Raw genomic sequence first — 123,746 nt, forward strand, 5'->3', positions numbered from 1 at the left:
TGATATGGATGACAATTTGAAAATGATGTGGAGGAGACCACTTCATTCACACACGCCTCAAATAATGATATCAATGCCAGAACTGGACAAATCTTAAAGAGATGAAAAAAATTTACGAACTCTTCTCAGTTGGTATGAATCACAAAGGTGCAAAAGACAATGGCTATAAAAGTAACAATTAATCTTACAAAACAGGAGCTGTTTTTAACTCCCACATGATCCGATACAAAACTGCTATTGTGAATTAATTAACTGTTATGGGTGTTGCTTGGTCCTAATTGAAGTAATTATCTGGCCATTCTTGGGCAACAATTTCAATATCTCCTCCAGTACTTTCAAAGAGATGGTGGTGAGATTGCAGCAGGGGAGGGCTTGAAACCAATAACCTGCCAGCTTTCAACAGTCTGGTCAGTCACAGACGCTGTACACAAACATCACAGTATACAAATTTTATTTAAAATTAGCATACAAGCAAATCTACTTCCAAGTTAAAAAATCCTAACCACCTTTCACCTAAAATAATAACTCTACATTGTTCTTATCATTAAATAACTACACGTTCAAAAAAGGAGCAGAACTCTCATCTCAAGTGTTTTGAGTCAAAGAAAGGACATGCCATGTCCCTTTTAAATAAAAATGTGGCCATTGGAGTAAATACTTTTTCAACTTTTAATGTTTGAGATATTGTGTTGTGCAATATATCCCTACAGCAAGATACAAGTGCCTGATGCTTATTTTATGCAACTTCTAGGTTTCAATATTTGACTGTTGTCTTTGCTCACATTTGTTGATATCAAGTCCTAAATTATATCTATTCGCTAGACATCAGATTTTTCTTTTTGGGAGCAACAAGATGTGAGCATCGTTAAAAGCACCAGGTACACATGGGAGATTAATGATATGGTATTACTGAACCAAAAGGATCTGCAATTCTAGCCTTTTCCCTTTAGTTAATCTCAGCTACAGCATCGGATTCCATGTCTCCACTGACCTTGGCAGCCTGGGCTAAGAGGAGGAAAAACATTTAAAAGATCTTTGCTGAAAATTATATATTTGTTGATATGATCAGATTGTTGTTGCACCCTTGCCTGGTTGCTTAAAGGTCTGCCGAAACCTATTCAAAGCAGACTCCAGATGAAGCACCGAGGATTGTTGACCTCTAGAGGTAATGGATTCAGCAGCTTTAAATAGGGAAGGAAGGTTAAAAAAAGGAAAGATAATGAATTTATTATACAGGATGTCTTGTTCTTTAAAGTTTTTGTAGATGGGGTCATATATCCAATTAGTGACTTCCTCAAATGTGACTCTTAACATGGTGGTCTGCACCTTCAATTCCTTATTTGCATGAAGGTCTAATACATGCCCCAAAGTGAAATTGGAAAGTAAATTCCAGATCCATCGTGATATGGTGCAATTGTTGAATAAGTCCGCCACCTAAAAGCATTCTTTTATTTCCTTTGAGCACCAAGGGAGTCACACAGAACATTGGCTCTAGCAACATCTCGTAGCCATGAACGGAAGCTCAGGTACAATAGGAGCACCAGGTGGACTGTAGATGAAAAATGCTACATACAATTTGCAATATGAACAATGCTGGTTTAGTTGCACAAAGTCTTCTGTCTATTTGTATGTAGCGTGGCCTAGCATGTGTATTTACTGGCAAGGAGGATCTCAACAAATTAAATAACACAATCAACCTCTTTTAGGTTTCTCTTTCTCTTTCAAAATAATATGTATTTAATATGACCAAAAGCAACTGTTTGTGTACGCAGAAAATCAGAGCTTTAAAAATGCTTTTGTAGTGCAAGCAGCAGGGAGTGTACTGAAAATACTATTAATGTCTATACTGAGTTACATCTGCACTAATGCCCTTCCTTACAAGATTGGAACTAAATCCATTACCTCCATGCAATTTGTTAGATGCAAAGTGCTTTGGGGCATTGGGAGATTTGATAAGACATTATTAAATGCAAGTTTCTTCTTTCCCTCTTGCACACTCACTTGGGACCAATCCCTTGAGCACTGGAGGTGGTTGCCTACAGACAGATGCAACACTACAATATTTTATATACTTACAGAAAGTAATGTCAGTGAGATATAAACTACAGTGATGGTAATTTGCCTTGACAAGTCAAACGTGCATATGGATTCTTTCAGACTTAAAAATCTCATTTCACGAAAGCCAGTTCTAGAATCTTCCACAGACATCACAAGTTGTGGTAACATTATCGGAAGCGGTAATCCCATCTCCCCAGCAACAGAAATGCAGCACAAGTTCCTATCATGGAATGTCCACACATAATGAGCAACGTAATACAGTTTTCCCATTCCATGGGAAAAATCTCATCTGATTTCTGTTGCTGGGATGATTTTTCTGCAGTTGCTCTCCACTTTTTACTCTTGTGCTTCCTTGCCAGCCAGTCTATAGATTTCAGTTGGTCCATCAGCATGGGTGATTGTAGTGGTCAACTGCAGCTCCTCACCACCACTGACTCCAAGATCACCTACGAAAGGCATTAAATACAGAATGCTATTAGGCCAGGCCAGAAAGAGCTTTGTTGGTGCCCCTTCGATTTCACTTCTCCCATGAGGCAGTGTGTTCTGCGCACAAAGTCTCATTGTTGACTGGCTGAGGTGAGCTTTGTGGCTCATCAAAGTAAAATTTGAATTAGAAGGTCCATTTTTTTTTGCAGTTAGTATCAGAGTTTTGTTTCATACTAGGTCTGATGCTGGATCACATGACCCAGTAATTGGTACCTCCCAATCTCTACCTCTCCAGCTTGCAGCTCACTGCTACAGCTGAAGCTGCCCATCCTGCCTCTTTCCAGAGCAGTCATGGAGATGTATAGTGTGGAAGCAGACCCTTTGGTCCAACTTGTCCATGACAACCAGATATCCTAAATTAATCTAGTCCCACATCCCTCTGAACCTTTCCCATTCGTATACCCATTCAGATGCCTTTTAAATGTTGTAATTGCACCGGCCTCCACCATCTCCTCTGGCAGCTCATTCCATACACGCACTATCCTCTGCGTGAAAATGTTGTCCCTCAGGTCCCTTTTAAATCTTTCCCTTCTCACCTTAAACCTATGCCTCCTACTTTTGGATTTCCCTACCCTGGGGAAAAGACCTTGGTTATTCATCCTAGCCCTATCCCTTATGACTTTATAAACCTCAATAAGATCACTCCTTAGTCTCTGACACTCCAGGGGGAGGAAAGCCCCAGATTGTTCAGCCTCTCGCTACAGATCAAACCCCACCCCCCAAACCCTGGCAATATCCTTGTAAACCTTCTCTGAACCCTTTCAAGTTTCACAACATCCTTCCAATAGTAGTGAGACCATAATTAAGTTTATTATTCCAAAGTGGGCCTAACCAATGTCCTGTGTAGTTGCAACATGACCTCCCAACTCCTATACTCAATGCACTGACTAATAAAGGCAAACATACCAAATGACTTCTTCACTTTCCTGTCTACTCATGACTCCACTTTCAAGAAACTATGAACCTGCACTCCAAGGGCCCTTTGTTTGGCAACACTCCCCAGGGCTTTACCATTAAGTGTACAAGCCCCGCCCTAATTTGCAAAATGCAGGACCTCACATTTTAGCAAGGCTTTGGGACAGGCAGGTGGCAACAAGGGAAGTGATGGGAGAGTAGGTCAGCAAGCACCATTGGCAGTTACTTGGAGGCAGTGGAAGAGTCAATACGCCAGAGTACAGGCAGCAAATTACTTATACATTTTTACATTTCAGTTATTTAATGAACACAAAATTGGAAATTATCAGATATAACACAGTGTGGAGCTAGAGGAACACGGCAGGCCAAGCAGCATCAGGAACAGGAAAGTTGACATTTCGGGTCGGGACCCTTCTTCATAAATGGGGAGGCGGAAGTGAGCTCAGAGGTAAATAGGGAGAGGAGTGGTGGTGCTAGGAAAGGTAGGTCTGATGGTGATAGGTGAGTGCAGTTAGGCTGTACTGGGGATTGGTCAGTGAGGTGAGAGGGGCCGATAGGTAGGAGAGAAGATGGACAGGTTGTGTCATGTCAAGGTGGCGGGGATGAGAGGGAGGGTTGGACTTTGGATGAGGCCAGGGGTGGAGAGATTTTAAAACTGGTGAAATCTATGTTTAGGTCATCAGGCTGTAGGGTACCGAGGTGGAATATGAAGTGCTGCTTCTCCAGTTTTTGGGTGGCGTCGTTGTGACACTTGAGGAGGCCCAGGATGGACATGTCACCCGGCGAGTGGGAGGGGTATTTAAAATGGTTCACGACTGGAAGATGTTGTTGTTTGTCACAAACAGAGCACACATGCTTAACAAAGCGGTCTCTGAGCCTCCGCTTGGTCTCACTGATGTGGGGGTTGGGGGGGGGGGGGGGGTCACATCTTGAGTAACTGATGCAGCCGACCAAGTTGACAGAGATGCAGATGAACCCCTGTCGAATGTGGAAGGTTTGTTTTATGCCTTGAATGGAGGTGAGGCGGGGGGGTGGTGAGGTGAGGGGGAAGGTGTAGCTCTTCCTGCAGTTGCAGGGAAAGTTACTGGGGGTGGTGAGGTTAGTGCGAAGTGTGGGGAGGACGAGGGAGTCCTGGAGAGAGAGCTTTCCCCACGAAAGGCAGATAGGAGTGGGGAGGGAAATATATCTTTGCTTGTGGGGTCAGATGGTAGGTGGAGGAAGTAGCAGAGAATGAAACATTGGATGCGGAGGTTGGTGGAGTGATATGTGAGAATAAGGGGGATGCTGTCTTTACTTTTTGTTGGGAGGTGGGGATATAAGAGCAGAGGTGCGAGAAATGCAAGAGATACGGTTGACGGCACTTTCGCTCACTGGAGGTGAGAAGTTACGGTCCTTGAAATAGGAGGAGATCTGGGATGTGCAGGCGTGGAATGCCCCATCTTGGGAGCAGATGCGACGGAAACGGATGAATTGGGAGTAGAGGATCCCATTCTTGCAGGAGGATGGGTGAGGGGAGGTGAAGTCTAGATAGCTGTGGGAGTCGTTGGGCTTGAAATAGATGTCAAATTCGAGGCGGTCGCCAGAGAAGGAGAGAGAGGTCCAGGAAAGAGAGGGAAGTATTGGAGTTGGTCCAGGTGAATTTGAGGTTGGATGAAAGGTGTCAGTAAAGTTGAAGAACTGTTCAAATGCCTCGTGGGAGCATGAGGCAGTGCTGATACAGGCATTGATGTAGCGGAGGAAGAGGTGGGATGTAGTGCCAGTGTAGCAGTGGAACAGGGACTGTTTCACGTATCCAATGAAGACGTAGGCATAGCTTCAGCCCATGTGGGTGCCCATGGCCACCCCCTTAGTCTGTAGAAAATGGGAGGAGTTAAAGGAGAAATTGATAAGGGTAAGGACGAGTTCAGTTAAACAGATGAGGGCGTTAATGAAGGGAGACTGGTTGGGCATGCGGGAGAGGAAGAAGCGAAGGGCTTTTAGGCCACCTGCATGTGGGGGATACAAGTATACAGGGTCTGGATGTCCATAGTGAAGATGAGGTATTGAGGGTCAAGGAATTGGAAGTCTTGGAGGAGGTAGAGGGTGTGGGTGGTGTCCCAGACATAGGTGGGGAATTCCTGGACTGGGGAAGCGGGGGGTGGGGGTGGGGAGAAGACAGAGTCAAGGTAAGCAGAGATAAATTCAGTGGGACAGGACCAGGCAGAGACAAATGGGTTGGACAGGCAGTCAAGTTTGTGGATTTTGTTAAGGAGACAGAAATGGACAGTGCGGGGTTGGGAACAATGAGGTTGGAGGCTGCGGGTGGGAGGTCACCTGAGGTGATGAGGTTATGAATGGTGTGAGGGATGATGGTTTGGTGGTCAGGGGTGGGTTCGTGGTCAAGAGGGTTGTAGGAGAAGGTGTCAAGAAGTTGATGCCTGACCTTGGCTATGTAAAGTTCAGTGCGCCATACCACGACTGAGCATTCCCTTATCTGTGGGTTTGATGGTGAGATTAGGATGGGAGTGGAGGATTGCACGTTCTGCTCCCCAACACCGCACTGCCCTTTTCTATCTCCTTCCCAAAATCCACAAATCTGCCTTCTCCTGCACTACTGAACTCATCTCCATTTACCTTGACTGTTTCAAAATCTCCCCACTCCCAGACTCATCCCATTTCCAATCCTCCCTCTCATCCCTGCCTCCGTGACCTGACACAAGCTGTCCATCTTCTCTCCTACCTCTCCGCCCCACCTATTCCACTGAGCAATCCCAACCACTCCCTACCTTCACTCACCTATCACGATCCCCACCTACCTTCCACATCCCCTACCCTCCTCCCTCGATTTATTTCTGAGCTCCCTTCCCCCTCTACCATTTCTGAAGAAGGGTCCCAACCCAACGCCAGCTTTCCTGCTCCACTGATGCTGTCCAGCCTGCTGCGTTCCTCCAGCTCCACACTATTATCTCTGACTCAGCATTGACAGTTCTTACTAACTCTGCAGATGGGAATTTTACAAATATTTTAAACTTACAAGATATAATGTTTTCCTCTTTTTTAAATAAAAAAGGACCTTTCTTATCCAACAGAACCTAACTCAGCTTTTATACTGGCTGCAAAGTGAATAGCTGGTTCTCTTAAATGTTGCTTCATTTAAAGATGCTGTTTTCAGGAACTTAAACTATAACAGTAAATGAAGAACTACTGCATATGAAAATGTTTAATGAGCAAATGTAATGTTTAAGAAGTCTTCCACATTTTCAAACCTTGCATTATGGGGCGGGTGGTTTTAAGGTTTCAAAGATGATGGTTGAAAGTATTTCTAAAATGATTTTAATATGATTTGAGTTTAGTAATAACTGTTGCAATCAATTCTAACCTGCTAGTTTCTGTATTTCTTTGGTGCTTGCTCACTGATATGTCTGTTTGTTAATTCAAGATTTAATGAGTGTGTAAAGAGCATACTCAGGAGGTGGGCAATTCTGGCAGGGCCAGTGCTTGACTTTACATTCTGAGGTTCTTGGCTTTTCTGTGAAGATGGGTATCATGCTTTCTTCTTTAACTGCTGTAGTTGAGAGTAATAGGATACAACCAGTGCCTTGCCAGGTCACCTCACGCTGAAGTAGGAGTCAGCCACCTTGGGGTGGTACTGGGAAAAGGCCAAACTACAATTCCTAAAAGGAATGAGTGAACTACTTGAGTTTTTAACAACATTCTACTTTATGAACAACATTGAGGAAAATGGAAGTACAATGGCTTGTACCTGCAACAAACTAACACGTTTAACAATGATAGTTGGACACTGGATGTGGTGACCAATAATATTAGCAAACACCTATTTTTTTAAAATCAAAGAGCAACACCACTTGTAATCATCACCCATTACTGGTTGAGCAGCAGCGCGAGTGGGAGCTTGGAGCAGGAGCCTGTCGGGAAGCCGGTGAGTCACTGTTTTTGAATCTACAAAAAGCTTACCTCGTGAATAGGCTACGCTGAGCAGGAGTGGACACAGGGCTGGTGAGTGAGTGAGGTAATATATTTGTGTGGTTGCGTTGCCCGAAACACTACTTGGCTAGTGTCTCCCACCCATCCTCCTCCTCTAACCAAAAAAAAGGTTCTGTGTGCCTGATTGGTAAGGTAACAAGTTTATTTTTTATTCTTTATTTTTTAAACAGTCTTGGGAATTTAGAATAATGGGAACGGAGGTCAGGGCAGTTGAATGTTCCTCCTGCAGAATGTGGGAGGTAAGGTCACCACTAGTGTCCCTGCTGACTACATCTGCGGGAAGTGCACCCAACTCCAGCTCCTTGAAAACCGCGTTAGGGAACTGGAGCTGGAGCTGGATGAACTTCGGATCATTCGGGAGGCAGAGGGGGTTATTGAGAGGAGTTACAGGGAGGTAGTCACTCCTCAGGTACAAGAAAAAGGCAGATGGGTTACGGTCAGGGGACGGAAAGGGAACCGGCAGGCAGTGCAGGGATCCCCTGTGGTCATTCCCATCAACAATAAGTATACCGTTTTGGATACTGTTGGGGGGACGACTTACCAGGGGAAAGCAGTGGGGCACAGGTCTCTGGCACAGAGTCTGTCCCTGCTGCTCAGAAGGGAAGGGGAAAGAGGAGCAGAGCAGTAGTCATTGGGGACTCCATAGTTAGGGGGGACAGATAGGAGGTTCTCTGGGGAGAGAGAGAGACTCACGGTTGGTGTGTTGCCTCCCAGGTGCCAGGGTGCGTGATGTCTCTGATCGTGTTTTTGGGATCCTTAAGGGGGAGGGGGAGCAGCCCCAAGTCGTGGTCCACATTGGCACCAATGACATAGGTAGGAAGAGAGACAGGGATTTAAGGCAAAAATTCAGGGAGCTAGGATGGAAGCTGAGAGCTAGGACGAACAGAGTTGTTGTCTCTGGTTTGTTGCCCGTGCCACGTGCTAGTGAGGCGAGGAATAGGGAGAGAGAGGAGTTGAACATGTGGCTACAGGGATGGTGCAGGAGGGAGGGTTTTGGATTCTGGGATAACTGGGGCTCTTTCTGGGTTGGTGGGACCTCTACAAGCAAGATGGTCTTCACCTGAACCAGAGGGGTACTGATATCCTGGGGGGGAAATTTGCTAAGGCTGTTCGGGTGGGTTTAAACTAATTCAGCAGGGGGATGGGCACCAAAATTGTAGTTTCAGTACAGAAAAGGTTGAGAGTAGGTCCAAAATAAAGTTTCAGGGATGCAAGATGGCACCGGCAAGCAAGAAATTGGTTTGAAGTGTGTCTACTTCAATGCCGGGGCGTCCGGAATAAGGTGGGTGAACTTGCAGCATGGGTTAGTACCTGGGACTTCGATGTTCTGGCCATTTCGGAGACATGGATAGAGCAGGGACAGGAATGGTTGTTGCAGGTTCCGGGATTTAGATGTTTCATGCAGAACAGAGAAGATGGTAAAAGGGACGGAGGTGTGGCATTGTTGGTCAAGGACAGTATCACAGTTGCAGAAAGGATGTTTGGGGACTCGTCAACTGAGGTAGTATGGGCTGAGGTTAGAAACAGGAAAGGACAGGTCACCCTGTTGGGAGTTTTCTATAGGCCTCCGAATAGTTCCAGAGATGTAGAGGAAAGGATAGCAAAGATGATTCTTGATAGGAGTGAGAGAGACAGGGTAGTTGTCATGGGGGACTTCAACTTTCCAAATATTGACTGGGAACACTATAGTTCGAGTACTATAGATGGGTCAGCTTTTGTCCAGTGTGTGTAGGAGGGCTTTCTGACACAGTATGTAGATAGGCAAACAAGGGGCGAAGCCACATTAGATTTGGTACTGGGTAATGAGCCTGGCCAGGTGTTAGATTTGGAAGTAGGTGAGCACTTTGGTGATAGCGATCACAATTCTGTTATGTTTACTTTAGTGAAGGAAAGGGATAGGTGTATACCACTGGGCAAGAGTTATAGCTGGGGGAAAGGCAATTACGATGAGATTAGGCAAGATTTAGGGAGCATAGGATGGGGAAGGAAACTGCAGGGGATGGGCACATTAGAAATGTGGAGCTTATTCAAGGAAAAGCTCCTGTGTGTCCTAGATAAGTATGTATCTGTCAGGCAGAGAGGAAACTGTAGAGCATGGGAGCCGTGGTTTACGAAGGAGGTGGAACTCTGGTCAAGAGGAAGAAGGCGGCTTATGTTAGGATGAGATGTGAAGGCTCAGTTAGGGCGATTGAGGGCTACGAGGTAGCCAGGAAGGACCTAAAGAGAGAGCTCAGAAGAGCCAGGAGGATACAGGAGAAGTTGTTGGTGGATAGGATCAGGGTAAACCCTAAGGCTTTCTATAGGTATTTAAGGAATAAAAGAATGACAAAAGTAAGATTAGGGCCAATCAAGGGTCGTAGTGGTAAGTTGTGTGTGGAGTCAGAGGAGATGGGGAAAGCACTAAATGAATATTTTTCAACAGTATTCACTCTAGAAAACGACAATAGTGTCAAGAATACTGAAATACAGGCTACCAGACTAGGTGGGATTGAGGTTCACAAGGAAGAGGTATTAGAAATCCTACAGAGGGTGAAGATAGATAAGTCCCCTGGGCCGGATGGGATTTATCGTAGGATCCTCTGCGAAACCAGGGAGGAGATTGCCGAGCCTTTGGCATTGATCTTTAACTCGTCATTGTCTACAGGAATAGTGCCAGACGACTGGGAGATAGCAAATGTGGTTCCCCTGTTCAAGAAGGGGAGTAGAGACAACCCTGGTAATTATAGACCAGTGAGCCTTACCTCAGTTGTTAGTAAAGTGTTGGAAAAGGTTATAAGGGATAGGATTTATAATCATCTAGAAAAGAATAAATTGATTAGGGATAGTCAGCACGGTTTTGTGAAGGGAAGGTTGTGCCTCACAAACCTTATTGAGTTCTTTGAGAAGGTGACCAAACAGGTAGATGAGAGTAAACCGGTTGATGTGGTGTACATGGATTTCAGCAAGGCGTTCGATAAAGTTCCCCACAATAGGCTATTGTACAAAATGTGGAGGAATGGAATTGTGGGAGGTATAGCAGTTTGAATCGGAAATTGGCTTGCTGAAAGAAGACAGAGGGTGGTAGTTGATGGGAAATGTTCATCCTGGAGACCAGTTACTTTTGGTATACCGCAAGGGTCGGTGTTGGGGCCACTGCTGTTTGTCATTTTTATAAATGACCTGGATGAGGGCGTAGAAGGATGGGTTAGTAAATTTGCAGATGACATTAAGGTCGGTGGAGTTGTGGATAGTGATAAAGGATGCTGTAGGTTGCAGAGAGACATAGATAAGCTGCAGAGCTGGGCTGAGAGGTGGCAAGTGGAGTTTAATGCGAACAAGTGTGAGGTGATGCACTTTGGTAAGAGTAACCAGAAGGCAAAGTACTGGGCTAATGGTAAGATTCTTAGTAGTGTAGATGAGCAGAGAGATCTTGGTGTCCATGTACACAGATCCTTGAAAGTTGCCACCCAGGTTGACAGGGCTGTTAAGAAGGCATACAGTGTTTTAGCTTTTATTAATAGAGGGATCGAGTTCCGGAACCAAGAGGTTATGCTGCAGATGTACAAAACTCTGGTGCGGCCGCACTTGGAGTATTGCGTACAGTTCTGGTCACCGCATTATAAGAAGGATGTGGAAGCTTTGGAAAGGGTGCAGAGGAGATTTACTAGGATGTTGCCTGGTATGGAGGGAAGGTCTTATGAGGAAAGGCTGAGGGACTTGAGGCTGTTTTCATTAGAGAGAAGGTTGAGAGGTGACTTAATTGAAACATATAAAATAATCAGAGGGTTAGATAGGGTGGATAGGGAGGGCCTTTTTCCTAGAATGGTGACGGCGAGCATGAGGGGGCATAGCTTTAAATTGAGGGGTGAAAGATAAAGGACAGATGTCAGAGGTAGTTTTTTTACTCAGAGTAGTAAGGGAATGGAATGCTTTGCCTGCAACGGTAGTAGATTCACCAACCTTTGGTACATTTGAGTCGTCATTGGATAGGCACATGGACGTACATGGAATAGTGTAGGTTAGATGGGCTTCAGATCGATATGACAGGTCGGCACAACATCGAGTGGCCTGTACTGTGCTGTAATGTTCTACGTTCTATGGAGCTATACACGGTGAATATATTGAGCACATTTGAAGTGGGATGATGTTAACTGGTCGCTATTCCTATAAGACTAAATAATTTTGTTAGTGTTCAACTGTTCACTAATTGTATTGAAAAGAAAAAAATTAGACTTCTGAGTCAGACTTGAGAATGGAAAAAATTATACATAAATGGAAGCCAGTGCAGCATTCCTGTAAGCTTTGTTTTGAGATTTTATCACTTTCGCAAGGATAGGTGATAATTTCCTGTCTGGCCCGTACCACATCAGATAGTAAGACTTGCCAGGTCAATCAGCAGGGAAACACAGAGTTGCAAGCTTTGATATGTAGAAGCCCTCAATAGCCTTTCAGCAAGTACATTCCACGGAAACAAGTCTTCAGACATTCAGCATTTGACTTTTAAAGTAAAAATACGTACCATTTGACTGATCAGCATCACTGTAACACTTGTGGGATGGAGCGTACAGAAACATGATTGCAAAGACGTAAAGGTTCCACATGCCATAAATGCCAGTGAAGAATGCACTGTTTATTTGGACAACGTATTCGCCCCACTTCCAGTGTCCCTCATTTACCTAAGGAAGGAACATCAGAATTTGATTTGTTTGTAAGGTGAAGTAGGTAAAAAAATGCTGGAAGCATTATAAATCAGAACCAAATGAGTTTTTTTTAAACTTGTTTTTTTTCTGTCCAGATGCTTTTAGATACTGTACATTGCAGATTTGTTTGTAGCACTTATTGTTACAATTCCTTCTTCTTTTGAAGGTGCAGGTTCGTACTGGAACTTCATTTTGGTGTCAGTCAAACAAAAAAATTGGAAAATGTCAGGCAAGCTAAAACAAAAGGTCAAATAAAAATGTCAGGACTAGCTCAGGCCAAAACTTCTCCTTTAGCTTTATAAATAAAGTGCTGGAGTAACTCATCAGGTCTGGCAGCACGTGTGGAAAGAGAAAGAGAGTTATTATTTCAAGTCCAATCGGACTGTTGCTGGTTCTGAAGAACAGTTTTCTTAAGACTCAAAATGTTAACTTGGCTTGTTCTCTCTCTACACTCTCAGACCTGCTGTGTTTCTCCAGTATCTTCTGTAGCATCTGGAGTACTTTGTTTTAATTTAACGTTTCTCCCTTTTCTGGCTTTACAGCTGGGGTGGCACGGTGGCTCCACGGTTAGCACTGCTGCCTCACAGCACCAGGAATCTGGCTTTGATTCCACTTTCGGGTGATTGTGTGTGTGGAGTTTGCATGTTCTCCCCATGTTTGTGTGGGATTCTTCCAGGTGCTCTAGTTTCCTCCCCCAGTCCAAAGATGTGCAGGCTAAGTGGATTGGCCATGCTAAATTGCCCCAAGTGTTCAGGGATGAGTAGTACAGGGGGACGATTTCTGGGTGGAATGCTCTGAGGCTCGGCGTGGACTTGTTGGGTTGAAGGGCCTGTTTCCACACTGTAGGGATTCTATATAATCTGTTGTTGTTGATGTACAAGACGCAGCTATGCAATTGGAGATTAGTTTTCAGAAGTAAAGCTCCCCTCCTCCTTCCTTCAGAGTTCATGAATGGACTTTCCAGCAGCAATCACCATATAACCATTGGAAGTGGTGAATTTCTTTGTTTTTGAGGCCAATTGTCGCATACCTATAAGCACTCTGATTATGATCTGCTGATCCATTACAGACTGGAGATGACTCAAGCTGAATTATACCCACTGACTTCAAAAATCTTGTTTTTAAAGAAATGATAGATATCTCCAGGGTAGAAAGTAGTCATTCTTTGAGAAGGTTAAAATAATGGTCATCAGTGCCATTTGCAAACGTGAACCTATGCACGGTAAGAGAGCTTATTTAAAGCATTTCCAGTACTCAGCGTTTAATGGCTGATGAGAATTTCCAAGTTGAATTCATAGGCTTAAGTGATTACAGCCAAATTATTTCCTGAACCTTTATTTCAAGACACTTATGCGTAGTGACTAAGGCAGGAAAGAAACTCCACAATGCAGCCAATTGCTTTTAAATAAATCCTCAACCTCAAAAATGGTCCCTGATGTGAAGAACGATACAAGAGTTAGTAAGAATATCAGTATCAGTTCCCCTTCATATTATCATGCTGTTGCAAATAGCAAGCTTGGTGACAGTGCTGAAATGTGATTGAAACATACAGGAAATAAGAACAGAATGGCACTGCATTCATTCATATATTCAATAAAAATCAGAGAAACCTTTACAAGGTAACCTGGAAGAACTCCACCTTCCTAACCCTTCCCTACATTCCTTAATGCTACCAGCAGCCAAAAACTTATTGATCTCAGTCTTGCATATATTCAGTGACTGGAAACCTCTATTCTGGAGGGCTGTGGATGCTCAAGGATTCACAACCCTTGCAGATAAACGATCAGCCATGATCATATTGAATGGCAAAGTGAGCTTCACAGGTTAATAGGCCCACTCTTGCTCCTATGCTTTTTGCTGGCATCTGAAGCAGAGAGCTCTACCTTACTACTGAGGCACTGAGTTTCAAAGTATGAGCCAGGTTGGTGGACACATTTGGTAGCAAGTTATCAAAATCAGTGCCACCATTGCATTTCAAGAAGAACTTCAGTGTCTTTGAAGCAATTTCTGTGTCCATCCACAGAGCTTTGTCTATCTGAGCATGCAAGATCAGTTTGGGAGATGATTTTGCAGGAATTTACCCTGAATGCTTGTACATCTGGCTTTGACAGGAACACTAGTATTTGTTCATTCAAATACAACAAATAACTGCTTTGCTGGAAATCTGAAACACAAACAGAAATTACTGGCAAAATGCAGTAGGTCTGGCAGCATATGTGAAGAGAAAATGGAGTTAACGTCGAGTCCGGTGACTGTTCTTCAGAACACAGTATGAGCAATTTCTGTTTTTGCGATTAGCATTTGCTTCACGGTCCTCTCACTGAATTGTTGGAGTTTCTCTAACTCTCTTAATACATCACTGAAACACAGTCCAGGTATTACTACAGGATAGCAGTGCAGTTACAGTAACTACTCTGTACACTACAGCTTTTGTTGACTCGCCAAGATCTTTGTTATCAAACAACTGCTGCCAAAGACCGTAGAAAGCCACGGCCAATGCGAGGTAAAATATTTCACAGAGTGGGTGCTGGCAGAGATCAATGCTTTGGTTTGTACAGCATTCATAGACAGGCAGAGTTTTGTATATGTAGAACTGAAGTGATCAAGCGTGTTTTATAAATCTGGTGCACAGTAAATATAGTTACCTGCAAAACATACTCATGCATTGCTTTGGAGGTGGCTATGGAATTTTTTTTTAAACAAGGTCGTATTGAGGGTAATTAATGATTGATGAGGTGAATAACCACCATCAGGTAGATCATAAATGGTAATAAATACTATCATGCAACTTGGCCTGGCATTTCCTTTATTTTGAAAGGTGCCTGTTTCAGATCCTTTACTCAGGACTATTATAGTCATAGCATCAGGAGACAATTGCTGGATTGTTCTCTAAGTTATACCCCTCAAGATTCTACAAAGAACATATGAGTGAACCACCAAGGAAAACTGCAAAACAATGAAACAGATGAGAAACAAAGCTTGCAGTCCTCATGGTAATCCAGCTGATTTTTGCTCACATCAAAATTTTAAGCGCTCATCCTGACAGTCTGCATCTAAACCAGAATGGGACCAATATTCTTGTAGCAGCACTTGCTAGTGCTGCTGGGAGAAGTTCGACTAGTTTAGCAGGATTAGGGGTTGCTCCGTAAGTTCAATACTAATGCAGCCTCACTCAGAAAAGGAACCAAGGCAAAGCAAATTCAGCCATGTGGTGTCTCAAGAGAAGAAGGGGAGCTTGAAGGCCTTTACATCAATGCTAACAGTATGAGTGATAAGACAGATGAATTGAGGTTGTGGACTGATAGATGGAACTGTGATGTGGTCGCCATTACAGAGACATGGCTGAGGGAAAGACGAGTTTGTTAACATTCTGGGGTACAAGATCTTCAGGCAGGCCAGGGGTGGATGCGGAAGAAGAGGTGGTATCTCAATATTAGTCAATTACTGCAGTAAGGAGGGACAATATCTTGGAAGGGTCATCAAATGTGGCTTTGTAGGTAAAGTGCAGGAATAAAAAAGGGGCAGTCACACTGATAGGAGTGTATTACAGGTCCCAAACAAACAGCTGGCAGACAATTAAAGAGCAGGTAAGTAGTCAATTCATTAAAACGTGTAAAAATAACAACAGGGTAATTATATTAGGGGATTTCAAGTTCCTCGACTTTAATTGGGATAGTCATAGTATAAGAGCATTCGAGAGGGGGCAGATTTATTGAAGTGTGTCAGGCATATCACTTCTTGTATCTATCTGCTTAAGAGTTTCGCAGTGCATTTTCTCGAGTTCAGCACTTGCATCTTCCTTTCTCTGAGTAAAGAAAGTTGAGAAGTATTCATTTAACACCCTACCAAGATCCTCTAGCTGTAGCCATTCCTCTTATTCAAAGGGTCAATTGCAAGGGAGCATATTTTTAAAGTGAAAGGTAGGAGGTTCAGATGGTATTTTTGGAAAAAGTCTCTTCATCCAGAGGGTGATGGGAATCTGGAATGTTCTGCCTGCTAGGATAGTAGAGGTAGGAAGCCTCACAACCTTTACAAAATGTATTTGGATGAAGATTTGAACTATTATAATATTCAAGGCTATGGGCTTCGTGTAGATTGGAGTTTTTTTTGGTGGTACAAACACAAGGAGTCAAAGGGCATCTTCTGTACCATACAATTCTATGATCCTACAGAGTTGGGATGAAAAAGGGTATTATTTCCTTCTATATGACCTCAAGAATTCAACAACTGTCATGCTTTAAAAGATGAGATAGATGAGTTGTGCAAACGACAAAAGTATTCCCCTCTTGTCCATAAGAGAGGAAGTTATATTTCCAGTGGCTGAGAAAATCCTCCTGAGGTGCTCTTCCTCTTGCACGCCACAATGTACTGGTGCTGTACGCATGACAATTATTAAACAAAGTAGTAAACAATACGTCCAGCAGACAGTCTCCTGAGGACTAGGTGATGCTGATATCACTGATACAAACAAACAATGATAACCCAGGAGCTGCCAACACTGCTTTAGGATGGCATTGAATGTGTCTTTCAGGCAGAAGAGTTTTGTTTGTTAAAATGAGGCCACGAAGTCAGGAAAACACTATTTGCCTAGCTTTTCCTCATGGTTCCACTTCAGATATCATAGTTATGACAAAGCCAGCTAAGAGTTTCCAGAAAGATGATCCTTTCTTCTTTTTGAATGGCAGTGAAGACTTCATCAAGGTCAGATTGGCCCTTTTCCTTAATATCTTCATCTGAGTCAAGGGTTGGAGCATAAGTGCTGATGACAATGGCATTTTGGTTACAGCTAGCAGTAGATGAAGTGTCATAAGCCCTTCAATTATGCTGTTGGCAAGTTCTAACACTGCACCAAGATCCAATTTCCAGATGGTAAAACCAATTCTTTGGATTGGAGGGTTGCTGCAATCTTTCTGGAGGTGTCCCCCTAATTGTTCCTTCAGCTGCCCCTCTGAGGAAGTCAGGTCTCACTGTGGGTGATGGTTCAACTGCAGTTCTCCCTCCCAAAAGGCCACTCAAGTGTCAAAAGTTTTCCAAATTTCAGAAATTCTTCCTTTGACCACAACAATGGGTGTTGGCGGGACATCTAGGAGAAATTGAGACAGCCCTTTTTGGAGACGGTAAGAACTACATCAGATGCTGGAAGCTACAGTACATAAATGTGGAGCTGGAGAAGAACAGCAGGTCAGACAACATCTGAGGAGCAGGGGAGTCAACATTTCGGGCTAAAACCCTTTGTCCTGATGGCTGTATTTTTTCCAGCCTATTTCTGGAATATTTTTTAATACTCTCCCAATTTCAAGGCAACAGAGCGTGCCTTAAATAGATTCCTCTGTCATTGATACTGTGTGCAAAGACATTTGTGACAAATTCACGGTTGTTCAAAATCATTCACACATCTGTAGGCCTGTGTAAATTCTTGACTTGGGACTTCGTGCTCATAGCTCTGTTCCCATCACTATGGGACTTAGCAATGGGACCTGGGAGAAACCTGTGCAAGACATCTTTTAAAATGGGTCATTGCAGACCAAAATCTGACCACCAGCCTGAGAAGATCATGTGATATGTTAAACCATGATAATCAGGATCATCTTAATTTGCCTTTGTAGCTGAACAGTAATCTTCCTTTGCCTGTTACGCTGTTGAGAATTTCTTGGACCACACTTTGCCTTATCACCATGTGTACCCCTGGCAGGGAGTAAGGAGCTCCCAAAGGTATCTCTCAAGCGCTCATTGAAATTTAGAAATCTCAACCACATCAAGGTAGCAATCCACAGAGAAACAAATTAAACAAATAAAACAAAGCTACTACGCTTTGAAGGAGGGTCTAGGCCCGAAACGTCAGCTGTTGTGCTACTAAGATGCTGCTTGGCCTGCTGTGTTCATCCAGCTTCACACTTTGTTATCGAAGCTTCATGGATCAGCTTGTTTATGGGCCACATGACTTATGATTAGAGTATCAAACTCTATTTAATAGAATAGGCTATTTGAATATTCATGAGCATTTACCACTTCCTCCCAAAGGGGCAGACATGAAGACTTCACATCGTGCATCAGAGTGTGCCTATGGCACAAATAGGCTTATGATAAAAACAGAATTTTATACATGGGATTCTAAAATCTTTACTAATACTACGGGGCTCATGTTCTGTCCTTGTAACCATTCTTTGAAAACAGCAATATAGCAGCCATGCCCATTTTTAAACTTCAATTAAGCATTGCAAAGAGGACATTTGCATCAAAATAGGTTGGAAGCACAGCTAACAAGGTAGAGAGCTTCGTCAGAGGCTCACTGATGATGTTACCTAGAATGGTGACGAAACGTCTGAAAACTAACCTTCCAGCTCAGCGAGCAAACTCACATCCTGAACCTCAACCTGAGCTACAAATCTTCTTAAAACTCGCTAACAAGGTATAGAGCTGGATGAACACAGCAGGCCAAGCAGCATCTTAGGAGCAAGAAAGCTTGTGTTTCGGGCTTAGACCCTTCATCAGAAATGGGGGAGGGGAAGGGGGTTCTGAAATAAATAGGGAGAGAGGGGGAGGTGGATTGAAGATGGGTAGAGGAGACAGACAAGTCAAAGAGGCGGGGATGGAGCCAGTAAAGGGGTGAGTGTAGGTGGGGAGGAGATAGGTCAGTCAAGTTGGGCTTGCCTGTAGTCACAGCCCACATTTAATAGGTACCTGCCTTTTGTATAATTGTAACTGAACTGATTCAACTCATTATGGGAAAACAAACATCCTAAAGAGTAATAGTAGGAACTGCAGATGCTGGAGAATCTAAGATAACAAGGTGTAGAGCTGGATGAACACAGCAGGCCAAGCAGCATGAGAGGAGCAGGAAAGCTGACGCTTCGGGCCAATTTTTACAGTGTTTTAGCTTTTATTAGTAGAGGGATCGAGTTCCGGAACCAAGCGGTTATGCTGCAGATGTACAAAACTCTGGTGTGGCCGCACTTGGAGTATTGCATACAGTTCTGGTCACCACATTATAAGAAGGATGTGGAAGCTTTGGAAAGGGTGCAGAGGAGATGTTGCCTGGTATGGAGGGAAGGTCTTACGAGGAAAGGCTGAGGGACTTGAGGCTGTTTTCATTAGAGAGGAGAAGGTTGAGAGGGGACTTAATTGAGACATATAAAATAATCAGAGGGTTAGATAGGGTGAATAGGGAGAGCCTTTTTCCTAGGATGGTGACGGCGAGCATGAAGGGGCATAGCTTTAAATTGAGGGGTGAAAGATATAGGACAGATGTCAGAGGTAGTTTTTTTACTCAGAGAGTAGCAAGGGAATGGAACGCTTTGCCTGCCAACGGTTGTAGATTCGCCAACTTTTGGTACATTTAAGTCATCATTGGATAAGCATATGGACGTACATGGAATAGTGTAGGTTAGATGGGCTTGAGATCGGTATGACAGGTCGGCACAACATCGAGGGCCAAAGGGCCTGTACTGTGCTGTAATGTTCTACGTTCTAAGGGTCTAGGCCCGATACATCAGCCTTCCTGCTCCTCTAATGCTGCTTACCCTGCTATGTTCATCCAGCTCTACACCTTGTTATAAAAATAGGGTCAAACAGGAGTGACTACAAAAGTACAGTTGAATATTCATTGGCTGACGATTCACCCCGATGACTCAGTTGGTAAATGTACATTTACATTTACATTACAAAACTTCATTTTGTGCAGTTTGATTCCACCAAAAGAATCAAAATTATCATTCTGTACTTGCCACCTTATGGCAGGTTCTAAGTTAGCATTTGGCTACTATTTACTGCAGATGGTATCCAGATTTCATGTTCGGCCAGAGAATTAAAGTTGGCTGAAATACTTTACCATTTGGTCTTAAAGGACACCAGTGACAACTACTTTAAATTGTGTTTAAGTACACATGAACACATGGCATGATAAAAGTCAAATGTGATGATCTATGTTTTCATTTCAGACAAATAACAAAGTACTAGAGAAACCCAGCAGCCTGACACCATTTATAAAATAAGAAACAACGTTAATGTTGAGTCCATTAGGACTCTCTGGATATCTGGCATCAATGGTATTTTGCTTTTATTTTACATTATTTACTTGCCTTCTGCTTTAATTTCAAATCAAAACTGTAGTTTGTTTACATATGCTGCTCAGATAACTATCAGAATGAAACCACTCCAAGCCACATAGAATGGTAACTGTTCTATTTGTATCCAGCCCTTAAAATAGAGTTCACCTTTAGAGGGCTCCATGTGCTGTGTGCATACAAATGTTGTGACTCTGCCTGGCTGTTCGCCTGTTTTGTGTCTGCAAACTGCACACCCAGGAAATCTGTTGGATTGCTGTAATGTCTGCTTCACAACTTGTATTAAAGTCAAAGAGTCATACAGCATGGAAACAGACCCTTTGGTTGAACTCTTCCATGCCAACCAGGTTTCCCAAACTAAACTAGTCACATTTAACTGCATTTAGCTTCTAATGCTTCATACTTCTAAACCTTTTCTGTTCATGTAGCTACCCAAATGCTTTTTTAAATGTTGTAACTGTACCTGCACCCACTACCTCCTCTGGCAGTTCATTCCATATATGCACTACGTTCTGTGTGAAAAAAATTGCACCTCAGGTCCCTTGCAAATCTTTCCCCTCTCACCTTAAACATATGCCCTTTAGTTTGGATTCCCCTACCCTCAGGAAAAGACATTAGCTATTTACCTTACCTATGCCCCCCCATGATTTTGTAAACTAGTATAAGATCAACCCTCAACTTCCTCCGCTCCGGGGAAAAATGTACTAGCCTATCCAGCCTCTTCTTATACATCAAGCCCTCCAGTCCTGGTAACATCTGTGTAGAACCTTTTCTGTACCAGGGCAAAAGCATCATTATCAATCTCTTGTACAGTCATAGCATGACATCCCAACTCCTGTGCTCAATGCTCTGATCAATGATGGCAAGCAAGCCAAATGCCTTCTTCACCACTCTGTTTACCCGGGATGCCACTTTCAAGGAACTATGTATCTGCACACCTAGGTCTCCTTATTTGATGATCTGTTTTACCGCTTTAAATAAACAAATTCCTGGAATGAACTGGTTAAATCAATCCCTGAAGGGAAACTATTAGGTTATGATCACTAACATGAAAGAATCTGACTAACTCAAATTAGTTGGAACATCATTATGGTGAAAGTGTCTTAAGCCCTAGAAATAAAGAGAATGACTGCTACAGGAAAAGCCATTTTTTTTAAAATCAGGGACAGCATCTAACATTTAAGTTTTATTGAAATACTGATAAAAATACGCGAATATACAGCACGGACAGAGGCTATTTGGTCCAGCTCATCCATGCCAGCTTTTTAGTTCATTAATCCAAATCTAACAATACTGTTTGGCCCACAATATTCTCCCACTTAAAGATGTATCTATCCTTAGCTGATGCAATGGTCTTCTGTGGCAAATTAGCCCACATTCAACAATTTTCTGGAAATAAAGATGATGTTTATCTATATTTTTTCCCTCACTCATTAACAGTATTAAATTGATGAACAAAATAAAACAAAGAACTGCGGACGCTGGAGATCTGAAACAAAAACAGGAAATGCAGGAGAAACTCAGCCGATCTTGCAGCATCTGTGGAAAGAAAAAACAAATGGACAGTTGACACTTCGAGTCCAGTGGCCCTCCCTCAGAATCAGGACCAGTTCTAGCAAAGGGTCAGTGGTCTCGAAATAGAAACTCTTCTTTTTCTGCACAGGTGCTGCCAGATCTGCTGAGTTTCTCCAGCATCTGTTGTGTTTGATTAAATTGATGACCTTTCAACTCCAAATCCATGTGAAGGAAATAACTTTTTTCCCCCCTGTGTGACCTCAAAATTTTAAAAATCTCTTATCAAATCTGCTCAGCCTTTTCTATTCTACCGGAAAGTACAATTACTTAAGATTTTCTACTGTCACTACAGTTCTTTAACACTCACAAAAGCCTTGAGAACTGAGAATCTCATAGTACAGATTATTAAAAGATACTGTAAGCCCCTTCAGTTTCCAGTGAGAATTCATTCCAATTTAGCCTGCACAGCAGTAAGCCTGAGCAGGCTAATCTGAAAACTGGCTAAGATATGGAAATGCTGCTGGGCCTGCTGTGTTCATCCAGTTCCACAATTTGTTATCTTGGATTCTCCAGCATCTGCAGTTCCCACTATCTAAGATATGGAAAGATTGTTTTCCCCCTTATGGGAGAGTATAGGACGAGATGGCATAATCTCAGAATAAGGGGTCATCCATTTGAAACAGATGAGAAGGAATTTATTTTCTCAGAGGGTTGTAAATCTATGGAATTCTTTACCACAGAGGTCTCTTGAGGTTGGGTCATTAAAAATCTCTCAGTCTTGAATATACTTAATCAATGAAGTAATCAAGGATGAGGGGAGAAGGTGGCAGGGAAGTGGAGTTCAGGATTATCAATTCAGCCATGATCTCATTATATGGCAAAGCAGTTTCAAAGGGCTGAATGGCCTCCCTCTGCTCCTATCTCCTGTGGTCTTAAAAAAAGGAAGAACTTAACACAACTTCTTTCCCCCAGCAAAAGGTGGGATGCCTCCAAATATGATCATGCAAGTGGGAAAAGGGCAAATGAGGGCCAAGCTTTGATCTTAGGGCAAAGAGGAGCATCTTTGTTCAGTAAAGGAACTTAGTTTGCTTTAACCTGTGTTGGCCCCTTCTGACTATCAAACCAGCTTCAGGCAGCTCTGATCTAGTGAGAAAGCAAGCATACCTCAGGTTGAAATCCCTGGTGAGGTACTTGAACCCCAACATACATATTTAAAAGAAAAATACGTTGGCCTGGAAGAGTAATCCTTGTAGCCCATGATTTAGTGTTGAAGTCAGTCAGTCAGATCTTGCAGATGAGGAGTTTCCAAGTCTGTCCATTTTAACAGCAACTCCACCCAAGTTTCTCACAGCTGGTTCAAATGCTGGCTGCTTATTAATATGCAGGTATCACCATACACCCTGTTTTCATATACTCAACATTAAAACAGAGTTAGAAATACACAGTACGTGAACAACAGGTTTACTTTCTGGATTATTGTTTACCTGGCTTATAATGAAGAACACAATAGTCATGGCAGCACATGTCAACGTGACAAGCATCAAGAATTTGAATCGAAAAATTAGGCCCTGTTTAAAAAAAAAGGCAGTCAGCAAAATCACTGGCAATACATTAGTTAATATTGGTAATGCTTCGCTCTTCTTTCCATTTCAAAACTGAAATCATCATTTCATACCTGCCAGAAATTCCACACCCAGTCAAACTCTAATCCTGACTTCCCGCTTCAAAGTCCTCATGTATTTCTTAAATCAATGTCCAATGCTCCTGCAGCTTCCTGGCTGAACCCTCTAATCAGGTTTCCACTTCTCCCAAGCACTAATTAAAGATCACAAATAAACCCTTTGTACTCTCCTTCAGTCTTCCACAAACCAAACCACATTACCTTCCTCCACTACATCTCCTTCAATATCCAGCTCAAATATCTCCAGAAAACCTTCCTAACCCTGTTTCATTGCCTCTAGAATCACAGAGATCCATCCCTACATCCGAGATAATGGGAACTGCAGATGCTGGAGATTCCAAGATAATAAAATGTGAGGCTGGATGAACACAGCAGGCCAAGCAGCATCTCAGGAGCACAAAAGCTGACGTTTCGGGCCTAGACCCTTCATCAGAGATGAAGGGTCTAGGCCCGAAACGTCAGCTTTTGTGCTCCTGAGATGCTGCTTGGCCTGCTGTGTTCATCCAGCCTCACATTTTATTATCTTGGAATCTCCAGCATCTGCAGTTCCCATTATCTCGGATCCCTACATCCACCTTGTTTGGCTGTTACCCTTCAGCAGCAAAATTCACAGACACAGATCCAGGTGGATATTAACAGCAAACATCCATTTCCTCCACAATTACTCCCAATCTTCCAAATTTCATTCTTGGACAAACCAATTTCCTTTACTGAACAATGGGATAACTGTATCAATAGATTTCAGCCCAACCACAAATTCTACATTTCATTCCCATGTCGTTGTTCACTTTCAATCTCGAGTGGAGCTTGAGCTTGTAAGCCAAAATCCTCTCCAACACAAAACATCACTTCCATCTCTGAAGCATTTCCCCTCCTTGCATCAACAACAAAACAAAATTGCTGGAAAAATTCAGTAGGTTTGGCAGCACCTGTGGGCAGAAACCAGAGTTATTGTTTCAGGTCCAATGATCCTTCCTCAGAATCCTTCATTGCCCACTTCAGCTTATTTTGTCACTAAAATCTAATCCTTGCTCCTCATCCTAAGTTCTCAGACAATTTTCATAAAATTTTACCTCATCAGTATCCAATCCAGCAATTTCGTTTGCATGCTGCCCACCCAGCCACCTATCACCACTGTCTTTGGTGACCAACTTATTCCTAGATCACTGATGTCAATTGTCATGTATTCTAAATTCATTTATAGTTTTGTCCTCACTTGGTCAACCTACATTGATTAGCACTGACATTTACTGCATAGCTGTACGAACACTGTGGATAGCAGATGTGTTCACTTTGCCTGCTCGGGTACACACAATGGAACTGAATCTTGGATAGGGCCCAACAGGCAGCAAACATGACACCGCCAAATTTGAATTGCTGTTCAAAAATGATGCTTTGCCCCGTTCACATAAACATTTCTCTAATTGGTTCACATCTGCAAAAGTGCTGACATCATCCATCATACCACCCAAGGGCTGTGAAAAACGTCACTCAGACAAGACTAGCTCTGGTCTTTCCCACTGAAATATCTTGCTGCCTCATTGCACCAGTATTGACAAACCCTCTGCTCAGCTCTTTGAGCCAACATATCCCTCCTCCCTCCCATTTGATTCTATTCTCCCAACGTTTGTTGGATTCCTCTAGGCCAACCAGAATTTTCAGACTACTTACACTCCTTCTAAAGCACAAGTGAACTGATTCAGTGATCTATACAAAGGAGGAAATTTGTACTTAAGCATTATAAACATGCTTAATGCTCACTATCAACCAGTGATACATTTGAAAAGTGGCTAGTTTTGGAGTTATCAACTGAAAAATGTTAAGACTTTGTTTAAAAATGTATTCTGTTAAACCTTTAAAAATTACAATCTCTAAAATCTTCCAAAAGTTTGCATACTGGAGTTCTTCATCAATCAGTCCTTACCATCGTCTCCCCTATTTTAAGTCGGTAATGCTACTTCTTCCGCTTTTCAATCCCCTCCCCATTTAACCAAGACTTTAGATTGAAATTTCATGTTCCACATGGCAGTGAGTTTCAGCATCCAGTTAATTGCGTCGAAGGGTGCAGGCTGGGAAATCAGCCACTTGTCTGCCTGTATCTGATTAAGTCTAGGCTTTCCACCCAGATACTAATTGAAGTCTGTTGGGTTTATTTGCTGACTTCCGGGAGTGAAGTCGGATGGGAAAAGCACAGTGCTTGATTGGGGAACCTAGTATCAAGGCAGAAAATCCAAACACTGCCTAGTTCAGCATCTAATGGGTACCTACGTCTAGAATGCCTTCTCTAATGTGATGCTGTACTCCCGCAGACAGCCCTGTCATCACCATTAATTTCCATCTATACAATGTTTATAACATAGAGGAAGGCCACTTGGCTTGTTTCCATGTTGGCTCTCTGAAAGATTAAATAGTTTGGTGTGCCCAGCCCTCAAAAGGTATTTTTCTCTCCAAGTAATGATCTAAGTTAGTTTTGGAGGCCTCAATTGAACCTACAGTCTCAGGCAGTGCATTCCAGCTTCTAACGACACAGTCTGAAAAAGATTTTCATGTCACCATTTATTCTTTTGCCAGTTGCTATAGAACAGTGTCCTCTGCTTCTGGACTGTTGCACCAATGGAAAAGGTTTTGATGATCCACTCTGTCCAGATCCTTCAACTCAGCACTTTTGTGGCCCCAGACCCACCAATCATTTAGGCTGGCACTCTTCTTTCAACTACTTCTTTGAGCGATCATTCCTGTCAGCCACATACTTCCACCATTCCCCATGTTTCTATCTTCAGTTGCCGCTGTAAACAGTTGAACACTGCAGCCTTCTTTCATAATGCTGAGTAACATTACATCAATAAAATGTGGAGCTGGAAAAGCACAGCCGGTCAGAAAGCATCTGGGGAGCTGGAAAGTCAAAATTTCAACCCGAGGGGGAGGGGAGCCCAGAAACAGGAGGAGTGCGATGGGGCTGGGGGAGGGTTGGTGGGATGGCGATAGGTGGGTAGAGGCAGAGGGTTAATGTGGTTGGTCAGTGGGAAGGGTGGAGTGGATAAGTGAGTTGGAAGATGGATAAGTTAGGGAAGGACAGATTTTGAAGCTGGTGAAGTCAACAGTCAGGCTATTGGACTGTAAGGTCCCAAGGTGAAATATGAGGTGTTGTTCCTCCAGTTTACATTTGGCCTCAGTCTGACAGAGCAGGAGGCCAAGGATTGACATGTCACCAGGGGAGAGGGAGGGGAGGTTAAAGTGGATGGCAATTGGACGGTCAGGTTGGTTGGTGCCTGTAGAATGCAGAAACTCTGCAAACCGGTGCCCGAGTCAGCCTCTGGACTCCAGACATACAGGAGACTGCATCGCAAGCAACAGAGACAGTAGATGAGGACAGATGAAGTGCAGGTGAATCTCTGCCAAATTTAGGAGGATTGTTTGGGGCCTTGGACAGAGGTGAGAGGGGAGATGTTGGCGCAGGTGTAACACCTCGTATAGTTGAGGTGAAAGGTGGGGTGGAGGGGCTGGTGGGGCGTGTGGAACTGATGAGGGAGTGAATGGTCTCTGCAGAAAGCTGACAGCACGGGGAGGGAAATATGTTTTTGTTGGTGGGGTCTGATTGTAGGTGGCGGAAATGTTGGAGGATGATGTGATCTATACGGAGTTTGGTGGGGTGATATGTGAGGACCAAGGAGATTCTATCCTTATTATTGTTGGGGTGGAGAGAGGGTTTGAGAGCAGAAGCACGGAAAGTTGGGGAGATGCAGTTAAAGATATCCTTAATAACAGAGGAGGGGAAACTATAATTTCTAAAGTAGGAGGATATCTGTGAAGTCCGAGAGTAGAACACCTCATCCTGGGAGCAGATACGGCGGAAGCGGAGGAATTGAGAGTACAGGATAGAAATTTTGCAGGGGCAGGGGTGAGAGGTGGTGTAGTGGAGGTAATTGTGGGAGTCAGTGGGTTTGAAATGGATGTCACTGGTGAATCGATTACCAGAGATGGAGGGGATGTGTCGGAAATAGTCCGGATGAATTTGAGGGCACGGTGGAAGGTGTTGGCGGAAGTGTTCCAGCTCTTCATGGGAGCATGAGGCAGCTTCGATATAGTCAATGTAGCAGAGAATGACCCACTACCTGCATCAACAGCTTCAAAATCTCCCCACTCCCAACCTGTCTATCTTTCTTCTCATCTCTCCACTCTACCCTTCCCACTGACCAATCACAATAGTCCCCTACCTGCATCCCACCAACCCTTCACCAAGCCCCACCCTGCCTCCCTTTATTTATTTCTGGGCTCCCCTCCCGATTCCCAGTCCTGACGAATGGTTTTGGCCTGAAACATTGATTTTCCTGCTCCTTGGATGTTGTCTGATCATCTATGCTTTTCCAGCTCCACATTTATTGACTCTAGCTTCCAGCATCTGCAGTCTTCACTGATTCCAACATTGAATCAATACTGGATGCAATTTTAGCAGGGTAGCCCAACCATAGTGTCATTGGTAGCCATACCAACATCATTCAAATATCTTAATGAATATAAGGTGTAGGTTCAAAGCCAATCCTTCATAATTTTTTTGGGTCTGGATTCATTCCAGAGTTGGGGTAAGAGAACAAGATGAGAAATTCACAACAAATAAATCTCTAACAGAGATAAAAGTGGGGGAAGGGCGGGCTATATAACACATTTGTGCAAGAGATAAATGAGTCACTAAGGAGCTACGGACTAGACAACATTTCTAGGATTCATACTGAAGTATTAAATTAAAACCCCTAGAAACAGATCTCGATTAAATGTACAGATTTATAAAAAGATCATGCCTGACAAATTTATTTGTGCTTTCTCAGAGAATAAAGAACATGTACTGGGAAAGGAATTGCAGTACCATAGGATTATTTTTTCAAAAGGCGTCTATTTGTGAAGGTGCCATGAACTGGACAAAATTAATGCAATAGTGTTAAGATGGACTGGCCTTCCATGAATGAGGCATACAATCCATGATATATCCAGGGACCAATGTCACAACCACAACTAAAAAATAAGTTATGGAATTGGCTGTAAGAAGTACTGCATCAATGTTTGCAACTAAATGCAATTGGTAGAGTGGGAGGGTAGCTGGCGAGTGCAATGTCACAAACTGTGTGATTTTACACTTTAGTAGAAGGGAACATTACATGCTAAAATATGAAAAGTGTATAAAAAGAGAAGTTGTGGGCTTCAAATAGAAAAACAAAACTACGCATTAGGAGGATTAAAAGTGCATTTAGGATTAGAGTATAATATAAAAACAGGCTAGAGTACAAATAGAAGGAAGTAAAACTAGACTCTATAAAATTATTGGCTTGCCTACCTTTAGAAAATGGTCTCTACTTTGATGCATTCTACTTTAGAAGATATGAAAGCTATGGAGGAGTCGCAGGGCAGATTTATTAAGATACAAGTGATGAGCAAGGACCAGGAAATGACATTTTTACTAAAGCAGAAGAGATTAATGGAAATATTCAGAAGAGTGAAGGGCTTTGCTAAAAAATGTATATTCTTTGATCAGTTATTGGAGGATACCAAGTTAAGATTGTTCAATAAGAGAAAAATTATAACTATTTCAAATAGCACAGAACTGTTAAGTACAATGCATGAACAGAATATTGAGTTCACGATACTTTTGAAAAAGGGAAATGAATAAATATTTGGAAATAAAAAACTAATTAACTAAAGGGCATGGAGAGCAAAACTAATTGGATCCCTCTTTCAGGGTTCATGCAACACAAATGGTCCAAACTCTTTCTGTGCAGTAAAATTCAATATTGTACAATACAGTCTTCATTTTTACCTCATAGTGTAGTCTCCTTGCTTTGGACATGGCTGGGAGTGAACATTGTTTGCCGCTTATATTTCGGAAGACCTGGAACACCATGAAACACAAGAAGAAGAAATACAGACAAGCACAGATACCTGCGACGATAATGAAGGCCATCTAGATTTACAGCTGTCAAGGTAAACAGTGATTTGATTTTGTGGTTTAAACTGCTCTTGAAGAGATTGTCTCCAACAGAAAACAACATTACCCATTAATGCTGCCACATGGTATACAAATAAAAATGGAATCTCAGGGTCACAACTTATACTTTGGAAAGGGCATAAAGTTAGTGATTCAATATAGGATATATTCTCAGGTCTTTACATGTGACAATATCAGCAATACACCCAGACCAGACTGCTGTCTTTAACCAACCCTTCACCTCACTGAATAAAAGTGCAAAACGAGAACCACAACTGATCCTTACCCTGAAGCTGAGCACAAGTGTACCACCCGTCTAGCCCCATTCTATCCCTCCAATCCCATCTTAACTGAGATCAGCTTACACAGTCTCCTTACATCTTCTAGTTTGTATGGGTCACAATGCCCACCCAGGCCAGCAACTTAGCTGCTGGGATACTGAGAACCGAGTGCTACCTGTCATTTTATAATGAATTTACTGAAATAATTGCCAGTGGTTTACAGCAATGGTAAACAATAAAGAAACAAAAACCCTGCAAATTCTGGATGCCAAAGTGAATAAAAGAAACAGAAAAAGCCTATCCGTACACACCAGCTCCATACGCTGCAAAAAGGACACATGGAAGCACACTCATTCTACCTTCCCCATAGAAATCGTTTAAGGAAATTGCTTCTCTGCACTGTAGTCCATTCTATTTGCACAGGATTTAAATTCTAGTGCCTACTGTAGTAAACAATTGCATGACTGGGCTCCTTATCATACTCAACCTCTTTATGGTACAGTACCTCATTTTTTTTCCCTTTAAATACACTGACAATTTACAACATATTTCCATTTTTTGCTTTTCTCCCAGTTTTGTACATTTTCACTCTAATCCCACGTGTGTGGGTGTTGATGAGACACAAATACTTCCTTGCTTGCCTGAGGATACAGAGACAAACTGTACCATTTCCTAACCTCAAATGCTGTGCTAGTTCAGTCTTATTATTGAACACGGGCTAGGCAGTAACTTCCTGTTCTAGATAATCCATTCCAGTCCACCTACAGGGCTTAACAACTAAGTAATGAAATAACAAGATGTGGAGATGGAGGAACACAACAGGCCAGGCAGCATCAGAGGAGCAGGAAAGCTGACTTTTCGGGTCGGGACCCTTCTTCAGAAATGGGGTCGGGGAAGGGAGCACTGAAATAAATATAGAGATGGGGGATGGTGATAGCTGGTTGATTGTGGAGCAGGTAGGTGGGAGAGAAGATGGACAGGTCAAGGAAGCGGGGATGAAGCTAGTAAAAGGTGAGTGTAGGTAGGAAGTGGGGATGGGGATTGGTCAATGAAGAGGGAGGGGCGGATAGGTGGGAGACAAGACAGACAGGTCAAGAAGGTGGGATAAAAAGGGGGGGGTGCTGGTCTTGGGATGAGGTCGGAGGTGGGGGAGATTTTGAAACTAGTAAAGTCCACATTGAGACCACTGGGTTATAAGCTTCCAAGGTGGAATATGAGGTGCTGTTCGTCCAGTTTCCAGGTGGCATCAGTATGACACTGGAGGAGCCCCAGGATGGACATGTTGTCTGAGGAGTGGGAGGGAAAGCTGAAGTGGTTCGCGACTGGAAGGTGCAGCCGTTTGTCATGAACCAAGTGTAGGTGTTCCACAAAGTGGTCTCCAAGCCTCTGCCTGGTTTCCCTGATGTACAGGAGGCCACATCAGGAACAGCAGATACAATAGACCACATTAGAGGATATGCAGGTGAACATCTGTTTAACGTGGAAGGTTTTTTTGGGGCCTGGGATGGAGGTGAGTGGGGAGGGTGGGGAGGTGTAGGGGCAGGTATAGCACCTCCTGCAGTTGCAGGGAAAGGTGCCGGGGTGGTGGGGCTAGTGGACAGTGTGGAGCGGATGAGGGAGTCACGGAGAGCGCGGTCCCTCCGGAAGGCTGTTAAGAGTGGGGAGGGAAATATGTCCTTTGTAGAGGGGTCAGACTGCAGGTGGTGGAAGTGGCGGAGAATGATGTGTTGAATCTGGAGGTTAATGGGGTGCAGAAGTCTTCTATAGGGGGATGAGAGATGGGCCATGAGAGTTCTTAGAAGCTGGCTTATGCTAAATCGTTATGTCTATGGACAGGGGAGCAATGCCTAACCAATGTGCCGTAAGATGTTGTCATCTGGTCAGAGATCTACAACACAGAAAAATGCCCTTCAGTCCATATAAACAACCACTTAACTGTTCTATTCCCATTTTCCAGCACTGGCCTTGTAAGTCTTGACATCGCAGGTGCATATCTAAGTACTTCATAAACATTATGAATGTTTACGCCTCTACCACTCCCACAAGCAATGAGTTCCAGATTCCCACCACTCAATGGGGGCAAAAAAAATATTATTCGCACATCTCCTCTAAACCACCTGCCTGTTACCTTAAATCTACGCTACAATCAGTGAATTGTCCAATAAGGGAAAAGGTTTCTGCCTACCCTGTCTATGCACCTGATAATATTGCACATTCAAATCATGTCTCCCTCAGTCTTCGCTACTGCAAAGAAAACAACCCAGTCAATCCAATCTCTTTTTGTAACTAAAACTCTCTAGCCCAGGCAACGTCCCAGTAAAGCTCCTGTGCACCCTCTCTGGTGCAATCACATCCATCTATAATATGGATTCCAGAACTGCATACAACAGATGTGGCCTAACAACATTTTATACAGTTCTATCATAATCTTCCTGCTCTTAAACTCTATGCCTCAGCCAATAAAGGCAAATATCCCATACACCTTGCTAACCACTTTATCTAGCTGTCCTGCTACTTTCAGGGAACAATGAACATACATACCAAAGTTTCTCTGATCCTCTGTGCTTCCCGGGGTTCTACTATTCATTGTGTGTTTCCTTGCCTTGTCTTTCCTGCACATGTAGATCACCTCACACTTTTCTGGTTTTCATTCTAACTGCTACTGATCAACCCATCTGACCAACCCATCTTTATCCTCTTGTAATCTAATGCTATCCTCCACTACTTAACACCTCACCAAGTTTTGTAAAATCTGTGAACTTACTGATCAACCTTACTGAATATGAACTCATGGTAGAGGGCACAAACATACTGGCATAGATAGAAGATTTGTTAAGCTAATGGGAAGCAGAGGATTTTGGCAAGCTGTAGCTAGTGATGTTGCACACAGATAAGTTCAGAGCCTCAGCTATTTAAAATCTATAATCAAATGTATGGATGAAGGGATCAAAAGGTATGGTTGCTAGATATGCTGATGATACAGATAAGCAAGACAGCAAGTTGTGGAGGGAACATAAAGCCGTCTACAAAAGGATAGGTTAGGTCAGTGGGATAAATAGAATGGCACAGGGAATATAATGTGGGAAAATGTGAACCTGTCCACTTCTGGCAGAACGAACAGAAAAGCAGCATATTATTCAAACGGAGTAGCAGAGGCATCTGGTTGTCCTGGTAATGAAACACAAGTTCGCATTTAAGTACACCAAATAATTAGGATATGGCTCTCTTATAGGAGCGACTACAATTAGGAGACATAGTTTAAAAGACAGAGATGGGAAAATATCTGTCTTCTTAGGGGACATGCTGAATTCTCATTGACAGAACAGAGGAGGCAGGATCATTGTATGTATCTTTCTCAGATTGAGCTAGACCGATATGGTATGGCAACAGACAGGGAAGTGGAGAAGTTGATGCCCCAGACAAATCAGTCATGAATTGATCAAAAGACAGTGCATGATCAAGAAGCTATCTAGATTCCAATTCAAATATTTGTTCGTCTGTAAATATGGTTATCCATAAATATAATTGTAACCCACTGTCTTAACTTATGTCAGCAAACTTTATACAGTCATAGGAATCAAACCAAAAAAAATCTTCTGATCTGCACAGTTCAACATACTGCTTTGACCAACTGTGACACCAGGGAGCTGAAGCATAAGGTTCTTTTAATGGTAACTTCTATCTTTTAGTTTTCTAGGATTTTTTTGGATCAACTTAGTGGATCCTCCATTTGCTTTTATAATGTTGTAGTCACTAAAATGGTGACAGTTACAGTAAAAAGCCACTGTTTCTGTTCGTACTCTGGGCACTGTAAGTGAAGTACAGTCAGACTTGCAAGAGGAAGGAGGAGGAGGAGGAGGAGAAATGCACTGAAGCTGTTCCCCGAGCTGGCACTTGTCCAAACCAGCAAGCTCCTCACAAAACTAACATCCTTCAAAGGTTTACTAAAGGGTAAACAGGATCTCTGCCCGAGAATTAGACAATGACTGAAATGTTGTAGAATGCAAAATAACTTTAAGCAATTCTACCTACAAATCATTTTCTTGCAGACAGTTGCTGTGGATGAATCAGTAAGGGCATGAAAGAGAGTTTGCACAAGCCAAAGGCAAATTACAGTGAAACGCCCAATTGAAGTATTTACTAAGCATTTGGAATTAGATGTCAGCAGTCAAGACACGTTTAACCCCATAGGGTATACTGCAGATGACTTTTTGATTCTCCATTTTCTTTGTTCAAAGAAAACAGAATCTGTTCAACATTTTGCATGCCTCCGCCTGTCCCCTTCAATGTTCCTCTTCTTTGTGAAGGTAGAGAATTCTTTGAAAGCGTAGCTTCAAACAAGTCCTATTTGGTACTGTCAGGCAGCCATTCCTCTTATGTTGACAGGAAATGTAATTTCTGTAAAACGGACTGTTATTGTGAAGTCCAATCCTGCTCTAACTGGTACGTAGCAGATATGCATCGCAGGTGCTAGAATCTAGAAGACCTTCCCTTTCATTTTCCAGTTACACTAATTTCATAGGATGCAATATAGAATTTAGCACAAACCTGCCACAAACTCAATACCCTAAAGACTGAGTCATCTCTTTCTCCCTGGGAACTCTCTGAAGATGAGCTAAACAGTACCCTAGCTTGGTGTCGTCTGTCCGCAAGTTGAATTTCTGGCATATATCCAGGCCATCACCAAGACCAGATAAGACAGAACATCTTTCGAATCCGCCCTGTCCAAATTCAGCTACTGACAAAACCCTCTTGCGTGCTTTTTGACCTCCCAATCTCCTTATTCCAACAGACTCATGCCAGTATCCAATGTCTTTAATACTTAGTCATCTAAAGAATTCTGTTATCCAAGTTCTTACTTGAATTTAGTCCTGATCATCCATTACCCCTGTACTTACATACCTATTCTAGCTCTTAGAATCCCTACAGTATGGAAGCAGGCCATTCTGCCCATCAACTCCACAATGCCCCTTTGAACAGCATCCCACCCAGACCCCTACCCTATCCCTGTAACCCTGTACTTTTTCATGGCTAATCCACCTAGCCCACACATCCCCAGACACTTTGGGCAATTTAGCACGACCAATCCACCTAACGTGTATATCACTGTACTGTGGGAAGAAACCACAGCACCCGGAGGAAACCCATGCATACGTGGGGAGAATGTGCAAACTCAACACAGACAGTTACCCAAGGCTGAAATTGAACCCAGGTCCCTGGCACTGTGAGGCAGCAGCTCTAACCACTGAGCCACCATGCCGCCCAAACAGTTGATCAAACAGCTCCTGGATGATAAAATTCTCCTTATTTTCAAACTTTTCCATAGCCTCATTCTTTCCATCTTAAATCTTGTCAAGCTTTTAACTTGCCCAGGCATCTGTACTTCTCCAATTCTTGCCTCTTCAACATCTCTAATTATAATTGTTCCACAGTTGGTGGCTGTGTCATAAACTCTAAAACTTTCTCCACTTGAAGTATTGTTGTGAAATGCAGTCACCTGTTCTACTGTAAGAAAACTGGCAACTGACGTGCACTCAGCAAGCTGCCACAAACAGTGCTGTGACAATGACCAGATATTCTATTTCTGAATAAAGTAGTATAAACAATATATGAGGGTTGGCTGTCTTCCTTAAAATTGCCCCATGGGTTTGTTACATCCGCATAAGAGATTAGAATAGCCCTTGGTTTAACAGCTCCTCTAAAAATGGCATCTCTAATAGAACACCACTTTCTCCAAAACTACATAACTGCCTGCCCTGATTTTGCGCTGAAGTCCGAGAGTTAGATTTGAACTCAACCAAACTCTGGCGGAGATAGCACTACCAATGAAAACAGTTGACAGTTGGATTTAAAAATAACAGACACCCATAACCAGCAAAAAGTCAGCCGATTCTGCAGAGGAAGAGAGAAATCACTTTGTAAAGCAAAAGTTGAGCTTTCTTTCAACAATCAACTTCTTTGCTGAAAGTGTTGAAGCAAGTGAAATATTGCAATTAATTGCTTTGGGGTTGAGCTGAAACTGACTCTTCTTTCAAAATCTCCCAGCATGATTCACTGAGAATATTGCCTGTGTTCAAAAGAACTGGAATTAATCAAGCTTATCTCTAATGCACACAATAGGCAGAAAAGCATACACTTCCAAATATTTTAACAGAAAATGCATACATCTCACACTCCAGCTCAGAGGCTTTAGAAGCAAGGAGGTGAACTCTAAGAGTGCAATTAGCTCAGCATTGTGAAATAAACAAGTGCCCCTGCTATTTTCTGAGACTATTTTGAGATTGACCTGAAGTGCTTTTCACCAACATCTCCAGAGGCAGCTGCATCGTAAACAATGCAATTGCTGGCAGAGACCATTACCATTGCTAGTTTTAGATGCAATGAGCAACCACATTGCCCAGGCTAGAAACACAGTTCTATTACCAACCTATAAAAGCTTTCTGAACTGATCCGAGATCCAGTCAACAGCAACGGGTTCTCCTTAAATTTGCATGAGCATTGTTAGCCTAATGAGAAACTATTTAATATCAATAGAGTATCAAACTTGATACCCTTCTTAACGATGGAGGGAGCAGTCTGGCCTTCACATTTCATATAATTAAAGACTTCAATTTCTTGCCCTGCATGGATATAAAGTTTCGATGAGAAATTCAGAATAAAAAGGATACAGCCAATTCAGTACCAACATCAGTCGCCCAAATACTGTAGAATGGGTTGGTCAGTTGCACACCCCTGTGAGAGGATTTAAAAAAAACTTGAGGACATATTTGTGAGGAAAGCAAATTTTGTACTTGAAACTTAACATTTAATGTAAAGAGAAATCTATTGTAGACATGCTTGGCAATATTTTGGTTTTAATATGCAGCTTGGGGAAAGATTATGCAATTATTTTCGAACGTTTGCTGCAGAATCTCCAGGAGAGTGAGAGAAACACAAATTCACATGCATGCAGAAACAGAGCAACCAAGGTGGAGTGAACAAGCACATGACACCGAAGCCTAGTAAGCAAGTGCAAGAGAGAGCAGGAGGATACACCATAGCATAAAAAAAACTAATAAGTCAGCCTAGTTCTGGTGGCAAGATGCAAAAAAGGCTGGGTTAGGTATCCAGCTGCACAGCAACCAGTCTTGGCTCTTGGTTTCTCAATGTTGCCAGTAGAGAGCAGTGCTCACAGCTCAAGGAATCGTGATGGATTCCATGTTAATCAATGCCCTCACGTAATGTCATACTTTCAGACTGTTAACTCAATGCTCAGTTGCACAGACCTTCCTTAACACTCAGGAAGTTTGGTGAACAGCAAACAATGAAGACTTTTTTTAAAAAAAAAGTGGTTAAAAAGTAATATCCCTGGGACTTTACCAGTCACCACTGGAGTACTCAAGACAACAAAATGTGAGGCTGGATGAACACAGCAGGCCAAGCAGCATCTCAGGAGCACAAAAGCTGACGTTTCGGGCCTAGACCCTTCATCAGAGAGGGGGATGGGGTGAGGGTTCTGGAATAAATAGGGAGAGAGGGGGAGGCGGACCGAAGATGGAGAGAAAAGAAGATAGGCGGAGAGAGTATAGGTGGGGAGGTAGGGAGGGGATAGGTCAGTCCAGGGAAGACGGACAGGTCAAGGAGGTGGGATGAGGTTAGTAGGTAGATGGGGGTGCGGCTTGGGGTGGGAGGAAGGGATGGGTGAGAGGAAGAACAGGTTAGGGAGGCGGAGACAGGTTGGACTGGTTTTGGGATGCAGTGGGTGGAGGGGACGAGCTGAGGGATGTGCTGGAGATGGCCCAGGTGAACTGAAGGTTGGGGTGGAAGGTGTTGGTGAAGTGGATGAACTGTTCGAGCTCCTCTGGGGAGCAAGAGGCGGCGCCGATACAGTCATCAATGTACCGGAGGAAGAGGTGGGGTTTGGGGCCTGTGTAGGTGCGGAAGAGGGACTATTCCATGTAACCTACAAAGAGGCAGGCATAGCTGGGGCCCATGCGGGTGCCCATGGCCACCCCCTTAGTCTGTAGGAATTGGGAGGAGTCAAAAGAGAAGTTGTTGAGGGTGCAACCGCAGGAAATGCTACACTTGCCCCCAAACCTCCCCCCTCACTCCTATCCCAGGCCCCAAGATGACATTCCACATTAAGCAGAGGTTCACCTGCACATCTGCCGATGTGGTATACTGCATCCACTGTACCCGGTGTGGCTTCCTCTACATTGGGGAAACCAAGCGGAGGCTTGGAGACCACTTTGCAGAACACTTCTGCTCAGTTCGCAACCAACTACTGCACCTCCCAGTCGCAAACCATTTACACTCCCCCTCCCATTCTCTAGATGACATGTCCATCATGGGCCTCCTGCAGTGCCACAATGATGCCACCCGAAGGTTGCAGGAACAGCAACTCATATTCCGCCTGGAAACCCTGCAGCCTAATGGTATCAATGTGGACTTCACCAGTTTCAAAATCTCCCCTTCCCCAACTGCATCCCTAAACCAGCCCAGTTCGTCCCCTCCCCCCACTGCACCACACAACCAGCCCAGCTCTTCCCCTCCACCCACTGCATCCCAAAACCAGTCCAACCTGTCTCCACCTCCCTAACCTGTTCTTCCTCTCACCCATCCCTTCCTCCCACCTCAAGCCGCACCCCCATCTACCTACTAACCTCATCCCACCTCCTTGACCTGTCCGTCTTCCCTGGACTGACCTATCCCCTCCCTACCTCCCCACCTACACCCTCTCCACCTATCTTCTTTTCTCTCCATCTTCGGTCCGCCTCCCCCTCTCTCCCTATTTATTCCAGAACCCTCACCCCATCCCCCTCTCTGATGAAGGGTCTAGGCCCGAAACGTCAGCTTTTGTGCTCCTGAGATGCTGCTTGGCCTGCTGTGTTCATCCAGCTTCACATTTTGTTGTCTTGGATTCTCCAGCATCTGCAGTTCCCATTATCTCTCACCACTGGAGTACTAACTGCACTGGAAAATGAAATGGGCCACAAAATCTCCAGTAAAATGTGCCAAAGTCAATCGTGCAATGTCCTGAATCTTTAGTACTGAATCTTTATCCATCCAAAATTAACAAAGATTACATTTCATGGAGTGATTAAATACACAAAATCAGCTCAGGGTATCTCATTCTATCAACTCTGTGCAAAAAGTAATGATACGTGTGCCAAGGAGAGAAAACCAGAATGGTCTTAAAATCCATGTCAGTGGCTGGAGAAAACTGAACCACTCACTGGATGTGTAACAAATATTTACCTCTCACAAAGGTCAAAAATGAAGAGGCAGAAGGAACCAAACCCAATTGGCACAATTTGCTTCAGGTAAACAGACAGTCGATTTCGCTCATTCTGGTCCTAGGGACAGAACACAATACAATGATGGTACACATTAACAAGAAATTAATCCGACTACCAAAATGCAAGCCCAAGACTTTCAACAAGAAACAGAAATTTCTCAATAGTCCAAAGTAACATTGTGTCAAGAAGCCTAACAGATTCTAGGTTTAATTTCCATGCTGCACGGAGTTATCCAAACTCTGCTGGGATATCTTTAATTGACATTCTAATTTATCCTGGGGTTATGGAATTTAAAATAAAGAACAGTTAGCCAGTGAATTACATTCTCAAAATCCTCTTAGAAGATATCCATGTTTGCATTCAATGGTTCCAACTTACAGACAACCTGCTAAACCTTTGGGGTCAACACTGAAATTAACCACTTGGCTAAGTACCAGAAGGCTTTCAATACCTACAAAATGGTAGCACCACAGGTTGAGTCTTTTAAATTAAAAATAAAATTCACTACTCCCCAACCTCTAGCCCCATAATCCCCTCTCACTGGCATCACATTTGAAATTAGCCAACACAAAGCTAATTGGTCTGCCTTCTTTTGTGCAGATAGTACAAGATTGGAGTTGCAACAAAACTCTGGACATAGAGCCACTGTGAAAATGTACATCCTTTAAAATGAAATGATTCTTGGACTTTGTTTATTCTATTTTCATACATATGTCTGCATGATTCAAAATCCAGATGATGAATTTTGTGGCAGTGGGACAGTCTGATACCCAAGGAGAAACAGAGAAATTTTCAAATAGTACATTTATGCTCAAAGCAAAAGGATCTAGAACATACATCATGTACTTTAAGTTCATATACAGCAGCTAAATTTTGAGTGAAGCTCTCCCTTTCATCCAACAATGCACTTAATAACTAACCTCATTAATTTCATTGAAACATCTGTGCTCTTCAATATTGTCAACTTACAGGTCAAATCAAAGGACAATTTTACAGAACAATTGTGCGAAATATCAGTTTAAAAGGCATCCTCCTACAGCAATGTAACTTTATCTTTGCATCTTCCCCACAGTGACATTCACTTAGCAAGCCCTGAGATAAGGAACCAAAAGAAAAAGAAACAGGGAAAGAGAACCATAAGTGGAAAAAGGAGGAAGCTGTTGATTTTGTTATAGATTAAGTGTAATTTTCCTCTCACCACAATATCAGTAATGCACGACAGACAGCTGATTGACTGAAGTGCCAGACTGTATTTAAGAACCTATTTATCGGATAATACGTGCTCTGTTAGCAAAACCTATAAGCCTGTCATTATAATAAACTGTGGGCTTCAGACTTCAACCATTGCTTTTGAATCAATTATTATAAAACATAAATTTTGCTGAATGCTCAGAGGGAAGTGAGGCTCTAAAAGTGGGGGCAGCATTGGCCCAATGGTATTCTCGCTGGATTGTTAATTCAGAGACTCAGATAACATTCTGGGGACCTGTGTTCGAATCCCACCAAGACAGATGGTGGAATTTGAATTCAATATCCGGAATTAAGAGTCTAATGATGATTGTCTTTGTCGGAAAAACCCACCTGGTTCGCTAATGTCCTTTGACCATCCTTACTTGGTCTGGCCTACATGTGACTCCAGGCCCACACCAATGTAGTTGAATCTGAACTGCGCTCTGGGCAATTAGGGATGGATAATAAATGCTGCTTAACCAGCGATGACCCTCATCCAGTGAATGAGGAGAGAAAGGAAAAAAAAATTACATTCTACAAATCCATCACCATGAAACAAATTTAAAATGGAAACAAAAAAGTTAATAGCCAAGCAATCCCAACGAAATCAACTAGTTCTGAGGAAGGGTCTCTGGACCGGAGATGTCAACTGTTCTTTCCCTTCACAGGTGCTGCCAGAGCTGCTGAGCTTTTCCAGCAACTTTGGTTTTGTCTGATGAACTCATGTTCAGAAGCACCAGACACTCCTGCAAATGGTTCCTGTGCCTTGCATTCAGAACTGACCAATAACTAATCCTATAACAGTTTAACCAATTTGCTCAATCTCACAAGATTGACAATTCCTTTGAGCAACATCTTAACACGACAGACAGCAACTGCATTAGTTATAATTAAAATTTGTTAACTTAAAACACCTGCTGTGACAAAGATGAAAAGTAAACCATGCCTCCCATCCTGGGTAACAGTTTATGCACGCTTGCTTACGGTTTGTTTTAGCACTGTAGAACATGAAGACTTCCATAGGCTGGGTTGTCATAACAGGAAAGAAGTTGCCCCACTCAGCAATTGACTTGAATGTGTAAGTTGGGTTCTCTATCCAACAAATTCAAAGAGTTACCAGCTAATTTGTTCTACTCCCTTAGCCAGTACAATCAATTATACTAGTTCCAACAGCACCCAAACTGCATAAGTTTCTCAGGCATAGAGTCATAGAGTTGTTCAGCATGGAAACAGACCTTTCAGTCCAACCAGGCCATGCCAAGTGTAATCCCAAACTAAACTATAGTCCCACCTGCCTGCTCCTGGTCACTATCCCTCCAAACCTTTCCAACTCACGTACTTATCCAAATGTTTTTTAAATGTTCTAATTATATCCATATCCACCACTTCCTCAGGAAGCTCATTCAACATGCAAACCACCCTGTATAAAAAAATTTGTCCCTCATGTCTTTTTAAAAATCTCTCTACTCTTATCTTAAGAATGTGCCCCATAAGCTTGAAATCCCCCAATGCTAGGGAAAGGGCAACTACCATTAACTCCATCTATACCTCTCATTATTTTATAAACTTCTATATTGTTGCCTCCTAATCTCCTACACTCCAGTGAAAAAAGTCCCAGCCTAATTATAACACAAGCCTTCCATACCCAGCAACATCCTGGTAAATCTCTTTTGAACCCTCTCCAGCTTAATAATATCTTTCCAATAATTGGGTGATGAGAATTTGACCCCGCATTCTAGAAGAAGCCTCACCAATGTCCTGTGCAACCTTAACATGACTTCCCAACTCCTAAACTCAAAGCATAATCTACAGATTTCCCAAAATGAATTGGTGACTTATTTTGACATATCTTGAAATATTGATGGGTTAAGAAAGTAGGTAAAAGTTTGGCAAATGGAATATAATACCAGAAAATACAAAGTTGTTCATTTAGGAAGGGAGAACAAAAGAACAGTTTTATTTAAATGGAGAAAAGCTGCAATCCAAAGCTAAGTATCTGTGCACATTGGCCCTTATTTCAAAGCGGTTCGGGTATAAAAGTAGGGAAGTCTTACTGCAATGTACATGGTGCTGGTGAAACCAAATCTGGAGTACTGAGAGCAGGGAGCAGTGTTGGTCCCCTTTAAGAAAAGATATCATTTCATTGCAGGCAGTTCAGAGAACACTTACTGGGATGATCCCTGATATTCAGGGATTGTCTTATGAGGAAAGCCATTTCACTCTATTCACTGAAGCTTAGAAGAAAGAGACGTAATCTCATTGAGATACAGGATTCTTAAGGGGCTTGACAGGCTAAATGCTGAGAAGATGTTTCTCCTCATTGCAGAATCTTGGACCAGACAGAGTAGTCTCAGAGTAAAGGGATGCCAATTTAAGACTGAGATAATGAGGAATTTCTTCTGAGGCTTGAGTATCTTTGGAACCACTTGCTACAGAGAACTACAGGGTGTAGCAGATTCCTTATGTATATTCAAGCCTGAGAAAGATTGATTCTTGATCAGTAGGGGCATCAAGGGTTATAGGGCAGACAGGAAAATGAATGTAAGGAATATCAGTTAAGTCACGATCCTATTGAACGATGGAGCAGGTGCAAACGGTTGAAAGGCTACTCGTGTACCAATTTCTTATGGTCCTACAGGTCAACCTTTGCTTATCGGCTCTGTTCAAAATGGTATATGGGAAACTACACCCTACAGATTTTGCGCCTCCAAGTTTTGAAGTCAAATGTAAAAAACTCCTCCCCTTGGATAATCATGTCTCTAAAATAGTCAGTCTCTGTTTGACTTTGAGACAAAAATAAATAACTAGGCAACTTTTGAAGCTGAGCAAGTGTACTTCACAGAAAACTAACCATGAGGTGTTCTCCACAGAAGATAATCCAAAATGACAGCAACATTGCATAGAAGATTCCCTGTCGAATGTCACCAAACAGCAGCATCCACGTCCAGTCAAAGCCAATGGAAAACCATTCCACTGGGATATTTATAAAGGTCATTGAAATTCCAAGTGCAAAGATTACTCTGTAAATAAAATATGAACAACTTTAAAAAATTCTACCTCAGCAAAAGCATTTCATTAAATTGTTTAGAAAGCTAAAAATGGATGAATACCTGTTTGCATTCCCAACACAGAAGTGCTTCAATCCCCACCCATTTTCAAAACTTCACTATTAAAAACAAAATCAAATGATGCTTGTATATATAACTATTCATTTTAGTAGCTTTTGAAAAAAAATCCTTCCATCGCTTATCACAACTTCACAGCAAAAAATTTATCTGCAGATTTGAATCTTGGTGAAAAAGAAAATTACCTTGCTTTGTGTCACATTGTGCCCAGATAGTACATTAAACATTTTACTCCAATTGATTATTTTTCACGTATTAGCATACTAAAAATGGCATTACTTCAGATGTTTCCAGAGGCACACCTACCAATTGAGATCCTGAAGCAAATATTTTCAGCAACTTAATTTTTCAGTTTCCATTTGTGGAACACTTTTGAGTTATCGGAATATTTAATCCCACCTCTGACACTAACTAATTGCAAATGAGAGCCCAAACAGATGCAAAGCACAACTGCTAAGGGCCGCAGAAGAAGGACAAAGTGAGTCAAATTTCACAACAGCTGGAGGACAACTAGAGTAAAACAGCTGCTATGAACAGTCAGCATGAAAAGCAGCAAATCAAACCACTAAAATAAACATATTAGCCAGCCTGCAGAACTCCTTCAGTACTGGACTTACTTCTCTAAAAGAACAGGGGGCCGAGTCATCATTGTAATACGTCTCCAATACCAGATCATAATGATAAGAATACTTGGAGTAAGAAAGGTTTTCATTGCAAACCAGACCCTTGTGAATCCTCCATTCTGATGGATTCCCTGCATAAAGAAACAAATTGTTAAAGATTAGCTTAAATAAAGCAAAATGACAGGTTGAATACAAACAAAATTTTAATTAAGCTTTTCAGAACTTCTCCAGACTATACGTGACATTAAATTTAGCATAACACCAACCAGTCAGGCTCAAAATACCTTCAGTTCAATTACTGGATAATGGTACATTATATGTAACAAGATAGATGCAGGCCATTCAGCCCAACTGGTAGATTGCAATGTTTATATTCCACACAGCCTTCCCATCAACTTCTTCACTCCATATGCAGATAACCTCCTTTATTGTTGTATTATTTACCTTTCTATGCATTCTGTTAAAGAATTGTTGAAGTAAATTATGCTAGCAGGTTTCACATTCAATCCCCTCTCTCAGCAATGAAGTTTGTTCTGATTTCATTGGAGTTTAGTGACGATCTCAATTATGTCCTATCCCCTAGCCCCAACAAGTGGAAGCACATTCTCCACATTTATCTATCACAGCCTTTAAGATTTTGGAAGGCATCTATTAAGTCCCCCTTCCTCTTGCTAGAAAGACAAGTCCCAGCTTGATCAATTGGTGATTCCTACCAGAGGCCATAAGTTCTGACAGAGGAATGATTATGATTCTTACTGCCTTGTTCAAGAGCAAGTTATTCATTGCCCACAACGACCCAAAAGCTTCAGTCAACTGTCCCATTTTCCACACTCAAAATTCCATTCAAGACAAACATTATCCCCTATTAAAAACAAATAGAGGGTAGAAGATGCTCTTTCCCAGCTCCCAAATTCACTTCCTTTCTCTGTCTGCTTATTTTGAAGTTTAACAGCTGCCACTAGACGCATGGTAAAGAGAGTTGAACAAGGAATGGTGTGTGAGGAATAGGTAATATTTCACAGAGCACTGATCTCAGTACCTGGGGGCGCTGTTCCATTGGCAGCAAAAACAGAAGTTGCTGGAAAAGCTCAGCAGGTCTGGCAGCATATGTGCAGAAAAAAAAACATAAGTAATATTTCGGGTCCAGTGACCCTTTCTCAGAAGGACCTGAAAAGTTAACTATGTTTTCTGTGCAGATGCTGCCAGACCTGCTGAGCTTTTCTGGCAACTCCTGTTTTTGTGGCTGATTTACAGCACCTGCAATTCTTTTGGTTTTTGTTCCATCAGACTGCACTGAAACCACACTGGGATTGGTGCCTTGGCAAATCATATTAAAAGCTTTAAACTAAATAGTGAGGAATGATGGGGACTTCTGACGGAGGACATTTGGAAAGTTATCAAGAAAAGACAAGGTCAAAATACAGCTATGCAGCTGATGATGACCAAATAGAAAGGGAGCAAGTGTACGAACCCAAGAGTGCACTAGCAGAAAGATCAGAGTCGGGAAAATGACAAACAAGACTGCATTATAGGCTCTTTATCTGAATTAAAAAGCACTCAAGATGGCTGAGTTAATAGCACAAGTACTAATAAATGGGTGTAATATGATTTTAGCCACATTTCTGTATTGGCTAAGTGACCAAGGCTGGCAATTAAAGCATCATGAACATTTGTTCTTTCAGAAAATGAAAAAAAATGGTTGTGTTAACAAATAAACAACACCCTAGGAGGAAATTTCCTTGGCTTGCAAGATCAAATTATAATATTGGGTTGGCTGAAGAAAGGCAACTGCAAGGGAAGTAAGTCACTGGTGAAAGCAGTTTACTTATAGGGCTTGTATTGCAACAGGGGTGCATGGTTTTAAATCTTCAAACAGATAAGGTGGATCACATTGTTAAACCTATCTTGAAAGCTAAGGTGCATATCAGACAGTTTTCGAATAATACATTACAGAACCAACTGGGAAACAGGCAATTTTAGACCTGGTAGTCTGTGAAGGAGATGGGAGTAGTTTACAGAAACTCAGGCTAAAATAGCCTGCTTCACTATTCAATAAGATATTGGTTGATATGGTTGTGGTTTCAACCCGACTTCCCTGAATGTACACCATAACTCTGTTACCGAAAACCAACAATTAAAGATCAGTCTCACGACCTTCTGAGGAAGAGAATTCAATGCTAACAACCCTTAGAATAAAATCTCCTCATTGCCTTAAAAGGTAAGCCTCTTATTTTTAAGACTACATTCTCTAATTTTAGTCCTAGCTAACAAATGTAAACATCCTCCCGACATCCACCCTGTCCTCCCAAGATCTTCTGATTCAATAAGATCATCTTTTATTCTTCTAAATGCCATGATCTCATTGTGAAAGGATTCTCCAGGCAAAATAATCATTACATCAGTGTGAATGAGAAAAAAACTGGAGCAGAAACCAGTATCTTAAAGGCAATTACAAAGGTATGGATACAGTGTTAGCTACCGTGGACCACGAAATAGGTTCAAAACAAGGTAAGAGTACTGATATGCAGACATTTAAAAGGAATTGTTTTTAAAACAAAAACAATATACTCAAGGAAGGAAAGAATGACTCATCAATGCTGCCTAACTAAGGAAGTTAAAGACAGCATGCAATTGAAAGAAAAGTCATATAATGCTCTAAAGACTAGCTGTAAGCCAGAAGATTGGAAAAATGTTGGAAACCAGCATAGGTTGATTATAAGAATTTGAGAGGGAGAAATTTGAATTAGGCTAAAAATAGAAATAGAAATAAAAACCCAAGTGCTTCTACTAGTGAATTAAAAAGGAAGAGTCTGGCTAAAAGTAGACATTTATCCCTTAGTTAAGTCTGGGGAATTAAAAAGAAAAAACAAGGCATTGAGCAAATATTTTGTGCATATTTGATGAAGACATAAGAAGGATGCCAAGAATAATGAGGTGGGAAAAATCAAGGGACAAGAAGGGAAGGCAGAACTTAAAACACTCACAGGAGGAATAATATTACAGAAAACTGATGGAGCAAATAGGTGACAAGTCTCCTGGATCAGACAGTGTGTATACTACAGTATTAAAAAGGAAGTGCTGGAAGAGGAAATGGCTGCATTCATTGCAATCTTTCAAAATTTTCCTGTTGTTTGGAAAGATCCCTGTGGATCAGCAAATGACAACGTAGCATTTTTTTTCTTGGTAGAGTCATAGAGATGTACATAGGCATGCATGGAAACAGATCCTTTGATCCAACTCATCCATGCCAACTAGATATCCTAAATTAATCTAGGCTTATTTTTCAGCGTTTGGCACATATCTCTCTAAACCCTTCCTATTCATGGATCCATCCAAATGCCTTTTAAATGTTGTAATTGTACCAGCCTTCACCACTTCCTCTGGCAGATCATTCCATACATGCACTACCCTGAGTGAAAAAGCTGCCCTTCAGGTTCCTTTTAATCTTTCCCCTCTCATTTTAAACCTATGCCCTCTAGTTTTGAACTCGCTTCCCTTGGGGAAAAGACCTTGGCCAATCACCCAACCATGCTCCTCATGATTTTATAAACTTCTACTAGGTCTTCCCTCAGCCTCTGATGCTCTGGAGAAATTAGCCGCAGCCTATTCAGTCTCTCCCCGTAGCTCAAACCCTCCAACCCTGGCAATATCCTTATAAATCTTTTTTGAACTCTTCTGCACAAGAAAGGACGGAGACCAACTGGTTACACACCAGTTTTTTTTTAACATTCACTCACAGGATGAGAACATCACCACCTAGGTCAACATTTGCTGCCCACCCCTAATTGCCCAGAGGGCAGCTCAGAGTCAACCATATTGCTGTGGGTTTGGAATCACATTTAGGCCAGGCCAAGTAAGGATGACAGTTTCCTTCCCTAAATGACATTAGTGAACCAGATGGGTTTTTTCCAACAAAGGATTCATGGTCATTGTTAGATTCTTAATTCCAGATATTTTTTATTGAATTCAAATTCCACTATTTGTTGTGACAGGATTTGAACCTGGGTCCCCATAACTTTATCTGGGTCCCGAGATTAACAGTCCAGTGAAAATACCACTTGGCCGTTGCCTCCCCTAACATCTAACACTTGGAAAGTGCTGGAATTCATTATTAATGGAACTATATTAATGTAGACATGACATTATTGAATGGCGGGTAGGTTTAAGCAGCCGAAATAGCCTCATCATGCTCCTATTTAAATGTTCTTCGGTACTGGCAATCTTCATGCAATGCACCTATGAAGCTATTCTAGAAATGTGCATTGCAGGCCTCTGAACACAAACCTCACTTACATACAAGTCATAAATTCATTATATTGACTATGATAAGGATGATTGAATATGAAGACAGAATAGTAATGATATCAATGACATTACCACCAGCCTGAGATCTTTGAGCTTTCCAATTTTCATGTTGATATTCTTCTTCTCATTGACAGGAAGTCGAATGTTAATCAGGTAATATTTATGCGCCACACTCCCCAGCTCCATGAAGGGAAGCAGGTCACAATCATACAGTTGACCCTGACTATCATGATGCTGCTCAGGACAAGAAATAATAGAATTGTACAAAATTAGAATTTATTGTACCTCACAAAGTAACTGGACAGTTTAACACAAGACTAGAATTTTTCCTGCCTGTCTCCATAATACAGACAGGTTTCACGGACATTAAAAAAGAGCACTCTTCATTTGTGAGACTGACACGAAACTTCAGCAAAGCAAACTGAGAACAATGCTGACCCAACCCCAATCCATATGACTTAGTAGCAAGAATCCTGATTTTATTTTTATTGATATGCAACTTGCTATCTAAAGACTTTTCTCTTAAACTGATCTCAGATTTATATAAAGGTGGTGGACTCTTCAGCAATATCAACCAAGTGTAAAAGTTGGCCTCAATGAACATGATCTTGAGATGGGGTGGCTTGGGGTTTACTGCAAATACTTTAAAGCACCCACCTTCTAATGTTTATGATGATATTTTTGTATTATCTTGAATTGTGATATTTGCCATGGGAAAATAACATTTTCATGGATCGTGAGGATCAAACATAAAGAGCACGTGCATGCAACCCAGTGAGGGTATGTGTATAGTGCCTGTGAAGTTGCACCCAGCAAATCTAAGGACTCAAAAGGCACACCAGTGGACTAATGAACTACAGGAGATTTCACAGTCCCGGCCTCAACACAACATTCAGACCAGTAAATATTGCAAGGTGGTAACTGGATAAAAGCACGAATAGAAACTTTGGCTGATTTTTGCCTATATTTAGCTTCCTCCATACTTTTGTACTGCCTGACTGTCATTCTGACCAAGAACAACTAACTCAGGACAGATCAAGAATTAAAACCTTGAATTCCTTCACCTCATATTCATCAACTTCAGTGGGGCATTGTATAACTGGTTCATAAATGGAATCCAATGCATAATTTAGTTGGCACATTCATAAGCAATAATAACACTAATTAAATAATGCAGAGCTTTAAACAATGGATCTTCTGTGCATATTGTATTAATGACTTACTAGAGAAATAAGCTAGTACATACTTTCGGAGATGAGAAGTTACAATTCAGCTTCCGGCTCTCAAATGAATGGGCCATTTCTGTCCATTCACTAAAGCGGTCATCACGATAGCCGAGTGTAACATCCAGTGTCACCACAGCTCGCTCACCTGAAGGCCGAGAAAAAAAAAATCAAATTTAGTGCTTCCTAGTTATTTTTGGAAATAACTCCTTCTCTACACACAAGGCAGCAACTATGACATAGCAAGAACAAGAAAAATGCAGGGGTAAATATCTTTTCTTGAAAGAACTTGCCAATTTAATAGCAGTCTTTATAAGTCCACCAGAGATTGCCTGCGCAGAACAACCAATTAGGATTTTTGTCTCAAGTCAGTGTTGGTTGAGGTTTGCTTGCATATCTCAGAATGGTCCAAAAGATGGAGTATTTAAATATGTTTAGGATTTAACCAAAAGGGAGGGAAGGGTCTTCAGCTTTCTGTGTAGTGGTGCAACCATCTTGCATTTGATGCTACAATTGATGTAAAAATACACACAGTTGTTAACAAAAATTATCAATGCCTTATCATCCCAACAAATACCTTATTTTCTCCAATAGCACCACTGTCAACAACAGCCTTATAGGGTAGAATAAATACATTGCATAGACTAAAGTTTTTATTCTGGAGTTTAGAAGGAATTACATGAATGAAGTAATTTCCCTGAAATACAAGATTCTTCCAGGACTGGACAATTACAGACGCCGAGACCAGCTTCCTCTGACTGTATAGTTTAGAACTTTGAGGCAGAGTCTATGGATTAGGGGTTGGTCATTTATAGTCGAAAGGAACAGACATTCTTTCACACATAAGCTTATGAACTTTTCTCATTTTCCTAAAAGGCGGAAAACACTCAAATCTACGCAAACACTGACTGTTAAAATTTTTGGGGATTGGTTTGGAAAGTGGAGTTGTGAAAGAAGATCGGTCATACTCTTATTGAATAGTTGAGAGGCCAATGTACAACAAATTAGCAAATGTCAAGAGGTTGCAAGACTCATTAATCTGATTGCCCTTTAGGAGCAATGTCTTCGAGGTAAAGGCAATCTGGCAAGGCTGAGACTACTAGTCTTTTTAGTTCAGCTACAGATACCAACGATAACATTTCTTTGAGACAGTAAGAACTGCCAAATGCTGGAGTCAGAGTTAACACATTGTGGAGCTGGAGGAACACAGCAGGCCAGGCAGCATCAAGACCTTCTAGCCAGAAAATGTTTAAAAACTTTCAGGGTGAGATGTAGATCCTGTTGTTAAGTTGTGATTTGGTTTTATCAAAAGTCAAAAACGGTAACAAAATGTGTCTCGGACATTCTAATAGTATACTTCAATCTGCTATTACAACATGACCTATTAAAGTCAAATGCTTTGAAGGCTGAGCCTAGTAATTAAAACAGAAAATAATTTATGACTGAGAGATAATTCCAAATATCAAGGTTAGATTACTGCTCGGAAAAGAGTGTCCAAGCATCACCTGTTGTTGCTGGGACCCGGGGTAGTATTTTTTAAATCAATACCTGCTCATATGTAGGTTTATTGAAAGCTAAGCACTGAACGAATTGTACTTAACATCAAAAGGTGTGGAGAGAACAAAAACCACTATCAATGAAATAGATTTTGGCTAGTAATTTGTTTTTCAGTTTAGGTCTATGACATGCTTTAGTACTTCTTATTGCATTAGAAGTGATCACCAGTCATTGTTCAAAAGGCAGCAGTCTCTGTTAAAGCATAATCTCACAATTCTCATAAGGAGAGCATTCAGGGTCCAGCAGACTCGGGATACTTTTGCTAAATGACATTAGTGGAATATCACTGCAAAGCCTGGTTTGATTCTTATCCAAATATTCAGACACACATAGCTTTTTGCAGCAGAGTCATTTGGAATGAAGAAAACTCAGCCGCTTTTCTCACCTACTCAATCGTCTAGGAATAAGCAAATTAACAGAAAACGAAAAAAGAACCAAGGTCTTCACCCCAAACTGCTCTGTGGTGTGTAAATGCATAGACATTATACATGGACAAAGCACCAAACCCTGGATTCTTAGAAAGGAAGGGTTGCTAATGAGTGAATTCTGAAAAGACAGAAGTGCAGTGCTTAGTCAAATGTTAAGGCAAGACCAACACTCCAGGTATGTTTCCTGTTCACCAAAGTCAGTTGGGTCCACTTTTAATTAGAGCTAATTGCTACATTCACTTTCCTGATGTGTTTAGTCAATAGAGATATAATCAATATTAACATTTCCATTAATTTAACAATATATTCTGGGCACCTTAAAAAAAAGTGCTGTGATAGCTGAGCTAAAATGGTAAGCACTGCAAAAGTCTTGTCCATTTTTTGCTCTGATTATTTGCATACATAACGCTAACTACTATACTTAATTAGGGATTAATATTAAAAGTTACCAGTATTCTTATACATTACTTTTGGCATAAGCTAACCCTGCGAAATTCTCCCTTTGATACTGGAAAGATCCCTACAGGAATATAAATATAAAGGAAGCCTTTTTGTAATGTGTAGACACTTACTCTGTACATGTGCAGTAGCTCCATGACTCCCAAAACTACCCTTGTCATTTTAAAATAAACTTAAATTCAGCAAGAATAGGAACTGTGACTACAGTGACCTGCTATTAATGGAGCGTGACCCCAAAGCACATATAAAAAATACTCAGACTTTCACACTTTGTTTTTTAAATTGCCTAGTCATCAAAAATTAATCTTAAGAAGGAGCCATTTTTGGCGACAACGCAACAGCTATTTCCATTTCAAAGGCTAGGCATCAAAGAGTTATTGGTATTACAGGCATCTGTCATCAGTACATCATGCCCCTGGCTTCACTAGCTTCAATAACAAAGGAAAAAGATATTTTTACGAAAGGTCACTTTCCAGAATGGAGTAATAAATATTTCAGTGCTTTACTTCCTTTACAAAATTCTTTCAAATCAAAACTAGAGAGGCGCTAAAACAGGAAACCATTACAAATTGCTGACACGCAAACACAAAATATGGTGCATAAACTGACCTAATTGGATTATTTCATGGCCTCAACTGAGCAACAAGTCTGCTTCCTAGGAACACAAACTTTGAAATTATTTATTTCTTCAGTTCCAGTTCTTCACTACCATCAAACATCTCTTCCTGGAGCTTCATTGTTTGACTTGATGTCTTTACGCAATCAGTTAATGCAATATTTAAGCTCTCACATGGAACATGGTCAATTGGAAGAGTTCCTGAAAGGTTGCCTTCACCTGTTACACCACATTAGACTGTCAGCAGCTTTGTTTTAAAATAAAAAAAGGTTTACTTCAAAATTAAATTGGATAATTACCAGAGAGAAAGAAAAATGGTAGTACAATGGAAGCGTTTATTTGAGTGCTAGCATGGATGAAACAAAAAGAATGTTTGCAATAGGGGACACCATTCTGTTTGTACGCTTGTAGAAGCTTATAGCATTGGTAGCCGCCATTCAGGAAAGCATATCTGTGCTGGTTCTTATCATTTGAAAAGATAAAGTAAAAACCATTTCTTAAAAAAAGAGTCTGCAACTTCTAAATAAGCCCCAAGATTCTTGCTGCCACTATGTCAGGTTGAATGTTGAGTATGGTAAAGAGACACAAGAATCTGAGAAGAAATAGAAGAGGGAAGTCAGTGATACAAGGTCAGAGAATACCGTCTACACACTACCATGATACAGCTCATATTACAGAGACCTGCCAGTGAAACACACTGGTTATTATCCACTTTTGGATTGAACAAATCTTTGTTATCCATTTATAGACTGTTATCAGTAATATAAATACAATAATCACGTTTGAAAATAATTCTTAGAATCTTTCATGCCTATCCTGAAGTGACTGATTGTGCAAGCACAGGTTTCCTCTCATAGTAACAATTTGGGAGCCATTGAATAGCAGGTATCAGACAATGGTTTTTTAAAATTCATTTACGGGATTAGGAGGTCACTGGCCAGGCAGTATTTATTGCCCATTCCTAATTGCCCAGAGGGCAGTTCAGAGTCAACCCCATTGCTGTGGGCCTGGAGTCACATGTCAGCCAGACCAGGTAAGGATGGCAGTTTCCTTCCGTAAAAGGACATAAGTGAACCAGATGGGTTTTCCTGACAATCAACAATGGATTCATGGTCATCATTAGATTCTTCATTCCAGATATTTTATTGAATTTAGATTCAACCATCTGCCATGGCAGGATTTGAATCTGGGTCCCCAGAACATTAGACTTCAAAAGATCTGCATTTTCTACAGCGCACATTCACACAGTCACACTTTAAAGCCAAAAGCATGTATTTTAGCATCTTAAATTCTTATAGTGTGTATTAACAGTATGATGCTACTTTTGAAAAAATTATAGTGCGAGATATGTTACGTTAATATTATCAACCAGCAGCTGGAATTTCAGCACAGTGGTAACAATAGATATTATAATAGTGGTGTTGGAGGATCTGTTAAGATACTCCAATGGTTTACAGGGCAAATACACCTAGTTTTGGGGCACCCCACACCATTCTAGGTTTAAATCTCAGCTCATACTGATTTAGCTGAATACATTTACAGCAACAGAAAGGCAGCAAATAAATGAATAAAGACTGATGCAAAGAATCAAATCCGAACTCTGAGTTTATGTTTACATGAACTACGTGTTCTGGAATGTGTATGTGCAATCATGAGCAGTGGGTCACAGAAACTAATAAGTATTTACTTGATCCCAGAATATAATGCAACATGGGAAAGAAAGATGTGTTTTGTGGATTTTAAACCCAGTAACAAGTTCATTTCACGTGAACTTCTCCCCCCTATCTCTATTAAAATGTAGAAGCTTAGACTGTCTAATGCACAACAAAAAGTTGATAATAGATTAGAAACACTCCAAATGTCGGAACATAAAATCTTTTTTGAGAAGCTCTTCTCTGTCCAAGAACAGAACAGAAAACTTTTTGTGGTCAAGCGCCAGATTGGTGAGAGTTCTCCTCAAGGCCTGGAGTACTTGCCAATCTAACATTCTGTCACTCCACCATGTCTGTCACCCCTGACAACTAATCCACTTCAACAGCTGTGTTATTGCTGGAGAGCTGCCAAATGTTGTTGAAGTAGAGTATTTATTTCATCCTGATTGTGTGAATAAGGTTCATTTCACCCACAGGGGATATGATTGCTATTGGTAGTTTTTGCACTCATCAATTAGCTTCGAATTCTATCAAAACTCACGCAAAATAAACTCTTGATCCAACTGGCAGCTCAAATATTTTGCAAAGTCTTTCAGTACAACTTAGTCAGATACAAGGCTCAACCTTCCTCCCACCCTAATGATTAGCCATAAAAAGCTCTCTTGTAACTCATTCAAATGAGCATTATTTAGGTAAAGCCTAGGCAATTGGTGTTGGCTAGCTATTTACTACAGCGTGGATTTTCTTGCGTGATGTCAAAAATTCACAGCACTCTAGCATTGGAAATAGGAGTGTGTTTTTCAGTATCTGTTTTTCCATCAGCATACATCAGGGTTATCCTACTCTACGTGGCTCCATGTCATGCCAGACAGTTGCAGGGTACACATACACACAAAAGATGGACTGGGACCTACTTTCAGCCATTTGAGAGACTCATACCCAATAGCAACACTTTTGTTATGTCGGGTGAAGATTATACTCTGTCAAATTGGACACTTGAACTCCCACAGAATAGTACTCCAGGATCTAATGCTTAGATGCTATAAAGTCAAACAAAAGGAAAAACATTCAAAAAGGGATATCAGGTTATAGTAGAGTTACTGCCCCTAATGGATCAGTGAATAAAAATGTAGGCATCAGATAAAAAGAAAAGTCAAAATAAAAAGCAATAATAATTTCCAGGTTATCCTGGGTTATTCTTGACTAGTGGAAAATATGCTTATTGTGTGCACATACAAATCAGGCCAGTGTCAAGAGTTTTAGTCTGCATCCCAGTAAACACAAGACTTTTTCTTAATTTCCCATCCCTATGTTGGAGAGCCATAAAAACAAAGAAAAATCTAGGTTTGAAACTTAGTCTGAGCTGACTCAATAGCTGAGCTACAGAGTGCTACAATTACCGTGTCAGCAATTTTTATCACCCCCAGTCATCTCCCCATCTCACAGCATCAACTACTGGTGGTAAAAGGTTTTAATGGTTCTGTAATAGCTCAACGAGGAGACCACGTTTCAAGCAAAGAACCTTGAAAATAGGTATGACAGGCTACTTGGCATCAGGCTCAAATGCAAACAAATCACTAGAAAGTGATTAGGAGCCAGAACGCAAATCTGCTTCCGCAGTACTCTTTCTCCTGCAAATCAGGACTGTTGAAGCCATTTGTAGTATAAACGTCTCTGGTCAAGTTCAAGTTCAACGATGAAAGGTTATTGACCTGAATCATTGACTGTTTTTCTGTCCACAGACATTGCTGAACCAGCTGAAAATTCCTGACATTGTATGGTTTATAAATCAAACTCCAGTCTTTTACTTTCAAAGGAGAAGATATATTTATTTTTCTGTACCTTCAGAACCCATACAGCGATTCTCTAGGGCTTTTGACCTATCAACTTTACGGAGACTAACCCTGGGTCAAACCACAGAGTAAAAATGTGGAATGAAATTCTCCACTTCCTAAAAAAACACCTATTTCTGCATTATTCTGGATCACAAGATGAGCTCACAACCACATATTAACAACGTCACTGATAGCTTAGTCCCACCTCCAGAATACACCACTTCCTGTTGCTACTCTAGCTTCTTCAGCTGCTGAAATCCTCAGGCATGCTTTTGTTACTTAGACTTTTCCATGCGAACACTATCTTGCCCAGCTTCCCATGCTACCAGTGTCCTAAACTGCACTAAGTGCCGTTTGCCCATCAATCCTGTACCCGTTGACCAACAGTGGTTTCCACTTAGTGAAAAAAAGTGCTCTAATATTACAATTTGTCATCCTCTAATTCAATTTTCTACATGGTCTCAACTCTTCCTACTTCTACAATCCTCAGAGTTCTTTGCTGTTCTCTAATTCTGGTCTCTTTACATTTGATTATAAATTGGAACATCTTTGATGGCTATGCTTTTAGCTGTCAAGACTACAAGATGTGGAATTCCTTCCCTTAATCTTTCCACCCTGCTCTTTTTCTTCAATACACTACTTAACCAAGCATTTATATCATCTGCTCCAATGTAGCTTGCTTTTTTTCCAGGAATAATAATACATAAATATATTCATAGTACGCTATGAAGCACTTTCAAACTTTTAAATCACTATGTGCTATACAAATAAAAATTGTTATAACTATCCCTCCCCTGCCCATAATAAAATGAACCAACTTTTCTAAAACAAATGTTTCTCTTTCCTCATACCAAAACTTACTAATCTCATTGCCGATTTGAAATTCGATCTCAAACTGCAGGACAACCAGCAGAAACTGAAACCAGGAATTCATCTCCAAAGTTTGGTGTGGAACATGGATTGCAAACACAATATCATTGGCTCCAATCTGTTGTTGCATAGCTTCAGAAAACTTCTGGATTTTCTTTTCGCACTGGTTGGGCCCCCATGGCATGAACCACTTTGATTTCTGATGATGTTTCCTTACATCCACACATTTCGTTGCAAGATATGAAATTCCTGAAGTTGGACTTGGAGCTGAAAGACATGGAAAAGAAACATGTTACAAATGCTGCAATTTTAAATGGATTAGCTTCCTTCTGTCAAATGATCTCAACAGCTGGATTCTGCCCCATAGCTAATTGCAGACTCCAGTAAATGCTGCCTGACTGACTTAGGTGGCTCCCCTTTAAGTACTGAATGAAGACTAGATATCAAGCTTTTTGATTTGCTACTACCATTCAATTCTTAGTCAATTCCCACTTCAACGGAGTGATAAAAGCTTCACTGGCTATCAAAGAAATACAGTTTCCTCAACTTATCTCCCACTTCTCTCTATCATCAAAAGCAGAATGATTGTTCAGATGAATTGTAGACTATAATTGGAGCTCCAAATAACAGCCAACTGACAAAAATCAAGCCTCCCAATCTATATTTCTGAATTAACTGCCTAGAAATTGCAAATTTTAAACCCAAACACTAAATTACAAAGTTCTGACTATGGTTGATTTATGACACATTAAATTGGAAAGAGTCGGGAAAAAAATAAAATCACAGAAACAATGAAGCTCCATGTTAAATAGCTTTTCAGCAATTCCATCACATTCTGCCCTTACTTGACATACAGGGGCTTAAAAGAAAGCAGAATTACAGAATCGCTACAGTGCATGTAATCATTCAGCCCAGGTCTGTAGCAGCTCTCCCTCGAAATGAGCACTTCATCAAGTGCCATTCTACTGCATTCTCCCCTTTCTAGCATGCAGATTAATACATATACAAACGCTTATGGTTTTCATTTGCAAGAATGAGTTGGTCATAGATGCTGTTGTTCATTTGCTCGCCGAGCCGGTTGTTCCGTGGTGTGCAGACTTTCGTTACCATTCCAGGTAACATCATCAGTGCGACCTCTAATCAAAGCGTTGGTGTTCTGCTCTGTTCTGAATTTATACAATCCCCTGGTGTGATGGGTCTTGTCACTTCTGGTTCTGTTTTTTAGCAATGGTCTGTATATGGGGTCTATTTTTGTGTTTGTTATTGGAGTCCTGTTTTGAGAGCCAGGCCTCCAGAAATTCCCTTGCATGTCTGTTGTTCACTTGTCCCAGTCAAACTGATGGCCCTCATTGTCTGTGTATATCAAGACAATATAGGTCATGTCTTTTTACTACCAGCTGGTGTTCATGTATTCTGGTCATCAGTTTGACCAATATAATATTTCTTGCACTCGTTACATGGGATTCTGTGTATCATGTTAGTCCTGTTTACTGTCGGTATGGCGTCCTTAGTCTTTGATACGGTGTTTATGTAGGTTTGTGTGTAATCATGATCTTATGCGGTCTATGGAGTCCGGTTGTCATTTCTGATATATTCTTGATGTAGGGTAGCATTACTAGTGTCTTTTGTTGTACTGTGCCCTCATTGTCTCTACACACAGACAATCAGTTTTAATGCGACAAAGTGACTATACTGGGACATCCAGGGATGTTCAAAAATTTGAAAAAGCTGGAGCAGAGTTAAGCTGATGGAGGGTTGCCTGTCTGAAGTGCTTACTTGTCTTTTAGCAACATGAAAATTACCCCAACGCATATCATGCAGTATTAACAAAATATGTTACTTAATGAGAAGGTATGACAGCAAACAATTTGGTTTGCTCCACTTTTATTAAAATCTCCTTTTAAAAACAGATAGAGTAATTTCAGAAAGGAATTCCAGGTTTAGGGACATTGCAGAAAAGGCATGGCAATCAACAGTGAAGCTTTGATCTAAGATCTTTTCCCACCCTCACCTTTTACATTGAGATCTTTCTGTGTAACTGCATGCAGTAATACTTTCCAATGTGTCAAATAACAGAAGCAACAATCCTTCAACATTCACATCCATCCTCCCTGAACAGAAACATGCATGACGTGCATTGGAGTAATTTTTGTCACAGGAAACAAAGCAGAAATTGCTTGAAAAGCTCAGCAGGTCTGGCAGCATCTGTGAAGGAAAAAACTGAGTTAACCTTTCGGGTCCGGTCACCCTTCCTCAGAACTGTAATTTTTAATCCCAAATGGCAAGAGGTAATTTTTGTATTTCTAAAAGCCACGTAAGCATTTTAGACGGGCAACCCTCATCACCTGAACCCTGCTCCAGCTTTTTCAAATTATTCAACATCCCTAGAATCAATAGCAGTGGCAATTTCCAAATTGCAATAAAGTTGTCAGACATTAAAGAGGCTCTCTCATTAGAGATGACTGGTGGTGGATTAACCCAAGGGTCACCATACCTCAAGCAAGGGGAAGGGGATAACAAGGTGTACAGCTGGATGAACACAGCAGGCCAAGCAGCATCAGAGGAGCAGGAAAGTTGACGTTTTCCTGCCTGAGTTCTTGGACTGCAATTCTGAATTAAAAGTACTACTCCCGCTGCTCTACCCAGTTCCCCGCATAGGTTGGTTTGCTAGTTGGAAGCTTATTGCACAAATATGTTACTGAAGCAATTTCATGTTTTTTGATACGTGATATAAACTAAGAGAAATAAAGAACTTTTCAAACTGGCTTGCAAGGTATTCAATCTGAAGCAAACTCTACTCAATTAACATCTGAATATGGTTGTGGGCCCAACATAGACTATTGACAAAGTCTCACACAGGATTGATACTCTTCATTTCCTCCTGCAATGAGTGAAAAGGACATTTCCTGAACTGACAATAGTTGCCCTAAAGGGAATCAGCTAACCTGCAAATGGGTTTAATAGCAAGGCTAAAAACATCCTCAGTCATTCACACACTCAGCAATAATGACATGGAAACAGTACATCGACTGACTGCACTGCAGGCAGAAGCAGACAAAGGTGATTATTGGGTAAGCTAAACAAAATTGCATTTATATGTCAAGTGCAGGTGAACCTTTTTTCAAAAATATACTTTATTTTAAAAATCTACATGTGCAAATGTCCTAAAATCAGTTCTGTACAATCTCTGCAGAGAGAGAAAAAAACAAAACATTGAAATTTTGACATTTCTCAGAGCATCCTTACAGTTGCTAAAATCAAAGGCATTTTCTACTCATACAGGAAACTGTTCCGAGGCAACAAGAGAATCAGACAACGGAACACAGAAAATAGAACAGTACAGGCCCTTCGGCCCATGATGTTGTGCCGACCTATTATTCTACTCAAAGATCAAACTAACCCACATACCCTTCATTTTGCTATCATCATTGTGCCGATCCAAGAGTCACTTAAACCATCTCTAAAATATCTGACTTCACTACAGCCAGTGGCAGTGCATTCCATGCACCCACCACTCTCTATATGAAGAACGTACCTCTGACATCCTCCCAATCACTTCAAAACTATGCCCCCTTGTGATAGTCATTTCCGCCCTGGGAAAAAGTCTCTGGCTATCCTCTCATCATTTTGTACACTTCTGTCAAGTCACCTCTTATATATCTGTGCTCCAATGAGAAACACCCGAGCTCCCTCAACCTTTCCTCATAAGACCTGTCCTCCAGTTCAGGCAACAGCCTGGTAAACTTCCCCTACAATCTCTCTAAAGCTTCCACATCCTTCCTATAATGAGACGACCAGAGCTGAATACAATATTCCAAGTGTGAGCCTTCCCAGGGTTTTATAGAGCTGCAGCATAACATCTTAAAAGTTAATCCAACTGCCAATGAAAGCCAACACACCATACACTTTCTTAACACCCCTGCCAACTTGGATGGAAACTTTGAGGGATCTACGGACATGGACCACAACATTCTTCTGTTACTCCACACTGCCAAGAATCCTGCCATTAACGCTGTGTTCTGCATTCAAATTCAACCTTCCAAAATGAATCACTTCACAATTTTCCAGGTTGAACTCCATCTGCCACTTCTTTGCCCAGCTCCGCATCCTGTCAATGTCCTGTTGCAATCTACAACAGCCCTCCACACTCTCCACAACCTTTGTGTCATCGACAAACTTACTAACCCGCCCTTCCAATTCCTCATCCAAGTCATTTACAAAGATTACAAAGAGCAAAGGTTCCAGAACAGATCCCTGTGGAACACCACTAGCCACCGAATGATTGGACCCTTGTTACACTTTGGAGTGTAACACGGTGGAGGTCTTTCCCCTCTGCACCCTGGCGGCAAGTGCTTGAAGCTTTACTGCGTCCCTCAGTGCATCATCCTGGGCCTTGGAATGTGCCAGTCTGCAACATCTGTGCAAGGTCAACTCTTTGCTCTGCAAGTCCAACAAGTTTTGGGCAGACCAAAGAGTTCATTGAGTTAATCGTCCTCCAGGGACAGTCAATCTTTGTCTCAGTGTATGTCCCGGAGAACAGACCATACAGCACAGAGTTCTGTCTGATGCAGCTGCCCAGGTTGAAACTCAACAAAATCACTGCATCTCTCTCCAGACCTTCCTGCATAGGCACATTCTAGGAGGAGATGTGTGACAGTTTCTTCAACAGCGCAGCCATTTTGAGGGCAGCATACAATGGACCAGAGACCGTGCATAAAGGACCTGATGGGCAGTGCCCTTCTCACCATCAGCCAAGCCATGTCTTGGTGCTTGTGGGCAAGCTCTGACAATGAGGCATTCTGCCGAGTAGAATCATAAGAGCTGTGCAGCACAGAAACAAACCCTTTGGTCTAACTCGAACATGCCGACCAGATATCCTAAATAAATCTAGTTCCATTTTCCTGCATTTGGCCCACTTCCCTCTAAAGCCTTCCTATTCATATACCCATCCAGGTGCCTTCTAAATGTTGAAATTGTACCAGCCTCCACCACTTCCCCTGGCAGCATTTTCCATATGTGCACCGCCTTCTACATAAAAAAGTTGCCCATTAGGTCCCTTTTAAATCTTTCCCCTCTCACCTTAAACCTATGCCCTCTAGATTCCTGCACCCTGGGGAAAAAGACCTCATCTATTTACCCTATCCACGACCTCATGATTTTATAAACCTCTGTAAGGTCACCCCTCAGCCTTTGACACTCCAGGGAAAACAGCCCCACCCTATTCCACCTCTCCCTTCAGCTCAAAACCTTCTAACCCTGACAACATCCTTGTAAATCTTTTCTGAACCCTTTCACGTTTCACAACATCCTTCCTATAGCAGAGAGACCAGAATTTCACACAGCATTCCAAAAGTGGCCTAACCAACGTCCTGCATAGCTGCAACATGACCTTCCAACTCCTATACTCAATGCAGTGTCCAATAAAGGCAAGCAGACTAAACGCCTTCTTCACTATCCTATCTACCTGTGACTCCACTTTTCAGGAACTACGGACCTGCACTCCAAGGTCTCCTTGCTCAGTAACACTCCCCAGGACATTAGCATTAAGTGTATAAGTCCTGCCCTGATTTGCCTTTCCAAAATGCAGCACCTTACATTTATCTAAATTAAACCCCATCTGCCACTTCTCAGCCCATTAACCCGTCTGATCAAGATTCCATTGTATTCTGAGGTAACCTTCTTTGCTATCCACTACAACGCCAATTTTGATGTCATTTGCAAACTTATTAACCATACCTCCTATGTTCACATCCAAACCATCTATATAATTGGCTAAAAGCAGTGGACCCAGCACCGATCCTTGTAGCACACCACTGGTCACAAGCCTCTGGTCTAAAAAGCAACCCTCCACCACCAGACTCTGTCTTCCACCTTTGAGCCAGTTCTGGCTCAAATGGCAAGGTCTCCTTGTATTCCATGTGATCTAACGTTGCTAACCAGTCTACCATAATGAACCTTGTCAAATGCCTTACTGAAGTCCATATGGATCACATCCACCACTCTGCCCTCATACTTCTTCAAAAAACTCCATGAAGTTAGGTCAGACATGATTTGCCACACAAAACCATGTTGACTATCCCTAACCAGTCCTTGCCTTTCCAAATACACATAAATTCTGTCCGTCAGGACTCCCTCCAACAACGTGCCCACCACTGATGTCAGGCTCACTGGTCTATAGTTCCCTGGCTTTTCCTTACCACGTTTTTGAAAGATTGGCACTTTGTTAGCAATCTCCAGTCTTCCGGCACCTCACCTGTGGCTATTGATGATACAAGTATCTCAGCAAGGGACCCAGCAATCACTTCCCTAAATTCCCAGAGTTCTAGGGTACATTTGATCAGATTCCAGGGATTTAGCCACCTTTATGCGTCTTGAGACAATCTAGTACCTCCTCCTCTATAACATGGGCATTTTTCAAGATGTCACTACTTAATGCCCCACGTTCTACATCATCTATATCCTTTTCTACAGTAAACACTGATGCAAAGTACTTGTTTAGTATCTTCCCTATCTTCGGCAGTTCCACACATAGGTGGCCTTGCAGAAGTTTAAGGGGCCCTATTCTCTCCCTAGTTACTCTTTTGTCCTTGATGTATTTATAAAATCCCTTTGGATTTTCCTTTACAGTACTTGTCAAGGCTATCTTGTGTCTCCTTTTTGCCCTCCTGACTGCCCTCTTAAGTATACTCTTGCTGTCTTAATACTCTTCTAGGGATTCAGTGATCACTGCGGTCTATACCCAACAAATGGTTCTTTCTTTCTTGTAATCAAACCTCAATTTCTCTCGTCATTGAGCATTCCCTACACACAAAAGCCTTGCCCTTCACCCTAACAGGAACATACTGTCCCTGGGCTCTGATTATCTCACTTGTGAACACTTCCCCATTTTCTAGCCATCCCTTGGCCTGCAAACATCCACCCCCAAACAACTTTGGAATGTTCTTGCCTAATACCATCAAAATTGGCCTTCTTCCAATTAAGAACTTTAACTTTTAGATCTGGTCTATCCTTTTCCATCACTATTTTAAAACAAGTCAAATTGTGGTCACTGGCCCCAAAGTGCTCCTGTCCTGACACCTCAGTCACCTGCCCTGCCTTAGTTAACCAAGAGAAGTTCAAGTTTTGCACCTTCTCTAGCAGGTACATCCACATACTGAATCACAAAATTTTCTTGTACACATTTAACAAATTCATCACCATTCAAGCCCTTTGCACTATAGCAATCCCAGTCTGTGTTTTGAAAGTTAAAATCCCCTACCGTCACCACCCCATTATTCTTACAGATAACCGAGATCTCCTTACAAATCTGTTTCTCAGTTTGCTGTTGATTGTTGGGGAGGGGGTCTATAGTACAATCCCAATAAGGTGATCATCCCTTTCTTGCTGCTCATTTCCACCCAAATAACCTCCTTGGACATAATCCCAGGAATATATTCCCTAAGTACAACTGTAATGTTATCCATAGTCAAAAGTGCCACTCCTGTCTTGTCCCCTTTCTATCCTTCCTATAGCATCTATACCCTGGGACATTAAGCTGCCAGTTCTGTCCATCTCTGAGCCATGTCTCTGTATTGGTCAGATATCCCAGTCCCATGTTCCAAACCATGTCTTATGTGTACCTGCCTTACCTGTTAGGCCTCTTACAGTGAAATAAATTTAGTTTAACTTATCAGTCCTACCACATTCTTTGCTTTGTTCCTGCCTGCCCTGACTGTTTGACTTGCTCCTTTTCCCAAATGCAGAAGTTTCAGACTGATCTCTTTCCTCCTAATCAGCCTGGCTGGAACCCGCTTTAAGCAGCAACGCCAAAAGTCAAAGTGAAGGGTATAAAATAAGGGAGGGAAATTATACTTTTTAATTAAAACTGTGTAACAATAAAAATATGTTTTTAGAAAATAATATTTAACCCAGAAGATTTTAAATTTGTAACAGGCCTCTTGTAAAGTTCTCAATGCATCAAATCAAATTCCTATGACCGCTGATACCATTAACCAGCACACAATCATTTGTACTTTTCCGCAATAACTTACTTGTGGGTCTGCAATGTTGCTATTAAATGGTGTTATATTAATGCAAGTAAATGAGAAAAGAACTCGAGGCACAAGGTTTGACACTAAACTATAACAAATGTCTGGTAATCAAATAATGAAATGTGAGGCTGGATGAACACAGCAGGCCCAGCAGCATCTCAGGAGCACAAAAGCTGACGTTTCGGGCCTAGACCATTCATCAGAGAGGGGGATGGGGTGAGGGTTCTGGAATAAATAGGGAGAGAGGGGGAGGCGAACCCAAGATGGAGAGAAAAGAAGATAGGTGGAGAGGAGAGTATAGGTGGGGAGGTAGGGAGGGGATAGGTCAGTCCAGGGAAGACGGACAGGTCAAGGAGGTGGGATGAGGTTAGTAGGTAGGAGATGGAGGTGCGGCTTGAGGTGGGAGGAAAGGATGGGTGAGAGGAAGAACAGGTTAGGGAGGCAGAGACAGGTTGGACTGGTTTTAGGATGCAGTGGGTGGAGGGGAAGAGCTGGGCTGGTTGTGTGGTGCAGTGGGGGGAGGGGACGAACTGGGCTGGTTTAGGGATGCGGTGGGGGAAGGGGAGATTTTGAAGCTGGTGAAGTCCACATTGATACCATTGGGCTGCAGGATTCCCAAGCAGAATATGAGTTGCTGTTCCTGCAACCTTCGGGTGGCATCATTGTGGCACTGCATGAGACCCATGATGGACATGTCATCTAAAGAATGGGAGGGGAGTGGAAATGGTTTGCGACTGGGAGGTGCAGTTGTTTATTGCAAACCGAGCGGAGGTGTTCTGCAAAGCGGTCCCCAAGCCTCTGCTTGGTTTCCCCAATGTAGAGGGAACCACACCGGGTACAGTGGATGCAGTATACCACATTGGCAGATGTGCAGGTGAACCTCTGCTTAATGTGGAATGTCATCTTGGGGCCTGGGATAGGGGTGAGGGAGGAGGTGTGGGGGCAAGTGTAGCATTTCCTGTGGTTGCAGGGGAAGGTGCCGGGTGTGGTGGGGTTGGAGGGCAGTGTGGAGCGAACAAGGGGGTCACGGAGAGAGTGGTCTCTCCGGAAAGCAGACAGGGGTGGGGATGGAAAAATGTGTCACAGACGTAGGTAGGGAGTTCCTGGACCAAAGGGGAGAAAATGGAGTCCAGATAGGTGGAGAGGAGTTCGGTGGGGCAGGAGCAGGCTGAGATGCTGCTGGGCCTGCTGTGTTCATCCAGCCTCATTTCATTATCTTGGATTCTCCAGCATCTGCAGTTCCCATTATCTCTGGTAATCAAATGTTTGGTCAAAGAAGTAGGTTTTAAAAGTAGGAAAAAGAAATAGGGAACTGGGGGAATTCCAGAGCTCAGGATTTATTACGTTTAGGACACAGCTGTCAATAGTGAACTGTGGGGCTGGAGAGAGCGCGCGTGAGAGAGACACACACACACACACAGTTTATACATAAGTTCCAACCCCGTGACTCAAACTACAGTTGTATCAGATGTTAAATGTTTGAAATTTGTATTAGTATATTTAATTCAGTACATTACATTCTCACATCCACTACTGCAATGACAAACACTGCCAATGAATCAAAGAATGATGTAACCATCATTGGCAACATTTTCTTCACAATCATCTTCTTGACTTCTTTTCGAATGCTGAAACTTAGAATATGGTTACGAGAAACATTAAGTTTTAAAAAGAAAACTTTTGGGAATTAGACTAGATCTTCAAACATAGACTTTAAAGAAGTATTCTCTAACCATTCCATCTCCATAGCAATATATGAACATTCATTAAAACACCAGTGCATCAACAGAAATAACCTCCTTACGTCTCACCATCAGCATGTCAATGTTTGATCAAAGCCTTCCTTCCTATAACTGTTTTAGCTTTAACACGACCTAACTTTCTACAAAATTAACCACACAACTCTGTGGACATGACTGTGGAACAAATGAGACCATGATTTTGTTTCATTTCACTAACTTATTGCAGGAAAGAAATAGGCATGATAATTTAGTATTCAGTACGAATACTTCAGCAGTAACAGTGTCATGTGCTCCTCATACATTTTGGAAGAAGCTATAAAAATATGATGGCCTGTAGCTTCTACAGTGAAAGACATCATTCTGCTAGGTTGCCACTATTGGGTGAATGGTGTTTTGATCTAAGCTCCCATGTGCTATGCCATAACTTTGTTCTGCTGAAATGTTACATTTCAGAACTTGGGAAATTAAATGTTTAACGGCTTTTGAAAGAAGCCAATAGATCCAGTGGCTAAATGGAGCATCCAGAATGGCATTGTCAGATCAGTCAGGATGCGCTGTTCCCTGCGGGTCAAGGTAATATCATGGCCTCTACAACTGATTGGCCTACAGTATGTTGTCCAAACAACCGTGCTACCAACGAGAGCTATTCAATGATGCTGCATATGATCTACCAAAAGTCACTGGAAATGTTTATGTTTCATGTAAATAATGCTATGACTCAGTCCTCTACAAGGAGGATTTTAAAATAAGACCACAGAATTAAGCACTCAGACTGTTGACAAGCTCAATCAGAAAACCACCTTCACTGTTAAATACAAAGGATGGAGGAGGACAAACGCCTATTTTTCAAACAAAGTGAAAATGGGAAAAAAAACAACTGGGGCAGCAAAATGAAATACCGACAAAATGCGGCAATGTTTGCAAAAGCAAACCGCAAGCCTGATCTTTTACTCATGTATAGGTGCCAGCCCACAGGCCAACCAGTATCCAAACCATTGTAGACAACAGGAGCCTGGAAGAACACATCGAGCCAGGCAGCATCTGGAGGAAAGGGGAAATCAACGTTTCGGATATCACCCATTGTTCACTTTTTATGATGTCTATGCACATATTTCTGGCAAGTGTATGTAGATGGATTCAGCGTTGTGAACGAACATGGGATTACAGATCTGTATAGCTCAGGAGACGATAAACAGTTGGGAGTGATCTACACAAGTGTCAACAATGTTAAATAGATGATAATAGACTGTTTTAAGCAAAAGAAAGCGAGAATCCAAACCTTATCTCAAATACAAAACATCAAGGGGCATTAAACAAAAAGTGCAAGACAGGGGGCCTGGAAACAGTCAACACCACCCAAAACAGAAAGAAAGGATAAACTTGTGCTCCTGAATCAGCACAAAAGTGGGGACAGTAGCTTCATTGAGAGAAGAGTGCACCCGAGTGAGAAGGGCAGCGGCGGCGGGCGATTAAGAACCAGCAGCACAGAGCGTCTTCAATCTGTTTCACCTTGTCAGAGTCATGGAGTCAGAGTCAGTGCAGATACAAACGTTTTGGCCTAACCAGAACATGCCAGCTATAATCCCATGCTAAACTAATCCCACGCGCCTGCTCCTGGCCCATATCCCTCCAAATCTTTCCTATTCACGTACTTATCCAAATGTCTCTTAAACATTGCAATTGCAATAAACATTACAAAAGCATTGTAGAGGCAAAGTTATACAGCACAGAAACAGCTTCAGTTCATTCTCGTCTTTTGGACTCCCCAACACTGGGTAAAAGACCTTGGCTAATCATCCAATCCTTACCCCTTGTGATTTTATCAACCTATACAAGATCACCCCTCAGCTTCTGACGATCTAGAGGAAAGAAGTCCCAGTCAATTCAACCTCTCCCTATTGCACAAACACTCCCATCCTGGCAACATCCTTGTAAAACTTTTCTGAATCCTTTCAAATATCACAATGTCTCTCTTATAGCAGGGAGGCCAGAGCTGAATGCCGAATTCCAAAAGTGGCCTAAACAATGCCCTGTACAGCCACAACATGACCTCCCAACTCCGATACTCAATGCACTGACTAATAAGGGCAAGCATACCAAACCTTCATTACCCTACCTACCGATGACACCACTTTCAAGGAACCATGCACCTGCACCCCAAGGGCTCTTTATTCAGCAACACTCTCCACGACACTACCATTAAGAGTATAAGTCCTGCCTGGATTTACCTTACATCATATGCAAACAGGTATTTCTTTCCTGTCTTTAATTGGTCAAGTGCCTTACACCAGCAATATTATTACAACTGAACAGTACAATTAAGAAATTCGCTTGTTAAATATTTAAAGGATATATTAACAGGGATAGGTTTAAAAAGTAGAACCATAAAAAGGTAATAATATTAGAAGTACTACCTTAGCCATATGCAAATTGGCATAGTGTAAACAGAGAGGTAAATGTGCATCTCAAAAAGATTGGTTTGGAGAAATGGATTCCGATTTATGGGCCAGTGGTACCATTATGGGGGAAAAGGTCAGATGTTACATTGAGCTGGCTTTCATTTTAACCATGCTAGGCGCAGTGTATAATCACAGAATCCCTAGTGAGGAAACAGGCCCTTCGGCCCAACAAGACCACACTGACCCATCCTCCTATAACCCACTTAATCTCCACATTTCTAAACACGATGGGCAATTTAGCATGTCCAATCCACCTAGCCTGCATATCTTTAGGCTGTGGGTGGAAACCAGAGCACCCGGAGATAACCCGCGCAGACACGGGATGTAAATTTGGCTTGAAATTAATGGGGGGGGGGAAAAAGAGGTGTTCAGATAAAGAAAAATTTACAAAATTCAACAGAAACAAGAGAGCAAGTGTAAAGGAAATGAGCAGGCAAATAATAAGCAAAACATGACAGGAAAGCATAGAAAGAAAAACATGGACAGAAATTAAAATCAGTAAGTAACCCTGGAAAAAGTCAAAGTGGAGAGCTATTTACAAATTCTGCATGTATTTTGGTTAGGTAGATGAGTTGTTGGCACAAACAGAAATCTAGAAGTAGAAATAGTTATGTCAGGAAAACAGTTGCAAGATATCCAAGACAGGAAGCTCAATTTTCAAGGTTATTCAACATTCTGGAAGAACAGAAAGAAAAATGAAAAAGAGGTTGGTGGTTTTGTTAACAAAGGATGATATCAGCGCATTGATGAGTAGTGATAAAAATGTAATAGATCATGAAATGGAATCAATTTTCGTAGAAATAACAAATATCAAGGGAAGCAAGTCATGGATGGGAGTTGTCATCAGGCCCCCGAAGAGCTACCTTACTGTAGGACAAAAGATAAATCGGGAAATCATGAAGGTGTTTAAGGGCATGATAATTGTCATTGTTGAACTGTTCCAGAAGTCAGTGGACTCAGGGAAAAATCACTAATATAGTGCCATCCTTCAAGAAGGAAATTATAGGTCAGTTACCCTACCATGTCTTTACTAACAAAGAAATAGCAGAACATTTTGAAATGCTTAAAATGCAATTAGAGTCAACGTGGTTGTGTGCAAGGGAAATCATGTTCAACAAATTTGCTAAGAGTGATTTGAGGATGTAACAAGCAGAGTTAATGCAGGGTAATGGGTAGATGCAGTGCATTTGGATTTCCAGAAAGCATTCATTAAAAGGTGAACATAAGAAGTTATTGTAGAAGACAGGAGGTTGCATATTTGGGGGCAATGTATTCACATGGATTGAGGATCGATTAGTGCATAAGACAGTTAGCAGAAATGGGTCAAATTCAGTTTGGACAGACATAACTAGCAGAGAGCCACAAGAATCAGTCCAAGAACATCAATTATTTGGTACTATACTAATAATTTACAGGAGAGGACAGAGTGTAATGAATCCAAAGAAAGTGTGGGCAGGCATATTGTGATGAGGACAGAAGTAATGAACATGGAAATATAGACAGATTGAGTGGGGAAAAACAACTTGGCAGATGGAGTTTAATGTAGGAAGGTGTGAGATCCTGCACTTCGGTATAACAATTCAAAATGCACAATTTTTTTTTAAAAAAGGAAACTCAAAAAAAAATGTGCAACACAGAGGGATCTGGTTGTTCTTGTGCAAGAAACAAAGTTAGCATGCAAGTGCACCAAGTAATTACAATGGCAAATGGACGTTCGGTCTTTATTTCAAGGGTTGGAGCTTAGAAATAGTAAACTTTTGTTCCAACTTTACAGGGTGTTGATGAGGGCTAGTGAAATTGCACATGGAGCATGGTGTACAGTTCGGCTCCTGTATTTAAGAAAGGATTTGTTGACATTGCAGACAGCTCAGAACAGATTCACAAAGCTGATTCCTAAGAGAAAGCGGCTGATTTATCAAGAAGGGTTAATTAATTTAGATTTTTATTCACTGTGGGGTGATATTATTAAAACATATGAAATTCTGTGGGTTCTCAATAGGACAGATGTTGAGAAGACTCTCTTTTAAAACTGAGATGCTAAGGAATTTGTTATTGCACAGAGGGTAGTAAATATCTGAAGCTGTAGCCTCCACAACTCTCTGGGATAGAGATCACTGAAAGTATTCCAGGAAGAGACAAGTAGATTCTCGAAATATTGAGACGTTCAGGACGGTGCAGATCAACCATGATATTAGAGAAAGCAGGGCAGGCTTGAGGGGCCAAGTGGGCTATTCCAGCCCTTATCTTACATTTCATAGCTATATGAGCAATCATAATAAGATTACAGACCAACTACAATGCTGAAAAAAACACGCTTAGTTAAAAAGGACAGACAGCTACATCCGTAGGACAAAGCTACAATCAATATGTAGCAGGATTACTAATGTGAAAGGAATTTATTACAGAAAATAAAGTCAATGACTGAATAGGCAAAAAAGAAATGAGTTAACTGAATTTATTTTATGAAGCTTTGTCATCAAGATCCAAACAAAGCACGAAAAATGTTTACTAGTGCAGCTCCTCTATTGAAAGAGGCACATTTAGGTGTTGTATTCAAAATGTCTAAGAATGTTAATTGCTCATTTTCTTCAGCAAACTTTAAAAAAGATGAAGATTTGTACTTTTCAGAAAAACCTCATTTCATAGGGTGCGAGCACTCACATGACCAGCATTGATTCCCCACTCCAAGTGAAATTTCAGAAATGGACTAGTGAGCCCTCTTGAACTACATGTGATGAAGGCACTCCCACACAAGCACTGGTAGAAGAAAAATGAAGATTTTGAACCAATTATGATGGAATGATAAGTATCATCTGTTTGAAAATATATTAAACTGAGGACAATAAGAGGCATTCCCCTGTCTGCTCGCCTTGTTCTTCAAGCAATAACATGTAAACATTCAAGGTACTGTCAAAAAAAAAAACCTGGACTAGTTGCTGCAGTGCATGCTGTAGATGATACTCATTGCAGACCCATGTTGTGGTGGAGGGAGTGAACGCGACTGTCGGTGGCTAGGGTATTAAATCACACAATACTTCTTTCTGGATAGGTTGAGATTCCAGTGTTGTTGTTGCTGTACTCATCCAGGCAAGCATAGGATATTCCACCAAATTCTTGCCCTGTACACAAAATGTAGGAAGGCAGGAGGAGCATTATCACTCCAGAAATCCTAGTTTTGCACTGTTGCTGCAGCTGTTACCACTATTTACATAGTTGATTCATGTCAGTTTCCGGTCAATGGTAACCCAGGGGACAGTTGAAAATTCAGTGAGGGCAATGCCATTATACATCGATGAGTGATGGGTGGATTTACTCTTCGAGGTCATCATTGCATGGAACTTGTGTGGCACAAATGTCACTTGCCAAGCATGAAGTCATGTAGGTCTTGCTCCATTTGGACACGGACTGCTTCAATTTCTGAGGAGTCATGAATGGTGCAGAACATCAGCTCCTGCTGAGATAACCTAAGCGTGAGGTGGCTAGCTTCCAGCAACCACAATCGTACTTTGTGCTGGGAATGACTCCAGCCTAAAAAGGGTATTCCATAGAGCTCAACTTTTTGTAGCACCTTAAAACCACAATTACTCAAATACTGCCACAACGTCAAGGGTAGTCACTCTCACCACCCCCAGATTTCAGCTCTGTTGTCTATGTGGCCTGGACTGAAATGGCTGTGGTAGACCCCAATATGAGCACTGGTGAGCGGGTAACTTTTACATCATGGCATTTTCAATGACACCACCATAGCATTGTTGATAATCAAAAATTGTGAGGGGTAGGTCATGCCTCACAAACCTTAGAGTTTTTTGAGGATGTGACTAGAAAAGTTGATGAGGGTCGAGCTGTGGATGTGGTGTATATGGACTTCAGTAAGGCATTTGATAAGGTTCCCCATGGTAGGCTCATTCAGAAGGTCAGGAGGAATGGGATACAGGGGAACTTAGCTGCTTGGATACAGAATTGGCTGGCCAACAGAAGACAGCGAGTGGTAGTAGAAGGAAAATATTCTGCCTGGAAGTCAGTGATGAGTGGGGTTCCACAGGGCTCTGTCCTTGGGCCTCTACTGTATGTAATTTTTATTAATGACTTGGATGAGGGGATTGAAGGATGGGTCAGCAAGTTTGCAGACGACACGAAGGTTGGAGGTGTCATTGACAGTATAGAGGACTGTTGTAGGCTGCAGCGGGACATTGACAGGATGCAGAGATGGGCTGAGAGGTGGCAGATGGAGTTCAACCTGGATAAATGCGAGGTGATGCATTTTGGGAGGTCGAATTTGAAAGCTGAGTACAGGATTAACGATAGGATTCTTGGCAGTGTGGAGGAACAGAGGGATCTTGGTGTGCAGATATATAGATCCCTTAAAATGGCCACCCAAGTGGACAGGGTTGTTAAGAAAGCATATGGTGTTTTGGCTTTCATTAACAGGGGGACTGAGTTTAAGAGTCGTGAGATCTTGTTGCAGCTCTATAAAACTTTGGTTAGGCCGCACTTGGAATACTGTGTCCAGTTCTGGTCGCCCTATTATAGGAAAGATGTGGATGCTTTGGAGAGGGTTCAGAGGAGGTTTACCAGGATGCTGCCTGGACTGGAGGGCTTATCTTATGAAGAGAGGTTGACTGAGCTCGGTCTCTTTTCATTGGAGAAAAGGAGGAGGAGAGGGGACCTAATTGAGGTATACAAGATAATGAGAGGCATAGATAGAGTTGATAGCCAGAGACTATTTCCCAGGGCAGAACTGGCTAGCACAAGGGGTCATAGTTTTAAGCTGGTTGGTGGAAAGTATAGAGGGGATGTCAGAGGCGGGTTCTTTACACAGAGAGTTGTGAGAGCATGGAATGCATTGCCAGCAGCAGTTGTGGAAGCGAGGTCATTGGGGTCATTTAAGAGACTGCTGGACATGCATATGGTCACAGAAATTTGAGGGTGCATACATGAGGATCAATGGTCGGCACAACATTGTGGGCTGAAGGGCCTGTTCTGTGCTGTACTGTTCTATGTTCTATGTTCTAAAAATGGACTGACATGATGGCAACTGGACTTGTCTTGCTTCTTGTGCACAGGACATACCTGGGCATTTCTCCACACAGAGTTAGAGTCAGAGATGTACAGCAAAGAAACAGGCCTTTCAGTCCAACTCAGCCAACAATATGGTCGGCATGGATAAGTCCCAATACTGCACCTGTAATGGAACAGGTCGACTCGTGGCACAATCATTCAGGAGCCCAAGTCTTCAGTTCAACTTGTAAGATGTTGTCAGAGCATATAATGTGTGCTGCAACAAGTGCACTCCACCATTTTGACTCCAATTATTGGTAGGTATGGTTCCAGAGCCATCAGCAGCCTTGTCTATATTACTCTCTAATGTCAACCCAGACAAACAAATGGCTGAAGAAAAATTTCAGAGCATTTCACAGATAATCAAAACCCTATCCACACCACTGTTGTAGCTATTAGAAAACAACATATTAATTGTACATATCAGGAAATGATAAAGAAAGTGTGCAAGGGTGAGGGGGGGGGAAAAACAAGTGTCATCAAAATTAACACCTAATCATTGGTTTGTAATATGTCGATTACTGGTTTATGGTTTTAATCCTTTGATTTCCCCAATGGCTGAACTTGAAAGTGACCCACACAAAAACCAGGAAGGCCTAGCTTTCATGTCTATCACATTCAAACTGCAGTTCTTAGGCAGGGCTCTGCCATGGCCCCTAACTCACTGAGGTCAAAAGTAGGGCAAAGAAAAAAGTAAGCCAGAATGCCCTTTATTATTCACCATCTGATGACTCCTGCTGGATACTGGACATGGAGGCAAAGAAATACATCCCAGTCAAATAGCTGCCATTCTTCATGCGTACAGGTCAAAGAGGGTGAGATTGAAAGCCCCAACGAAAAACAAGAAAACTAAAAGAAGGTTTATTTATCAACGTCACAACTTAGGAAGTTGACGTAGGAATAGTCTCTAAGTCCACCTTGTTAGATACAAAAATCAATCTGAAAGTCAAGTTTATTTTGGATATAGGATTGGAATCTTAGCCTCAAAGTACACAATGTATTTCCTTCCCGACTTATTACAATTAACTAATCAAACCCCAAGGAATAATTAAATTACATGCAACTCTGGAAACAAAATAAATTCCACCAATATACATTGATCATGCAAGAGAATTCCCTCTTAAATGCAGAATTAAAATAAGCCTCAACTGAAAATATTTTTCCACAGAGCATATTTTGTAATACTTAAAAAAATAAAATTGATTCCTCATAACTTGTGGTCCTACAATAACAGATTTTATGGTTGAGGCCAGCCATTGCATGACAGAAACAAAATGAATCAAATTCTTCAACTCATTTGGTCAGCCAGATGGCTTCCATATGTGGAAAATCATCACCACATTAGGAATTGCCAAACCAAGTTGTGAGGGAACAGACTAGTTTGTCTAATGTTTTTCCAATGTACAGATACACCCTTTTTAACTTTAGGTGAAATTCAGTTTGTGAAGGGTGAGACTGTAGGTTTTACAGTTAAAAACTCAGTCATCCAACACAGGCCGAAGTTACTTAACCATAATGGAACAGTTTAACTTGTGGCATTGTTCAGCGGATCGTCTGGAGGCAAGGGGAAACTGTTTTCTGTGACAATCCATTGCTTTAGTTTTAATTACGGGAAAAGTGAAGCAACAGCCTTAAGTACTGAAAACTGCCTGACTTAGGTTCCAATACAAATCTGCAAGAGAAGATCAATTTGTGTTTGAATTTCCCACCTTGTGCTCTGACCAAGAAACATGTCCCCCTAAAAAAGCCCATTTGCTTCTTATTTCCCACCTCGAAGGGGGACTGCCACCAGGTGGCTCATAAACAGCCCAAAGAGGCAAGCTTAACCTAAAAATCTTAGGAATTCCTCTCAATTGGTATACTAGTAGCTTGACCCTTGAGAAAATGGATATCAATTGCCAACATTCTCCAAAACATAGCACGGAAAAGAAAAGTACACAGAATATCAGGTACAAAGCTGTCACTGCTTATACAGAGCTACCTGATACATCAGGTTCATCCGAAAGATACAACAAAATTCAGAAGGAGAAAGGTATTCAATAGTTCAAGCAAAATTTCTCTCCTTACGAAGTGCATTTCCCAGAGCTGGAATCAATCCTTTTGAGCCAAATGTTCTCAGGCAAAGCAATTCCTTCTATCTTGTATCAATTCTATGTGGAACCTCCTCAGTTTCGTGTTCAATGTCAGTCAGCTCTGTTTACTGTACAATCTACCTGCATTTTCCATCATCAAATTCATTGACTCAATTTTCTTTGGAGCCAATAAGACTGCTCAATCTACCAATACAAAAACTATTAATAACCTACCCACTGCAGTGGTTCAAGAAGGCAGCTTACCACCACCCTCTCAGGGGCAACTCAGGCCAGCCAGCATTGCTCATGTTCCACAAGTGAATAAATTAAAACCTGCTCAGAATGGAAGACTCTCAGAAACCAAGTGGAAACACAGCTGTATCTACAGGCAAGAGATTCCAAGTATCACATGATGTTAATGTAAAATAAAACCCTTTTGCAATAGTTGGAGAGAATATATGCTCCATTTGAGCAGAGACCTGATTTGTTTCCTGTCCAGTTCAAACTAAATATCCAAGGATACACATCCTATTGAAAGGATGGGCAGCGGGGTTGCTGTCTTAATAAGAAAGAAAATTAAATTGATAGCAATAAGTGACACAGGATTGGAAGGCACAGGATATGTGTGGATATAGTTGAGGAACCTCGAGGGAAAAAAGACTCCGATAAGAGTTATGTATAGGCCTCTTATCAGTAGTCAAGATATGGGGCAGAAAATAAATGTGGGAAATGCATGATTACTATAATCTTGGGGGACTTCAATGTGAAGGTGGATTGGCAAAATCAGATCGGCAATGGATACCAAGAAAAGGAATTCATGGAATATCTACAAGATGGTTTTTGGGAGCAGCTTGTGGGGAGTCCACAAGGGTACAGGCAATTCTGGATTTGATGACATACAATGAGGCAGATTTGAGAATGGAGCTCAAAGTCAAGGAACCTCTCAGGGGAGGGACCACAGAATGACAGAATTCACCCTGCAGTTTGAGACGAGGGGTGGGCACTGAGAGAAGGGTAGCAGACATGGTGCAGAATGTGGTTGAAGAGCTTCAGGGCAGAGGAAAGAATCGGGATGGGGGGGGTAGAGTTGCAGCAGAAGAGAGACTCACTGAGCTTTCTTTGAAGAGAGAGGGCTGACAGAGTGGCAGAAGGCAGAGAGTAAGGATTAAATGGTCTTTTTCAGGAGGGCAGCTTGCAACTAGTGGAATTCCACAGGATTCAGTGTTGTGACCACAATTATTCACATTATACATTAATGATCTGGATGAAGGAACTGGAGGCATTGTTGCTTAGACTGTAGATGACACAGATAGGCAGAGCGACAGGTAGTGTTAAGGATGCAGGGAGACTGTAGAAAGACTTCAGCAGACTAGGAGTGAACACAGAAATGGCAGCTGGAATACATTGTGGAAAAACGTGAGGTTATCCATTCTGTAAAAATTAGAGGTGTAGACTATCTTCGAAGTGAGGTAAGGCTTTGGAAATCTGAAGCACAAGGGGACTTTGGAGAGCTGGTTCAGAATTCTCTTACATACAAGCTCAGTTAGAAAGGCAAATGCAATGCTAGCATTCATTTCTAGAGAACTGGCACACAAAAGCAGAGGTATACTGCTGAGGCTGTATACGGCTCTGGTCAGACTGCAAATGGAAGATTGATAGTGGTTTTTGGCTCCATATCTGAGGAAGGATGCACTGGCCTTGGAGGTGCTTCGGTGGACATTTACAAGAATGAACCCAGGGATAAAGGATTTGTCCCACGAGGAACAGTTAAGGTCTCCCAGTCTGTACTCAATAAATTTTAGAAGGATGGGGACAGAATCTGACTGATACCTACAGAATACTGACAGGTGAAGACAGACTGGGCTGAAGATGTTTTCACTAATAAGAGGGTTTAGGACCATAAAAATGACATACAGTCTCAGTGAAGGGACGACCATTTAGAACAGAGATGTGGAGAAATTTCTTCACCCAGAGGGTGGTGAATGTGTAGAATTCATTGCCGCAGAGGGCTGTGGAGGTCAAGTCATTGAGTATTTAAGACAGATAGATAGGTAGGTTCTTGATTAGTAAGATGATCAAGAGTTACAGGGAGAAGGCAGTAGAAAAGGGTTGAGAAACGTGTTAGCCATGATCAAACGGTGGAACAGACTCGATGGAATTGGGAGAGGGATATCATAAAACACCGACCATTCTTCTGAACATTAAGAAAGTCAGGGATTTTCGGAGGAGCGCGTTGACCATTTTGAGAGAGTTGGGGGGGGGGGAAAGAGTGCGCTCCTTCCAACCTGAATCGGCCCGGTTTGCAATACAGTTCGTGGGGCGGAGCTGGCCTCGGGGTTGTGTCTCCGGCTCGGCTCTGTGATTCTCCGGGGCAGTGCGTCCGCTCAGCCGGGCACCGCGGCGGTCACTACCCCGCCTTAAAAATACCCTGAGGCCGGCCGGCTCCGCGGCTTCTCACCACAACTGAGAGTGATGGGGGGGGGGGGGGGAGAGTGATGGGGGGGGGGGGGGGAGAGTGATGGGGGGGGAGGGGGTGATTCTCACGGTAGAATTTGTCCCGGGGGTGGCGACTGTATCCTCAAAAAAATAAGTAATTCAAAAGTGGCAGAGAGTTTAGGAAGTGAATTCCCACAGAACCCACGGGAGCCTATTAAAAACTCTATCCGACCCTCCTAAAATTCTTCCTCTACCACATCCCAATCCCTTAAAATTCCGCACAAACACCCTGGCCTCTGGTCGACCATAAAAGTGCATAATCTCGCCTCGATCGCAACTGAAGGCAGAGAGGTGGAGCTATAAAGTTCAGAAACTCGACTGGAGCGAGAACAAAAGGCAAAAAAAGTTTGTTTTTAAAAAAGGGGCGTTTAAAAGTTTAGTAAAAACTCAACTTAACAGACGTAGGTAGTTATTTTAACTACAGTCGCGAGCCGCGTGCTAGAAATTTGCACAGAGACTTAAAGAGATCAGAAATCGGTGCAATTCACTCGTCCCGATTTCAATGATTTCCCCGTACGGGCGGAACAAAAAAAAAACCCAGAGCCGTACCCCACAGCAACCACTCCTCAAAGAACAATTGTTTTGTTCTGTATTTTTCTCTTAAAAGCAGCCGCTCCAAGCAGAAATGTAAGCAGAACGAGTAAATATTGCAATTCGCCCAAGGTTCAGTCGCCATGCTTCACTTTCCCTCTTTTCTTAAAAAAAACATAAGTTGATACTGAAAGTAGGCCAAAAGTTTTCTTCCACTTTACGCACAAGACTGAACCGCTACAAAGAGCCCATGCAGTTCTTCTCACCAAGTACAATGGCAGGACTAATTAGATCATAGTATGTTGCTACCGATACTGTAATACATAGCTAACAAAAGAAAACGACAAGTAGAAGCCACTTACCGATCAAACCTCCCACCAGAAAGGAAATTACTTGGAAAACCAGCAAGATCCCTCCAAAAATGCACAATTTCTTCGTGCTCATATTTTCTATAATTGCGCCTGCCATCGTTTATTACCCTGTTTTCACTCTTTTCGGCCCGTAACAGTAACTAATTGAATTAGAGTCAAATTAATCCAAGCGAAGATCTGGTCGCAGCCCCAGTGTCGGAAGCTGTGATTCTGCAAACGAGCTCCCGCTCTCTCTCACTCACACACACACACTCTCTCTCTCTCTCTCTCTCGTCCTTCAGGCTTTTTTTAAGGGGCGCTGCGGGAAACTGACAACACACATACAAAAAAAACAATCACATGACTTGCCAGATTCCCAGATTCAGTCCGTCCGACTGCTACAGTATTTCAATAACTTCATGCCAACCCTGCGATTACTAACGTTTAATTCATTGCCAATTTTGAAAAGCCGGCTCATCAACCCGCAAAGTTAAGGTTGTGATCAGCTGTGCCATACCTGTGAAGAAGGGACGCTGACGGGCAATTTAACTCCGAGATAAAGCCGGGATGATCAGCGAAGACATTGGGAAGAGGGCATCCTGCTGACACTAAGGTGCCGTATGATGAAATGGCACCATACCCAGAGAAATGGTGCGAGCATTTCGAATTAAAGCTGGATTTTCAGGAGGGAAAATAAATGGTCCAAACAGTGTTTACCCTGTCTTTTCGTAGTTCCTGTGACTGTTCGGAGAAGGTAATTTAACGAATCAGATTTTTTGCCACTGGAATTTTTGATCAAGTAAAAGGAAGGATTTACATTTACGTAGCGCCTTTCCTAACCGGACGAAATCTCAATGTCCTTTACTCCAAAGTGCTTTTGAAGTGTAACCACTGTAGTAGGTGTTGCAATGTGCAGAAATTAAGCTCCACTAAACAAGAATGAGATAATAATTAGATCTATTTCTTTTGTAGACGGTTGACCAATAATTCCATTTCTCATTCCTAAAAGAAAGACTCACATTAGGCCGGATTTTCCACAAGCATCACACGTTTCAAAGTACTGTACAGCCAACGACGTACTTTTTTTATCGTGTGGTCATTGTTTTAAAGTAGGAAATGCAGCACTGAATTTGTACAATACAAGCTTCCACAAACAACAATGTGGTAATGACCAATTAACTTTCCATGGTGGTGCTGATTGGGAAACAAAATGGGCCAGGGTCCATTCCCCTCCTTTTGCAGGGAATGGGTGCAGGAGTAGACCATTCAGCTCATCAAGCCTTCTCTGACAATCAAATAGATCAGACTGATCTTCTGCCTCAATGCCATTACTTTAATGGTGCTGCTGGATTTCAAGAGTTGTTGGTCATCTAAATGGAAGCATCTCCTGGAAGTGGGTATTCTTCTCAAGTGGAGACAAATGTCCCACCCTCTGCCAATTAACTCAGCTCTGGGTGACCACCTGTCCCCTACTTTCAAGACAGGAGCATAGGGGTGGAGCTATTGTTTCCATGTAAAATCCCAGCAAAATGTATGTTATCTAACATTTCCACTCTTCTGTGTTAGTGGCAAGATGGACCTTGGTGCTGACACTGCAGGGTCTGAACATGACTTACCCTAACATCACAAATGAGCCAGGTTAGGTTTTTCTCTTCCCTGTCCGTGAGTCATGTGCACAACTCCAGCACATGGATATAAAACATTAAGTGAGATCTGTTGTAATCAATCTCTGCTCAACTCTGTTCCAATATTTCCAAGAGACTCTGCAGTTTGTATGGTTCTGTTAACCCCTACTGTTCAGAGGCTTGCTGTACCTGAGATATCCCTGTGACTCCAGATATTTTTGATATGTAGGAATCTATCAATCTCTGCCCAGAACATACTCAATTACGACTTTTTTTCATTTTTTAAGAATTATCTTTGAAATAGTGGCAGGAGATCACTTCAATCCACACAAATAGAAGATGAGTACTCAGCTTAACATCTCATCCAATGGACAGCACCCCTGACTGGTCAGTACTGCACCAGAATATCAGGTAACAATCTGTTCCAAATCTCTAGAGTGGGATGATTTGCAGCTCTGTGATGAGAGTTCCACCACTGGACTGTGATAACTGCTTATGCCTTAACTTGATTACTTTGTAAAGATTTTAATTTAGTACATGATAATGACACTCATTTTGAAGAAGCCAATCGAGAATTCTCACCATGACTAATTAAGTAATTGGTAACTGTAATAGAGTCATAGCTTTTTCTTCTTTCATTCTTTGTACAATACTGGTTTAACCCACAGTATCACAGCTCATCTTGGGAAGAGCAAGGAAGCGGGTCCCAAATCTATCCCAGCTAGAATAGTGATCAGCCCCCTACACTGATGACACCACTCTGATTCTCACTGGCCATCCAGCTAACTCAGCCAGCTGGCCCCTAAGGAGTCAAATATGTTGGAAGAATTTGTAGATTGGCACTCAATCCTTTTATCCATGTTATGAATGAACCTTTCTTAGCCATCAATGCCTGGAGTAGGGCATGAATCACACAACTGGCTCAGAAGCAGGGGCACTACCCAATTTTCCACAAGGCTCCTTTGAGCCATGTACACCAGAAAAATTCAAGATTCACTCATTCCTGTGGATAAGGTTGTTCAGCTTTGTTGGAGTGCTGTGTGGTCCAATTGTTATTAGTACAATTGAATAAGGAAGGAAATTACATCAGGTAGGTACCCTCTCTTATTTGTTATCCAGTGACCTTTGTTGAAGTTGAATATTGGTGGATGTTGGGAAGTTTGGGCAATACATGATCAGGTTCATCTATGACATCCTCCACCACCAGGAAACACTCATTATACTGAAATACATTGAAATTAGTACGGCTACTGTCTTAAAGTCATGATTCAAATCCAAAAATGGCTTTAAGTATTTCCTGACTGAAAAGCCATTGAATGAGTTTTCAAAGACTGAACCAGCATTTAGTGACTTGAAATGTTGATTTCTAACGTGGCTGATCATTTGCATGACTGTATCTTATGCAATCGAATTGGAGTTAAGCCTGTCTAAATAAACTGAACAGTGACAATCACCTTGAAGATATATGAATGGATCATCTTCTAACCCATTCCAGAAAATCACTTGATTGTTCAACTGGATAAGAAACAAGCATGAACTGTAATTATCTCATACAATAAACACTGGCTGAGAGATTAATTTACCCAGCTATAATCTAATTATGTAAACGATGGACCCAGAGTTCACTAACCATGACCATGTTCAAGTACCTGGTCAGTTAGAGACACAGGATGATTTGACTCTTTTGTGTTGAAGAAGCTGCTTTCTCTGAGTCAATACAGAGGCAGGCGTAATGCCCAAGAAGTAGATGCCTAGAGTGGAACTTTCCCTTCCTCCATTCAGCCTGCAAGCTTGAGCAAGTAGACCGTCCACATAGCAGTCAGCTGATTCCATAAGAAGAGATAAATTGTCTCTCAAATTACTTAAATTGTGTCACACTAAATCTAGTGGGATTTTTGAGCTCAGCCTGAAATTATTCAAGTCATCAATATCCAAGATCTGCATACATTTAACTCTTACTGGATTTTTAATAAGATCCTCCTGCTCTGTGTCTGTGTGTGAATGTCTGTTTGTGTTTTGAAGCTTGAGTGCATTTGTGTGTGAGGTTCAGAGAGGTTTTAATTATTTTTATTAGACCTGGTTAAGTACAATAAATAATTCTCTCTTCCTTTCAAAAAGAAACAAGGAAACCTGTCTATGTCTGTCTTTCATGGTCAAAACATGTGAACAGCAACTTACTGAATTCGCAACAACATCCTTTAGAAAAAGCCTGTTGTGGTCAATGAGGAATAATTAAAGAAAGGAGCCCTTCTGCCCCTCATCACTTGATTGTAACACTATAAACAGATTGTTAACACACACAAATAGTTTGCCAGCACATTCACTACCTTTAATAAAAGAAGAAAATGAAAAAAAGTGGATGTGAAATAAGCAGTTATTGCAGCTTGTTGTTTTAGATCAATGTAACACAGTGTAACTTACCTTGATGCAGTTCTTTAACATAGTACTATACTGCTGGAGTATTTAAGCTTCTGACTTCACATTGGTCTCTACCATGAAGCTGAAAGGACTACAGATAACTTTTCAATCCAAGTTCTCATTCATTTTTATACAGTTCAGCATCCTAGTAATTAATGGTTATATTTGTGGATTTTTTTTTATTTGTTCATGGGATATAGGCATTGCTGACTAGGTCAGCATTTATTTGCACATCCTTAATTGCCCAGAAGACAATTAAGAGTCAACCACATTGCTGTGTGCCCAGAGTCACATCGAGGGCAGACCAGGTAAGGACTGCATCTTCCTTCCCAAAGGATATTAGCGAACCAGAGATAAAAGGAACTGCAGATGCTGGAGAATCTGAGATTATAAAGTGTGGAGCTGGATGAACACAGCAGGCCAAGCAGCATTTTAGGAGCACAAAAGCTGACATTTCGGGCCTAGATAGGTTTGAGATACAAGGAGGTTCAGGGGTGACCTTATTGAGGTTAATAAATCCATGCGTGGCATAGATAAGGTGAATGACCAGTGTCTTTTCCCTAGGGTGGGGGAGTTCTAAACTAGGGGGCATATTTTAAAGGTGAGAGGAGAAACATTTTAAAAGGACATGAGGAACAACTTTTTTTTTGAAAACACATGAAGTGTAGTTTGTGTATGGAATGAACCGCTAGAGGAAGTGATGGATACAGGTTCAGTTACAATGAATAAAAGACATTTGGGTAAGTTCATTAATCAGAAAGGTTTGGAGGGACATGGGTCAAGCACAAACAGGTGAGATTAGTTTAGTTTGGGAACATGTTCAGTGTAGACTGGTTGGACCAAAGGCTCTGTTTCCATGCTGTATGACTCTATGAGTTTGCAAGTTTGTGGGTCACAGACAATTTGGTTTTGCACTTGCATCTTTACATCTGCTTTAGCATGAAGCAACCCCTGAAAATAAAAATGTTCTACCTACCCACATCTCCCCCTGCTGCAAACCAAATGCAAATCCCGGGTATGTGGTTACAAAATATGGTTTTGAACTGACTTGTGTGTTTTCAGGTGGTATTTCAGATGTGCATGCCAGAGGAAGGTCCTGCCACAGCCATCATAACAGCACTTCAGTGTCTTCTTGCTCCATGGAGCAGTGTGCTGCAGGCCGGGGGTTAAATCTTCCTTACAGCTGGATGTTTTACTGTCTTTGGGTGGCTCTCTTGAAACCGAAAATCACACATCACATCGGCAATCGAGAAGATCAGTGCCCAGGTGGCAGGCAGATTTCCATTGGCCACTACCTTTGACAAATACAATTTCTGCTGCTTCTTCTGTCAGCATAAAGTAACATCACAGGCTAACATCTGCCAGCATTTACACGGTTAAACCAGACAAGGCTTGCTAGAATGAAAATCTTGACAATGTGAATCATATGGACTGGGTCTAGGCCTGAAATGTTAGCTTTTGTGCTCCTAAGATGCTGCTTGGCCTGCTGTGTTCATCCAGCTCCACACTTTGTCATCTTATATTAGTTAACCAGACATGTTTTCCTGATAATTGTCAGTGGTTTCATGGTCATCGAATAATTCTTAATTCCAGATTTTTACTGAATTCAAATTCCACCATCTGCCATGTTGGGATTCAAACCCAAAACATCGCCTCAGTCTCTGGATTAACGGTCCACTGATACTACCACTAGGCCATCACCTCCTAACCAAAGACAGCACTAAAATCAGCCCTTACAAAAGTCTAGAAGAACAACAATCAAACAATATAAAGCAGCCATACATCAATACAAAAACAAATAAAATTATGCTGCCTGGCCTCATAGATGAGAGCTTGGATTTGAATTTAAATTTCAATATTCAGTCATGCAGTATAACACAATTTCCTGGATAAATGCGCTGCTGCAAAGTGACAGACTAGTCTTGATCATTGGCACCAAGTTTTCGAATGTTCCAACTCAGTATGACGCAGCAATTTGACATTTTGTTCCAGGTCAAAACCATTTCAACCTCAGCCCATCATCAGTGCCCATGGACTACTTTATCAAAGAGGTATCACAGCCAGGCATTTATACCCATGTTTTAACACACACATACGTACATTCCAGATAGGAATCATTGGCTAATCATTAGCCTTCTCTCCTTAGCCTAGGGAAACAGGGACCAAATGTACCTTCCCAAGTTTTCCTGTCTGTGATTGACTAAATCAGTACAAATTGAGGATCAAATTTAGGACTTTTCTGTACTGTTGACTATACCACCTGTACGCACTAGGACATTGTGACATTATGACAATACAAGAGAGTAAAACATGCTATGTGACCGCTGAAATAGTAGACACATAGATTGAAAACATGTGAATGGCAAAGAAAATAATTAACTTAAGCAGTAATGATTTTCAGCAGTTAAATCATTAAAGGGAAATATTTGTAAGACTTTGTAATTCATTATGAAGATCAATTTTTGGTTTTGTACAACCAAATGTTCTATATTAAAACAACATTAACACCGATAGCTCCAGTACCATTGGCAGGAACATAATATAGGTGAAGTGATGCTGCAGTGTTGATGTAATGGAAACTGTCATTGGTGGTGAAGCGAAAGGTAACAAGTGTGTCCAGTTGTAAATCTGTACAAATGTCACTGGGGTTAATGCATACAACCATCAGTGGTGGTAAATGCAAGGAATCTTCAGCAGTAGTGGACACAGACAATTGTTAGTGGCAGCCATTGCTCTTTTAAACATAATGGACAGTTCACACAACCAGAAACTAGATGTTTTGAAGTGATAATGGGAATTGTAGATGCTGGAGAATCCAAGATAACAAAGTGTGGAGCTGGATGAACACAGCAGGCCAAGCAGCATCTCAGGAGCACAAAAGCTGACGTTTCGGGCCTAAACCCTTACTGAATGTTTTGAACATGACTGAAACAACACAATCTACTTTCTGTATTTCTCTGAATATAGTGAGAAGATCTCAGCCAAGGTGATAGTATACATGTTACAATTCATTTCAGAGCTTTTAACTTAAAGAGAAGAAAATCAAACAGGACTCTTACTCTTGATCATGATACAGAAACCTTTTACAGTGAAACTGTGGTTGAATGTTGAGTGACCACAGGATTGGTTCAGTTGTGATGGTCTTCTTAGTCAAAAAACCCATCAATGCAAGAATCCCGGGGGGAAAACCACAAAGAAAAGAGAAAGAAAACATGGTGAGACCAAAAGGCATCTTGGAGGCAGTGACCACATCTTGTGGAGAATACATTGATCTGTGTCATGTACAGAAATACGGAAAATAGAAGCTGAAGTCAGCAGGTTGACACTTTGAGGTAACAAAGTGTGGAGCTGGATGAACGCAGCAGGCCAAGCAGCATCTTAGGAGCCCTGCTGCTTGGCCTGCTGTGTTCATCCAGCCCACACTTTGTTATCTTGGATTATCCAGCATCCGCAGTTCCCATCATCTCTGATCACAAGGTTGACACTTTGAGCCTGCTCCACTGTTCATTATGATCATAACTAATCATCCAACTCAATAGCCTGTTCCTGCTTTCCCCCCATATCCTTTTATCTCTTTAGCCAAGTGCTAAATCCAACTCATTCTTGAAATCATACAATGTTTTGGCCTCAGAGATAATGGGAACTGCAGATGCTGGAGCATCCAAGATAACAAAGTGTGGAGCTGGATGAACACATCAGGCCAAACAGCATCACAGGAGCACAAAAACTGACGTTTCGGGCCTAGACCCTTCAGAGAGGCTGATGAAGGGTCTAGGCCCGAAATGTCAGCCTTCCTGCTCCTGAGATGCTGCTTGGCCTGCTGTGTTCATCCAGCTCCACACTTTGTTGTGTTTTGGCCTCAACTGCTTTCTGTGGGAGACAGTTCAGTTTGGAGCAGTGTTTTTTAGAGCAGTAAGGCTGTGCTATTTTCTGGGTCTGTGGATAGTTAAGGTACAAAAGCTGCCTTTAGTAGAGCAATGTGGTCTTCCTGTCAGATGTAGGAGATTAGGGAGAGTTTCCATGTTACTGATGATTCTGTCTGCAGCAAGTGTGTTTGGTCCAGAATCCTATTGGATTACATGGATTGGTTGGAGTGGCAGTTAGAGATAATGAGAAGTTTATAGAAGCTAGGGGGTGTGATGGAAGTGAGTTGCAGAGAGGGAGAAAAAACACAGATACAGCCAGGTATAGGGGTTACTGCCAAGAAAGGTAGGAGCGGGAGGCAGGTAGTGCAGGATTCTACTATGGCTATCCCCATCTCAAACAGGTACGCTGGTTTGGAAAATGCAATGGACTGTCAGGGGAGTGTAGAATTGACCATGGTACCAGGACAGGCTCTAATGTAACGATGGGTACATCAGGTTCCAAGCGGTTGATTGTGTGAGGGGTCTGTCTAGTCAGAGGCATAGACAGTCATTTCTACAGCCAGCAGCGAGAAATCAGAATGGTGTGTTGCCTCCCTGGTGCCAGGATCAAGGATATCTCAGACAGGGTGCAGAATATTCTGAAAGGGGTGAGGGACCAGCAGGAGGTCATTCTACATATTGGAACTAATGACACAGGAAGAGAAAAGAATGCAATTCTGAGGAAAAATATAGGAAGTTAGGCAGAAATTTAAAAAGGTGATCTTCGAGGGTAGTAGCATCTGGATTGTTCCCGGTGCCACGAACTAGTGAGGGTAGGAATAGGAGTATACAGCAGATGAATGTGTGGCTGGGGAGCTGGTGCAGGGAGAAGGATTCACATTTTTAGATCATTGGAATTTCTTCTGAGGTAGAATTGACCTGTATAGGAAGGATGGAATTTTACTGAATTCGAAGGTGACTACTATACTGACGGGGTGCTTTGCTAGAGCTGTTCTGGAGGATTTAAACTAATAATGGGGGGGGGGGGGGTGGGAGTGGTGTTTGTGGGAGGTAGGGCCCAAGGAGATGGTGAGGAAAGAGATCAGTCTGAGTCTGGTACAAGTAGGAATAGGAGCAAGTCAAACAATTAGGGCAGGCAGGAACAAAGCAGAGAATGTGGTAGGACTGATAAATTAAACTGAATTTATTTCAATGTAAGAGGCCTACCAGGTAAGGCAGGTGCACTCAAGGCATGGTTCGGAACATGGAACTGGGATATCCTAGAAATACAGAGACATGGCTCAGAGATGATCAGGTCTGGCAGCTTAATGTTCCAGGGTATAGATGCCACAGGAAGGATAGAAAGGGGACAAGATATGAGGGGGAATGGTGATTTTGATTAGAGATAACATTATGGCTATACTCAGGGTCAATATTCCTGAGATTACATCCAGGGAAGTTATTTGAGTGGAACTGAGCAGTAAGAAAGGGATAATCACCTTATTGGGCACATACGATAGACCCCCCAATAATCAACGGCAAACTGAGAAACAGATTTGTAGGGAGATCTCGGTTATCTGTAAGAATATTGGAGTAGTGATGGTAGGGGATTTTAACTTTCCAAACACAGACTGGGATTGCCATAGTGCAAAAGGCTTGGACAGAGAGGAATTTGTTAAGTATGTACAAGAAAATTTTGTGATTCAGTACATGGATGTACCTCCTAGAGAAAGTGCAAACTTGAACTTCTCTTGGTTAACTAAGGCAGGGCAGGTGACTGAGGTGTCAGTGGGGAAGCACATTGGGGCCAGTGACCACAATTCGACCTGTTTTAAAATAGTGATGGTAAAAGGATAGACCAGATCTAAAAGTTAAAGTTCTTAATTGGAAGAAGGACAATTTTGGTGGTATTAGGCAAGAACATTCCAAAGTTGTTTGGGGGGGGTGCGCGGGTGGATGTTTGCAGGCAAAGGGATGGTTGGAAAATGGGAAGCCTTCACAAGTGAGATAATCAGAGTCCAGAGACAGTAATGTTCCTGTTAGTGTGAAGGGCAAGGCCGTTGGGTGTAAGGAATGCTGGATGACTAGAGAAATTGAAATTTTGGTCAAGAAGAAGAAATAAGCATATGTTAGGTGTAGTCAGCAGAGATTGAATGAATCCCTAGAAAAATATTAAGGCAGCAAGAGTATACTTAAGAGGGAAATCAGAGGGGCAAAAAGGAGACATGAGATAGCCTTGGCAAATAGGGTTATGGAGAATCCAAAGGGAATTTTATAAATACATTCAGGGCAAAAGGATAACTAGGGAGAGAATAGGGCCCCTTAAAGTTCAGCAAGGCTGCATATGTGTGGAACTGCAGGAGGTGGGGAAGATACTAAATGAGTATTTTGCATCAGTGTTTATTGTGGAGAAGGATACGGAAGATAAAGAATAAGTGAGAAATAAGTAGCGACATCTTGAAAAATGTCCATATTACAGAGGAGGAGGTGTTGGACGTCTTAAAATACATAAAGGTGGATAGCCATAGGTGAGGTGCCAGAGACTGGAGGTTTGCTAATGTGGTGCCACTATTTAAGAAAGGTGGTAAGGAAAAGCCAGGGAACCATACACTGGTGAGCCTGACATCAGTGAGGGGCAAGTTGTTGGAGGGAATTGTGAGGGACTGGATTTGTATGTATTTGGAAAGGCAAGGACTGAATAGGGATAGTCAACTTGGCTTTGTGTGGGAAATCGTGTCTGACTAACCTGACTAAGTTTTTTGAAGAAGTAACGGAGAGATTTGATGACGGCGTGATCTATGTGGACTTCAGTAAGGCATTCGGCAAGGTTCCTCTTGGTAGACTGGTTCGCAATGTTAGATCACATGGAATACAGGGAGAACTAGCCATGTGGATACAGAACTGGCTCAATGATAGAAAACAAAGGGTCAGGTGGAAGGTTGCTTTTCAGACTTAAAGGCTGTTACCAGTGGTGTGCCATAAGAATCAATGCTGCGTCCACTGCTTTAATTCTCTTATATAAATGGTTTGGATGTGAACATAGAAAGTATGGTTAGCAAGTTTGCAGATGATAGCAAAATTGCAGTTGTACTGGATAGCAAAGAAGGTTACCTCGGAGTACAATGGGATCTCGATCAGATAGGGCAATGGGCTGAGGAAGGGCAGATGGACTTTAATTCAGATATATGTGAGGTGCTGCATTTTGGAAAGACAAATGAGGGCAGGACTCATACATTTAATGCTAATGTCCTGGTGAGTGTTACTGAGCAAGGAAACCTTGGAGTGCAGGTCTGTAGTTCCTTAAAAGTGGGGTCACAGGTAGATAGGATAGTGAAGAAGGCGTTTAGTCTGCTTGCCTTTATTGGACATTGCATTGAGTGTAGGAGTTGGAAGGTCATGTTGCAGCTATGCAGGACATTGGTTAGGCCACTTTTGGAATGCTGTGTGAAATTCTGGTCTCCCTGCTATAGCAAGGATGTTGTGAAACGTGAAAGGGTTCAGAAAAGATTTACAAGGATGTTGCCAGGGTTAGAAGGTTTGAGCTGAAGGGAGAGGTGGAATAGGTTGGGGTTGTTTTCCCTGGAGTGTCAAAGGCTGAGGGGTGACCTTACAGAGGTTTATAAAATCATGAGGATCATGGATAGAGTAAATAGACAAAGTGTTTTCCACCAGATGGGAGAGTCAAAAATTAGAGGGTGTAGTTTTATGGTGCAAGGGGAAATATTTAAAAGGGCTCTAAGGGCAACTGTTCCATGCAGAGAGCGGCGCAGGTATAGAATGAACTATCAAAGGAAATGGTGTAGGCTGATACGATGACAACATGTTAAAAGGTATCTGGATAGGTATATGAGTGGGAAGAATTTAGAGTGAAATGGGCCAAATGCTGGCAAATGGGACTAGATTTATCTAGCACATATTGTTGGCATGGATGAGTTGGACCAAAGGGTCTGTTTCTGTGTTGTACATCTTAATGACTATGACTCTAAATGGTTTACCGCGTATTCTTAGGCTGTGACGCCTGGTTCTGGACTACTCAGTCATTGGAACATTCTTCCAGCATCTATCCCATAAGATATATGAGCAAAAATAATGCCATTCGGCCCATTGAGTCTGCTCTGCCATTCAATCATGGCTAATCAATTTCTCAACCCCGTTCTCCCACCTCCTCCCCGTAACCTTTAATCCCCAAGACAATCAAAGACCTATCTATCTCTGTTTTAAATATACCCCATGTCAAGGCCTCCACAGCCTTCTCTGGCAATGTATTCCATAGATTCACTGCTCTCTGGCTGAAGAATTTTCTCCTCATCTCCATTCCCTTTACTCTAAGGCTGTGCCCTTGGGTCCTAGTCTTTCCTGCTAATGGAAACATCTTTCCAATGTCTACTCTATCCTGGCCTTTCAATATTCTGTAAGTTTCAATTAGATCCCCCCTCATCCTTCTAAACTCCTCGAGTATAGACCCAGAGACTTCAAACGTTCCTCATATGTTAAGCGTTTCATTCCTGGGGTTATTCTTGTGAACCTCCTATGACACGCTCCAGGGCCAGTACATCCTTCCTGTGATATGGGGCCCAAAATTGCTCACAATATTCTAAATATTGTCTGACCAGAGCCTTATAAAGCCTCAGAAATACATTCCTGCTTTCATGTTCCAGTCATCTCGAAATAAATGTCAACAGTGTATTTGCTTTCCTAACTACCTACTCAAGCTGCAAGCTCATCTTAACGGAATCCTGGACTTGGACTCTCAAGGCCCTTTGCACTTCAGATTTTTGAATTTTCTCCCCATTAGAGTTTCCTCTCACTACCTCTCATTCCTGCAGCTGGGATTTAATAACCTTACTGCATACTTTAAAAGAGATGTTACCAAGTCTATCTTTTATTTTTCCACATCTTTTACTGAACGTGTTCCTAATTTTCAGATTTTTTATATGCAGAAGTCTGATATAAGACAGTACATTTCTATGACTTACATCACACTTAAAAATCTAAACATTGCCTGCAAGTCTGGGAGGAACAGAACAAGCTTTTTCAACTGAGAATACACAGTGTGAAGCTGGATGAACACAGCAGGCCAAGCAGCATCAGAGGAGCAGGAAAGTTTGATGTTTCGGGTCGAGAACCTTCTTCAGAACTGGGGGAGGGGAAGGGGATTATGAAATAATTAGGGAGACGGCGAGGCGGACAGGAGACAGAGAGGTCAAAGAAGCAGGGGTGGAGTCAGTAAAGATGAGTGTGGGTGAGGAGTTAGGGAAGGGATAGATCAGTCCAGGGAGGACTGACAAGTCAAGGAGGTGGGATGAGGTTAGTGGGTAGGAGATGGGGGTGGGGCTTGAGGTGGGAGGAATGGTTAGGGAGGTGGGGACTAGCTGGGCTGATTTTGGAATGTGGTCTGGGGAGGGGAGATTTTGAAGTCTTTGAAGTCCACATTGATACCCTTGGGCTGCAGGGTTCCCAAGCGAAATACGAGACGCTGTTCCTGCATCTTTCAGGTGGCGTCATTGTGGCACTGCAGGAGGCCCAGGATGGACATGTTGTCCGAGGAGTGGGGTGGGGGTGGAGTTGAAATGGTTCGCGACTGGGAGGTGTAGTTGTTTGTTGCGAACTGAGCGTAGGTGTCCTGCAAAGCGGTCCCCAAGCCTCCGCTTGGTTTCCTCGATGTAGAGGAGGCCACAATGACAACAGTGGATACAGTATATCACATTAACAGATGTGCAGGTGAATATCTGTTTGATGTGGAATATCTTCTTAGGGCCTGGGATGGGGATTGGGGGGAGGTATAAGGGCAGGTATAGCAGATTCTCCAGCATTGGCAGTTCCTACTTTCTCTGTAATGCTTTTTCAACTCTATTCTTGTGAAATGCTTAAGCAATCTGATCATCAGGATGTCCATCTTAGAATGTTAAACCAAGATTGCTTGTGGAGGTTTTTATCATAATTATCTTGGGATTTAGCTTTGAGAAGAACTTGCTAGTGGTTGTTTTCTTTCCCTTTACAGTTTTTCTTTAGTGATTCTTGCAATATTGTATTATAGATCACAAGTACGGCAGCATTTATATTGGCATGACAAAAGCAAAATGCTATGTGTACCAGAATTCTGAAAAATTTCCGAAGAAATTCCGAAGAAAGCAGCTTTCCTGCTCCTCTGATGCTGCCAGGCCTGCTGGGTCAGTCCAGCTCTGCACCTTGTTATACCAGATCAGCAATGATCTGATTGAATTAGGGAGTAGGCTTCAAATGGCCAAATGAGTTATTTCCCCTCCTGATTCTTATGATCATAAAAATATATATGGCATCCTTCTGTTGGTCTAAGTTTTATGGTTAATTTTGCTGATGAACAAAATGTACAAGCAGACTGTTTGTGTTTTTCACAACTTTAACACAGTTGCCAGTGACAGGACACTTTGTCTATATTTTCCAATCAACCTGTTCAGAGATGCTATTAAACATCACTGGAACAGGTGGGACTTAAAGCTGGGCCTCCTGGCTCAAAGACAGGGACATTGCCACTGCGCCAGAAGATCCCTAGGACCTTTTGTTCATGTTATAACAAGTTATTGGAAACTGATGATGCCTATAGATCTGTATCATAACAAACATGACACATACAAGAGAAGAGAAAACTGGAAATTAAAAACAGGCAGCATGAATATTTATATTACACAATCAGCTGATGAGTTGGAGGTGGCTGAGATTTGTCAGATTTAATTTAGTGAGCTAATAACTAAATTCATAGCAAACAGAGTCTCCTGGGTACAGCAAGATTATCTTTCCAGCAAAATACTGTAAGAGATGGATAAATACTCACAATTCTGGTTGTATAAACATTCGAAGTTATCTACAATAATGCAGTGTCCAGGAGCAAATAATTGTGAATTACCTGGTCATCTCCAATGGACTAGGATTGCAGTGGGACTGTATATATTCTTTTTTAAAAATTGGAAAACATATACAGATCCTTGCCAAAGCTTGAGACTTGCTCAATGCCTTTGTTATCTTTCAAACTGGCATGCCTTTCAATTTAATGTCTTTAATCCAGAGCTTCCTCCATTTTAAATACAGCTTTGAAAGGTTTATGATGTAGGCTCATGTAAAATTAAAAACACTATCAATTTTTAAATTTTACTGGAGGCAACGTGGTATATGTTCAGGCTGAGTGGTTGGCAGTTTGGCACCTGCCAGACTCCAGCTCCGTCAAGAGGTTCAGATTAATCTAATTTCAGAACTACAATGTGACTCAAGTTAAATTAACTATACCGGGAAAGCTGCCAGACAAAGATATACCCACTGATGTTAAACGGCTCAGAAGTTTTCATTTAAATTCAGTACTGAACTAACATCATGAAAAGCATATGTCACTTTAATAATCAGGTCATTAATTGTCATCATTTAGTCATTGCATCCATTAAGAGACCGAGAGAACCTTGTTGTGTTCTTTTTAATAAAAATGAAAACCTTTCTGTAAACCTTTTAGCTGAGTTCTCAGATTATTCTGGAATTGTTGTCATAAGTCATCAGATGTATCCGGCGGTACTTCAAAATGCTTAAAGTTATACTTGAGATACTATAATTGGTGGTGTTAGCACATATATTCCAGGAAAATTCCATTTTTGAAATTTGTTTCGTGCTAAGTTTCATGTTGTTGTAAATATGTTCGAAGGAATATATATACAAGTATACAAATTAGGAGCGGGAGTAGGCCATTCAGCCCCTCAAGCCTGTTCCACCATTTGATAAGATCATGGTTATACTGATTGTGGCCTCAACGTTACTTTCCTGTCTAAACCTAAACCTTTTGACTTTCTTATCAGTTAAGTGGTTGCCTCCTCATTGTTCTCATTTTCCCACCTCACCTGTGTTCTACAACATAAAAGCCATCATTTTCACAGCCCACTTCAATTCTGAAGAAGAGACATATCAGACTTGAAGTGTTAACTTTTTTGCTTTCCACAAATGATTCCAGACCTGCTGATTTTAAGCAGGACTTTCTGTTCTTATTAAGTATCTATCAAACTCAGCCTTAAACACCCAAGGAGCTAGCTTCATTGCCTCTTTGTGAAGAGAATTTCATTGACCCCTCATTTAGATCCTTGAATACCTCTGTGATCTGGGTTAGGGTTTGAATGTGGGAGAGTGAATACTGATAGTGAGACGTTCCTGAAACTGAGATGTTCTATTGTAGAATCAAATGGCCAAAATGTTGCAATGAATGCCATTACCAAAAACTTTGCCATAACATCTTTGTCTAACATTATGCCCAGTTATACATACAAAAATAAATTGTTCCACCTTTGTTGTTTCTCTTGCTACGTTCTGTAGTTGCCTTTGCCTGGCCTACAGCTCCAATACAGAGCTGCCACAGTGAATGAAGCATGGCTGGCAAAAAGCTTCAGACTTTCACTGGAGGTAACTGCAGATGGATCTTCAGGAGAATCTCAAGTAGCTCTGCACCCAATGGCTGAGCTTTGAATCACACCACCTCAGTCTAGACGGGTTATCTGACATGCAACAGCAAGGGCATTGGTGGTGAGAAGACAGCAGGTTTGTGCTAAACAGTGCCACTGCACCTGTCTGGGCTGCACTCCAGCAATCCTTTAGTAAGCAGATTTCTGGACATTTGTCAGATTCTCACACCCTTATGAACACTGACATCTAGAGCCATGACAGCAACAATTCAAGTCTAAGTGACAACAAACATGGATCTCATGACCTCCAAGTGGGTATTCAATGCAGCACTCAGCCTTTGGATGCTTGTGAATGGGAAGTTGAGACAGCAATCACAAAGCACTGCTTTACAGCTAGGTCTATACATACTGGCATAGAGTTATCCATTATTTGCATGCAGATGGGTTCCCGAGATCTGCACAAAGCTCTATACATCAACAATGTAAACAATCTCGCTGAGAGAACTGCCAATCAAGCATCTCAGTGTGCATATTTATCAGCAATTCCTGCATGCCATGCCAAAATCCTTATCTGACACCTGTGTAGCACAATTCATCTGGGATCTAACCCTCTGGTGAGCTGACATAGGAATGATCCATTCTCCCTGACCTGGCTAAAACCCACTCATGGTGACTTACTACATGCAGATCCCAATTCTATACCACCTGTAGAATTTGTACCATGTCAATATCTTAGCTGCTGGCATCAAGTGTCAGATGAAGTCATGGTACCTCTTCATCTGCGGTGGCGTTGCTGTCCCTCTTTCTGTTTGAAACTACAGTGGCTGGGAAGGTGTAGTTCTTGGATGTCTGAAAACAAACTCTCAAAAGGAGTTGTTTAAGGAAGGAGATTGAATTGGAAAGTAAATGCAGAAAGCCCTGATAAGGGGTCCCGAACCGTAACGTCGACTCTCCTGATCCTTTGATTCTGCTTGACCTGCTATGTTCTTCCAGCTCCACGCTCTATTGACTTGGAAGGTAAGTGATCTATGGTAATGTAATCTGTAACTTGTGCATCTTTAGGATTGCATGAAAGTGAAATAGGAGTTGAGATGTTCATGAGACAAGATCATAACATCAATTTCTCCTTCAGTTCTGCTCTGTTCCTGTGATTGTGTACTTCAGTGGACTTCAAACAAGAGGGAAGAGCATCAGTCATTGTGTTGGAATGTGCTTGGACAAAGTGCTTGCCATAGCCGAATAGGTGGTGGTTTGTGGAGACTGTGTGGTGTGCGTGAGGCTTGCATTATTGGAAAGTTTGTGAGGGTTAGGTAGATCTAAATGCTAGGTCTGTTTCAGACTACTAGGAACTGGTGATGGGTGGATGATAGAGCCATGGTGTATTAAGAAGAGTAGGATGCTTGTGGTGCACTGGTTAGGGCCATTTCATGGGAAGATGCATTCACTGACCTCAACCACCCACTTGGGAGTTATTGAATTTCTCTTAGAACTGTTGTCATGTCCTTGGCACTAAGCTCCAGGAGCTGACCCTCTTCTCACTTACTCCTATTTGGTTCAGTCTCTGGGGGATCTCCTGTACCCCTCTGCAGAAACATGGTCTCAATTCTCCTGTTTCCCTTCATCACTTAGGGCCTCCAGTGGTTCATTCAAAAATCTGAGAGCTTTGTTTCTCTCTCTCTGTTTCTCCCTTCATTCTCCAGTTCATTAACAGCTTCTTTCTTGCGTGTGCAATTCCCCTTTAAAGGTTCTAAAGGCTGGTTTTAAGAGGTGAAGGCTATCTGAAACTTGTGATCAACATGCATGTGGCTAAGCTGTATGAGTGAATGTTCAGCCAACCAGTGGCGACATAGCCACTCAGCTCAATTCTCCACAGTAGCCATTCACTTTGCTGATTATGAGAGAGGTAGCAAGGTATGGAGTTTGAAAAGCAACATGTCATTTTGCTGGTGAAAAATACTCCACACTTTTTTACCTCTGAGAACCTTCTCAGCTTCTTTTGATGTAATAATATGGCCACAAGCGTTGGAACAGTGTAAGTGAATATATATTTACAAAAGTGTAGATTATATGAAATGATAGGACACTCATACCACTGCTATACCTTTAAAGGTTTTTATTTTCTCCCTCCCACTATATCTAAGAGCAGGCCCAACATCTCCTGCTAAGGTGGAGGGAGCCTACTGACTTTGAAGATTTTGATGGGCATCTTTTGGAGTTCTGGACCTAGAGGGCCATAGTCTGTTGAGAATGACCTACATTGATGCAGGCATATGCTCCTCAATATCAGCTGATGGAGACAATAGGGTCAGTGGAAGGTGGTGGTTGGGGTGGGGGGGGGGGTGTTTGCGGGGGGAAGCAGCAGCAGACCGCCTGCAGTGTCCTGAGAAGAAACTGCCAGGATCTGTCTCTTTCACAGGTGACCATGCTGTCTCCTTGAGAAGAAGAGGCACCTGGAGTGAAAGTCAAGGTGACTCAATCCCCATATTGCCTTGCCATTGATACTGCATACCCACAGATAGACGGATAGCATGCAGGCCCAAGAGCATACCGAGCAACCATTGAGTGTTTTGTTGAAATAACAAGGTGTAGAGCTGGATGAACATAGCAGGCCAAGCAGCATCTTAGGAGCAGGAAAGCTGACATTTCAGGCCTAAGGATCTAGGCCCAAAACGTCAGCATTCCTGCTCTGAAGGTGCTGCTTGGCCTGCTGTGTTCATCCAGCTCTACACTTTGTTATCTCGGATTCTCCAGCATTTGCAGTTCCTATTATCTCTAGTGTTTTGCAGAATCTGGGTTTCCAGTTTCGCTGCTACATTTTCTGTGAAAGGAGTCAAGAACATGCAAGTCAGAGTCACCACTGTAATGAGAACTTGTTTTATTTCGAAAATATACTTTATTCATAAAAAATATCTTTATATATGTACGTGTCATAAATGCAGTTCGATTGTGACAGTAGTAGGTCAAGGAAACAAACAAACATTGGAACAAAACAGAAGTTGCCAGAAAAACTCAGCAGGTCTGGCAGTATCTGTGAAGGAAAATCAGAGAACTGAGAAATGGTAATCAGACCCGAAATGTTAACTCTGATTTTGCTTCAAAGATGCTGCCAGACCTGTTTTTGTTCCTGATTTACAGCATTTGCATTTCTTTCGGTTTAAACAAACATTGAAGTTTGACTGTATCCAAACAAAGCAAAGGCATTTCTTACTTGAACCAGACTATATTTACATGCATTTGAGGCACTAGGAGAGTCCAATAACTGAGTGGGCACCTATGTAATTCCGGCAGAAAGACCTCAGACAGTGGCTTTTCCCTACTTGCCTTGGCAGCAGCTGCTCCAAGCTTTAGTGCATCCCTCAGTACACAGTCCTTGACTTTGGAATGTGTCAGTCTGCAACATTCAGTCAAAGTCAACTCCTTGTTCTGGAAAACCAACCAGCTTCAGGCAGACCAAAGGACGTCTTTCATCAAGTTAATGGTCCTCTAGGTGCAGTTGATGTGTGTCTCGGTGTGAGTCCTGGGGAACCGATGAACAAAGTCCTCTGACATGGATGAACTCCTCCACCTTTTGCACTAAGCTACTGGAAGCTGCTAGTACAGATGACTGATGTTTCCCTGCTTCTCTGCAGATTGAGCATGTCAGTTGTGATGGAATACAGTGGTAAGTCTCCTCCATGGGGGCTGAGCAGGTCCCTGGTCTTCAGTGGTCCTCTGAATATCTGATCCGGGGGTATTGCTGCAGAAAAATGTCAGCGATGCTCACAAGATTGTTTGCTCAAGTCTAAAGTAGCTGAAGTAGCCAACAAATTAATTGTCTCCGAGCTGGTGGAGGGTTCGGGTCACTGCCTTGCCAATACATCTTCTGTGATTTCACAGGCTTCATCCTCAGAGGTGGTGCTAGCACAGAGGGGCTTAGACTGTTCCTGGCTTTGCTCCTGGATATGCTGCTAGTAGCTGTAGAAGGGAGGAGAAAGAATGAGGTGGTGAAGGTGTGCAATACCTTGTGCAAACCAGTGTGTCTGCCTTTGTGGCACATCAGAGAAGATCACAATATTGCATTTTGGCTTCTTGGGCCATTCTTGTCTCCTTCTTACCACAGGAATGGGCTCTACATTCCCCAGCCTACTTGATTGCTCTTTCCTCACAGGAGGTGAGGACCTTTGTGTAAGACATCTCTTCACCAGTCTTAGCCCTCTCTGCATGGACATGGGCTAGCGTTTCCTGTAATGAGATGAAGTTGAAGGATTGACTATGATAGCATTGGATGCATGAGTACTTTGTGAGCATGTATAACCTGGAGAGGTGGTGAGACATCCTCAGTAAGTGAGTAGGAATCAAAGTTTCCAAGCAGGGTTAGTATTTTGAGAGCGTGGGCTGGATTTGAGCACATCATGCATGTGATGCTGAGGCTCGCAGGCTATGACCTTTTGTAAGATGACTATGCAGTGGCAGAGAGCTAGACTGAGTGATGCTCCCATGAATGTCAGCCTGCAGTGAGAAGATAGTGCCAGTCACCCTTGTGGAGTACAAGAGATCATTCATTTTCTTGCAGTACTGATGCCAGACATGAGGGGCATTGGTACCGACCCATGCTGTTACCCGATATGCTTGATGGGACGGCCTCCTGATGCCAGACCCCAGGAGGACGATCTCCCTTCTGTCCCTCTCTCCATCCAGCAGTAGTAACAAAGCATCACTAAAACAAAATAAAAACCAAAAGAACTGCGAATGCTGTAAATCAGGAACAAAAACAAAGTTGCTGGAAAAGCTCAGCAGATCCAGCAGCATCTGCGGAGGAGAAAGCAGAGTTAACCTTTCAGGTCTGGTGACCCTTCCTCAGAACTCCTCCACAGATGCTGCCGGACCTGCTGAGCTTTTCCAGCAACTTTGTTTTTGTCACTAAAACAAAAGGTGTGCTTCTTCACAGATGCTGCTGGACCTGCTGAGCTTCTCCAGCAATTCCTGTTTCTCTTTCAAAGCATCCACAGTTTTTTTTTAATCCTTTTACAGTCTCTTAGTGCTAGTTTTCCATGGACTTCAGAGACAATAGGAACTGCCGATGCTGGAATCTGAGATAGCAAGGCGTGAGCTGGATGAACACAGCAGGCCAGGCAGCATCAGAGGAGCAGGAGAGCTGATGCTCTGGGTCTGAGCCTTCTTCAGAAGAAGGGTCCCGACCTGAAATGTCAGATTTCCTGCTCCTCTGCCCCCTGGTCTGCAGTGTTCATCCAGCTCCACGCCTTGTTATTCCATGGAGTTTACGTTCTGCAATTCCAATTTGGTGTTGACCCTGTGGTGGTATCATGCCTGGCAGAAAGCTGTTCACCTTCAGCATGTAACTTTACACCATTAAATTATTATATTTTTAAAGGTGAAATTTCAATTTAGTGCTGGTCTCCAAGGAAAGCTTTGTTTTCTGAATAGTCAGTTCTGTTCCAGTAAAACTGATGCATCTTCTCCATGAGGGCAGGTGCCTTTAGAGCTGCTACACTATTCATTCTGTGCCTACTAATTGATACAGCATCTATTCCACATGTGGGAAATGTGTAAGGAGTGTATTTAAATTGTGCAAATTAAGTGATCCTGCTGCATTGGATTGCAGATCGCATTGGTGATCCCCATCGTCGGGCAATCAGTTCTCTAATATCTGGGTTATAAGCGTAATATACTTAACATGCAGAACAAGGGAATTAAGGAAACTCAGCAATTCAAATGTTTGAACATTTACTTTCTATTAAATACTTGGAGATACATTGATTTAGGAGACCTGCCTCTTACTGTTGCATGCCTTCTTCCTTACCCAAGCTTTGTTTTTTTTTTATCCACTGTCAACCTGGTTGTCACAGAAAATATTCAGGGTGTAAACACTGGGCTAAATTTTTGCAGGGTTAGAAAGATTCCAAGACCTTTGAAATTGGCAGATTGGATACAGACCATAAGTGACAACCTCATTTCCAACAAACACAATCTCTTTTGTGGCAAGGGTAGTTAGTGATTCACACAGGAGGGAAACATAAACTCATCTTAGCAACTTGAACATTGATACCATTGTCAATCATCCGAGGGCCTTAATCTTCAGTATGGGTGGAATTTGGCTCAGTAGATATCATTGATGCCTCACAGCGCCAAGCACCTGGGTTCAATTCCAATCTCAGTTACACATTTTCTCCAAGTCTATGTGGATTTCCTCCAGGTCTCCAGTTTCTTCCCACAGTCCAAAAATGGGCAGGTTAGGTGGATTGGCCATGCTACATTGCCCATAGTGTCTGGGGATATAGAAATGTAAGGTTATAGGGTAGTGGGTGGGTTTTGGTGGGATGTTGTTTGGAGAGTTGAAGTGGACTTGATGGGCCGTACGGCCTGTTTCCACACTATAGGGATTCTACAATTCTGCTTTTTAGGAGGCAATTTCAATCGTGTTGTGTGAGACCATCAGAGGTTAAGTAGAAACTGTTGGATTTTAGTGAGTGAAGTGATGTCCAGCTGGCCTTTAAATGAGATACCAGAAACAAACTATGCCAGGGGTGAGAACGTCCTGCACATTCACCTCATGGGTCTTGTTGAGTCATTTGCACAACCTCCTGTTTGCATAGATAATGAGGTGAGAAGCACATAATTGTCTGTGATAATTTACCAAATGGTGGATGTAATGTCATTTTAAAAACTGACTGCCATGTTGAGTGAGCTTGACAAATTGAGATTTTGCAGGGAGATTACAGGGTGGTTTGAGGCAATTGTGAAATACAGAGATCAGGATTAAAATGTGACAAGCAACTAAAACCCTGGCAGGTCAGTGAGAGCACATGAGGCTTTGAATTATAGACCAGGGACTTCTAATCAGGGAGATTCACTGATCCCAAGGAGATTGATCGTGGGAGGTTTTCACAGTACCTTTTCTCCTATGTTATCCCAATTACTGCTGCAGTTCTCTGTTCTTCCATCACTTCAAATGTGCTCTGGACTATAATTTAGTGTAGTCATTTTCCTCAGCCTCCCTGCAATCTGTGCCCTCGCCTACACCCGCAGCAAGGACACAGGACCTTTAGACAAGGGCACTTATTTACAATCCTTCCAGGGTAAATTCTGGATCCCCATACTCACATTACCTGTAGTCACACCCTCCTGTTCCTGACCATGGATTGAATTTGATGTCATTAATATGAGAGTTACAAATGCCTTCTGAAACACAATTTCCAGGTTACTCTCTCTCCAACCCTGATATATCACAAAGTCTGCAGCTAACACTTGCTGCACAGGTGGTCACCATGGATTGCACCAGTGTCCACCAGCTCCTATTCTAGACGAGCCGCCACTTCTAGGGGCATCACGGTGGTTTAGTGGCTAGCACTGCTGCCTCATAGTGCCAGAGACCCAGGTTCAATTCTACCCTCAGGTGACTGCCTGTGTGGAGTTTGCACATTCTCCCCATGTTTGTGTGGGTTTCCTCTGGGTGCTCCAGTTTCCTCTCGTGGTCCAAAGATGTGCAGGTTAGGAGGATTAGCCATGCTAAGTTGCCACTAGTGTTCAGGGATGTGCTGGCTAGGAAGATTAAACACAGGAAGTGTAGGGTTACAGGGATAGGGTAGGAGGGTGGGTCTGGAGTGCAGAGGGTTGGAGCAACCTCGATGAGCCAAAGGGCCTGCTTCCACACTGTACAGATTCTATTCTATGGACCAACACATCTAATTACTTAATTTACATTTTCAAAGTGAAATTCCTGACTGTACTATTCAACGTTGATACAGTGTCTGATTTGAAGAAACACTTGCCTATGCTATCTGTTTTCCTGCGACATTAAATTTCAACTGTGTTAGGAAGAAACAGGTTGAAGGGACTCTGTCACAAGTTTTCGTCTCCTGTCACTGCTGCCCATGTCAATCAGGTCTCCTTCACCATTGCCGTTTTTGTCAATCTCCTTAAAGCTGTCCTCTTTGGTTCTTGATTGTTCTACCAACAGTCCCTTCCTTCCTACCTAATCTGCCCAGACACTCTGGATTTTGAACACTTCCAACGAATATCGATTTAATCTTCTCTTCTGCAGGGAAAACAGCCCCTACTGCTACAGTCTATCCACATAACTGATGCTACTTATCCCTAGAACCATAGTGAATCTATACTTTACCCTCCCTACAACTTTCACATGCTTCTGAAAGTGTTATGCTTAGTCGGTGCACAATACTCCAGCTTTCGGAAAACCAGCATTTTATCCTAACTTTGTTGCTCTTGTGCTCTATACCCCCAGTATAATGCACAAGATGCGTTATACTTTATTAGATGCTTTTTCAAGCTGACCTACTTTCAATGATTTATGCATATGTACCTCAGGGTGCTATGCTCCTGTATCCCCTTTAGAAATGTACCGTTCATTTTTACTGGTTCTCCTCCCTTTCTCTACTTAAATAAATCAATTTTTTATATTAAATTTCACCTGGCACTTGTTCATCCATTCTACTCATCTGTTTGCATCCTCTTGAAATTTATCACTTTCCTGCTAACAGTCACAGTATTTTCAAGTCTTGTGTCATTGGAAAATTTTGAAGTCACGCTCTGTACACTGAGGTCTAGGCCACATATAATGAGGAAAAGCAGGAGTTTGAATACTGGAGAGCTTTCCTCTGGTTCAAAAACAACTTTTCACCACTACTTGGCTTCCTTTTATGCAACAAATTTTGGATCCGTTCCAAAATCATCCCTTTTATTCCATTAGCTGTAAATTTGCCAATGCGAAAGTTTTATGTCATTTTATCAAAAGCCTCTTGGAAGTCCATATACACCACATCAATCACATTGCCCTCATCAACATTATGTTATCTATCAAAAAACTAAAGCAAATTAAGTTAAACACAAGCTTCTTTTGCCTTAACAAATCCATGCTAATGTCCCGTAATAAATCAATTTTTTGCCCAAGTGATTGCCAATTTTGTCTTGAATTACTGAACTGGATTTTCTGAGGAGTAACAATCTCACTTGTTACTCTAATCTCTAGAGCTTGCCACTCTAGTCCTTTTTCTATTGCCACAAAATAACTCTGTATTTCTGACAGGGGATTCTGCTTGGAGCTTCTTCAGAAGTATGGAGTCATATGTCCTCCATTCTGATATTTGCATCATTATACAGGACAGTCAGGGGAAGGCCCTTCTCATCTGTCAGCTGTCATCTTCTGAATATTAAAGGTCCAGGATCATTTGATGCCTGTTGACTAAAGGTAAGTACACAAGCTACATGTGAGTTTCGAGCAAAGTAAATTTCAGGGGCCAGATGGGTAACAGACTGCCAGGTGGGTTAGAGGTAGGGTGTGAGATGTATAGAGTGCCAAGTAAATAGGATGCATGCAGGGCGTAAGGTGGCAAGGGGACTAGGTAGGTGAAAGATTGTTTTACTATTTATATGCCTATAGAAGTCTTTTGGATTTCCTTTTATATTAATTGTCAGGATTTTTTTGCCTCTCTAATTTGGAACTTTATTCAACTATCTGTGTATGACTAAAGGTCCATTTACCCCGTAAATATTGCTCATCAGAAAGAGAATAGCAGTGGTGATCTACCCAAATGGGGAGTAGCTGTTTGTTTTATATATGCGCAATAGTCCATCCATGATTACCCTTCTATTTTTATGCCATGACTTTGGGACACAACTTGCAAAATAATTTGTGTTCATTTGGGTTTAACCCCAAAACAGCCATCCAGAATTATAACTAAACAGGAAAGTTGCTTCCAGCAGCAAAGAAACTAAATTAGACCATTGAGCATCTGGAATGTAGTCATGCAACTAATAGTGATTGATGCTGACAGCGATGCTTTCATGTGGCAATATCTCTTGGCACCAGCTATGAGGGTGGTAGGGGGTGGGGATAGTGACCATGCAGGGGAGTGCTGAGAGAGAAAGAAAACCTCTTGAACAACATTCACTTGATAATGCCAGTTTTCCTGCGGTGTGTAAGTTAATTGCATTTTGGTACTCACAGATTTGCTGAGGGTGATTTTACAGATGCCCACAAAACCCTTAAGGGCACATGGTACTTAAAAACATTTAACATCCACATGACAACAAACAGTTTTTAGTGGGCAGACACTGCTGTGTCCTTTTGAAACTTAGAAATAAATCAACTTATTAAAACCAATCATTCATTACTTAAGGATTCTTCTTTCTTTCAATGATAGATTATCAGCAGTTCTTGTAATCATTCCAGTTTAATTCTTTCTGGTTCCACAATAAATGGGTGGAAATGACTTGAGTGCATTATATGCACGATCAAAATCATAACTGAGCATTCTGAGAATTCTTAAAAAGTGTGAACTACTGATACAAATTAAAATTCTTACAACTTTAGAAGCTGAAGTCTTTTGAAGCTAAGATACAGAGTGAGAAAACTTGCGGTACCTGCTCTGAATGGAAGCAGCTGATTTTAGAAAGTAAGCAAGTGGAAGTCAGCTCACTAGCCCAGGAAAAAAGAAAATTCTGCCAGGTTTCTTGCTGCTCACTGTGATCTAATCATTACTGTTGAAGGTTTGTATGTTTGTGATCATCAGCAGCGAGCATAATCAGGCTGGGATTAGGTTGGAGGAACACAGCAGGCCAGGCAGCATGGCCTGCTGTGTTCCTCCAGCTCCACACTGTGTTATCTCTGACTCTAGCATCTGCAGTTCATGCTATCCCCTAGGATTAGATTAGGATGTTTCAATGATATGAAAACATGACAAGAAAGGAGTAAGAGTAAGCTATTTGACCTCTCAAGGCTGCTCCACCATTCAATATACTCATGGCTGATCATCAAACTCAATATCCTAATCCCACTGTACCCCCGTATCTCTTGATTCTGTTAGCCGCAAAAGCTAAATCTACCTCCTGCTTGTAAACATATAACGTTCTGGCTTGAATCGCTTTCTGCGGTGCTGAATTCTACAGGTTCACCACGGGTGAAGAAATTTCCCCTTATCTCAGACCAAAAGGTTTCCCCCTTATGCTTAAACCATGACCCCCTGGTTCTGGACTCCCCACCATACAGAACATCCTTCCTGCATCTAACCCGTCTAGTTCTGTTAGAACTTTATAGGTTTCTGTGAGATTCCTCTCTCATTCTTCCAACTCCAGTGAATACAATCCTAACAGACTCAATCTCTCCTCATATATCAGTCCTGCCATCGCAGGTACCAATTTGGTAAGCCTTTGCCACACCCCTTCTATAGCAAGAACATCTTTCCACGGATAAGCAGACCAATATTCATTATTTAGGCTCAGGCATGAAAGGATTACTATTTGGACAAAAGACCAAAGCATTATTAGTAATTATAGGAATAATAACTCAACAACAGTCACTTCATCACAGCAGTTGGAAGCAAGAGAAGGCAAATCCCATTAATTACATTGTTCCTTTGGAGAATTCCTTATTGAACTTAGTCTAGCATCTCAACAATACCAGCTCGCTAAGAAAATTGTAACTAGGGCTCTCTTCGATCATAGAATCTCTACAGTGTGGAAACAGGTCCTTCGGCCCAACAAGTCCACACCGACCCTCAGACATCTCACCCAGACCCATCCCCCTATAACCCACCTAATTTACACATCCCTGAACACTATGGGCAATTTAGCATGGCCAATCCCCCCACCTGCACATCTTTAGACTGTGTGAGGAAACCCATGCAGACACGGGGAGAATGTGCAAACTCCACACAGGCAGTCGCCCAAGGGTGGAATCAAATCCAGGTTCTTGGTGCTGTGAGGTAGCAGTGCTAACCACTGAGCCACCATTCCACCCTGATACATTGGTAGTGTCTCTATCCTCTAGACTAAGAGACCCCCATTCAAGTCCCATCTACTACGGAGGTGTGTAACAATATCTCTGATCAGGTTGATTCAGAAAAATAGGTTAAAAATTTTTTTTTAACAACTGAATTACTCCATCATAGCTCATTGCAAGTCATTTAAAAAGAAAAAGATTGTAACAACACACATTTTCTCATCAACTTGTTCAGAGATTACACACCTCTGGAACAGGTGGGACTTTGAAATCTGGCCTCCTTGATCCAGAGGTAGGGACACTACTGCTGCACACACAGCCCCTGAACCTTTTTAAAATTCAAATAAGCATTGCATATTTGCTGATGTCACAATCTGCCAACATTACTTATTCACCACAACCAGCCAAGAAAATATATTGACAACAGACATAAGTTGATATGCTTCATTCCTACAGATAGTATTTTACATCAGGCATATGAAAAACATTACACATAGCACATGTTTATTGACTTCGGGTATGACTGCAAATTTTGAATTGAAATAAAGTGTCAAGAGACAAAAGCATTCATTTGAAATGTAATTCATAAATTGCAATTGACATAGAAGCCAAAAGTCTAACCATGAGCAAATATTCCTTGAAAAAGAGGAAGTCATGAATTTTGACCCATAACTTGATGGGCAATTGAACTTTGACTTTATCCAGTGTTTATTTAACAGCAATTAGACAATAAAATGAAATGTCTTAACTTTAGTAGCTGAATAATGCATTATGCATTATATGACATACCATTCCTTTATACTAAGAATGTATAGGAGGCAAAATGTATTCAAGTAATAAATAGATTAAGCACTTAAATAAAAACAGCCAAAATTTTACTGAACTGCCACATAATGTTGTCTTGTTCAGCCATTCACACTGCTACTAAGGTACTGATTCATATTGCATTTTGTATTTCCCATGGGTTCTTCATGTGAACTTTGACAGACTATTTGACCATGGCTCATAATCATTGACATTAAAGCAGGAACTGTACCTGGTTATCTTACCCTTCCCTAAGCCTAAATCAATTTTGATTGCAACACTCATACAAGCAACCAGTTAAGACTACTTAACCTATATGCTACAGAAGTGAATATTGAATTTTTTATGTCTGTATGAAAGGGCAGCACATTGAAGTTAACACCAGGCCAGCTACAGTCATATATTAGTCACCCGGTTGTTCGACACACTTGATAAGCTTAACTCCTGACTCATGTTCAGTACTCCAAGTTACAATGATAAATTAGTCCATCACAATTTTAATATTTACCATTTAATTAAAGGGACTCCTAGAACATAGAACCGTACAGCCCTTCGGCCCACGATGTTGTGTCGAACTTTTACCCTAAACCTAAGGTCTATCTAACCTCTAGCCCTACCTTATACTGTCCATATGTCTATCTAACAGCCACTTAAATGCCCTGAATGAGGCTGATTCCACTACCCTCTCAGGCAATGCATTCCACACACCGACCACTCACTGAGTAAAGAACCTATCCCTGACATCTCCCCCATATCTACCTCCACTCGCTTTAAAACTATGACCCCTCGTAATAGCTATCTTCATTGTAGGAAAAAAATCTCTGGCCACTCTATCCATACATCTGATCATTTTGTACACCTCTATCAAGTCACCTCTTTTCCTTCATTGCTCTAAAGAGTCGTAACTCTCTCAACCTTTCCTCGTAAGACCTTCTCTCCATTCCAGGCAACATCCTGGTAAATCTCCTTTGCACCTTTCCCAATGCTTCCACATCTTTCCTGTAATGAGGAAACCAGGACCGGGCACAATACTCCAGATGTGGCTCATTTATTTTGGAAGATAATTGCATACTATTTGTAAAAAGGGTACAGTGTTTTAAGTCTCAGACATCTGCAGAGGTGACACACCAGATTCCAAAGTCTCAACAAATATGATTAATCAATCACCAATCAGTTGAACAACTGAATATTGCTGGTACAGTGTGAACTATTTATGATAAAGGCAGGTCTCTGATCATTACTGGGCTCAACTTTAAATTCCATCAAGTAGTGAAATTGAAACTAATAATATTAAGAATTTGTGAGATGGTAGTGGTTTAAAATACAGTTTATACAGCTGTCACATGCAACATTGGAAAAGTCAGCTCAGTCAATCTATAAAATTGTCCTTGTTAATACCTGATAGCTTGTATTCAAGTTGGGAGAAGAGTCTGAAGGATCTGTTAAGCAATAGTTTCATACAATTATACTTTATCTGCAACATCCCAAATGCCTTTATCATCATCCCTGGTTACATCATGGTTCTCTGCATTTACTGTCTGTTACGATCATAGTAAAAATGGATTATCAATGTTCAACTCCAATCATCTGATTCAGTACACCAGAACTTTCATGAATTGAAAATGATTTTGAAAAGAACAACTACTGACCTGAAAAGACTGAAATGAAGCACACAGTTGCTCCAATTCACTCCTTGTCAGCCTCCCAGGCTTAATGTCTATGTAAGACACTACTTAAAACATTCCTCTTTCTCCAAGACTTTAGTCACCTGTCCTGGTATCTCCCTATATCACTTGATGTCAAATTTTATTTGTTAATGCTCCTGTGAAGCACCTTGAGATGATTTGCTATAGCTAGTTTTGGGTAGAGCTATTTTTGGAGCGCAAGTCTTCCATACTAGGCTCAGGATGCTATTACAGCCCATAATCCTTTTGTATCCACAACCTTCAGTCACTTGTCGATATCATGTGAAGTGAACGGAAGCATCTAAAGGTGCTGTAGGTTCTATAAATTTCAGCTCCTTTAAGCTCTGCTCTCCCTTTTCTGTTTTGCATCAAATCCCATTTCTCATTCTTCCATCTCTCAAATAGAAAATAATGCAACAAACATAAGGTTTAATCATTTTGGGCTGAATCCTCCCTGAAATCGGCTGAGCGTCATTTTGGTGGCTTGCAAGAAGGGTATATCTACACACAACCTAATGTGTTTTTTTACACTATTGTCCGATTCTCGCCACATTACCCATGCACCATGCCCCTATTGTGGCCCACTTGTCTATTCTCCACCTCAACTTGCCAGTTAAAATTTACGGAACACTAAAAACACAAGGGATTTGTATTTATACGGTGTCTACCACATTCCCATGATGTATCAAAAGCACCATCATTTATTTTAAAATGCAGTCATGTTGTGAAAAACGAGCAGCCATCTTTTGATTTGCCCATGATGTTGATTGTTCTTGCCCACCTCCCCCATTGCACGAGATTAAGAAAGTGAGGCTTTTTACAACTGGCAGGTTTCTCAGAGAGCATTAACTATTATAATCTGTTGGAGAATTGGTATTATGTAAAGGCCAAACAAAATGAAAGACAGCAGCTCTTTTGTCCATATTTGAACAAAGGCAGAACCCAAACTGAGAATGAGTCAGCAGTTTATTACTGATTAGGTATCATTTGATGACACTGTTGATGACTTCCTCATCACTTTACTGACGATGGAGAATAAACTGATTAGATGATAATTAATTGAATTGGATTTATTCTGATGTTTGTGGAATGGACATAACTAGGTAATTTTCCACACTGTCAGGTAAATGTCTGCAGCTGTACAACTTGGCTAAGGAAATAGTTATTTTTGGAGCACAGGTCTTCCATACTACAGCCAGGATGCTGTCAGAGTCCACAGTCCTTGTATCCAATATCTTCAGCCATTTGTTTATATCAACTGAAGTGAACTTAAGTGTCTAAAGACAGGCATGTTCCAGACACAAAGGCATTCATTGCAACCACACATCCTGCACCTCGTGCAATGTTGCATCATCATTTTGTCTGATCCCCAACATTATTCTCCACCAATGTTCTCCTTCCTCCCTAAAGCTACAAAAATATTTACCGAACCACCTCCATACATATACTGGCTCACACTTGACAATGCTGGGCAGGAGCCAGGTCTTTCAGAAGATGAGTTAAGAGAGCAGCTGGAGGACAGTGGTGAGGGGAGGAGAAGGGAGGAGAAGAGTGGAGTAGGGATAGGGGGTGTATTGAGTTCAGGGGAGTCAGGCCAGCGACAGGCGTGGTGCGTAGTGTGGTCAGGTTGGCAGTGGGGAGGAAGGGCTTGATCTATTGAGCTATTAGGCCGGCAGGGGAAGAGGGTTACTGATTTGGGAAGGGGTATGTCCTGTGGCAGGGAGGTGCCATATCTAAGGTGGAATGGAATCAGGCTGCAGGGGGAATAGGGAGGTTTTACACTGGTCAAGAAAGATCTGACTATACTATTCCAATTTTCCAGCTCTTGGCTATGGCAACACAAATGAATATATAAATACTACTTGAAATGTTACAAGATTTCTGATTCGATCACTTTTTTAGGCAGTGAGTTCCAGACTCCCACCATCCTCCAGTTGAAAAAAAATCTCCTCTAATCTCCTCTTAGCCTTCAAACTCTAACATTAAATCAATTGACCCCTCTACTAATGGAAAAGTGCCCTCCTATCCATGTGTCTCATAATTCTATAAAACTCTGTGAGGTTCTGTCTCCCTCATGTCAAAAACATCTAGCCTAGGCAGCATTCTGGTAAATCTCATCCTTCCTAATAATTTGGTTACCAGTACAGCATGCAGTACTCTTGCTGTGGCCCAACCTGCATTTTAAACAATTCCAGCATAACCTCGTTCTTCTTTTATTCTATGCTTTCACCAATAAAGTCAAGTATTTTACAGTTCCTAGGCATGGCCACACTTGGAGTATTCAGTGCAGTTTTGATCTCCTTATCCCAGGAATGATTACCAGACAGATTCCTGGGATGGCAGAACTGATGTATGAAGAGGCATTGGATCAGTTAGGACTGTTGCCAGAGTTGGACAGCTTGAGTTATAGGGAGAGGTTAAATAGGCTGGGACTACTTTCCCATGAAAGTCGGTGGCTAGGGGGTGACCTTACAGAGGTTTATAAAGTCAGGAGGGGCATGGATAGAGTAAATAGACAATGCCTTTGCCCTGGGTTGCGCGAGTCCAAAACTAGAGGACTTAGGTTTAAGATGAGAGGGGAAAGATTTACAAGGGACTGAAAGGACAACGTTTTTCATGCAGAGGGTGGTGCGCAGATGGAATGAGCTGCCAGAGGAAGTGGTGGAAGCTGGTAAAATTTCAACATTTAGAAGGCACCCGGATGGATATATGAATAGGAAAGGTTTAGAGGAATATGGGTGAAATGCTGGCAAATGGGAAGATTTATTTAGGATATCTGGTCAGAATGGACTAGTTGGACTGAAGGTTCTGTTTGCATGTTGTATATCTCTATGACTTTATGACTCTATATGCACTGGAGTTTAGAAGAATGAGGAGGCTCTCATAGAAAGCTATATAATTCTAACAGAACTGGTGGGTGTAATCATTTTCCTTAATACAGTCAGTCTGCTATAACACCTGTTCCGGCAACGTGAATTGACTATGACACAACTGACAAATAGGGAATCACTATTTCTAAAACACAAAATTCTGATGGCTATAACGTGATTCCATCAGTGTGCAGAGGTGTGTGTATCACATGATCAATGGCTTTGTCCTCAGCACGTGCAATGTTAATGTTGAAAGAAACATCACATGATCATTTTGTGGGCTTTGTTGTAAAGTGCTTTCTGTGAGAAACTGTACTTCATGATGATGATTAGATTAGATTAGATTCCCTACAGTGTGGAAACAGGCCCTTTGGCCCAAAAGGTCCATACCGCCCCTTGCAGTATCCCACCCATACCCATCCCCCGATAACCCACACACCACTGATCACGACGGGCAATTTAGCATGGCCGATCCACCTAGCCTGCACATCTTTTGGACTGTGGGAGGAAACCGCAGCACCCAGAAGAAACCATGCAGACACGGGGAGAATGTGCAAACTCTGCACAGACAGTTACTTGAGGCTGGAATCAAACCTGGGTCCCTGGCACTGTGAGGCTGCAGTGCTAACCACTGAGCCACCGTGCCGCCCAACCTTGAGCCCCTGCATTTACAACAGAACAACCTCAAAACCTCTTCCCCATCAAATCATCTTGACATTTTTTCAAAGTGTAAGTTGTTAAATTTACTTTTATTTCATTATTAGATATGAATTAAACATTTAATCAAGCTGCGCCATCCTTTGTGTTAGGCTTTTGAGTGACTTTTGAACGATTTTGAGTGATACTGTTTGGTGGTCTGCAACACAATATTGTACAGGCGCGCAACTACTACATTATAGTAGAACCGACTGTAGCCCTCCTCAAGTGCATTAACTCTTTCTGGGTTGAATTTCATTTGCGATTGCTCTGCCCAATAATATTGTTCTGCAATTTATATCTATACTCCTCACTATTTGTCACCCTACCCATCTTCATGTCACCTGTAAATTTCTTGATCATATCCCTTTACATTTAAGTCTAAATTATTAATATACACCACAACAGCCAAAGGCCCCAGCACCGAGCACTGTGGAACCCCCTTGGAAACAGTCTTCCAGTCATAGAAATATCAGCCTTTGCTTCCTGCCTCTCAGCTAATTTTGGATCCAACACGCCACTTTGTCTTGGGATTGCATGGAATCTTGGTTTCTTGACCAGTCTGTCATGAGGGACTTTATCAAAAACCATGTAAACCATGTCAAATGCATTATCCACTTCAACATGCCTGTTACTGCCTCAAAAAATTGATCAAATTTGTCAAACATGACTTTCTCTTAACAAAATCTATGCTGACTATTAATGATTCATCTGTATCTCTCCAAATGCAGAAATATTTCATTCATCAGAATTTTATTAACTTTTCTACCATTGTAATTAGATTAACTGGCTTCTAATTTCCTGGTCTATCCCTTCCTCCCTTTTTAAATAATGGGACAATGTTAACAGTCCTCCAGTTCAAGGTTAAATGGATAGAATTTTTTGGCTCTGAGGAAATCGAGAGTTGTGAGGAGCAGATACAAATGATCAGCTGATACCAAAGATCAGCCACGATTTCACTGAATGGACGATAAGGTCTCCTCCTGCTCCTATTTCTTGTCTTCTTGTGACGTATCAACAGAGCAGAAGAGTAAAACAAAATAATGACAGATACTATTTATAATCAGGCTGATAGCTTTCAAAATTGACGTTGTTGGCTTGCTCGCCGAGCTGGCTTGTTCTCGTTCAGACGTTTTGTCACCATGCTAGGTGACATCATCAGTGAAGCTTCTGATGAAGTAATGTTATTCTACTCTGCTTGAAATTTATACTGTTCGGTCTGCTACGGTGAGGACTATCATTTCTGGTTTTGATCTGTATGAGTTTGTATAATGAGTCCAATTCAATGTTTGTTGATTGCATTACGGGTTGAAAACCATGGCCCTAGGAATTCCCATGCATATCTATGTTTGGCTTGAGCCACTATGGCTACCTTGTCCCAGTTGAACTGATGGCCTTCATTGTCTGAATGTGCCAATATTAAGGAGATTTTGTTGTGCTGTTTTGCTGCTAGTTGATGCTGTATTCTGATGGCTAGTTTTCTTTGCAAGGATCTCTCCTTAATATCAGTTCATGCAGACAATGAAGGCCATCAGTTTAACGAGGACAAGGTAACGATAGTAGCCCAAGCCAAGCACAGACACACACGGGAATTCTGACAGTTATGGTTCTCCACCCCCAAAGCAATCAACAAACACATAGAATTCGAGCCCATAAACAAACCCATGCAGATCAAAACCCGAAATGACAGCACTCTCCATAACAGACCAAACAGTATAAATTCCAAGCGGAGTAGAATAACATCGCTTCAGCGGAGGCTCCACTGTTGATGTCACCTAGCACCGTGACAAAACGTCTGAGCAGCTCAGCAAGCAAGTTAACAACTTCACCTGCAACCCAATGTACAGGCCTTTGCCAAACTTTTAAAGCTTTCAAAATTCACATATGCATATGATTATTTTTGTTGGTATTTGTTGCTAGGAGTCGTCCAATCCTCTGGCACCCCATCTGTATCCAGTGTGGGTTGGAAAATGATGGTCACAACATCTCTATTTTCTCCCTGCCTTCTTTTAACAGTGTGCTTCAATCAACCCAATGATTTATTCACTTTCAAGGATACTTACCCCTGAATATTTCCTCTTTTCCTTTGTTTATCAAACACAATATCTCACACTCCTCCTCCTTAACTCCAATGCCTTCATTGTCACCTTCTTTTTGAACACAACATATTCATTAATGACCATGCCCACATCTTCAGACTCGATACATGGGATACCTTTTAAAAATCTTTTATGAGCCCACCTCTTTCCTCCGCTTATGAGCTCATTCTTAAGAATAAAGAATAGATCTTTGGGTTCTGCTTTCTTTTAATTTTTTGCCAATATTCTTTCCTGCTATCTCCATCTACTTTCCTCATTAACTTTTAGATGGCATTCCTACACTTTCTATACTCCTCCAGGCTTTTGATAGTATTGAGTTCTTGGTGTCGACATAAGCATTCCTTTTTTGCCTTAATATATACTGTAAGCTGCTTGACATCTAGGGCACTTTAGATTTGGCTGTTCCATCCTTTCTCTTTGCTCTGACCCCTTGAATCTCCTCTTTGAATACATCCCAATGCTCTAACATTGACTGACCTGTAAGTAGCTGTTTTCTGTCTACTTTTGCTTTAATCACTCCTCACTTTAGTAAAAAAAAACTGGTGGTGGGAAGAGAAATTTAAAGATCTGGAGTGTAGAGCTGGATGAACGCAGCAGGTCAGGCAGCATCAGAAGAGTAGGAGAGTTGAGAGCAGTCCTGATGAAAGGTCTCGGCCTGAAATATCGACTCTCCTACCTGACTTGTTGTGTTTCTCCAACTCCACACTATATCGACTCTGACTCCAGCATCTACAGTTCTTGGTATCTCTGAGATCCAATATCATGCTGACCATCATGACATAAAATTTTTTGTAGCTACTAGGGCCATCTAAAGAGGAGGGATCCTTTGCTCACAGGATGGTGACTCTCTCCTCAAGGATGACAATGCCAGACTCATACATATAGAGTGGATTTTTGAGTGATTACCAGAATGACAACTGACACCCTTACAACTATATACCATTATAAGACAGAGACTACAGAACAGGAAAAGACAAAATATTACAGGGACAAACAAGTTCATGAGAATTCAAAGTCTGTTGGAGAAAAGTGAAACCAATGCAGCTGAACCAGCAGTCAGGCAACTAACGGAACAGCTATTCACTGAGAGAAGTGAGCTGTCAGCTCTCATTTGAAGAAGTTGGTCCCACGTGCCCATTAGTGGAGAGATGATGTCAGTTTAATGCCTTGATCCATTATCTAGCAAAAAATTGATGTGTAGTTTCTGACAACTGCATGCAGCACAGCAAGCTTGAAGTCAAGATTCATCAATATTTCATGATGTTTTTAATGCTAAAAAGTTATCAATTTCTGCAGAATTTAGTCACCAAACTAAAAGTATTTAAAAATACTTTTTAAACATCGCACAGAAAGTATTTAAAAAGTCAGTTTAATTTGTTGAAAAACATCAAAAAAAATCCCTCCAACTTTGGCATCCATACAATATAATACCGATGGTCAAATCAATCCTACTGCAAACTGTTGGCAAAACTATGAAATGCAGTTTCATTTGGCGTGTGCATTTTCGTATTACCTGTTTTGATGTTCTTTTCCTTGGGAGATGTACATGGAAGCCAGATCAAAGAATGAAGAGTTGAGGCTCATCTATGACAACGTGAACATGCAAACATACAAATCAGGAACAGAAATGGGCCATTTGGTCCCTTGAGCTTGTTCCACCATTAAATTAGATCATGGCCACCTTATAAGTTTTTAAATTCCACATACTCATCTATATCCAATAACCTTTGATTTCTTTGCCAAACAAGAAGCATCGGAGGCTGAGTGTTGACCTTATAAAAACATGAGGGGCATGGACAGGGTGAATGGCCAAGTCTTCTTCCCAGGGTTGGGGAGTTCAAACTAAAGGACATAGTTTTAAGGTGAGAGAGGAAGGATATAAAAGGGACCCAATGGACAGCTTTCTCAGGCAGAGGGTAGTGCATGTATGGAATGAGCTGCCAGAGGAAGTCAGGGAGGCTGATACAACTACAACATTTAAAAGGCATCTGGATGGGTATATGAATAGCAAGGGTTTAAAGGAATTTTGCAGGCCATATGCTGGTAAATAGATTAGTTTAGGATATCTGGTTGGTGTGGATGAGTTGGCTCAAAGAGTCTGTTTCCATGCTGTACAACTCTATGACTCTAATCTATTTTCAACACCCTTAAAAAATTCGGTGGCCTCACTTTCTAAGACAGCATTCCCAAGCTGCACAAACTCTGATAGAAAAATAATCCTCACGTCCATCTCAAAATTCTCTTCAATCTCTCATGGTTTACGGTAGAACATTTTTGTCATGAATGCAAACTTGGTTAGCTAACAGGAAACAGAATCGGCAATTTTTTCCCCAAGATGCAATGAATGGTGTGTCACAGGTATCAATGTTGGGGTCTCAATTTTTTTTTACAATTTACATAAATAAATTGGATGAAGGGACTGAAGGTATGGTTGCTAAATGACGCTGACGACATTAACATAGGTAGAAAATTATGCTGTGAAGAGGATATAAGGAGGCAAAGGGTTGCAGATATATTTATGTGAGTCAGCAAAGATCTGGGAATAGAATATAATGGAGAAATGTGAAATTATCAATTTTAGCAGGCAGAATAAAAAAAGATGGATTTAATCTAAATGGTGAAAGATTGCAGAACTATTAGTTTTACAGGGATCTGGGTATTCTAGTGCATGAATCTCAAGAATTTAGTCTGCTGTAATTACGAAAGTTAATGGAATGTTATTGTTTATTGCTTCTGTTACACAGAGCCCTGTTGAGATTAAATACAGAGTATCATCTGCAGTATAAAGTTTCCCAGATGGATACCTAGAATGGGTGGACTATCTTGTGAAGAAAAGTTGGATAGACTAGGCTTGTAGATGCTGGAGTTTAGAAAAGTAAGAGCCAATTTAGGTGAGACAAATACAATCCTGAGGGATTTTGACACTGTGAATGTGGAAAGAACGATTCCTTTTGTGGGAGAGACTAGGATGAGAGATCATCAATAAAAGTAAAGGGTAGCCCATTTAAGACAGAAATGATGAGCGTTTATTTTCTTTTAGATGGTCATGAGTCTTTGGAACTCTCTTCCTCAAAGGGCAATGAACAAGAGTCTTTGGATGTTTTAAGGTAGGAGGGATAATCTTTTGGTTAGAATGTGAGTTAAAGGATATCAAGGTAAGAGGAAATTTGAAGTAGAGGTTACAATCAGATCATGATCTGAACAATGACCTTATTAAAAGGTTAGAATGTTTGAAGGGCCAAACAGCCTACTCCTGCTCCTAATTCATTTGTTTCTATGTCCTTCTCCTCTTAGATTTTATGATATTTCCGGGTTTTACAACCAACGTGATTTAGATAGCTTTTCCAAAATTAAATCTGCCTGGAATATAAAAGCTCTGATAAGGACCGATCAGAAATTCCTATAACAATTCTGCCTCCTCTGAATTTTGAATGAAAGACTCCATATTCCAAGTTTCAACAAATCATAGAGGTCATCATTGAACTTGTCTGTAGATTCCTGAACATTAAAATCTCCTGTTCCATTTTGCCCATTCAAGAATTCTATTGGTGGATCTTCCCAGCCATTGAGTGGCGTGGGCAATGTTGAAAATTTGGGAGAATGAAGAAATGAGATTTGTGATGTTGAAAATAAGTCTAATTTCCCTGTAAGGTTTCAAGGGATGGATGAGAAGTGGCAAGGAGCCTATCTGCATTCATTAGCAGCTAATCTTACTTCATTTGTTTACAGTTTGCAATTCTTCCAGGTACTTGTGAGAAACTAGGTGTTGCCAATTCCTGATCTGAAAGTTGGCGTGGTTACCTGGGAGTTGTAGCTCACTACTGTATTCTCCAGGACTCCATGTTGGCTATCATTCCCCAATATTTGATGGTAGGCTCTGTGGAATGTAACCAGTTCCTCTCTCCATCTACCAAAGTTGGCAGAAGCAATACACCAGCCAGACTACCTCAGAAGACACTTCACCACTGACAGCCTACATTGCATTATTTCTGCCAGCTCACCCTGTATGCTGGCTCACACTCCCATCTCCTGCATTTGCGCAGGATGCATCTCATGGCTCTTAGTTTGCTTTCTCAGTGCTCAAACACTTTGCCCTTACTTGGATTCTCATAGCATGTCTGATTTGCCTTTTAGCATATTGCGGCTTGATTCAGATCTTAAAAGATCGCAATAGTTCTGCCTTGTCTCAAACTTTAGCTTCGCAGACAGAAAGCCGGACAACCTGTCATGCTTGCCAGCATTGAGCAGTCAAAGAAATGGACATGTTGCTATACGACACCCATGCCAAGTCAATGTCAGAGCTTGCACAGTAAACACACTGCACGTACTTCAACCAAATGGCTAGGTCTGAAAGGCTAAGATTATTAGTTGGTTAAAGAAGGACTACAGTCAGACACGGTATTACATCCAAGGGCAAGGGCAATTTCTGTTCTCAGTCCAGGAGATTGATCAAAGTCAGTTCTGCAGGTCAATTCCAAACAGTCAAGATAAGTCAATCAGGGAGCTGTACAGAAACAGCCATGTGTCTGTTCTCAACAGTCAGTCTAGGGGGCAGTCCATAGTCAGTGCTGGGGGTTTGTGCAGTACACTTCTAGGGAGCTTATCAGTACAAGACCATGCTATGGTTAGAGAAAGTGGGTGATTCAAATGCATGGATTAGACCCAATGTGCTAGGCTACAGAGGGGAAAATGACTGAGAAAGTGGTCCGGTGTCCCAAGTCAGTGAACAAGAAGGACAGAGAGCAGGAAGGCTTAGTAGTTTGTTAGGATGAAGTGGGTGAGAACCACTGAACAAAGATGCTGCATGTATTGTGAAAGGGGTAGACCGCTACCCTTAGTGGAATTAATGTGCAGTGGCACAGTTAGAGTGAGTAAGAACAGATGCTAATACCTTTGCAGAGTGTAGGAGTTGATTGAACTTTATTCTACTTTACCATTGTTTCTTCTCACTGGGGACATTACCTGGAACCAAGCTGTTTTTTCCACCTGGGCTGGCAGTGTCTAGTGCGAGGGCCTTCTTTAGTGATCTTGAGGAAAGAGGACTGCCCTGCTCTCCATAACCTGTCCAAAACAACTTCCAGATCTCTATCCACAAATAGGGCTACTGACTTCCCTTTCTCAACCACTTCCTCCAGAAAAGCAGTCAAACAATAGAATCTGAATGGCAATTTCTGGCTTGCAACATTGGTGCTAATGTACAGTGGGGGTTTAAATATGGGACCTGCAACTTCAATGCCATATGGCCCCAGCAGTGGCAAGTAATTCTATCACTGCAACTGCATGATTCAATGTGAAGCACATTGTGGAGCCCAGATACAGAATTAATGAGATGAACAGCATAGAACTGCATAAGGATTGTCATTGTTGATCATGAAGGGAAACCCTCCACGAAATTTCCCAAACTTGACACTCAGTGAATATATAAGAAGATTTAGCCTTATTTGTTCCTGTTGGAGTGATTTATTGAAATCTTTTATAATGTGCTCAAAAGTATTCTTTTAAGTTTATTTTTTAAGTTAATCATCAGCCAATGAGCCGACTGAATTTAGTAGTGATTAGGAGATAGCAAGGACTGCAGATGCTGGAAGTCAGAGTTGACAGAATATGGAGCTGGAAAAGCACAGCAGGTCAAACAGCATCGAAGGAGCAAGAAAGTTGACGTTTCAGGTCGGGACTCTTCACAAGTGCTGGGGAGGGGGAAAAGAGCTCAGAAATAAATAGAGAGGGGGAAGAGCTGGGGAAGGTAGGTGGGATGGTGATAGGTGGATACAGGTAGAGTGTTGTAGAGATTGGTCAATGGGAAGGGTGGCACAATAGGTGAGAAGGAAGAAGGCCAGGTTGTGTCAGGTCAAGGGGGTAGGGTGACAGGGAGGGCTAGACATGAGATGAGGCCAGGAGTGGGGAGATTTTGAAGCTGGTGAATTCTACGTTGAGGCCATTAGACTGTATGCTCCCGAGGCAGAATATAAGGTGTTGTTCCTTCAATTTACATGTGGCCTCATTGTGACAGTGGAGGAGGCCCAGAATGGACTTGTCACCAAGGGAGTGGGAGGGGGGGGAGGTGAAATGGCTGGCAACTGTAAAGTGGTAAACTGTAGATTGGAGCATAAAGAGCACAGACGCTCCATGAATTTGTCACAGATGTAGAGGAGACTTGATCGGAAGCAATGTATGCAATAGACCAGATTGGAAGGTGTACAGGTTCGGTTTAGAATGATTGTTGAGATCCTTGGACAGAGGTGTAGAAACTCCAAGCAGGGAAAGGTGTCGGGTGTGGTGAAAGGGGAGGTGGGGAGTGTGGGGCATATGAGGGAGTTGTGGTGGGGAGTGTGGGGCACATGAGGGTGTTGTGGAGTGAGCGGTCCCTATGGAAAGCAGACAGGGGTGAGGAAGGAAATATCTCTTTGGTAGTGGGGTCTGATTGCAGATGGTGAAAATGGCGGAGGATAATATGTTGGATTTGGAAATTGTTAGATGGTATGTGAGGACTGGGGACTCTATCCTTAGTGTTGTTTGGGGGAGAGGGTTTGAGGCAGAAGTGCTCTGAATGTAGTAGTGTATTAACTTTAGTCTCCTTCTTGATATTCAATTTTGAAGCAATTCTGTATCTTGGGAACTGTTTATCCACAAATTCCAATTTTAGACCATGTTGAATCTGCTAGGAAATATTAATTTTCTTTATATTTCTTCTTAATTTATTTTATTACTGTGGAAGTATTTTAAGCTGTGGGATTTCAATTTTGTTTTCAATTTGATGTTCAATAAGCTTATCTTTTTGTATTCAGAAATACAATTTAGAACTTCAAAATTTTATAGCAACATTCTCCAATAAAGCTTTTAAGATTCTCTTCAATGTTTCAAAGCTTGTAAATTCTGTTAAATACCTTGCTTGGATGTGTTAATACAATCTTTCTGGTTTTAGGAATCAAAAAGGAAAACTCTACCTGTTTTGTTCCTTTTAGGTAAACTTCAACAAAATGGACAATTTACATCCTTTCCCTGTTTTGTTGAGACGATTTTTGCCTCTCACCCACCACTTTCCTGATAAAAGGTGCACAACATGCCATTTTGAAATAATTTCATCTAAAAAAAATTATTGACGATATCATTATTAAGAATTTACAATCAGACTGACTCTTGTCACACTTCACATAATTTCTTGCCTGTAATTTGTTTATATAGGTTAAATTTATCTTTTACCTATGACTGCTTTTAACTTTGCTCCCAATGGTGACAGTTTGAATTAAAAGTTGCAGTTGCATATTTAACATTTTCTGTGCATCTTGTTATATCTTCTTTGTAACAATAGTTTTGCTCATCTTAATGCTAAGTACCACTTATCACCCTTTTTCTTCAGCTTCCCAGGCCAACAATGCAGCCTACAGTTCTTTTTTTTACCCTGTCCCTGAGGAACTTAACTTACAGATGGAGCCTGATGTTGTCTGCTTTTTTCCCAGACTACAGATCAATAGCACAGATCTACTCCCTTACTGCCCACACATGACTATCTGTAATACACACTGGTTTTTTTAGCACTCTTTTCCCTACGTCTAACTGCTTTTCCATCTCACAGTGCGGCAACCAGTTGTTCCAGTTTCCACAAACCTGTGCTGATACTCTTAAGCTGTTTACTAACTAGGTGCTGCTTCCTTAAAAGTGAATGCACTGAAAATAGAAATCACTTTTTTTGCAGAATTTTCTCATTTCCTTTCTGTCTGGATTCTTCTCACTGTTGCTGTCTTGGTGCTGAGTGTCAGATTCTTACTGCGCTACTATATTGTAGTCATGATGGTAAGGTCTGAGTATACTATGTGGAATGGTACTACCAATCCTTCTTCCAGTGCTAGTCTAAGGGCTTTTTAAGCACTGGAGAAGGATGAACCTCAAATAAATCTCAGCAGAAGAGGCTCTTGTCCTTGATAGTAAAATTAGGTTTATTACATCTTAGTACCTACATATGAATTTCTTGTATTGATAATATGAG

The 123,746-nt window shown here is 41.8% G+C and overlaps 1 protein-coding gene across 2 annotated transcripts; it reads right to left on the reverse strand.

Annotated features, from left to right (window-relative positions):
• Nucleotides 1–434: 434 nt before the first annotated feature.
• Nucleotides 435–80,268, reverse strand: wls (Wnt ligand secretion mediator). Of its 2 annotated transcripts, none has more exons than XM_048539810.2 (12): nt 80,093–80,268; nt 56,829–57,104; nt 49,444–49,568; nt 48,270–48,431; nt 43,887–44,023; nt 42,996–43,164; nt 38,874–38,971; nt 36,305–36,368; nt 29,188–29,331; nt 23,185–23,268; nt 11,942–12,098; nt 435–2,504 (listed from the first exon to the last, which is right to left on the reverse strand). In XM_048539810.2, the coding sequence occupies exons 2-12, from the start codon at nt 57,019–57,021 to the stop codon at nt 2,395–2,397; spliced, it is 1,443 nt and encodes a 480-aa protein (XP_048395767.1). In that variant the 5' UTR covers nt 57,022–57,104; nt 80,093–80,268; the 3' UTR covers nt 435–2,394. The 2 variants fall into 2 exon arrangements, with proteins under 2 accessions (XP_048395767.1, XP_048395766.1); XM_048539809.2 differs by lacking the exon at nt 80,093–80,268 and adding an exon at nt 79,588–79,873.
• Between the last annotated feature and the right edge of the window lie 43,478 nt (nt 80,269–123,746).

Source organism: Stegostoma tigrinum, chromosome 8 (assembly GCF_030684315.1).
Source record: "Stegostoma tigrinum isolate sSteTig4 chromosome 8, sSteTig4.hap1, whole genome shotgun sequence".
Lineage (NCBI taxonomy): Eukaryota > Metazoa > Chordata > Chondrichthyes > Orectolobiformes > Stegostomatidae > Stegostoma > Stegostoma tigrinum.

What these genes read in the sequence shown, in the direction of transcription:
- wls (XM_048539809.2), bottom strand. Translation starts at nt 79,693, where the DNA reads ATGGCAGGCGCAATTATAGAAAATATGAGCACGAAGAAATTGTGCATT. An exon ending in CCCCCTGTTCTTTTAGAGAA is followed by an intron (nt 43,165 to 43,886) that starts GTAAGTCCAGTA and finishes TTTTATTTACAG; the next exon opens with AGTAATCTTTGCACTTGGAA. An exon ending in TCTGTGGAGAACACCTCATG is followed by an intron (nt 38,972 to 42,995) that starts GTTAGTTTTCTG and finishes TTCTGTCCCTAG; the next exon opens with GACCAGAATGAGCGAAATCG.